At 37.6% G+C, this 144,179-nt stretch overlaps 9 protein-coding genes across 15 annotated transcripts in view; 5 read left to right on the top strand and 4 right to left on the bottom strand.

Annotated features, from left to right (window-relative positions):
• The window catches only part of LOC125797542 (MIF4G domain-containing protein B), a 9,976-nt gene extending 9,379 nt beyond the window's left edge, over positions 1 to 597 (bottom strand). Inside the window, exon 1 of the mRNA XM_049473979.1 lies at positions 439 to 597. The gene's annotated coding sequence lies outside the window, so the exon portion shown is untranslated. The remainder of the gene's footprint in view (positions 1 to 438) is intronic.
• Positions 598 to 5,248: 4,651 nt separating this feature from the next.
• Positions 5,249 to 21,345, top strand: LOC103041737 (NACHT, LRR and PYD domains-containing protein 3). 5 transcript variants are annotated; one of them, XM_049473924.1, is made up of 12 exons: positions 5,250 to 5,457; positions 6,919 to 7,117; positions 7,265 to 7,378; positions 7,560 to 7,673; positions 8,496 to 8,606; positions 9,136 to 9,246; positions 10,836 to 12,902; positions 13,318 to 13,491; positions 13,625 to 13,798; positions 16,203 to 16,376; positions 18,421 to 18,464; positions 18,806 to 21,345. In XM_049473924.1, exons 2-12 carry the CDS (start codon positions 6,927 to 6,929, stop codon positions 19,363 to 19,365), a joined length of 3,834 nt encoding a protein of 1,277 aa, XP_049329881.1. In that variant the 5' UTR covers positions 5,250 to 5,457; positions 6,919 to 6,926; the 3' UTR covers positions 19,366 to 21,345. The 5 variants fall into 5 exon arrangements, with proteins under 5 accessions (XP_049329883.1, XP_049329881.1, XP_049329884.1 ...); XM_049473926.1 differs by lacking the exon at positions 9,136 to 9,246 and having other exon boundaries at positions 5,249 to 5,457; XM_049473927.1 differs by lacking the exon at positions 7,560 to 7,673.
• A 2,014-nt stretch (positions 21,346 to 23,359) lies between these two features.
• Positions 23,360 to 36,372, bottom strand: LOC125797531 (mitochondrial thiamine pyrophosphate carrier-like). Its single transcript, XM_049473929.1, has 7 exons — positions 36,199 to 36,372; positions 33,844 to 33,992; positions 31,734 to 31,889; positions 30,272 to 30,442; positions 29,296 to 29,470; positions 28,522 to 28,652; positions 23,360 to 25,391 (listed from the first exon to the last, which is right to left on the bottom strand). The coding sequence occupies exons 2-7, from the start codon at positions 33,964 to 33,966 to the stop codon at positions 25,212 to 25,214; spliced, it is 936 nt and encodes a 311-aa protein (XP_049329886.1). The 5' UTR covers positions 33,967 to 33,992; positions 36,199 to 36,372; the 3' UTR covers positions 23,360 to 25,211.
• A 2,639-nt stretch (positions 36,373 to 39,011) lies between these two features.
• On the top strand, positions 39,012 to 46,610 carry LOC125797530 (jmjC domain-containing protein 8-like). Its single transcript, XM_049473923.1, has 9 exons — positions 39,012 to 39,178; positions 42,285 to 42,374; positions 42,516 to 42,564; positions 42,692 to 42,788; positions 42,895 to 42,963; positions 43,195 to 43,314; positions 44,692 to 44,759; positions 44,848 to 44,982; positions 45,966 to 46,610. The coding sequence occupies exons 1-9, from the start codon at positions 39,105 to 39,107 to the stop codon at positions 46,044 to 46,046; spliced, it is 783 nt and encodes a 260-aa protein (XP_049329880.1). The 5' UTR covers positions 39,012 to 39,104; the 3' UTR covers positions 46,047 to 46,610.
• Positions 46,611 to 47,809: 1,199 nt separating this feature from the next.
• LOC125797529 (N-acetylglucosamine-6-phosphate deacetylase) lies at positions 47,810 to 60,151 on the bottom strand. Its single transcript, XM_049473922.1, has 12 exons — positions 60,048 to 60,151; positions 58,591 to 58,697; positions 58,048 to 58,184; positions 56,850 to 56,989; positions 53,761 to 53,815; positions 53,360 to 53,572; positions 52,804 to 52,892; positions 51,930 to 52,074; positions 51,329 to 51,436; positions 51,153 to 51,221; positions 50,425 to 50,526; positions 47,810 to 48,495 (listed from the first exon to the last, which is right to left on the bottom strand). Exons 2-12 carry the CDS (start codon positions 58,671 to 58,673, stop codon positions 48,422 to 48,424), a joined length of 1,215 nt encoding a protein of 404 aa, XP_049329879.1. The 5' UTR covers positions 58,674 to 58,697; positions 60,048 to 60,151; the 3' UTR covers positions 47,810 to 48,421.
• Positions 60,152 to 62,163: 2,012 nt separating this feature from the next.
• Positions 62,164 to 72,320, top strand: LOC125797536 (uncharacterized). 2 transcript variants are annotated; one of them, XM_049473972.1, is made up of 11 exons: positions 62,164 to 62,254; positions 64,295 to 64,348; positions 64,811 to 64,864; positions 66,628 to 66,729; positions 66,826 to 66,895; positions 67,005 to 67,054; positions 67,577 to 67,660; positions 67,790 to 67,885; positions 68,323 to 68,412; positions 71,961 to 72,044; positions 72,154 to 72,320. In XM_049473972.1, exons 1-11 carry the CDS (start codon positions 62,218 to 62,220, stop codon positions 72,252 to 72,254), a joined length of 822 nt encoding a protein of 273 aa, XP_049329929.1. In that variant the 5' UTR covers positions 62,164 to 62,217; the 3' UTR covers positions 72,255 to 72,320. The 2 variants fall into 2 exon arrangements, with proteins under 2 accessions (XP_049329929.1, XP_049329928.1); XM_049473971.1 differs by having other exon boundaries at positions 66,823 to 66,895.
• A 1,347-nt stretch (positions 72,321 to 73,667) lies between these two features.
• Positions 73,668 to 84,566, bottom strand: LOC125797533 (elongation factor Tu, mitochondrial-like). Its single transcript, XM_049473965.1, has 10 exons — positions 84,478 to 84,566; positions 82,627 to 82,673; positions 82,382 to 82,520; positions 82,090 to 82,256; positions 81,488 to 81,757; positions 80,098 to 80,230; positions 79,894 to 79,998; positions 78,314 to 78,465; positions 78,092 to 78,211; positions 73,668 to 74,948 (listed from the first exon to the last, which is right to left on the bottom strand). The coding sequence occupies exons 1-10, from the start codon at positions 84,554 to 84,556 to the stop codon at positions 74,778 to 74,780; spliced, it is 1,383 nt and encodes a 460-aa protein (XP_049329922.1). The 5' UTR covers positions 84,557 to 84,566; the 3' UTR covers positions 73,668 to 74,777.
• A 713-nt stretch (positions 84,567 to 85,279) lies between these two features.
• On the top strand, positions 85,280 to 93,117 carry LOC125797535 (hsp70-binding protein 1-like). Its single transcript, XM_049473969.1, has 8 exons — positions 85,280 to 85,551; positions 86,748 to 86,861; positions 87,019 to 87,229; positions 90,632 to 90,856; positions 91,716 to 91,871; positions 91,979 to 92,075; positions 92,376 to 92,487; positions 92,680 to 93,117. Exons 2-8 carry the CDS (start codon positions 86,748 to 86,750, stop codon positions 92,758 to 92,760), a joined length of 996 nt encoding a protein of 331 aa, XP_049329926.1. The 5' UTR covers positions 85,280 to 85,551; the 3' UTR covers positions 92,761 to 93,117.
• A 12,851-nt stretch (positions 93,118 to 105,968) lies between these two features.
• LOC125797534 (beta-1,4-mannosyl-glycoprotein 4-beta-N-acetylglucosaminyltransferase-like) lies at positions 105,969 to 142,380 on the top strand. Of its 2 annotated transcripts, none has more exons than XM_049473967.1 (3): positions 105,969 to 106,207; positions 135,196 to 135,424; positions 137,765 to 142,380. In XM_049473967.1, exons 2-3 carry the CDS (start codon positions 135,197 to 135,199, stop codon positions 139,022 to 139,024), a joined length of 1,488 nt encoding a protein of 495 aa, XP_049329924.1. In that variant the 5' UTR covers positions 105,969 to 106,207; position 135,196; the 3' UTR covers positions 139,025 to 142,380. The 2 variants fall into 2 exon arrangements, with proteins under 2 accessions (XP_049329924.1, XP_049329923.1); XM_049473966.1 differs by having other exon boundaries at positions 105,976 to 106,207; positions 135,196 to 135,454.
• The last annotated feature ends 1,799 nt before the right edge of the window (positions 142,381 to 144,179 follow it).

The following is a 144,179-nucleotide window of genomic DNA, read 5'->3' as shown; positions in this document are numbered from 1 at the left end:
TTTGGATGACTTTAGTATTAATCTACAATGCAGAACATTTTAAAACAATGAAAAACACTGAACTAAGGAAAATAATCATGTATACGATCAAAATATGTTCAAATATTCAGTGTTTGCCATCAGGGATGTTTGTGTCGGTGCTCTGCGGACTGACTGGCTTTCGTAAATGAAGCTCAGCCTCGCCCTGCAGCCTTTCAGCCAACTGATCCGCCCAGCCCGAACTTTACACAATCCTTTTACTGTTAAATAAATAGTGAAAAACTCTAGACTGAACTACTAAACTAAACTCACACTCCGTGGTTCTGTCCACGCGCTGATCTTCAGTCAGTCTGCGCTGATTACAGAGTTTAATTGTGATTTTTTAGCTTTAAAGTCAGCCTGGTTCTCGTGTTTTTTTTCCTTTAGTTGAACTAAAGTCACTATAAACACTTAACTTACTTAAATCAGAAGCGCTGCTGCTGGCGGAGCTCCATCCTTCATCATCCTCCTGTTCTCTGGGTTCTTCTGCTCTTCTCCTGCTGTTCCCCGGGTTCTCCTGTTGTTAAAACTTTAGCACGTTAGCACCGCGCGGCCACTCCGGCGTTTACAGCACGGTTGCCAGGTCCAGTAAATATACCCAGTCTAAATCCCGCCCTTAACCCATAAGAGCCCAGACCCAGTTCTGAATCGTTCATTGACAGTCACGTGTGTTTATCATGCGTAACTGACCAGAGCGCCATGTTTAAGGTAGTGTTGCTATGAGCAGTATAGTAGAAGTATTACAAGCAAACCTGCTTTTATCATTTTTGGAGAATTTAAAGCACCAATAGGGATTATACGTAGGTTTCTATTTTGAATGTGCAGACCATAACGGGTATATGTGTTTGTTTTGGCCTCTGCCTCCGCCTGCTGCTCGTTCCCCAACACTATCTCCACCCCGGAGGTCAGCTAACTACAGATAAAGTTCACATGATCCAGTTTATAATGTGCAAATAATAAAAACACTCCAAACGTATTCATTAGCTGATTAACTTACAGAGTATGACTCGTCATTGATTGCCATGGTAGAAGGTATTGAACTCGTCTTCCACTGAAGATTCATCCTCCTCAACTTGGCAACCCGAGTGAGTTTTGCACCTGGGGAGGGGTGGGCGGGGCAACCAATTCTCTGTTTTAAAATTGTTCTGATTTTTTTTACAACAAAGGTTTTTGGAAAAACAAAGCCACCAGCATTACTGCTACTGTGTGCTGATTGGTTGGTAAGTTAATGCTAAAGTTGCAGCCAGAGAATAAAAATGTAAGTTTAAAATGCTCATAAATAAGAGTGAAAAACTATTTATGTGGTACTGAAACATTTGTTTTTGTTGTGCTTGTTGTGAGAAAACTACTGAAAAGTAGAAAAAGACTCAAGTGAAAAGTAGAAAAGTAGAAAAAGACTCAAGATGCAGGATGCAGGAATAGCAGTCAGATAAACTGGTGTGCATTCTTTCATTTGGTTGAATTGCTGATAAATAGTAGTCTAGAAAACATAGCCATTGGAAGATATTTAGAGGTGCATGGCAGCTCTCCACAACCTTACGAGCTTCACAGCACCACAGTAAACACACATGAACTCAACTCTAAAACAGAAAAAGTGAAAAGTGTATATTGTCTAGTATGACCCATTATCAGAATTATGCTTAGAATCTCAATGAATTCTGGACCGGTTCTCATCACAGTACAGTCTTAGGTACACCAATCAAGCATAACATTATGATCACCTTCTTGTTTCTACACCCATTATTTATCTTATCAGTCTCACTGATCATAAAGAATACTTTGTAGTTCTATAAGTACAGACAGTAGTGCTTCTGTTCTCTGTATATTTTACTATCCTTCTTTCACCCTGTTATTCAGTGGTCAGGACCCAGAGGATATACAACCAAAGCAAATCAAATTGTTATCCAATGAAACAAAAACAAAATAAAAGAACACATTCCATACTTTTAATGGCATGAGTAACAAGTGATATTACTGTACTCATTTTGGAGTAATTGGATACAAAATTGAAATGAAAAAATGTCTATTCAGTTGTGCATAAACCAATTTTTGAGTACTATAAAAACAAAAAGTTTGGTATACAATTTCACCGAGAAAACCTTGAAGAACTCATCCCATACTATTAAGGTCATGTTTTTCATTTTGGAGGTATTGGATACCAAACTTAGAAAAATGTTTGTTTGGTTGTGCATAAACCAGATTTTGAAGTGCTATAAAACCAAAAAATCTAACTGTTATCGAATACAACAAAGAAAACCTTGAAGAAAAACTTGAAAAACTATGATATTAATCTCATGCGCATCAAGTAATATTACTGTATCGTTTTAGTTATCAAATACCACTATAAAATCATTGAAGTACACTCTCCATACTATTAATGATATAAGGATCAAGTGATAGTACTGTATCATCAATACTGTGTCCATTTGGTTTTGTCTAAACCAAATTTTGGAGTCCTATAAAGCAAGAGTTATCAAATGACACCATAAACTCTTTAGAGAACATATACCATAAGTATGGTATATGTAATTCTTCATCGACATTATAGAAAATAAGTGATTTAACTGTATCATTTTGGATTAATGGAATGTAAAGGTTTTCATGGTGTCATTTGATATTTCTTTGATTTGCTAATTTTATAGAACTCCAATATCTGCTTTATGCAAAACAGAATGGACACATCAATTTACTCCTAAATAATACACTATCATTTGATATTTGCAACACTGATTTCATGGAAAGTGTCATAGTGATGGAAAATGTGATGGTCTTATTTGATAATTCTTTGATTTCTTGGGTTTATAGGACTCCAAATATGATTCATGCAAAAATTAATAGACAACGTTCCCAAGTTTGGTCTCCCATTATTCCAAAATGACACAATAATAATACAGTAATATCACCTGATATGCATGACATTAATAGTATGGGATGTGTTCTGCAAAGTTTTCTTGGTGACATTGGATAACAATGTAGTTGTTTGGTTTTATAGCACTTCAAAATCTTGTTCATGCACAACCGAATAGACATTTTTTCCTACTATGCCATTAATAGTATGGAATGTTTTCTTGAAGACTGTCTTGGTTTTATTGGATAACATAATAAAATTTGATTTGCTGGCTATAGTGTGGTATCCAATTACTCCAAAATGATACAGTAATATAATTACTTAATTAATATGCATGACAATAATAGTATGGAATGTCTTCTTTAAGGATTTTATGGTCTGATTTGAGGACAATTAATTTTTTTGGTTATGTAGCACTCCAAAAATTTTTATATAAAACCGAATGGACATTATTGGTATCCAATTACTCCACAATGATACAGTAATACCACTTCAAACATATAACGTTATCTGGTATACATGAGAATAAGATATTTAAGAATTGTGTGCTGTGATATGATAACCATTTGATTTGCTTTTTAACAGCACTCCAAACATTTCCAAAGCGTTTCACTGTTCTACAGATAGTCTTTCTGGTGTATATTTGTTTATTAGACCTGGTTAAATGTTTTTATAGCTGTGTTTCTGTTCCATGTTCAGTCTTTGCACAAGAAGCGCGAGACTCTCTTCCAGATCCGCTGTGCGCGCGGCTATGGAGTGAATTTTGTGCCAAAAGTTTTACGTAAAAAAATAAAATCCACAATCAAAATTTTAAGAATCAAAAGTAAAACATGTATGTTGCAAATTCAAAAGAGAAAAAATATATATCAAATATATATATTTAAATATACTTGGTTATTTTATTATTCTTTGCACTTATTTGAAAATTATTTTAGTTTGGATTTTGCCAGTCTTTGCTTTCATTTTTGGATTTTTTTTGGATTTTCTGTGGATTTTTGTGGATTTTGCTGCTAAAGACTTTTGCTTCTGGAATCTCTCCTGTGCTTCTGCTTCATTTTTTTGGTTCTGATTTTTGGCACACTTTTCACGGGTGGGCGGGGCTTAGAAGAAGGCGTTCCCCTTTAATCTCTATTGGTCACCTACCCTGAACCCTCGTCTGAGACAGACCACGCCCACCCCGCCAGCTTCAAGCGCTCTTCCAAACAAGGCAGAGCGAACGGGGTTCAGCTCACAGCAGCACCAGCAGGTACTTTTCCAATTAAATTTCATACAGACGTTATGTTTAATGTTATATTTCTTTTTTAAGTAAGTGTTTAACTCTATTAAGATGCTCATGTTAGCGGGGTGTGCTAAATATCCATGCTTAAATTATACTAGTTAGTTAGTGAACACTAACCTACCTAGTCAGTGAGTTAGCTAGTTTACCTAGGTCATCTGGTCAGTGAGTTAGTGGGTTAGCTAAGCTAGTTAGGTTACCTAGTCAGTGAGTTAGCTAGTTTACCTAGGTCATCTGGTCAGTGAGTTAGTGGGTTAGCTAAGCTAGTTAGGTTACCTAGTCAGTGAGCTAGTGGGTTAGCTAAGCTAGTTATTATGCCCCAGGGTAAAGCCAAGTAAGTGCTGGTTACGGTTAACTAGCTAACTCACTGACTAGGTAACCTAACTAGCTTAGCTAACCCACTAACTCACTGACCAGATGACCTAGGTAAACTAGCTAACTCACTGACTAGGTAGGTTAGTGTTCACTAACTAACTAGTATAATTTAAGCATGGATATTTAGCACACCCCGCTAACATGAGCATCTTAATAGAGTTAAACACTTACTTAAAAAAGAAATATAACATTAAACATAACGTCTGTATGAAATTTAATTGGAAAAGTACCTGCTGGTGCTGCTGTGAGCTGAACCCCGTTCGCTCTGCCTTGTTTGGAAGAGCGCTTGAAGCTGGCGGGGTGGGCGTGGTCTGTCTCAGACGAGGGTTCAGGGTAGGTGACCAATAGAGATTAAAGGGGAACGCCTTCTTCTAAGCCCCGCCCACCCGTGAAAAGTGTGCCAAAAATCAGAACCAAAAAAATGAAGCAGAAGCACAGGAGAGATTCCAGAAGCAAAAGTCTTTAGCAGCAAAATCCACAAAAATCCACAGAAAATCCAAAAATGAAAGCAAAGACTGGCAAAATCCAAACTAAAATAATTTTCAAATAAGTGCAAAGAATAATAAAATAACCAAGTATATTTAAATATATATATTTGATATATATTTTTTCTCTTTTGAATTTGCAACATACATGTTTTACTTTTGATTCTTAAAATTTTGATTGTGGATTTTATTTTTTTACGTAAAACTTTTGGCACAAAATTCACTCCATACGCGGCTACCGTAAAGCACGGTTTAGACGCGCATTAGGGGTTTCGGTAAAGAAACGTTTTCAGAAGTGCAGAACACGTGACCGCGGTGTTCTTTTCCAGTCTGCAAGGACAGCGGAGCTTCAGTCCAGAGTCCGACGTCCTAAAAACTGAATCAGTCGGAGCTGCGGGACTACAGTCTGAACAGTAACTGGAGCTAAACCAGCTCAGAAGAACACAAATATTCAAGTAAGATTATACGACACACACATATAACACGCACGCGCGCGCGCGCACACACACACACACACACACACACACTAAACTTACTGCGTCAAGAGGCCTCGCATGAAATCCCTCTAAAGTGTGAACCTGAAGTTGGACACATTAGAATGTTTTACTTTGTTTCTAATATTAGTGCTGTTTTTAGACATCTACAAACAACATATATACCGTTTTTACATACCGTAAATTAATGCCACATCAGATGCTAAGCTAACTCGCAGTAAAAGTGAAAGTGAAAGTAAAAATAAGTTTAAATAGGATTTAAATATAATAACGTTTATTTGTTTTAACCTTGTTTTTAAGAAGTTCTTGCTAGCAGCTGTTTGTGTGATTAACATGGTATCAGTTTCTCTGAGATCCAAAAATAACCCTGTTTATTTCCTCATGCTGATAAACTGTATTTGGAATTCATCATACTAGAGACCTAGAGATCAAAACCAGTTCAGGGCATCTTACACTGGAAAGTGCTAAAATCTGTGCTATTTCTGTCCCCAGGAAATTACATGCATAAATATTCACACAAAAAAACTTTAAACTACATTTTATTATTAAGCATATTGTCTTGTACATTGACCAAATTGCGAAAGTAGGATATATAATTAAAAACATTAATAAAAACCTGTCCCCACTCTAACTATAAACTTTACCATAAAATACCTTTATTAAACTCCTTCAGAGGTGTTTTGTTTTGCATTGCTGTGTCCAAATCCTATCAATTTTTCAAAAATATTTTTTGCATAATAACTCCATATTATTTAAGTTAAAATAGGTTGTCACTTAGTTCTTTTACCGTAACACATTACCCTATCTGAAATTCTACAAGTCACATCTACAACAGGAAGTTATGTCAGTTGGTTCTTCTGAAGACCAAAAATTAAAATGTCTCAATTGTTTTTCTGTTTATTTGATCATATTGTAACTATGACTGATGAGGTTAATCTCAACCCTCTTTCCTGTTACCTATATTCATTCTTAGATCTTTTTGGATATTTTCAAAATACAAATTTTAGGGAACTAGAATGTGCTCAGTGTTTTTATGCTATTAGCATAGCTTTTATTATATATATATATATTTCCTGTTTTTGCTAATTCTATGATAAAAACTCATGTTACTTTCAGTCCTGTTACTCATAACATAAAAGTAACAGAAGTGAGTGCCAATAACAGGAGTGAGTGCCAGTAACAGGACTAATCTTTGAATTAGAAACATTTACACCTTAGTTAAAAGTACATAATTAATAATTAGATTTAGAGTTGAAAAAAGATTAAAAGTTAAGTTTAATTTGGAAGAGTTACAACAAGCAAATGGAACCCATTCGATGAAATGGCCCTTAATTATTTTTTAACAATATCGGCCAGCTCTAGCTGGACTGACTGTTTTTGGACTGGGTAAAATCTCAGCTCTCTATTTGTCTCCCTGTAAAGATTCATTAATGGAGGAAAAGGAAAGAGTTGCTTCTTCAGGGATGGATCTCTGTAGAGAAGTGGATGAGAAGGATGGCGATGGGCAAAACCAGCCCAGGACATCAGTATCTCCTGAACCCAGCTGTGTGTCTATGAAGAGTGACCGCTCAATGCCTATACCGCCGATGTTCGGAGAGAAGGATGTTTCCACTAATCAGAGGTATATAAGCACTTAATAAATAATAACTTTATTTATTAAAGGAAAGAATACATATATCCAGAAAATGTTTTAATAAGCCAATTTTTGTGTGATGTTTTTTGTAATGGGATCTAATCTAATCGGATTATTGTGCGTGTAATGTTTTAGAGATGACCCTGAGAAATCAGTATATCCTGAACACAGCTGTGCATCTATGCGGAGTGACCGCTCTATGCCAATACCTCCGATGTTCAGAGATAAGGACGTATCCAGTGATCAAAGGTTTGAAATAAATATTTATAATCTGAACAATCTTCAGTGAATGTATTAAAAATTATATTTTTTTGTAATTAAAAGTCACAGGTTACTCAGCCCTAATCATACCCAGTACTTTTACCCACCATTTATAAAGGCTGTACTGTTTGTTGTATTTCCCATAGAAATTGTGTGCATTATGTTTTAGAGATAAACCCCAGAAAAGAAAATCTCCAGAACCCAGCCATGTGTCTATGAGGAGTGACCGCTCTATGCCTATACCTCCAATGTTCAGTGCTGACGATGTTTCATCTGATGGACGGTAAACACTGAAAGTTTAGTTTTTCTGATCACCATTGAAGATTCAGTGATGTACTGTGTAAAGTTTAACAGTAATGATTTATTGTTTATTAAAGATTATTTATTTGTTTATTATATGTTGTAAGTTACCAACCTATAAAGGTACTAAGATCTTTAGCAGGTGGCCTTGAAAAGAAGCAGGTGAATAAAATGTCTGTTGTTAATTAGTAGTAAGCAGTAAAGGAAATAGATTTGTGTGTGGGGGGCAGTGAAAAGTAAATCAAGTGACACCAGGAGGAACAGTGTAAAGTTATGTTGCATTAATACAGATGTGCAGTATGTTGGGTGATGTAGTGCTTCGAGTCAATGGTATCAGTGGGGTATAGTGCGGGCTTAGTCACCAGTACAGGTCTGGTAAGTGACAGGCAGGTGAAATGAGCTTGGAGGGGAGTCAGTTTGGGAAGACACACCCCTCTGTGGAGGTGTTGTAGGCTTAGGTCAGTGAAATGCTGATGAAGGGGGCTGATTACCTGATGACCCCTGTGAAGAGCTTGCTATGTAGCAGGTAACAGGAATATAAGTGAAGGTGGTGAGTTAGGCCCTGTGTGTAACCCAAGTTAATTGGTGCAAGATTGTGCCTTTATTTCCTATATTTTGTAGCAGAATTCTTAGTCATTTTTCTGGACAGGGATTAGGCCTAGTGGTAGACTGTATTTTCCTTTCAATTGGAAATCTCCATTAGAATTGTTGTGCACTCCAGTACTAGATTTAATCCCTGTGTGGGTAACTTACCATTAAAGTAATTATTACAATTATAACGATATGATTATTTGTAATGTTTCAGAGACAAACCCAAGAGATCAGTATCTCCTGAACCCAGCTCTGTGTCTTTGAAGAGTGACCGCTCAATGCCAATACCTCCGATGTTTAGTGGGAATGTCCAACCAGAGAGAAGGTAACCATCCTGATTGAACCAGACTGACTGAAAATAAGCACTTAGATGTTATTAACGTGCCCACTGTCAATGGCAGTAAAGGAGATAGATGTGTGTGTGTGTGTGTGTGTGTTTGGGGGGGGGGGGGGGTAGAATGAGTGCAGTGTGCTACTGTTGGTCAATAGGCTGATGCACAAGATTGGAGTTGTTGGCAGATGTAGGCCATAAACTACAGATTCTACATTGCATTGCAGTAGCAACATCGAGGCCAGATATTGTATTGTACTCAAACAAAAAGCTTATTTTATAGTGCTAACTGTGCCATTTGAAGATGAGTTTGATGGAGCTTATGAAAGGAAAAGGTTGAGATTTGGAGATTTGGTGCTCTTAGAGCCAGTTTCCTGGACAGCATTAAGCCTAGTCATAGACTTTATTTTCCTTTCAAAGGAAAATCTCCATTGAAAATGCTGTGTAGTCAAAGACTAGGTATAATTCCTGCCCTTTAAGGTAATTATTACAGTGGTAATGATAAGTGTGTGTAATGTTTTAGAGATAAACTCCAGAGATCAGTATCTCCCGAACCCAGTTGTGTGTCTATGAAGAGTGACCGCTCTATGCCAATACCTCCGATGTTCAGTGGTGAAGTCCAACCAGAGAGAAGGTAAACATCCTGACTGAACCAATTATGCTTAGATGATACCTCTGTGATGTTTGATCTTGCATGTTGCTTTTCTGCTTTGAGGTCAGAGTGTTAATTGCTTTATGCTACATATAGTAGCTGAAAATGATTAAATTTATTAAATCCTTCAGGCTTTATTAAACTACTGAAAGTTCCTCAAGTTTGTGTATGGTTAATGTTTTAAAGCAGTGGTTCTCAGTCATGATCCTGCGGCATCTCTGCCCTGCTTGTTTAAGTGTTCTATAGAATTCAATAGTATTCAGGGACCTGAATTGAAAACCATTGTTTTAAGTGTAATTAGTGCTGTAGACTGAAGAACTTTGGGTTTGACATTAAAAGCTGAATATGAGACCAAAAAAGAAAACATCAACTTTTCAGCTTTTTTTTTTTTAGATATTTACATCTGGATCTGATACAAAGTTAAATAGAACATAGCACCTTTTATCTGAACCCACTTGTTTCTTGTAAGCAAACATATAGTATAAGATCATAAAAGTGGATAAGACGTAATATATAGTTGCAAATCTTTGCTTGCAATAACAGCATCAACTGACATCACTAAACTAAAGCATTCTTCTAGTATTATCTTGCTGCATGATGAAGGATCTCTTTTATAAAATTAGTCTTTTATCAGTTGCATCTTTCTTTAAAGTGAGTGACAATGGTACTTCATTGTATTGCTACCTTTAGCATTGTAAATAACCTCCACTGAGTTTCAGAGGTAACCTGGTATGTTTGGGGTCATGAGCAGATCCTTTCCTTCTCCCAACTCCAAATAAATTAGCGTTTACTTCAAATTGGTAAAAGTTGATCTTTGTCTCTGTACTTCTTGGCAGATTATAACCTGGCCTTCCTATTCTCTTGGTAATTAGTGGTTAGTATCTTCTGGTGAAACCTCTGTACTTTTGTTCATAAAGTCTTCTGTGAACATTAGACTGTGATACATTTTTCTCCTGCCCTCTGGAGGTTGCTGCTGATGTCACAAACAGTTTTTTTAGGGTCTTTCTTCACATCACACACAAGGTTTCTGTCATCAACTGCCGTTGTTTTCCTTGCTGTTACCTTTTATATTATTTAGTACACCAGTTATGATTTTTTTCTTCAGGACAGCCATAGGCATTTTCATCCAAAGGCAGTTCTTTGTTTTTTATGTTGTTTACTCTTCCAACTTCAAATGCAGAGCAAAACCCAAATATAAAAATTATTTAAACTATTGTTTGTATAATTTATATTGCAGGACACACCTGATAGTCACATGTTTCAGTGCTTTGGATGGGTTCAGAAAAAAGGTGCTACTTTCTAAACTGTACATTAGATTCTATATATAACTGGAGGTAAAAGCTGAAATTCTCTCTCTCATTCATCTTTTAATGCCAAATCCAAATGTTTTCAGTCTACAGCAGAAATAAAGGAATTGGCCTCACTGTTCCAGTACTTTTGGAAGGGAGTGTATATCACCTGGCTTTCATTAAACATGCATTTGCACTTCACTCTACTCAACAGAGAGTCTTTTTTGTTTTTGTTGTAATTTCACATGTAACATTTTATCTCCTTGTCCTGTGTTTCTACAGTAGAGATTGGTGCAGATTGTGCAAGCAGCTCCTGAAAGATCCAGTCTCAATAACCTGTGGACATTATTTCTGTATGAAATGCATTAGCAACTACTGGGACAATTCAAACCCCTCCGGAGGCTTTTTATGCCCCCAGTGCAGAAAGAGATCTAAAACACGTCCTGCTCTCCGCCCACAAAAAGCCCATGACGACTTCAAGCCACAAGTAGATGATGATGTGTGTGGAGTCGTAATGAAGCACAAAGCCAACATGAAGAAGAAGTATGAGTATCTATATGAGGGTAACAGAAGTCCAAAGAAAAGAGTTCACCTTAATATTGTTTACACACAACTCTACATCATAGAGGCAGATCGCCAAGGGATGAATGAAGAACATGAGGTTTTACGTGTTGAATCCAGAAGTCAAGACATTCCCATTAATTGCAACGACATTTTTAAACATTGTGAGGAAAACGTTTTTAAGTGGGATGCAAAAGAAAAACACGTAGACATGAAAGTGACAACAGGAGCACGGGAAAAAAATAAAATAAAGACTGTTCTGACTAAAGGCATTGCTGGCATTGGAAAAACCGTCTCTGTGCAGAAGTTTATTTTGGACTGGACTGAAGGAACAGCCAATCAGGATGTAGATTTCATGTTTGTTCTTCCGTTCCGAGAGCTGAACCTGATTAGAGATGAGCAGTACACTCTTCATGAAATCCTCTGTGCGTTCTACCCTGAGATTAAAGATCTGGAGCCACACATCTATGATCAGCAAAATGCTGTGTTCATATTTGATGGTCTGGACGAAAGCAGAATTCCTCTTAAGTTTTCAGGAATTAGGAGAGTTTCTGACATCAACACATCATCGTCAGTCAGTGTCTTGATGTCGAAGCTGATCCAAGGAGAGCTGCTTCCTTCTGCTAAGGTCTGGATAACCTCACGACCAACAGCAGCTGATCAGATCCCCTCAGAGTATGTGAACCGAGTAACAGAAATTCAGGGATTCAATGACCAACAAAAGCAGGAGTATTTCAGGAAGAGAATCACAGATAAGGAGCAAGCCAGGCGAATCATCTCACACATTAAGATGACAAAGAGCCTTTATGTAATGTGCTACATCCCTGTCTTTAGTTGGATCTCCGCCACTGTACTGCAGATTCTGGATCAAAGTGGTGCTGCAGAAATTCCTAAAACTCTGACAGAAATGTATGCACACTTTCTTCTCACCCAGACAGCAATGAAGGACGAGAAATACAATGTGAGAAATGAATCCTGGAAAGAGGTGATTTTGAAACTTGCTCAGCTGGCCTTCAAGCAACTGATGAAAGGCAATTCAATGTTCTATGAGGAAGACCTGAAGGAGTGTGACATTGATGTTACTGAGGCCTCTGTGTATTCTGGGATTTGCACTGAGATCTTTCAGGAGGAAACTGTCCTTTACCAAAAGAAGATCTTCTGCTTTGTCCATCTAAGCTTTCAAGAGTTTATGGCTGCCCTCTACGTGTTTTACTGCTACTTAAACAAGAATATGGAGGTTCTTCATATTTTTGAGGTTGCTTTGAGAGGAAGGCAGTGCAGTGGCCAGTCTAAGCAGCAGGAAAACTGGTCTGGAGGAGTTCAATTGGAAAAACTGTTAAAAGGAGCGGTATATAAAGCTCTAGAGACCCCCAACGGCCAATTAAACCTCTTCCTTCGGTTTCTGCTGGGCATCTCTCTAGAGTCCAGTCAGAGACTTCTACAAGAGCTTCTGATGAGTAGAGAATGGAATGCAGACAGCATCAGTAGAACAAGCCAGTTCATCAAAGACCAAATCCAGAAAGAAGACCTCCCTGCGGAAAGATCAGTCAGCCTGTTCCTCTGTCTGCTGGAGATGAATGACCAGTCTCTGTACAAAGAGATTCAGGAATATCTTAAACTAGAAAAGCGCTGTGAGAAAAGGCTGACCCCCATCCAGTGCTCAGCACTGGCGTGTATGCTTCTGATGTCAGTGGAGGAGTTGGACGAATTGGACCTGAAGAAATACAACACATCAAGAGAGGGCTGCAGGAGACTGGTCCAGGCTGTGGGGAACTGCAGGAAGGCTCTGTGAGTGTGTTTTTTAAAGACTGACAAATTTAAAGACCTTGAAAACATTATTAAATTTAAAGTTGCAAACAAACATCACATCACAGTTGGACTTCGTATAGTTCAGTCCTCATGTATATGGTTCAATCACCCTTATATGTGTAAAATATATCAGGCAGACCCATATTTCTTCTAGCATCTAAATTTTACTAAAACAAAACTAGTGCATATAATGTTATTGAACCTGGCATGATAGTTGAGGTGAGTAGATTTTAGTGTTTCATAAACTGCTTCATTTTAAGCATCTCACAAACATCTTCAGCGTTTTACAGCAAGGGTGTCAAAATCAACACTGTTTTTTTATAATAATTAATAAATTAATGACTTAATATCTTATATAAACTGTGATCTTTATTTTTTTACATCTTCATTACAGAATTTCGAGTTCTAATCTTACGGCCCAGTGTTTTGAAACCGTGTCTTCAGTTCTGCAATTACCAAACTCGCCTCTGAAAGAACTGGACCTGAGTAACAATGACCTGCAAGATTCAGGAGCAGAGCTGCTCTGTGCTGGACTAAGGAGTTCTCACTGTAAACTCGAGATTTTGAGGTATATTGCTGTGATGACCTTCTGTTAATAGAGTGTTCATACTCGTTTTACATGTGTAAATTCTTTTGCAAAATGTTTTTCAGTATTCAAAGATGACTGGTGATCCAGTGTGAAATCATATTTTTTTTTGCAGACTTGCCATTTGTAAACTCAGTGAGAAGTCCTGTGAAACACTGGCGTCTGTTCTGCAGTCAGAAAATCAAGGCCTAAGAGATCTGGACCTCAGCAATAATGACTTTCAGGACTCAGGACTGGAGCTCCTTTCTGCTGGGCTGGAGAGTTCACATTGTAAACTACAGGTACTCAGGTGAGTTTCCTGTGAGTCTCAGTGTCAGTTCTGTGGAGGAGAAATAAAAATTAATAATTAATTAATTAATAATGAATTAATAATTAATAAAAAAAATATCCAAAATATATAAAACAAAGTATAACCACCCTGGGATACAGCACTAAATATATATATATATAAAATACCTTAATAAAAAATAAATTAACAACAAATAGATTAAAGTAACATTAACATTGATAATTGTTTATCTGGACAGAACACAAAGGCACTTGCAGATTTTCTGTTCATAGATGTATATGCTGTAAAACACACATTACCTCAAAAACACAAGTGTCCATATGATGAAAGACACAGATAGCTCAGCAGCCCATTGCTCTTGCAATAAATTTATTTTTAATGTAACTGTCAGACAAATTTAGAGCAAGGAACACCAGAGTTTGAGGCAGGATCTCTCTGGGGTAACAATATTCAATATTCAGCTTGGAAAAATGGGCTGGATGGTTGTGCTGTAAAATGAGATCAAAACTTCGTTGCCACTGTTTTGAAACAAAGTCAACATACCCGCTCATTAGCGTTGATGGGTTCTGCTTGGTAATTTGGCTTAAAGCCAAAACACTCCCACACCGGAGACGTGGAACAAAGTCCATCCGGACTGGACTACTCTAAACATTCTCTAAAGCTGTTTAGTTTTGAGAACCTTGAGAGTTCCTATTAGCCTTGAATACGCTCACAAGCTAACATCTCCACACACTCAGTCTCCGCTCTGTGTGTGTGTGGGTGGAGGCACCATCACTGGTGCATAAGCTCTGCGTGCACTACACTAATTTCCTAACCGATAGATGTCACTGTCTGACAGATTCGTCGAGAGCCGGGAAGAGAGCAGCACAGCAATTTACAATTATTTGCTCCCTTAATGAAGATAATAGGGAGATAAACAATTGGTTGTGTAGCTACAGTGCCTTGAAAAAGGCACCGTTTGCCACATTTTAGGCTTTAAACATAAAGATATGAAAATAAATGCAGCTGCTCTGTGATAGTCTGTGATAGAGTTCTGTTTAGCGCAGAGAGCATCATGAAGACCAATGAACACTCCAGGCAGGTCCGAGATACTGTTGTGGAAAAGTTTAAAGCCGGATTTGAATACAAAAAGATTTCCCAAGCTTTAAACATCTCAAGGAGCACTGTGCAAGTGATCATACTGAAATAAGAGGAGAATCAGACCGCTGCAAATCTAAACTTTCAGCTCAAACAAGGAGAAGACTGATCAAAGATTAGCCAAGAGGCCCATGATCACTCTGGATGAACTGCAGAGATCTACAGGTGAGGTGGAAGACTCTGTCCATAGGACAACAATCAGTCGTACACTGCACAAATCTGGCATTTATGGAAGAGTGTCAAGAAGCCATTTCTTAAAGATTTCCATAAAAAGTCTTGTTTAAAATTTGACACACACTACCTAGGAGACAAGAATGCGCTTTGGTAAGATGAAACCAAAATCAAATTTTTTGGCCACAATGCAAAATGTTATGTTTGGCGTAAAAGCAACACAGCTCATTACCCTGAACACACCATCCCCACTGTCAAACATGGTGGTGGCAGCATCATGGTTTGAGCCTGCTTTTCTTCAGCAGGGACAGGGAAGATAGTTAAAATGGATGGGAAGTTGGATGGAGCCAAATACAGAACCATTCTGGAAAAAAACCTGTTGGACTCTGCAAAAGACCTGAGAGTAGGACAGAGATTTATCTTCCAACAAGACAATGATCCAAAACATAAAGCAAATCTACAATGGAATGATTCACAAATAAACATATCCAGGTGTTAGAATGACCAAGTCAAAGTCTAGACCTGAATCCAATCGAGAATATGTGGAAAGAGCTGAAAACTGCTGTTCACAAACGCTCTCCATCCAACCTCACTGAGCTCCAGCTGTTTTCCAAAGAAGAATGGGCAAAAATCTCAGTCTCTCTAAGTGCAAAACTGATAGCAAAAGGTGCCGCTACAAATTATTAACACTAGGGGGCTGAATAATATTGCACACCAAACTTTTCAGTTTTTTATATCTAAAAAAAGTTTTAAATATCCAATAAATTTCGTTCCACTTTACAATTGTGTCCCACTTGTTGATTCATCACCAAAAAATTACAATTTCATGTCTTATTGTTTGAAGCCTGAAAAGGTTGAAAAGTTCAAGGGGCTGAATACTTTTGCAAGGCACTGTGTATATATTTCTAAAGGCATGGCATGGCTATTACACAGTACCAACATTTCTCCAGCTCAAATACAACCCTGAGAGTGACAGCGTGGAGTTATTGGGCACAGTGGATATATCAGCCAAGCTGTGCTACTGCTATTCTGTAACTAAAAATGGTAAATATGTTATATGTTATTGTTGTCATCATGTTTTCTTTTTTACCTGCAGGTTGTCAGGATGTTTGATTACAGATGAAGGTTGTTCTCCTCTGGCTTCAGCTCTGAAATCAAACCCCTGCCACCTGAGAGAACTGGATCTGAGCTACAATAAACTGAGAGAGTCTGGAGTGAAGATACTCTCTGATCTGCAAAAGGATCCACACTATAAACTGGAGACACTAATGTATGTATATTGATTAACTATTAAAAAAGTAATGATACACCAGCTCATTTATTGTTTCATCTGACGTACTAAAAAGAGTTTTTCGTGCTATCAGTATATTAACTGTCTCTACTGTCCAAGGTAGGCTTTTGTTGTGAGGATTTAATTGCATTTAATGATGTTGGATGATCACTTCTGCACCTCGTTCCAAGATTCAATAATTTGTCATGTACAAAGAGGAACTAAATTACAGTTACACTAAATAATGAAAGTCTTACTCTGCAATAAATAAATATTAAATATACTCACATGTACTCACATGTACGTAATGTATGCAGTAAGAGTGCAAATGATTGTACTGTATAATAGCAGCTAAACAGAGACTGAATATCAGGTAAATATAGAGTCAAATATAATACTGTAAGTACATGTAAAAGTATCTTACACATAGCGTATTGTATAAAAATGATAATATCTGTAGCGGGTCGGGTCCCACTAAATTAGGAGACCCAACCGGCTGTAAAGTTGAGACTACGCCACCCCAATTTACTATGTAGGGTAGGGGATCCCTCTGAGGTTTTTCTCAAATAAATGAGTGATCACGCTGTTTAACAAAAATATATTTTGTTTGATCTCTTTGAAAAATTAGACAGTTATCACAATAAAGGCGTTAAGGGACAATTAGACTACACTCCGGCCTCTAGGACCTCAGTCAGTTAATTAGACATAAAATTTATAATGAGTTCAAGTCTCACGCAGAGGCAGTAATATAATCAATAACACCCAATTAATTTTTAGTAGCAAGTGTACGTTACCATAGACCAAGGGCCTCAAGACACAATAAGATTGTAAGTAGCACTGACCCCAAAAGAGCCAAATAACTCGAAAACAAGAAAATAACAAAAGAAAAATGAACATGGAGCACCTCTGCTGTCAACCAATAATTCAACCCAAAAGCAAACCACTAACCACTACATTACCCTACAACACAAAGAAAATAGAGAAATTAAATCACTCAAATAATAAACTCACTGCAAATCAATTAAGCAGAAGTGATACATAATTACACAAATCATAAAATAAAACATTGGGTCAATTGACTTTGGGTCAATTATGTGCCCCTCTGAGTAGTATAAAAAAGGCCCAGTAAAGGGCAGTATAGCCCTACTAATACTCCCAATGGCCCAGTCCACTTGCCCCAAATACTGAAAGGTTATGATACGCACAATTCAATACAGAGAATAAAAGTTAATCAATTCCACAATAACCTAATACACAATTAATTTAGGTGACTCAGTACATTGGTAAAATCTTCATAATACTTTAGATCACAAAATCAGATGAAAAAGAACAAAAGAAACACCATAATAATTAATAATAATTGGCCTACAGGCAATCAAACTCAGCTCCACTGCAATAAAGCAAATACAAAAAAAAACAACCCTTTTGTTTTCACAGTGCAATTAATCAACTTCAAGCATCACATTTAAGCTCTATTCACAAAATATTAAATCTTTAGTAACAATATATAAATAATACAAATATAATTTATATACACATGTATATATAATTAATCTGAGATTCATTAGGTTTATAATTTTTACTTGTCTTTTAACATTTATTTTGTTTGATGATCTAAAACATTTGAGAATGACAAACATGCAAAACATTAAAAGGATCAAACACTTTTCCACATCACTGTAGTTTCACTGCTCAACCGACCAAAGTAGGATATCATTTTTTAAGGATAATTCCAAATGGGATTAAAAGTAACCTTTGAGTTTATAATGTACACTTTTCAATTTACACATTGTAGATTGCCAAAAATGAATAAATACTAGCAGTACATTAGCTGAAATGTGCTAATGATTCTCAATTAAGAAACCAAGAATTTATGTTACAAACATTTATTTTCATAAGAAATTAAACTGTCTATAAAATATCTATAAAAATTGGCTTTTGCGACACTGAAGTGTTTCACACAGTCTTGAATGAGTCCTGCCCTCCTCCTTAGCCTTCATTCCGTCATTGATTATTGGTGTGTGTGTGTGGTGTTTCTGTTTAGTGTGGCTCCTGTGCTGGATTTGATCAAACCAGGACTACAAAAGTGTAAGTTTATACACATTCTACATTCACACAGCAGGTAAAAGTGGCCCAAATCTATCAAATTTTTGTCATGTGTATCACAGGTGTGTCATGTCTATGTGTAAAACTGATTAAATGTGATTTGGGCCACTTCAATATGATACATATCTGATTTGCGGCAATATTAGAATATTAGGACTGATGTCTCTGTTCAGGTAATATTACCTGAAAATAAATATCGGATTTGGGAAAAAAAAATCTGATCTGGCCCTGCTGTGTGAACGTAGCCTAAGATACACACATCTATCCTAATTGTAACATTATTGTATTACTTCACATCTGAACTCTATTTGTCTTTATTTCAGATTTCTGCAGGCTGTCATTGAACCTAAACTCAGCATGCAGGTCTCTCACAGTGATGGCTGGAAACAGGACTGTCAGTTATCAGATGGAAAATCCTCGGCCGTATCCAGAGGATCCTGAGAGGTTTGAGTACTGGGAGCAGGTTCTGTGTGCAGAACATATGTGTGGACGTTGTTACTGGGAGCTTGAATGGAGCGGTGAAGTGGCAGTTGCGGTGTCCTACAAAGGAATCACACGAAAGGGCCGGAGTCACGATTGCGTCTTTGGACACAACGAGAAATCCTGGAGGCTGAGCTGCTCTAACATCAGCTACTCCATTAAACACAACCAGAAGAGCTTGGATATCACAGAGTCTCCGTCTCGCTCAGACAGAGTGGGGGTGTATCTGGACTGGCCGTCCGGGACTCTGTCCTTCTACAGTGTCTCAGAGGACACAAACTCGCTCACACACCTGCACACTTTCCATGCTGAGTTCACGGAGCCTCTGTACGCAGGGATTGGGCTTTACAATTATTACTCCACAGCAACTCTGTGCCAGACAGAACAACCTGATGATCTTTAAAGAAAAAGAAAGTTAACACTCCTGTCTTGCTAGAGTCTGGCCTACAGATGCCCCCGCCCCCAATTATCTGTATAAATGACAGTGTTGTATTTTAGAGCTTATTCACTTTTTACCCAATTTGTGTTTTTTATAAGGTTTTCTGGAGGTTACAATTAAGGTTTTGAGGTTTTTGTGGTTTTTATTTGACATACTTCACGTTTTATATAAAACAGGACCCCAACACAGCAGCATGAATTCTGATTTTAAAGAAAAAACATTTGTATTATTATTTTATTTGTCCACGGTTAATGTAAAATGAATTATGTTGGCAGTATGTTTATGGTTGTTTATCATATCAAACTGGTCATAAAAAATTGTAAATAATTGTGATGTAACACTACACAAAATTCATGGTTCACCATGGCATAATCTGATTTTTTTCTTTTGTTGTTTTTGTACATAGAGTTGTACATAGAGACAACTTAGAGGTGCATACAATAGGAAAAAGAGAGCGAGCGTGTTAAATAGCTACAGCTGTCCAATTTCATAACACCACAGAGAGTTGTCTGCCCCGTCCACAGACAAGAAACTCGCTTAGGTTGCCAAGTTGAGGAGGCTAAATCTATAATCCAGTAAAAGATGAGTTCAGCTAATACGTTTGGAGTGTTTTTATTGTTTGTGCATTATAAACCGTCTCATGTGAACTTTATCTGTAGTTAGCTAACCTAGCTTTATGCACATTAGCTTTATATGTTAGCTAAGCCAACCCGGTTATTCTGGAAATACTGACTACTGTACTGTTCTATACTGTACTGACCACCTTGGGGGTGGAGGTAGTGTTGTGGAAGGAGCAGCAGGAGATAAGAGAGCAGACTAAACTAAAACCAAACAAAGCCATGTGCTAAAGAGCACTTGGTGAGACAAACTAGAGGAAAAGATTGTAGAGGAAAAGCACAGAGAAAGACCAGAACATCTATACCTCTAACTGTGTGATGTATGTGAATACTTTGAGCTTTATTAATGAGTAGAAGTGAGAAACTAATCCTGTCCACATAGGGCTTAAGTCAAAAATAGCCTTTGAAACACGTTTAAACTTACATATGCATGCAAAGTTAATTACCTTAATTAAAAAAAAACAAACAAACAAAAAAACAGGAGGAACATGACAACTTCATATAAAAATAAGAATATAAATAAGGCCACAACAGTAAATATTTCAATTCTCTGCATATCTCTGTATTCAGACTACATTAGTAAGAAACTCTTTCTGTCTCTTTTTTCCAATATAAGACAAAATCAGCATTTTTTATTCATCTTTTTTTTTGTTGTATTTATTGGATCCCAACTTACCAGTTGAGAATTGCTGCACTACACGACACAAAATAGCAAATAGTTGTAAAGTGGAATAATAATGAAACATGGTCTTCAAAATTTTAATCAAATAAAAATCTGAACAGTGTGATGAGCAAAAGTATTCAAATAACTGGCATGCCAGTGCCAGAATTAGATGCATTTTAATCTGACTCGAAAAGTGCTCTCAATTTTTCGGTATTAACACTAAATGAGCATAATTATCTGTGGCCCTACTGTCCTGATTATGTAAGTATCTGTTGGCTACCATCCTGTTATATTGATATCAAAATATTGATATCCTTATATTGATATCAAAGTACTGTCCATTCTTAAAACATCTACAACCCGGTTGTTATTGGCTTTATTAAAAAAATATTTTGGAAACCACTTTCCCACTCCAAATACATACAGACAGAATAGCAACATACATAATTACACCAAGTGATTGAAGAGAATAAAATATAAATAAATAAACTTACTAACACATGTACAATGATTAGCCTAACAGATAACAACAGCCCATATTAACAGTGTCGTCTCAGGCCACTTCAGGGCACTTGTTAAACTCAGGGCTACAGATAAAGACTGCAAAAAAAAAATACTCAAAATTATTTGTCAGATATTAAAAAAAAAACAACAAAAAAACAAGTGTACACTGCCTGGCCAAAAAAACAAACAAACAAACAAACAATATTTCGTTGAACCACCTTCAACAAACCACCGTTGAACCATTGTTTCGAAAAGCTTCTGCAATGCAGCTTTGATGATGGTAGAGTCTGACCGCTGCACAAAGTCTTCTCCAGCCCTCTGGACTCTGTGGTGAACTCTCTCTCAATCCATGTGTGAAAATGATGATCTCATGCTCCCTGAACCACTCTTTCACAATTCCCTCTTGGAATATGCCTGTGTCATCAGGGAAGAAAAAATCCATTGATGGAATAACCTTGTCTATATTCAGTATATTCAGGTAGTCAGCCAAACTGTTGCTGACTGTTGTAGACCTGACCAACTGCAGCAACACCACATAATTTACCTAGTTAAATCCAATTGGAGCCTTTTTTGGCCAGGCACTAATTTCTAATGTAACATTTAAAAAAATTAAAGGTGTTTAAAGGGCTCCATAACCCAATATGTGAACCATATGCTTGAACAAGCTTTATTATACCATGACCATTTAATGACCATATGCTTTAATAATCATGAACAAGCTGCATGACAAGCTGTAGAGAATGCAATGCTATCTGTTCCAAATAAATACAAAAACAAATTCATCTGTAGGCACTTGTGCATACTTTTACACAAATGATCAATAGAAAATAAAAACATCAAGCCATAAATGTTTTATATTTAAAGGGAATTTCACTACTTTTTCATTACACTGCACAATCCAGTGGTTGCAATGTAAGAAGTCAGGATAAAGCGAAACCATAACTGTGTGTATAATTAATACTTGACTATAGAGTACAGGTTTTAAAACATTTCTAGAAAGTAAATTAACTTTATTTTCCTATGTCACCGCAGGCACATTCTAAAACCAACAAGCATGACGAACAGATAAATCCTGCAGTACTGTACAAAAAATTCAGGCATCTGTGAAAGTTAGAAAGTAATGAATATTTTTCAGTAAAACATTTTTATATTAAATTATTATATTAAACACAAACCAGAAAAACATCTTTTTGGCCTTTCAATTCTAATTGTCATAGTGGCCTTAACCTATTGCACAGTACTTTACATTCCCTCTTCTAAACATCAATGGATGGACAAAATTTGCACTGCTGCTCACTAAACTGTCATCCAAATATCCAAAATGTGTGTTTGGGCAAGTTAAGAGGCTTCTGTGGGGCAGTAGTAGAGCACAGTTTAAGTAACTGCGGCACATAACATATTCACTTGCATGCCAGTGACCAGGCTCAATCAATAGGTGCAAAATGGAGATTTGTGTGTTTTTGACAGCTACCATCATCAGCAAACATTGCTAATATTGCATTAGTTTGCCAACAACTGGTCTCATCCAACATTGCTAACACGGACATATACAAATACACCTACTAACAGATGTCATTGGAACCATAAATGTTATTTACTTCACCTGTCAGTGGTTTCAATGCTATGGCTGATCTGTGTACAGTATGGACACACATTTTGTTCTGTATTTGTATTATTTACTACATTGTAGATCAATATTAAAGACCTGAAAACTATCAAGGAACACATATATGATATATGATTGAACTACGAACCCCTCTGGAACTTCTTTATAACAGTCTCATGAAGCCACTGAGAGAATCGGCCAAGAGTGGACAATGCTGAAATCAAAGCAAAAAGTTCTACTCTGAAGAATCTAAAGTGTAAAACATATTTTGACTTGTTTAACATTTTTTTGTTTACTTTATTATTGCATATGCATTCCTTCATAGTTTTGATGTGTTTAATATTAAATCAACAATGTAGAAAATACTAAAATAAATACATTAAAACAAATAAATGAGAAGAGTTGTGTCCAAAATTTTGACTGAACCTGTGTATTGGTATTGATGTAGTTTTAACATTCATGTAATGTATTTCTAGTGTGCAGCAATGTTAGCCTGCTTGTATTATGTATAATCGATATTCGCATTTCATATTTCAGGCCAAAACATCACTTAAAACAATCATGACATTGTGTATGAAGTTGATATTTAATAAACTCAACATCATCTAAAGCGGTACATAAATATACAACTATGAAGAAATGTAACCGTAGCAATAACAATCTATGTATTATACCATGATATTGTTCAGTGCTAACATGTGACCTGTAGAAACGGGTTCAAAAACATTTAAAAGCCCCTCTGAGGAACAACAGTAAACAACAAGTAACTGAGATGATTTTTCACCTCAAAACTATTTCATATCCATTTTTGTTCCTGTGATACGCTATGCTAGCCTAATGTATTTAATTCCTGTTCTGAAAAGACCCACATCACAACAGAGAGAGAGAGAGACAGTCCCTGAGTCCAGAGAAATGAGGAAAGTTAAGCATGAGTGTTATTTAGGTTTTATGAGGTACTGGATCAATGAGTGTTCATTTAGACTGCAAATCATTACTGCTGAAGTGTGCGTGATTAGAAAGTTCCAGACCAACCATCACCCTTACAAACACTGACTGAACAAATCTGCTAAAAATATTACAAAGTAAAATATTAAAATCATCATTCACGGATAGTGAACCAGGAAAAGCTAACATGGCTAATGATGAATAAAAGCCTAGCTTTAAATTCAGTATTAGCCAGGTTAGTGATGTTTGAATTAAAACAATGACAGATATTTCCATTTTCCTCAACAAAGACATGTCTGACAGTTAGCATAAAGTAAACTGAGTGCCTAAATCACATTGGTTCTGGTATAGCGTGTCATTTGGTTACATTTAATACCAAACTCTTCTTTTAAAGAGACAATCCAAAATCTAATCCAACATGGCTTACAGTGAATGAATAGCTGCTAGTTAGTATTCGCATAAGGATGACTGACAGTTTTATTATTAGCTATGTTAACATCAGTTGCTTAAACTAATCTTGAGAGAAGCTAAATTAAGTTTCAGAGCCTTAAACCACTTTTCCACTGCAGGGCCGAACAAGCGCAGTTCTTAGCACAGTTAGCTAACTGTATTTCAGGCCATGAAACTGTCCAATGGGAGAACTGAGCAGCTGCCAAAGTGATGTTGGATGAGCCCAGTCACCAGCAATGCTAAAGCGGCGTTAGCGACATTGGATGAGCCCCTTAGCTAGTATGGCTAACGCAGCATTTGCATCGTTGGACAAATCTGGTCACCGGAATGTGAACACAGCAGTAGCCATGTGGGTTAATGTGGGAGAGGCTGGTATTTACGTAAAAACACACAGTTCTTCAGTTTGTATTTGGTTAGCTAGTATGCCTGCTAGTTTCCTGCACTTCCTGGGCCCGATTAAACAATGCTGCAAATGGAAAAATAAACAGTTAACAGGTTAATGGTTCCACACCAGCACAGAACAGTATGGGACCAGCCTTAACAATCATTTGGACCTGCAGTGGAAAAGCATAAGAGTGTAAAACTGTTAGAGCACAGCAGTAATTACACAGATCTTACCTCAGGCTTCAAAATAGCTATTTAAAAAAACAACTGTAGGTTTATAGATATTCATGTTGAGATAAAAGAACCATGTCATGGTTTAAGATTGGTGATTTAGGCATGCAGCGTGATGCTAACTGTTAGGATTTAAGCCTTCATCCTTTCAGCTCAAGTGCAAAACACATGAAGCTAATTTTAGACCTTTTTGGAGGTGACTGATCAACATCAATTTGGGGTTTCGGTGGAAAATCTGTGAAAATCTGTGTTTGTGTTAAACCATCACTGTACAGTTCTGACACATAACAGGTATTAAGAAGATAAAAAAAATATTTTAAATAAACTATAAATCCCTCACACACAAACATAACACACGCACACACACACAGCAGTAGCTCCCACATCCTCCATGTTTCAGCTCCTCTGCTCATGGATGGCTCTTCAGGTTGGCGATGGCACTTGTGAAGAACTCATACCAGAAGAAAGTAAGTCCAGTGGAGACAGCAGCTTTCAGCAAGCTAGGAGAAAGGCCCTTAAAGAATCCGCGCAGACCCTCCTCTTTCAAGATTCTCATCGCACAGTCCACAAAGCCCCGATACGTCCGCACCTGCAGAGCAAACACAGAAACACCACTTTAAGAACCATTCAGTGCCTATAGGAGAACGTGACAGAGCAACAACTGACAAATCAAGTTAAAATTATTTACATTTTTTAAGCAAATTAATTACGATGCAGCAAAGCGACACTGAACAACACCAATAAGTTGAACAAATTCTTCAGACTAATCATAGATTTGGGAGTCCAAGGTCCCAACAGTGTGGTCCTGAACATGACAAAGACCCCTTGAGCTGTTGATTCTGCTTTTCCTGATTTATTTTACGCATTTTTGCACAGATTTGGGGAGCAACAATTTGGAGAAGAAATTGAAGCAGATAGCCAGTATGCAAACAAGTCCCACTGATATATGGTTACACACGATATGGACCGAGCATAAAATCTCAGTGTGGAAAAAAAAAAAATCTTCTGTATTCTTTTTTTTTTTTTTTTTCCCCAATTTTACTCCAACCCACATTAGGACTCCCCCTATCACTAGTTATGCCCCAACAGACCAGGAAGTCGAAGACTAGCACACGCCTCCTCCGACACATGCGAAGTCAGCCACCACTTCTTTTTGAGCTGCTGCTGATGCACCATTTCCGAGTGGCATCAAAGCGCACTCAGAGGAAAGCGCAGTAACTCGGTAAAGGTCAGCTCACAGACACTGTGCTGCGGACATCACATTTGGAGTGATGTGTATGGAGTCAAAAAAGGGTCATAAAGATTTTGAGTTTGTAAAACAGAAGTCACAAATGTACTGAAACTTGTAACTGCGTTTAAACAACTGCATGCACGAAAATCCAAATCCACAAATTAACTGGAATGTGCAAACTTGAAACAGAAAGTAATTTTAATAATAATTCAAATGTACAAATGTGAAAAAAATATTTTAATTATATATAAATATATATATTTTTATTTGTAAATCCAATCTCTTCAATGTGTGAATCAGTACTGCTCAAATGGCTTAAGCTGGGTCAGACCAAAAATCACATGGAATTTGTGAGGTTGTAAATGTGACAGTGGGTGTTTTTCACTGTGGAGCTAAAAATCCTCTCATTCATCTTCTCTGCTGCGTGTGCGAAGCTCTAGCTGCAGTTGCGAATTTTGACCCTGTTTTGACGCCTGATTGATGAACCAATAGGAAAGCTTTATCCGGACCAATCAGATTACGGGGTTTGTTTAACCAATCAGAACAATGGGTGGGTCTCTGCAGGTCGGAGTACTGGGCGTGTCGAAAGGTGTGGGCGTGTCGAAAGTGTGGCCGCCATTTTGGAGTCGGCCACCATGCGCCCCCCAGTGGATCAATTTACACTGAGGAAGGAGTTTAATAAAACAATAATATTCATAACTCTACCAGCTCCAATAGACCAATAGACGACCACCTTTCGACACGCCCAGTACTCTGAGCTGCAGAGACCCACCCATTGTTCTGATTGGTTAAACAAACCCCATAATCTGATTGGTCCAGATAAAGCTTTCCTATTGGTTCATCAATCAGGCGTCAAAACAGGGTCAAAATTCGCAACTGCAGCTAGAGCTTCGCACACGCAGCAGAGAAGATGAATGAGAGGATTTTTAGCTCCACAGTGAAAAACACCCACTGTCACATTTACAACCTCACAAATTCCATGTGATTTTTGGTCTGACCCAGCTTAAGCCATTTGAGCAGTACTGATTCACACATTGAAGAGATTGGATTTACAAATAAAAAAATATATATTTATATATAATTAAAATATTTTTTTCACATTTGTACATTTGAATTATTATTAATATTACTTTCTGTTTCAAGTTTGTACATTCCAGTTAATTTGTGGATTTGGATTTTCGTGCATGCAGTTGTTTAAACGCAGTTACAAGTTTCAGTACATTTGTGACTTCTGTTTTACAAACTCAAAATCTTTATGACCCTTTTTTGACTCCATAGATGTGGGGTTGGTTGGTTGTTGAGGTTTTATTGCCACTTCAGCACAAAATTGGCTATTTGTGGCATACACTTGGTTTTATATGTCTAGATAGAGTACAGTTGTTAAAAGGTTATAGCATGATAAGGAAAAACCTAAACTCTCTATAGGTGTATTAAATTAGGTGTTTAAGGTTAAGATGTGATAAAAAACATTTCACATCTCTGGTGGGTTTTTTTTTCCCAAAAAGGTCTTTTATGTTCTTTTCTTGATAGTAAAATTGTCTTACATGGTTAAAGGCAGAACAGTCGATGAGGATGTGTTTCATTGTTAGTGGGATGTTGCATGGTTGACAAGATGGCATTTTGTTGTTTGTTATAGGGTCTATGTGTTAGTTTTAAGTGACCTATGCGGCATCTTGTTTAGATTGTCTGATTTGATCTTGAGTTAAAGCTCTTGGTCCCACTCTTCATGCCATTTGGATTTGATGAAGGAGTTTATGATGTAAAAAAGGGCCAAAAGTGGGATTGAGATCTCTTTTGTTGATGCTTTCTTGGCAAGGTCATCTGCCATATCATTTCCTGTAAACCCACAGTGGCCTGGGATCCTGCAGAAAGCTATCTGGTATCTTTGTTTATGCAGAAAGCTGACTTTTGTGAATATTTAAAAAATAATGGAATGGTATGTATTTAATGAGTATTTAATGTATTTAATGAGTTTTTAATGTATTTAATGAGCTTGAAGGCAGGATTTTATGTCTGAGCAGATTAGGTAGGAGTGATGTGGGGAGAGAGTGCCATCTACCCACCAGAGGGAGCAGGGCCAGTTGTGCTCCCTCTGAACACCGGCAGCTGATGGTAAAGCTGCATGAGCGAGGGTTTAAACCTGCGACCTCCCGCTCATAGTGGCAACGCTTTAGACCGCTGGACCACTCGGCACCCCTAAAATCTTCACTATTCTTCAGCTTCATGACTTACAGCAGCAGTGCATGTTAATGAAAGATGTTTTGCTAATCGACAGCAGCAGGCTAATGGCTGTTTAATATCTACCATGGACGTAGACGAGACGAGGGCCTTACCATAGTTACCATAGTGCCTCCACATAGCTTGATGTTCATACCTAATCAGGGTTCCAGACTAACTTTTTTTTTATTTCAAATCCGTCATAATTATTCTTGATACATATAGCTGCTCTTTCACATCAACAAAGCGCATATGAGGGTGTGGACTGTACCTGGCCGAAGTGCATTCTGGCCTGTTCGAATCCGCCGACCTGCAGTCTCTTTTTGAAGAGGTCGAATGGGTAGGTGAGGGTTTTGCTGATGACCCCTGCGGCGCTGCCACTCAGCAGACTCTGCAGACCACCTAATAAACATCAAGACATGTTACATTAAAGACACAAAAGTAATGTGGCTAAAACATTAATGAAAGCTTAATGTAAAAATTAACTTTGTGTAAATGTGATATTGTAAGGTATTGTGATATCCTGGCTTTTAGCAAAATGGCTTCAAAGTCCTTTATTGGTTTTGCTCTATACAGGAAGAGACTGTTTAGTCTACTTATTAACAGTAAAAACGTATGAATTCGGTAGTCAGAGTCAACACCGGTCGCATATACAAACATAACCGGCTAAGCTCTGAACACACACAAACTGGAAGTTTATAAAAGCGCTGTGCCAAAATACCAATCTGGAATCTGGCAACCTTGTCCTTTGCTTAGTAATAAGACTCACAACGCATTTTTAAGACTTTCATTAGTGGATATTTAGATGGAATATTTATATTAGTGGTGGCAATCACTAAATAAAATAATACAGACTAGATCCTTTGCTGACTTTATTTTTATATCTCAGGGTGGTTTTGATGCTTAGATTTAGTTTAAATTAGTTTTGATTTTTTGAACATTATCACAATATATCAGTATAATGAATGATGGTCCTTGTATTGTAAAGTGAATCATATGTATTGCCAGATTCTTGCCAATATACAGCCCAATATGCAGCCCTGACCTTTAGATTTGGTGCTGTCGTTGTCCAGCAGCTTTTTGAAGATGTTGTAGAAGAAGAACTGGAGGCCTGCATATGGGAAAACAGCCACCAGCGTGGGGGTGAGGCCTCTGTAGAAGGTGAGCGCCCCCTCCTGCCGGTACATGGTGACCACAGCGTGCCGGAGTGTTCGATACACCTGCAAGTCATTTCTGTTACCACACATATCCATTTAGCTCTATCAAAATAGTAACACAACATAACAAGTGTTTACATTGATCAAGCATTATGAACATTATTAACACCTCCTTTGTTACTATACCCATTATCTATTTGTTCAGCTCCACTGAGCACACAGGACCTTTTGCAGTTCTATAATCACAGACTGCAGTCATTCAGTAATTGTCACTGCGGTGACACTGGAATAGTGTTGTATGTGTTAGTATGTGTTGTGCTGATACGAGTGGATCAGATGCAGCAGTGCTGCTGGAGTTTTTGAACACTGTGTTTATTCACTGTCCTCCTCTCTATTGGACACTCCTACCTATATCTGCTCCACCTTTTAGATAAAGTAAAGTCAGAGACTGAAGCTCTGAATATGTTGCTGTAGATTAACCCTGAGAATAATAGCTGCTCTAGCTGCTCTAATAGTGACCACTGAAGAACAGAGTGATAGGAGGATAATGAAGTATGCTGAGATGCTACAGTCTGTAATTATTACAGAATTACAAAGTGATCATAATGTTATTCTTAATCTGTGTAGGTTGTCAATTTCCAAGTTATAAGGTAAGTACTCTGAATGAAAAGCCGTTTTTGGTGATAATTTTAAATAAATGAAATTGTTATGTAACTGATTATGTAAATAATAGGGTGATTAGCTATGTTACATTTATATACTGGTGCAAAACCCATCTACAAGTTTGTGCTAAATGGAAAGTAAAGCATGGTGCCACCTGCAGCAGGTGTGTGTGTGTGCGTGCGTGTGTGTGTATGTGTGTACCTTTGGTTCTCCCTGGGCAGCGAAGCGTGTGCGGAGTGTGTCGAGTGGCTGGCAGGCGACGGTTGCTGAGCAGGCGGCTAAACCACCACATAGAAAGTGAACCCCGGCCATCTGGCTGTTATAGGAAGTGTTCTTATGGACCAACTCTGTCAGTGCCTCAAAACTGGCAAACTACACACACACGCACATGCGGACACACACACACACACACACACACACACAAAGTTTGTAATAACCCAATTGCCATTGGCCACATAGTATCTATAAAAATGGACAACAGGACAGGCAGTAGATGGCTGATAGTACTGCTTAAAGGTTTGTAAAATCTGTGTGAGAAATGTGGCCCTGAATAATATTTCAGTATTTCAGTAAATGTTTGTGATAATGATATTCCTGGTGATCCCTTTTTTTAATCACAATATACTTTTATATGTTTGTTTTTTAAACATAAAGCAGTCTATTAGGTCTATTAGGCCAGCGGTTCTCAAACTGGAGGCCTGCAAAGGGGGGCTAAAGGGGGCACAGAATAGGAGTAGGTTCTATGTTGCGCTTCTGTGTATACTTTTCAGTTATGTATTTTATCATTATCTGATTTGGGCATATCTTTAAAAAACAGAGAGTAATGACAAACAAATTGAAAGAGAAATTTTGCAAACCCTGTGTTTTTTGTTTTTTAACATGGGTTGGGTGGGGGGTTCGGGGTCTGAAGGGCACAAACTAAAGAAGTGGGTCTGACTAAATAATATGTTCTTTTTAGGAAGTACTGAATAGCTCCTGTGATGCTGGAGAAGATAAAAGGTTTGCTCTTGAGCACATGCATGTCTGTTTAGGAGCGTGAACTGCTCAGATGAATGTCAGATATGAGTAACATTAATACGATTATATGGCCATCCTAAAATAAACATAAGATTTGGTGAGAAAATCAGATTAACACACTACCTGCTTTGTGAGCGCAGCCTTTAAGATTACTAGTTTTAGAGATTAGATAAGAGAGCTACTTTAAAATGTGTAATATTTAAATACCCATGCTGGTTTTTAGGTTGTAATGTGACGCTGATGCAGTTCCATTACTTTGCTGTGTATGTAAAATACTACAAAGTAGTTATAACAGGGTTTAGACCTAATTATTTTAGAGCCCTGCTATAGAAAAACAGCCTGGCCAGCTCAAACTGGTTAAGCTGATTGGGTATGTTTTTGTTTAAGTGTAATGGTTTAGTTAGTCTAGAAACATGATCAAACTAACCAAAATCAAATCCAACATACACTGTGCTGATGAAGAGCTGGTTAACCAGACAGCTTACCAGTACAGGTACATGTTTCAACCATCTGAACCCAGCTACCAGTAAAAGCTAGTCTTTAGCTGGATTTCTCAGCAGGGATTTTCGGTACAGTCAGTATACAGATGTGTAGATATGATTAGAGTCACAGTGATGCTGTTCCCCCTCTGTGGAGTGTGTGTTACCTGAACGGCTCCGTAACACACAGACAGCAGCTGGGCGGGAATGTGGCCTTTCCAGAAAGCCGGAAGTCCCTCCTCTTTTAGGATACAGCGAGATGCCTGCAGCAGGCCGGAGTACTTCCCCTGAGGCTTTCTGGAGGAAACACGCTCGATCTGCAGCTACATCACAAACACACCGTCAGATCACATCACAAACACACCACCAGCAACACACAACCACAAAATACACAAAAATAAATTAATGCTGTGAAAATGGAGAAAAACACACACAAACAAGAAACAATCAACTGTTACTGTTCACTTATAATGAGGATAACCCTTAGTTTATAATATAGCTGAGCATTATAAAGAACAAATGTTCAATTATAGTAAATATACATTTAAAGGGATGAAGGGAAGAAAATAAAGTACGTAAAATAACAGAAGAAGTACAGATCTACAAAGTTTTCCATATGATCTGTATGGAGCTCATAAGGTGGACAGTGAGTGTAGGAACAAGGAAGTGGTCATAATAATTTGATACTTATTTTTGCACTCATATGACCCATTTCTGACACTTTGTAACCATGACTTGATATTTTCTGTAACTTTTGTTCCTTAAGGCTGGTTTATACTTCTGTGTCGAGTAAATGCTGCCTCTATGAGTGCCCTATGCCAATGTCTGCATTTGTACTTGTGTGCTCGTGTTTCTGTGCCGCTCTGCAGTTTAATCGTGAAGGCGGGAATGTGTAGGCGTGGACATGAGTCTTAGCAGACCAATCACGGCTGCTGCTGTCTGTGTCTCACTGATTCATATTAATATAATTACATTATTTATGGAGGCGTGGACAAAAATGTTTCTCATTACCTCATTGACAACTTTTTTTAAGTAGTCGTCTCAAGTGAAGCATAATATGAATATGGTTTCTTAAGTTTTCCCTCCATCCTGAGAAGTAGTTTGAGTTGGGCAGTGGGGTGGAGAGGAACTGTGAGTCAGACAGTGATTCATGCTGTAAGCATTCACACTGTTTCCACACAAGATCAGTGTCTGTGGCAGAACCGCAAAGTACTGAACTGTTTCTGAGAAAGAAAACAAGGCCAGTGTGTTTTACTGTCTTTCTGGCTTAATTCAGATTCTCTCCAGTTCTAATACAGACTGATTTTGCTGTTTGAGTTTGCTGTTAAGGAGCATAACACTACTGTCTTTTTATTAGAAGGGTCTGAATGCATTCATTCACAATAGAACCTAGAAGAACACTTATCAGATTTGAAAGTAAGACATTGTATTATTTAGTGAAAAACTTTAATTCATTTTGAACTTGATAAAATAGTTGAGACAGAGCCAAATAAGGCTGGACAATTAAGGGCTTAAAACAAGCATTATAGAGAGTCCAAGTCTCTCAGAAACAAAATAGACAGATGTTAACTAATCTGCCAAAAACTTGTAAAACAAATATTTCTTTTCGTAAATTCTGGAGAAATCCCTGTGTGAAAGGGACAGGGTTGATGGTACATAGTGAATGCTGGTGATCTTCGGGCTCTCAGGCGGCACTACATTATAAAATAAGTACTGATTCTGTACTGGAAATCAAAGCCTGGGCTCAGGAACTACTTCAGAAATCACTGTATGTGAACACAGTTTTTGATTCAATTCACAAATGTAGGTTAAAAGTGTATCATACAAAGAAAAAAGCCATATGACAACATCATTCAGAAACGTTAAATAGAACAGTTTTCAGTTTTGCTTCAGCCCACTTTAAATGAGTTTAGCTGTTCTATTATGGGTTCGTTTCCTCTTCCCCTTTACATCTTTTTTTATCTCAATTTAAAAGGTTGTATAGTTTCTCAGACAGGGATTAGGCTTTATCCTGGAATATACAGCACTGCAAATAAAGAATGTCCATAATAAGGGACATGTAGTCTATCACTACAAGGACTAATCCCTGTATAGAAACCAACCCAGAGGGATTAAGCTTAGTGACATGTGTTCGATGTTCTATTGTGAATATATTTTTGATGTATTTTTATTTTACACAGTGTACTAACTTTTACAGAATTGTTATTTGTCCCTCTGCTGATGTGTGTAACAAACTAGCAGCATTACAGGAATCCCCCATTATCATTACAGTCCTACCTGGAACCTGATCTTCACCACATCCAGTGGGCTAATAATGGCCCGGGTGACCATGCCGGCAGCTGACCCGGCCAGAGCGGCCTCCTCCGGGGTCAGAGCTGAACTGGGGTCATATCCCACCATCCCAGCTCTCCAGTGGAGCCTGCAGGCTGACGACACACAGCACCAGAAAGCACTTTTAAAACTATACTGAATCCATAAACGTGACCAAAAAACACTTTTACAGCAGTGCAAAGGAGAGGCGGGACAAAATATCGATATTGTGATATATCATATCACTTTCGTTTAGGCTGGATAATGAAACTCGATACCAAAAAGGCACCATCTGAAATCTCTTGGTACTACTGAATACCGAAAGGACTAAAAAAAATAAAAACAAATAAATAAGAGCCTGTTTTGATACTATGCATGAGTGCATACAGCGAGGTAAAAACAAACACGATAATGCCCTGGTGCACACAAGCAGAGAGTGTGCTCAGAAACACAGTGAGCATGCAAATTGATTATCATTCAAATTGTCAACACACCGCCGATGTGCTAAATTCTTATGTGCTTGCTCTCTCGCGCAGTCTCCCTCCTCTTTCTTTCTCTCTCTGAGATATTATAATACAGTAAAAAAGCTTTAGTCTGCCTGACCTAAACCACACCACACTTTTATTACTGGCCCTGTCTCAAAAATCTGATTTTTTTAAAAAAGAACTCTTAAAACTAAAATTCATAAAGCAATATGGTAGGAAAAATATTGGTAGTTTAAGCACAAGCAGTGATTTTTTTCTCAATAAAGCGCCACAGATCCAAAAAGATGAAGTCTCTCCTTGTGACAGTGCGAAAATGAGATTACTCATGTCGGCTGTTAAATAAATATATTGTATAACAATTATCTTTTTTTTTTGGTTACAATTTAGAAAAAAATATAATTTTGGTATTGGTACCTAATTTTAAGTATTGTATCAAACTGGTATCAACAATTTTAAAACGATACCCAGCCCTACTTTGGCTTGTTATACATTATCGATATGTGCTATCAGATATGGATTTTTCTTTTATTGAAACATAGGTGCTCCTCCACATGGTGGCACTAAAGAATACGTAAACCAGCAGTGAGGAATATTGGTTGCAGTGTTATCCGGATTCTGCCCTCATTTACTGCTACAACAACTTATACTGTTCTCCTATTGTCTCCTGGTTTAATGACTTATTAATGTAAATATTAATGTAACCCACTTTCGACAGTTCTGTTTGGTTTATCATTTATCCATTTGTTTAATACATTACATGTAAATAAATGTATTAAATATAAAAATAGCTTTGCATATTTTAGAAAAACACAATGCGCATGCATATAAAGTGATGGTTTTGTCATCAATATCATTTATTTGGACATGCAGTCAACCATTTCTTTAAAATAAAGACTTTCTTGAGAGAAAATCAAAGGAATTAGTGGACTTGCTTTTAAACATGCTTTTTTAAATGTTTTTTTTAAATGGCACCCATTTGATGGAAAGGCCCTTATATACTATGAAAAAATACATTTTCACTCTGCTTACAAATGAAAAGAATTGTCAAGACGTGGTTGAAATGGTTAACTTATGTAAAACCCTTACGACCACATTTCATGGAAATACCCAGTGAATAAGCAGTTTCTGGTTATATATTTCTGTTTTACCACACTTCAGTACTATTGTAAAACTCCAACCTGCCAGACATGTGACTGTTTTTTTTCTGTTTTGTTTTTCGTGCTATAACTGACTGTTTTATAAATGTATGAAAATGTTCTAAGAGACAAAATTGATTTTGTTGTGATGTGTAAAATCTGAGATGTGATTGTGTCTCAGAAAAAAAAGAAACACAGTCACTCTAAATTCCCTAAGACTCGCTTTACAATTTGACTTAATAGAGGTACTGCTTACTGAAGTTGCAGTGGTGAATAATACTGGTTGTTAAATTCTGTGAAACTGACACCAATAAATCTATAATCCGATACGTCCTGGAATTTGCTTATTTATAAGTATTTTATCATCTTCAGTAACACAGATGTTGTAAAGTATTGTAGAGGATTGTTTGGGGATTTATTAGTTAGTTAGTAGTAGATTTACTGTATGGTGATATCATCATTACCATGGGCAACGTATGGTGATAATATTGTATCATGAGACGCCCTGTGAGAATGACAATAATAATCACTGATTAATCAAGTGATATAAAAATGAATCGACGGATTAATAGAGCACTATAATAAGCCGCACAGACTGACTGATCACTTCAGGACATTCAGTTACAGTTTTTTATTTCACCCAGTAACTGAGGAGTTTACATACTGACCGCTTTCAGCACCAGAACACTACAGACTCTTACCTCCAGAGGATCAGAACCTGCAGCAGCCGCGGCGTTTAATAAACCAGCGTCCCCGCGTTTACCCGCTACATCACCGGGTCACCGACTCCGCGCGGCTCCCTGACAGTGTTATGAACTCGCCATGAGGGCAAACTGACACACACCCAGTGAGTAGCAGCGCTGCGGGCGCGTCCCAAACCGCCCAGAAACAGTGCACTGAGTAGTAGAGACAGAGCCGGGTTATGGAGAGCCTGCCCACTTCCTCAACCAGAAAATAACTGCTAACCGCTAGAGAGAGTCCTAAATAAATGAGGGTGAAAACAGCTGAATGTCTTTTATACGTTTTATAAAATAATACGTTTTTTTGAAATAATTATACAGTAAGCTCTACAGAAATCAAGTGGTTTGTATTTGCATTGCTCACAAAAATGTTCAAAAATATTCAACACATTTAGCCATTCACAGTTGCACAGTCTTCTCTGGACACTGGAGACAGTAGGCTTGTTCGACTTAACCCGGCGCTGCGCAGTCCGATCGCCGCCTGGCTCGGTATGGTGCATGCTGGTTAGTTTTTTTGTCCGACTTGCGTCTGCGCCTTCATCACGTGACGATGACTTCCGGCGTTATAGTCCCGCGAGTGAAATCTGCCTGCAGCCGTCTGACCCAGGCGCTGCAGTTGCTTCCCACCAACTGCGGGAGCCTAGAGCCGCCCTGATGACGACAGAGCTTAATCCCCATTGGTTAGAAGATCCACCGACACCTATCACGTGTGAATCTTTTTATTTTAAAATATATATCTCCTCTAAAACCCCTTAAAAAACACAGTATTTACACTGTCATATCTAGTAGCAAGACAGTTCATTTTCATGCAGTATTCAAAAATATTTATTTGTTCATAATCTGCATTTTATATCATAATAAAGCTCAACTGCTATCATTTTTACTGTTTTATAAAGCGCCCTGAACTGCTCTTATTAATTATCTTTAAACCTACATAACTATTATACTGAGATCTACTTTTCTTTTCTTCTATTGTTTTTGTGTTGTGAAATGCGCTAAACAATTAAAGCTGTGTAAATGAGCATGATGTATTTATTTCCAAGAACAAAGGACAGAAAAGCTGGTCTGCAAATAAAAATTTAATCCCATTATTAATTTAGTGCTACACAATACATCTGTAACATGACAGTATGTTTTGTGAATATTTATAACAAGTTTTTATCTCAATTTAATAACACTCATGTTATCTCTGTTTTACTTTTGCGATTTTATTCACACCAGAAGTAAACAAACAGCGCATTCATCGCGAGATCCTGTGTTGTTCACGTGGGCTGCAGGTGGAGACTGTCCGACCTGACTTCTTCGCTCCTCCACCCCGCCCACCTGCACGCGGCTGCTCTCGCTGACCAGCAAGGCGAGGCGCAGCCGCATCTCGAACAAGCCTAGTTACTCCAACAAAAGCAAAATAAACTCTTATTTTAATACCCATAATTTCAAAAGAAACAACTAATAAGCAGTTGTCCTAATACTATTGTCCATATAGTGTAAATGGTGCAGTAGGGAATTATAATCTATTATATTTTGGATTAGGAAGTGAGTTATTTAGTTACTCAAATTCAATTTGCTTGACTTAAGTTACTTGTGTACATTTAATGTCTATTAATTATTTGGAGTAACAATCATTAATATTCCTTAATTAAATTAGTGTCAAAAAATAGATGTAGATGTTGTTTATCGCAGTTAAATCAACAACACATTGTCCAGGCGTATAAATAAATAAATAAATAAATAAATAAATACATAAATAAATGGTACATAATAAAAGTATTATTAAAAATTGCTTATCACAAATGGCGATATGCAAGGCAAAGAAACGTGTAGAAATGTGTTATTAGCACATGCTGTGCTGTTTTTGTCACCATGTTACCTCACTTTTTGCTACACCCGAAGGTTTTGTCTAAATAGGGCACAGTGATCGAGTGGACGTGTGAGCTATTGGAACACGCCCTCTGTCCGTCACGGTTTTCGAGTCGTTTGCTGCCGCCGGTCACTTTCCCTCGTCGGATTAGTTCCTATCCCATTTTAAGCTCAGAACATAGAAATAATACAGCAAATATTAGGTTATATTAATTAGATACTGATAGTAAAGGGAATATCCAACAATAACAACTATTAAGTTTTTTTTTTTTTTTTACCAGTCTGCTAAAGAGGTGAATCCCCACTTTAGACTGTGTTAGACCGCGCACCAGAGTGATCTACAATGAATATGTTTATATGGAGCATTTGAGCAAAATCATAATTTATGAAAGTCTGATAAAAATAAAAATTATAATAAAAACTGAATAATTTTCCCAACATTAAACGAAATTAAATGTTTCAGTACCGCAGACATGTATTTAATAAAGCTTTTAAACTTCAGTGTCAAGTCTTCCAGCATCAGCTCACCAACCACTCAGCTCAGAGTAACGTTAGCAGTAACGCTAGCGTCTTTATCGGCAAAAAACATTTACTGTATAAAAATTAAAAATGTTAAGTACGGTTTCTTAAGTGTTTCAGCAAAATACGTTAATGTAATTTAGAAAACTATATGAAGGTTGTGTATATGCAGTGAGTTACTCTTAGTAATTTGTGTTTTTAGCCGTTTAGCTCTATTCACTCCCATTCACTGAGGACTCACTCGCGGGCGACCTCTAGTGGTTTGCAGGTATTTTCTGAGGAAGTGGGCGGGCTCGACATAAACCGGCTCCGGTAGTGTCTCCTTTAGACCCCGCCCTAAAGTGAGGCGTGGCGTGCGCTGATTGGAAGCTAGACGGCAGGAGTAAGGAAGAGGTCGCAGTGGGAAATGAATGGAGGAGGAACAGGTGGTGTGTGTTGAGGAGGTGTGTGAAACTGGTGGTGTGTGTTGAGCTGGTGTGTGTGTTAGGTTGATGGCCTGGTTCAGAAGGTGTGTGGTGCTGCTGCTGCTTGTCCAGTGGGTGAAGCAGGAAGATACTGGAGGCTGGTGAGGGTCTTACTATTATTACCATCTCTCTGACTGTAACTTAGTTCTGCAGCATCTCAGAAGAGTGTTTGTTTATATTGTGTGTGTGTGTGTGTGTGTGTGTGTGTGTGTGTGTGTGTGTGTGTGTGTGTGTGTGTGTGTGTGTGTGTGTGTGTGTGTGTTAGGGATGAGAATCACAGGGCATCTCACAGTACGATAGTGATGGGAAGATGATACCTCAAGGAGTGTATCGACACACTACACAAACTGTGTTGACACTGTATTGACACTGTGTTGGTCACTCAATAGTGACCCCTGCAGTAGTTATAACATCATTGCAGGTAAACAAAATTAAAATAAGTTGAAAAAGCACCCTGAAAACACATCAACTTGTGAAATAATTTATCGACATGTGTTTACTGAAAATATGATCTCATCATTTTATAATTTAATTTGCTCAATTTGTTTGAGTTCAGTTATTCTGTGCAACTTATGTACAGATTTTTATTAATGAAAGTGTGACAATAATGACAAAAAATGACAATAAAATGCATTAATTTCTGTATTTTTATTAAGGAACGAAATTTTTGAAATGTCTTAACTCCAAGGTGATTTCTCCTTTTAGATACAAGTTCTCCTGTCTTAGAAAAAAAACTCTTTTACAGGGTACAGATGAAGATGGTGTGCATAAATATTTAAGTGCAAGTAGATAAAGGTGTGGATATGTTTTGTGTTTTTTGCCTTATTAAAGTAATAAAGTTTACAAACAATATTACATAGTTACACAAAGCCTTTTGTGTGTAATAAACTATTTTAAATTTAAACATTTTAATTGTATTTGAGAATTTTAACACACCTGGTGTACTCACACCAGTATCTGCCAGTTCTTCATTGCCAAGCTGAGCTCTATAATGCCTCAGTATTGATGAAGTTCTCTTGTTGATGTAAAAAAGCTCTGTGGAGCAGAGTCGACACTTTAATTTATCTGAATACAATTAAAAACCCTTACCAGGTAAGAGTACAAACATATTTAATATATATAAAAAAATAACAGTAAACAATGTCCAAAGGAGAAAAATACCTTATTTGGTGTCAAAAGATCAAAATGATTCCAGACAGTGGAAAACTTCCTGGTTCGATCCATGATCTGTGAGGGCAAGCAAAAATCCAAAATCCAAAAGCAACGGCAAAACTCCATCCAAACGATATACTTCCTGTATTGGTCACGTGATTTTTGTTCAAAGCACGCATCAATACGGGGTTTCACGCTTGTGCGCTCGGCGCAGTGCTGATGCACCAGTGTCATTGGTCCCATCACTACAGTACGATATCATCACAGTATGTTGCCCACAATAACGATTATATCATGATACTTTGACTCTGAGACACTCTATATACCACAATTCTCTGCGATACTTCACGGCATCTGTGTTACTAAAGAGAATAAAATACTCCAAAATAATTTTGGATTTATTAGTTTCAGTCTTTCAGAATTTCACAATTAATATTCTCTCTGTTTACCCTGTAAAAGTAGTGACACCAAATATAGATTCAGTGCGATATAAACAATACAATATATTGAACAATTGATATATTGTTCCACCCCTAGTGTCCCATAATATTGATTTTTCATTGTTAGTTATAGGTGAAGATTGGTGTCAGACCAGATCAGTGGTTCAATTTGTGATGTATTTAAACCCCACCCACTAGATAGCAGTGTTGTTCTCAAATGTGTTGTTAGATCCCACTGTTCTGATTGGTGAAAAAAGTACATTTTCTTTTTTATATATGCTATATATGCTTTTTATATATGCTAATGTGTTTGTATACTTTGACAGTTTTTTCTAGAATTTGTTTTAACCAATTGCAATATTTCGCCTTGCTTTTAGATATGCAATATCAACCGTATTCGGCCACGCCCACTTTTAAGAGTTCGTTTATTATGCATGTGTGTTAGAATATCAGCTCAGTTCATAGTAAATGATTTCAGGTCGTATCATATTTGAAGTAAATGCAGTCTGAAGTAGATACTGCTGTTGACTCTGATCACAAAGTAGCTAGCAATGCTAACTTAACATTCCACACAGGCTATTTAACCTTATTTACAGCATAGCTAACCAGCTTTCACACAACAACACGCAAAAAAATAAGAGAGCTGTGTGGAGCTATAGCTTGCTAACTAACCTTGCTAACTTATATCCACTGCGTTCCAGAGAAGGGGAGCTGCGTCTGTGTTTGAAGGACCTAAATTTAACACATCCATCCAATTATCCATATATCTTACCATGCTGTGATTCTGTACAAGGAAATGCTTTAGAGCTAATCTACAAGTGCAGGGGCACAGGGTGTGTAGGTTAACCTCACAGCTCACCCGCTTTACCAGAGCTTCAGAACCGAGAACCATTTCTCTGGGTTAGGATGTTCTGGTGTTGGTTTATCTTTTAAAAATGGGAAGAGCACATGTATGGGCATTTGGTTGAACGTGTACATTTTTACTGTAGACACCGCTCCATGGGACTCATTTAAATTAGTAAATTTCTGTGTTGTATGCAAAATTCTCCATATCTTTTAATTACTGCTACACCCTGTAACTAAGTATATTATATTACAAATTCTCTATTTTCATTGTCACTGCAGGTGCAGTCTATGTTAATGGTCCACTGCTGCGTTGGATATTATAACATAGAGTAAACAAATATGTCCGCTGTCATTTTTGCAGAGTAAGGTGGATATCGTGATGTATTGAACACTCCTGAAATGAGTGATTATGTTTAGCATTACTTGGATAATCAGATATTGTAAAAAAAAACTACAATCTTTAATTTTACATGAGTCAAACTAGGATTTTTGTTTTGCAACCAGCCAGTAAACTCCAAACAGAATAAAACACACTGCAGCTTTATTCAACACATCGACTTAGTATCGGTCATACATCAGCTAGATGATGCAGATGATCTAAACCTTCAGTTTCTGACTGGCTTTAAAAGTGTTTGGACAGCTTCTCGCAGGTGCTGTGTTAAACACTGCTCACTTATCTCCCTTACCGTGGTCTGTTTTCACACAGCACAATGTGCTTACGTGTGCTAGTGTGTGTGTGTTTAACAGTGTATTAATGCTGTTACTGTAGGGGTCGGGAGTCCAGTCTGAATGATGAAGGTGAATGCAACATTGAAGTTCGGGATGTGAATTCAATCACACACACAGAGTTTATACGGGAGTGAGTCTCTAACACACACACACCGTAAATTATTTTACAATAAAGACTATTTAATTAGCTATTGTTTTTACTGTTACTGTTTGCAAAATGCTAAAGCTAATTTTGAATGTGTGTGTGTGTGTGTGTGTGTTTTGTTAACAGATACGCATACACTAAGCCTGTGATACTGAGAGGAGTCACTGATAACACGGTAAAACATGGCTTGCTATAGTTCTGTAGCAGTGGGTTTAAAACAATGTGTACAATAGAAAGTTGTGATTGGTGGGAGTTTATTGAGCTATGCTGTGATTGGTGTTTTTTTTATTATTTTTTTTTAGAAATTCAGATTACTGTGTTCCAAGGACAATTTGCTGCGAGAGTACAGTAAAAAAACAGTCCGACTGAGTACTGCTAACACACACTCCTACAGAAAAGGTAAACACACACATATACATATGTATATATATGTACTTATGTATTTTACACATACAGAAGCACATGTATGTTGAGGTTTGCAGTTTGATTGTGTTTTTCTATGAAGTGGACGTGCGGTTTGAGGAGTTTGTGAAAGTCCTGTTGACCCCTCAGTCTGAAGATACGCTGGGCAGCGGTCAGTGCTGTTCTTTAATTCACTCTACATCAATCTCCAGACAACTCATTAACTCTAAACATAAACTCTATTATACTCTTACATATTACATTATTATTCAGTATCCACTGCGTATTGTTAATTATCTACTAAAAAGATCACAGAAACCTTTACAGTGACCTCTGTGCATTCCCTGAGATGGCGCGTTAGAATTCTGATGTTTATTTTGTGTGTGTGTGTGTGTGTTTTCAGATACGCTGTATTTCTTTGGTGATAATAACTTTACTGAGTGGAATTCACTGTTTGAGGAGTATAAAGCGCCACCTTACGGATTACCTTACACTAGCCCTGCCTACAGCTTTGGAATTGCAGGTACAAACACACACAGTAGCTCTGTAAATTCTCACTGTCTTTCTTTATAGTCCCTCCCCCCCACCCCCCCCCTCCCTACACACAGAAAAAGCTTTTTTTAGAGCCGATCACACTTTTCTTTTTACAAAATTTAAGGTTTTAGATTTTAGCCCCATAACATTTGTCATAAAGCTGCTAAAACTTGATGTGTAAAGCCTCACACAGAGTATGATTTATTCAAACATAAAAACATGATTTCACACAGACTCTGACTCTAGATTTGGGGTAGACTATCTATAATGTGCTTTCTGCTCCCACAGACATTAGAGTTTGCTCCATTGTGGAACATAATTGGACTAGATGGGTCCTATATGGTCTTAAAAATCACCTGAAATAGCGGGGCATGTAACTTACACCCTTAAAAAGAGTCCTCTCAGATCATAGTTGAGAGTTAAGCACAGCAGCAGCTCTATAAATAAGAGTGGGAGCAAAAAAAAAATACTAACCTATATTTTTCTACATCAAACGGGTTTAACACAATAAATTTGCTAGTAGTGCTGCTACTGTGTGCTGATTGACATGTTGTTGAGCTGATTCTGGAGTTACAGTCAGAAGAATGTTTATAACTGGAGTTTTATTTGATATTGTTTTGTGGCGGGACAGTTAGTACATTTTTTTCAATATGAAAATGATTAAATACTTATAAACTAATTTTGCTGAATTGTTTCATGTGAACCAATTAATTTTGGAATAACCCAGAAGTGCCTTCTAATGGTCAATCAAACCAGAGGAGGAGACTCATAAAAAGGCACTAAACCCTAAACCTTATTTTTTCATTAATAGATAAAATGTGTTCCTTTTAAAGAAATGAAACATATCAGTCCTGCTTAAACTTTATATAAACCTTTCCTGACCTAAAAAAAATATTTTATTGTGATAATTTCCAACTCTGCAGCGCCCTTGCAGATTTACCTGGGCTATAGGAAAGGATAATGCCCGTGTCAATCAATAACACCGCTCCTCTGGTGATGTCAACTATGTCTCACTGCTTTCAGAAGCACACTGCTTAGCCCAGTCTCCCTCCTGCCCCACCCCTAAACCCATACATCATCCAGTGCCCCTCCTAAACTACTTCTACCTTTTTTTAAGTATTTTTCAAATTTGAGCTGTGGGTGGAGTAAGCCAAAATCAGGTGTTTTAGTTACCCTTTAAGCGGGTGTTCTCCTCTCTATTACAGATTCTCTGTGTCCAACAGGGTACCAAATATATTATATTTTTTGACAGATTTTTCCACCCTAAGTTTGCATTTTTCTGTTTTTAAAGCTACCTCCAGGTTTTGCTAATTTCTAATAATTCTCTCTCCATCTCTATCTATATCTCTCTCTCTCTCCCCCTCAGGTCCAGGTACAGGAGTGCCGTTCCACTGGCACGGTCCTGGCTACTCTGAGGTCATCTACGGTAGAAAGGTGAGTCTGCATGCCTTAAAAGCCATAATATTACTATCATATTTACTTGTCACTTATTAAAGTTTACGTGTGTGTGTGTGTGTTACAGCGTTGGTTTCTGTATCCTCCTGATCATTCTCCTGAATTCCACCCAAACTACACCACCCTGTCCTGGCTTACACAGTCCTACCCCCTCCTGGAGACACACAACAAACCACTGGAGTGTACCATCAGACCAGGAGAGGTGAGTATGTACACACACTAGGGCTGGGTTAAGACAATGGCCATGAGTTTAATTAGATTCTGAGATACAAGGTCAGAGTTGAATCTGAATCGATTCATGTAGGAACATTTTAGCCACAGGTTTAGTCATATTATTGTAGATATGAAATAAATTTACAAGGAACACTCAACCTACCATTATTAATATATTAGTATTTACATGAAGAATTAACCCCTAGACAGTCACAGTTGTTATTATTAGTTAAAAGTGTACATGCAATCTGTCAATTAAGCTTTTTAACATAGGTACTATGTATGACACTGCAGACAACCACAAACCAGAAGTGTCAAGTAGCTAAGCATATATACCTTGTTATATTACTATTAATTACTTGAAATGTTAATCTCTGACATATTTTTTATTACATAAACTATACTTTTATGTAGCCTCTTTACTTCTATTTAATTTCAGCTTGTTTTTACTCCAGCTTCTCATTGTTCAAAAAGCCTATCCAATCCTGTCCAACCTATCCAAATAAAACGCTCCATTCGGATAGTTTACCTATTGGTTTATACGAGATCCATCACACCTGAACAAGTCATGTTGTCTCATGCTGTGGGGATGCGCTAGTAGTTAGCCACTAATGCTAATGCCGCTGCACACAGCCTTAATGGAAATCTGATGTTACTGTAAATAAATGGAAGCACTTTACTCACCCAAAAAATATAGTTCAGGAGAAAAATATGTGTAGATTAACATCCGCTCATTTGACTTAAAATTATTACAGTTTTGTTTACTTAGCTTAGCTTTACTTAACTAAGTTACCCCCACCAAGACCTGCTGAATTAGAAGAAAAACATGGCAAAACCCCTGTTCCTTACTAGTGTCGTATAATGCACCTTATAATCAAGTGCACATTATGTATGAAAATCGTAATCCTTATGTGATATTTTAAATATTTTTTACCTTCTATGTCTGTCTTTCTGTCTGTCTGCACACAATAGGTGCTGTATTTTCCGGACCGTTGGTGGCACGCTACACTAAACCTGGACACAAGTGTTTTCATCTCCACCTTCCTGGGATAATTTCTGTCAAACTGTCAAATTCTTCATTCACTGACTTCAGTCACAGCTCCTCGTTTACTGACCTCATTCGTTGACTTTACTCCAGCAGGACCAATCAGGGCTCTCCATTCACTAACATCACTCCAAAACAACCAGAGAATCCTCCTCATTCACTAACATCACCCCAGAAAGACCAATCAGAACTCTTAAATTACTGACATTATCCCAGAAGGACCAATCAGAGCTCCTCATTCACTGACATAACTCCAGCAGAACCAATCAGGGCTCTCTATTCACTAACGTCACTTCAGAAGGACCAATCAGAGCTCTTTGTTCACTGACATGCTACAATGATCAGTTTACTGTATTGAGTCTATTTCCAAAAAAGGGATTTTAGGAAGTGAAATGATCTGTCAGTAAAGTTTTAATATAAGTAATAACTTCCTTAATAAATGCTAAAAGTACCAGAAACACTGCCTACTGTAAATGTATTTACCAGTGTAGATGTGTTTGGTGGTCAGTTTTTATATGTTGAAAAGAAGGTCAAATCAAATTGCTTTTATTAATAAATGTGTAACAAAAGTATTGACTCTGACTCGTTTGCATTTAAAACACAATTCCTAATGCTACTTTTCACCTGTCAAACGTTTGAACACACCTCTTCTCATTTTTATTTATTTTACCTTTCATTGTAAATGTAATATTGAAGATTATATTAAAGCTATACATGAACACGTAAAAATATTTAGTAAACAAAAATTGTTTTTTAAACAGAATATGTTTTACACTTTAGATTCTTCTAAGTACTACATGTATCTTTGAGGACAGATCTGCACTCTTGGTATTTTCACCTGGAATAGTTTTTTCAGCATCTTGAAGGAGTTTCTGGAGGTGCTGAACAACAGTTGCTGCTTTTCCTCCACGCTGTGAAGCTCCAGCTCATCCCAAATCACCATCACAGTTCATGAGGTTTAGGGGGATCAGGGGATTGTGGGGAAAAACTATATTTATATTTTTTTACTGTTTACTACGTAACTCAATATGTAATCTAAAGTGTTGAAAATAAATTACATAAAAAAAAACATTGAAAGAGAAGGTGTGTCCAAACTTTAGAAGGCTACTGTTTACACAAGTATAATAATTATCAGCATCTTTAGACTGTAACAGAGAAATATACAGATGAGCAGAGGCATGGTGTGCTTAGTTTTAAGAAATAATTCAGAAAATAAAATACAGTAATGATAGATCACAGATTCTAGGCCATGTTTAGACTGAAAGCCCAAAACCCATTTTTGGGGCGTATCTAGATTATATCCAGATTTATTTGGGATAGTGTGGACAGCCAGAAACCACATGAAATCCAAACTTTGCAAACTGGATTCAAACCAAATTTGAATTACAGTCAGATACATTGGTCTGCATGCTTGGATTTCAGCATTTCTGATTGGTCATGGAACAATCCTCTCAGCCAGTGAGGTAGCACTGTCAGCATTGCTAGGATGCATGACTAGCCATGCATGACTGAGACATGCCACAACATTATAACAGGTCTCGGAGCTCAGTCACCAATAACCAGAGAAAATTTTAGAAATACAGACGGGGAAACTGGGAAATATCCATCAGCAGAGAGAAAATACAACCCAGCTGTTGGATTTACACACTATTTGGAGCTCCCTCCAACCTTCCAGCTTTAGGAGCATCCCTCAGAAAAACTGATATAGTGAAGTTAACATACACCAGGCAAAGGTACAGAAATCTCTCTGATGAATGAAAAGAGACGAGTGTCAGCTTCAGTCAGCAGAGTTTTATTAGCTTTTATAATGCCTCTAATCAGCACGCAGCCTGTAGCAAGGCAAGCTGATGAGCTTACATCTTATGTAAACCAAGTAAATCAACCCTAAAGAGGAGTTTCACACAGGTTGATCTAGGTGCTACATGATTGGCACTGAAGCCACTTGTTGAATCAATGTATGTAAAAAAAATCATGAATATAAATCAAATAAATTTAAGGAATATATGAAATTATACTGTGTTGGATTAAGGAATGAACCTTGAAGGTTGCTTTTCCAGACAGGGGATAGCCTATTCATTAACTGCACTTTGCTTCCAGTGGAAAATCTTCATATGAAAATGCTGTGTAGTCTAAGACTAGGCTTAATCCCTGTCTGGGGAAACTGCCCTTGGAGGTTAAGAATGAATATAATGATTTGAAATGTATATAAAACCTCAAACTGTACACTGTATCTTATTTTAATGCCACTGATTCAGATCCTGAGCTTTATTGCACACTTACAGTCGACGGGCCCCTTTGTTGTGTGTGTGTGTGTGTGTGTGTGTGTGTGTGTTTGTGTGTGCATTGTGCTTCATTCATGCTCCCATGTGTAATTTTTGGGGGATCACTTTTTCCAGACCATCTGACCAGCGATGTATGTTTCTCTGACAGTCAGGGTATCGTCCAGGATGATAAAATCTGAACACACACACACACACACACACACACACACACACACAAAAAAATTACAGCAAAGATTTTAAATACAACATTAGAGAACATTATATGAGGCTTAATAATTGCATAAACTAATGTGTACTTAATAACAACACACTATATGGACAAAAGTATTGGAACACACCTCTTAGTCACTGAATTCAAGGGTTTAATTTAGTCCTATTGCAACAAGTCTCTGGAAAGTTACAGAGCGGGGTGTTTGAACATGGAAAGTTACAGAGCGGGGTGTTTGAACATGGAAAGTTACAGAGCGGGGGTGTGATCATGTAAAGTTACAGAGCGGGGTGTTTGAACATGTAAAGTTACAGAGCGGGGTGTTTGAACATGGAAAGTTACAGAGCGGGGGTGTGATCATGTAAAGTTACAGAGCGGGGGTGTGATCATGTAAAGTTACAGAGCGGGGGTGTGATCATGTAAAGTTACAGAGCGGGGTGTATGACTATGTAAAGTTACAGAGCGTGGGTACTATAATGTAAAGTTACAGAGCGGGGTGTTTGAACATGTAAAGTTACAGAGCGGGGGTGTGATCATGTAAAGTTACAGAGCGGGGGTGTGATCATGTAAAGTTACAGAGCGGGGTGTATGACTATGTAAAGTTACAGAGCGTGGGTACTATAATGTAAAGTTACAGAGCGGGGTGTTTGAACATGTAAAGTTACAGAGCGGGGGTGTGATCATGTAAAGTTACAGAGCGGGGGTATTATAATGTAAAGTTACAGAGCGGGGTGTATGACTATGTAAAGTAACGGAGCGGGGGTACTATAATGTAAAGTTACAGAGCGGAGTGTATGACTATGTAAAGTTACAGAGCGGGGGTACTATAATGTAAAGTTACAGAGCAGAGTGTAGGACTATGTAAAGTTACAGAGCGGGGGTACTATAATGTAAAGTTACAGAGCGGGGTGTATGACTATGTAAAGTAACGGAGCGGGGGTACTATAATGTAAAGTTACAGAGCAGAGTGTAGGACTATGTAAAGTTACAGAGCGGGGGTACTATAATGTAAAGTTACAGAGCGGGGTGTATGACTATGTAAAGTAACGGAGCGGGGGTACTATAATGTAAAGTTACAGAGCGGAGTGTATGACTATGTAAAGTTACAGAGCGGGGGTACTATAATGTAAAGTTACAGAGCGGGGTGTATGACTATGTAAAGTAACGGAGCGGGGGTACTATAATGTAAAGTTACAGAGTGGGGTGTATGACTATGTAAAGTTACAGAGCGGGGGTACTATAATGTAAAGTTACAGAGCGGGGTGTATGACTATGTAAAGTAACGGAGCGGGGGTACTATAATGTAAAGTTACAGAGCGGGGTGTATGACTGTAAAGTTACAGAGCGGGGGTACTATAATGTAAAGTTACAGAGCGGAGTGTATGACTATGCAAAGTAACAGAGCGGGGGGTGAGATCATTTAAAGTTACAGAGCGGAGTGTATGACTATGCAAAGTAACAGAGCGGGGTGTGAGATCATGTAAAGTTACAGAGCGGGGTAAACAAATTATGTAAAGTTACAGAACGGGGTAAACAATCACGTAAAGTTACAGAGCGCGGTGTACGATAATGTAAATTACAGACAGGATAACTCATTTAGGTAAGTTTGGCATAAAAGAATTGCAGAGAGCCCTGACCTCAACCTGAACATAAAAATATATTGTGAGCCATAATGGTTTCTGACTTAAATTATCAAAACCTCAAACATCTAACCAAAAACAGAGTGGACACAGAGGGGGGCATAATCATGAATGCCAATGGATTTAGAGCTAAATCTAAAGCTCCTGTAGGTATAATATGTATTTGTCCCATTACATGTGTTAAAAACTGTCTAATAAAAACTGTTTAATAATGATATACAGTATAAGACAGACTCTTCTACAGCAGTGTATGTACCTGCATCTGCACCGTAGTCCAGCGTTCCCTTCCTGTGGCTGATTCCCAGCAGCTGAGCCGGATGCAAAGAAGCAGCTTCTAATGCAGATTCAACTGTACAGCCTATAAGCACACCCAAACACACACATGCACACATTTTTTTTTATATACTATTGTACAAAAAACTCTAAATCAGAGACCTTATTGGCAGATTTTTGTCATTTTTGTCACAGTTTGTCATCTATGCAGCACCACTGAGCAGTTCTCTCCAGGGAAGACCAGTCTCCCATTTCTTTGAATAAGTTGAAAACAAAATACTGAAACTAAAGGAAAAATTTCCTTAAGTTTCCTAAACATATTTTAAATTACTGATAGAATCCGAAAAAAAAAGAGTTTGTAAAGTTTGATTAAAAAAATGCACAAAATATACTGCGCTTGCACAGATCTCCACATTGAGGGGGCTTTACTCTCAGTGTAGGGAGCAAGTTGACTGGCTCTTTTTGTTGAAAAAAGGGACATTATCCGTAAACAGGTGCCATGATGAGCTTTATGGGAACACCCATTCATATTGTACACATACTGAAATTGTCTAAATCAAACTAACCGTGTCCAAGCTAACCTTAACCCTAACCTTAAACTAACCTTGTACAAATTACCCTTATACCTAACCTTAAACTTCAGAGACAAGGAAGTACAAGAACACAGGGACTGAGACACAGAGACAGATGGACACAGGGAGAGACACTCACCTGAGGCCTGTTTGAAGTGTCTCACACACATGTCCATGGTTGCGATGCTGCCACTCAGAGTCGTAGTTCCTGAAAGAAGAAGTAGAAACACTCATTCTCTATATATTACTGACCCGATCGCTGTACTGCACATTGTAGTGTTTGAAGGTGTGTGTGTGTGTGTGTGTGAGACCAACCTGCAACATATGCATGAAGTCCTTGTATGTGAATCTCTTGCTGTCCAAGTGTGTGTCGGCCTGCTGGTAGACCCATTGCTGGAACGGCATCTGTGACCAACACCAAACCTGTAGAGCATGCACATATTTCCATATTAGCTTAATACTTGTTTTAATTTCTTCCATTTTGTTTGTTTAGTAACATAAATATGTACAAAAAGAAAAGGCTGTCATGGGGTGTTCAATTTTTTTTTACATGACTGTGGCTGCATAAATGTACACACATTATGTCCTTATTTAGGTAATGTATATACCGTGGTGTGAAAAAGTGTTTGCCCCCTTTATGATTTCTTATTTTTTGCACGTTTGTCACTCTTAACTGTTTCAGATCATCAGACAAATTTAAATATCAGTTAAATACAAAACAAGTAAACACAAAATGCTGTTTTAATTGAATTATTAAGGGGAAAAAAACACCACATGGTCCTGTGTGAAGACGTATCTTTTCTTTTCTCTCTTAATAATAAAAGGCTTAATTTTTGACATCACTGTATAGCTATCTTTATATGGGGTACATTTGTCATACTGTACAAACACTGTGTGTGTGTGTATACCTGTGTACCTGCTGGATGTGATCTGTGTGCTATTCTCAGTGCTGCAGGGTGTGTGTGTATTCCGTCAGAAATCATGCCGTAGTACACAGTGCGTCCTGCAGGCACGTTGTCACTGGTCAGCAGTCCCACAATGCCCGGGTCACGGTGATGAAACTGCATAAGAAATAATAACAGCTGAAACCTTCGATAACTGTACACTCAGTCTGGCCTGAAATGGTGTGGTATGAAAGGTTTTGAAGGACACTAAAGATTCTGCACTAGTGAGTTCGGCAAATGTAGAAACTGAGCATAACATTTTTGGGATACTCAAAGACATGTATAAAGTACTAGAGACCCAGACTTGAGTAAAAGTACAAGCGCTCTATAGTGTTCTTTACTCCACACCTAAGTAGTGGTAGCATTTTTTCAACATTTTATAGCAAGTAGTTTATTGTAAAATATACTACTGAAGTACTTAAAATAATAAAAAAACAGTATTGTGTTGCGTAGTTTTTACAGAAAGTTCTCAGAGTGAAAAGCAGAACTGGAGTAGCGAGATCTTCTTATAAGATCAGCTTGATCACTTAATTCTCTGAATGATGAGGAGCTTCATCAAACCCTTTGACAGTGCAGAGCATCTACCGCTCTGGCCTTAGAGATAATGTGTGTTGGGAATGATTCATAACATTTTTATAATATATAGTGAAGTAAAAGTGGAGGTAGGAAAAAAATAAATATTCCAGTAGATACAGATAAAGTATTTTAGTAATTTCAATTTCAATATTATTATTACTTTATTTATTATTTGTTTGAGTATTGACAATTTTTATTTTTTATTTGTAGCATAAATAAAAGAAGAAAAAAAAAGAGGAAATCAGGAAACTAACTGTGTGTTTTACTCACAGGCAGCATGGCGTTGAACAGGTGTGTGATGAATGAAGCTCCATTCTGAACAGCCTCCTCAGCCTGAGAGAGATCAGCCATGGAGTGTCCTAAACGCCCCCAAACCAACATTAGCAATAATCAGATATAATAATCCATTTATTAGTAATAATTATCAGCAAAGCACTGATTAAAAAATATCCAGATGCTGTTACTTCAAACACAGATGATGTTTGGTGTTTTTGGCTGGGCACTGGAGCTCCAAGGCTAATGTAGCTAACATGTAATACAAGCTATTTTTGGTACACTCTCTTTAAAATGAAGTTCTTCTGGGATTTTACCGAAAAGGTAAATATTCTCAAACAAACCCATGAATACTCACAAAACTATTCTTCCGTTTTTATTTTTGCCTTTTTCATGGTTAAATAATAATAATGGGCCCTTTATAATAATGGGTTTTTTGTTCATTATTGGAACAAACCCTTTCATTACTGCTACGAGTAAGGAACTTTCTTCAGACCTTTTCTGCTTAGAGTGATACAATATTCGTGTGTGTGTGTTTTTTTTTCCTGCTTACCTAATGACACTGTAATGCCTCTTCTCACCAGTTCACGGATTGCTGGCCCGCTATCAGTCAATTCCGGGGCTATCGTGACCACAGCAACATTCTCTAGTGTTCCATAAGTCTCCATCAAATCGGCCACGCCCCCATTTTTAAAAGGCCGGATAAATTGCGGAGGGTGAGCGCCTTTCTTCTCCTTACTTATAAACGGACCTTCCAGATGAAGACCTGAGAGACAAAGAGAAACAGGAAAACAATAATTGCAATTCATAGTAGCCACTGAATTATTCTTTGTAGATATTGGCTTCATAATGTATCCTATATACTGAATAATTTATAGCTACTAAATAGTTAAAGTTACCAAACAATTCATAGTGGATACTGAATAACCCTCTGCAGATATCAGATTGACTTACCTAGAACACCAGCACCCTCTGCTCCCCCATCCTTCACAGTTATCTCTGGGATCACCTATAGAACACAGCACAGTTACACCAAATATAAATATTTATGATACACAAACCTGCTCTTGATTAGTGTTTTTTATTTTTTCATGTGTGTCGGTGGTTAATAATATATAATTTGCATCAGTGGTTTCTAATATATAATGTGCGTCAGTGGTTTATAATATATAAAGTGTGTTAGTGGTTATAATATATAATGTGTTTCAGTGGTTTATAATACATAATGTGCGTTAGTGGTTATAATATATAATGTGCGTCAGTGGTTTATAATACATAATGTGCGTTAGTGGTTATAATATATAATGCATGTCAGTGGTTTATAATACATAATGTGTGTCAGTGGTTTATAATATATATTGTGTGTCAGTGGTTTATAATATACAATGTGTGTCAGTGGTTTATAATATATAATGTGCGTCAGTGGTTTATAATATAAAATGTGCGTCAGTGGTTTATAATATATAATGTGTTTCAGTGGTTTATAATATGTGTCAGTGGTTTATAATATATAATGTGTGTCAGTGGTTTATAATACATAATGTGTGTCAGTGGTTTATAATATATAATGTGTGTCAGTGGTTTATAATACATAATGTGTGTCAGTGGTTTATAATATATAATGTGTGTCAGTGGTTTATAATATACAATGTGTTTCAGAGGTTTATAATATATAATGTGTGTCAGTGGTTTATAATATATAATGTGTGTCAGTGGTTTATAATATATAATGTGTTTCAGAGGTTTATAATATATAATGTGTTTCAGTGGTTTATAATATATAATGTGTGTCAGTGGTTTCTAAAATATAATTTGCGTCAGTGGTTTATAATATATAATGTGTGTCAGTGGTTTCTAAAATATAATGGGCGTCAGTGGTTTATAATTTATAATGTGCGTCAGTGGTTTATAATATAAAATATGTGTCAGTGGTTTGTAATATATAATATGTGTCAGTGGTTTATAATATATAATGCATGTTAGTGGTTTATAATATATAATGTGTTTCAGTGGTTTATAATATATAATGTGCGTCAGTGGTTTATAATATATAATGTGCGTCAGTGGTTTATAATATATAATGTGTTTCAGTGGTTTATAATATATAATGCATGTCAGTGGTTTATAATACATAATGTGTGTCAGTGGTTTATAATATATAATGTGTGTCAGTGGTTTATAATATACAATGTGTTTCAGTGGTTTATAATATATAATGTGTTTCAGTGGTTTATAATATATAATGTGCGTCAGTGGTTTATAATATATAATGTGCGTCAGTGGTTTATAATATAAAATGTGCGTCAGTGGTTTATAATATATAATGTGTTTCAGTGGTTTATAATATGTGTCAGTGGTTTATAATATATAATGTGTGTCAGTGGTTTATAATACATAATGTGTGTCAGTGGTTTATAATATATAATGTGTGTCAGTGGTTTATAATACATAATGTGTGTCAGTGGTTTATAATATATAATGTGTGTCAGTGGTTTATAATATACAATGTGTTTCAGAGGTTTATAATATATAATGTGTGTCAGTGGTTTATAATATATAATGTGTGTCAGTGGTTTATACTATACAATGTGTTTCAGAGGTTTATAATATATAATGTGTTTCAGTGGTTTATAATATATAATGTGTGTCAGTGGTTTCTAAAATATAATTTGCGTCAGTGGTTTATAATATATAATGTGTGTCAGTGGTTTCTAAAATATAATGGGCGTCAGTGGTTTATAATTTATAATGTGCGTCAGTGGTTTATAATATAAAATATGTGTCAGTGGTTTGTAATATATAATATGTGTCAGTGGTTTATAATATATAATGCATGTTAGTGGTTTATAATATATAATGTGTTTCAGTGGTTTATAATATATAATGTGCGTCAGTGGTTTATAATATATAATGTGCGTCAGTGGTTTATAATATATAATGTGTTTCAGTGGTTTATAATATATAATGTGCGTCAGTGGTTTATAATATATAATGTGTTTCAGTGGTTTATCATATATAATGTGTGTCAGTGGTTTATAATATATAATGTGTTTCAGTGGTTTATCATATATAATGTGTGTCAGTGGTTTATAATATATAATGTGTGTCAGTGGATTATAATATATAATGTGTTTCAGTGGTTTATAATACATAATGTGCGTCAGTGGTTTATTATATATAATGTGCGTCAGTGGTTTATAATATATAATGTGCGTCAGTGGTTTATAATATATAATGTGCGTCAGTGGTTTATAATATATAATGTGCGTCAGTGGTTTATAATATATAATGTGCGTCAGTGGTTTATAATATATAATGTGTTTCAGTGGTTTATCATATATAATGTGTGTCAGTGGTTTATAATATATAATGTGTTTCAGTGGTTTATAATATATAATGTGTTTCAGTGGTTTATAATATATAATGTGTGTCAGTGGTTTCTAAAATATAATGTGTGTCAGTGGTTTCTAAAATATAATGTGCGTCAGTGGTTTCTAAAATATAATGTGCGTCAGTGGTTTATAATATAAAATGTGCGTCAGTGGTTTATAATATAAAATGTGCGTCAGTGGTTTATAATATAAAATGTGCGTCAGTGGTTTATAATATAAAATGTGTGTCAGTGATTTATAATATATAATGTGTTTCAGTGGTTTATAATATATAATGTGTTTCAGTGGTTTATAATATATAATATGTGTCAGTGGTTTATAATATATAATGTGCGTCAGTGGTTTATAATATATAATGTGTTTCAGTGGTTTATAATATATAATGTGCGTCAGTGGTTTATAATATATAATGTGCGTCAGTGGTTTATCATATATAATGTGTGTCAGTGGTTTATAATATATAATGTGTTTCAGTGGTTTATAATATATAATGTGTTTCAGTGGTTTATAATATATAATGTGTTTCAGTGGTTTATAATATATAATGTGTTTCATTGGTTTATAATATACAATGTGCGTCAGTGGTTTATAATATATAATGTGTCAGTGGTTTTGATGAAATGAAGGTGATAGGGAGGTGAAAGGCAGTACCTGGTGATAAATTTCTGGAGGAGACGTGACGAGGGTGGGACAGATGGAGGTGACTCCATGTTCCAGAACCTTTTTGGCCACCAAAGCCACGCCCTGTTTGATGTCATTGGTGGCCTGGGAGAAGTCAATGCCAAATCCACCTATAAGAGTTCAGAAAATAAAGTTTAATTACAGCACATGCTCTATTACAAGGTTGATCCAATATTTTAAAAACAACATGCATTTTTCATCCTACACAATCTTTTATTTATTTTTATACAATTTCTATCATTTCTTGCTGTTTAAAAAGACATTACAATATGTTTTGTAGAACAATTGAAGAACGGCATATTATTAAGTGTAACGGTATGTTAAATATGTAATAAAAATGTATGCATGTATGTGCGTGTGTGTGTATGGTGAGAGCAGTGGTGTGCAGTAAGGCCCTTCTAACCCTTCAGAGAAGGGATGACAATAGGTGCATGGAAATCATTACGTTATATTTAATCAGGAAATATATTTTATAGTTATTGTAAATTCTAAGCATATATTTTATAAATTAACTAAAATAAAAAAAACAGCAACTAATTCAAAGCATGTGTTTTTCAGTTGCTATAGGACACATATCTGACTGACAGCGGTACTAAACAATTAAAACTGCTCTTTTAAATGGCTTCTGCTCCCGTGTCTGCGTGACCCTTCTACTGATTTTGTGAAGGGTGTAGTAATGAGACTGTTAGCAAAGTCGTAGGACAATCTAACCAATCAGATTCATGATTTTACTACATGGGCGGAGCTATGGCTGTCTAACCCTTTCTCAGTGCTCTGATTAAGGGGCTATGCATTGGTTAGGTGTAAAACAGAGCACATGCTGGATTAGTTCAATAGTAAGCTAACCATCATTGAATTGCAACTGCAAATGAGACAAATATTGTGTCATATCTAATTAAAAAGCTGTTTTAAAGGCTGAAACTAATTCACAGTAATTGTACTAAAATTGATTGTTGTGGTTTGTTTTGTCATTTGTAGCTGTATTTGTGGGCTGTTAATGTGTATTAAGTTTACAAAATTAAGTAAAAACAGAGAATATGTAGTTATTGTAATATTTATACATGTGTATGTCAGTGGGGGTGGGGTTTGGTACTTGCAGAAGGGGTACCCACTGTATTAACTGCGCGCCACTGGCTGAGCGTATATGTGCATGCCTGTGGTGTCTCACCATTTATCTGAACATCTATGAATCCAGGTGTGAGGATTCTATTCCCACAGTCGATTTTACAGTCGGCAAAACCTTCCTCATCAAAGAAGAGCTTCTCTGGGTCCAAAATCTTTCCCTCTCGCACCCACAGGTCCTCTCTATATAGAGACACATAGAAGTATACTCACATTGTTATACGCTTAACACATATCATTTTCTGAAACATAAACTGAAAGAGCTGCAGTTGATAGCTAATGTTACCAGAGGTGACAAGGACACTTAACAAAAACAAAACTATAAAAGAATGAGTCCAAAATGAAAAAAAGAGAGAGTTTGTCTGTGTCCACCACTTGTAAAACCAATTCCTTTTTGTGGGTTGTCTTGCTGTTGTTTCTCTTGTGCGCCTGTTGTCATTTTCTTTCGCACCAAAGCAGATAAACTTCATTCACAATCACTTATGTTTCCTATCTAGGCACATCCTTAAAGTTTAAATGACTGTGTTATACTGTAATAATTAAGTATTCCCTGATATTGAGCGGTGTATAAATGTGTGTGTGTGTGTACCTTTGCAGCCGATGGTCTCTGAGGATTCTGCAGTTTATGAACTGAGTGATTGGCGCGTCTGAAACACTCTTATTGGACGGCATCTCTCACAGTCACTCAGCCTCTCCCTGAGGGAAAATGCCTCTTATTATTCACAGTTTATCTACAGCTAACACCACAGGACAGAACTATTGCAATGTCCCCAACAAAAACAGAATAAAAAAAAAAACACTGTTCTCAATCGTAGTAGTGATTGTCACTGTTTATGCCTTTTGTCTGTGTGCAAACAAACTACAGTTAATAATGTGCATTGTGAAAATGTATTTAAATACTGTGATGTAATCTTTTTTACCATATCACTCAGCTCTAACAGTGTTATGTTGTATACCACAGGTGGTGGCTTTTATACTGTTCATATTGATATCAGAATTTAGAAATAGATATAGATAAGAAATATAAAATATAGATAATATAAATTTTGGCCAAATTCCTAAAAACAACCCAAACACATTCATACCTTCATTTATACAACCATAATATGCTTTGAAAAGTAAAACAAAATTGAATGTAGGCATTGCTTACACTGGTCCAAAAAACTTACATTGCTTCCGAAAATGCTTTGCAAAATCAAACTAAAAACTACATCCTACACACCCTTTCACACAAACATACCTACACACACACTTAAACCTAGGAGTTGACTTTGATCTTTGACCTGTCATTATCTATTTAAGATTCTTATTGAGAGATAATTGTTAGCACTAACTCCACCATACACACCAGAGAGAAAGACAGAGAGAGACAGAGACTTTGACTTTACATCCCACTTTATTAAATCATTCTTAGCTAATGTAAAAAAAAAATAGGGCAACCAAAAAACACACAATTAACCACCACAACAATACTCACTTACACTTACACCCACATACACAATACAGAAATGTTAGTTACATTTTTACTCAAATCAAGAAATCAGAGGAAAACAGAAAGTCTAAGAGAGCAGAAAGACAGACACTAAGAGGGCAGAGTGAGAGAGATAGAGAGAGATAGTCACTAACAGCAGAAGGGAGAGAGACAGAATAAGAGAGCAGAGAGGGGAGAGATAAAATAAGAGAGCAGAGAGGTAAACACAGAGAGACAGAATAAGAGAGCAGAGAGGGAGAGAGAGACAGAATAAGAGAGCACCTTACATGTTAAAAAAATGAAACACAAATTATGACATACAAGAAAACCCACAAGTACATATTAATTAATACCCCACTACTGAACTTAAACATGCCGGAGTGAACAAAACACTTTCATTACCTGTACTCTAGGACTGTTATGAGTCCTTTAAGAAAAACAGAGGAAGAGAGAGAGAGAGAGAGAGAGAGAGAGAGAGAGAGAGAGAGAGAGAGAGAGAGAGAGAGAGAGAAAGAGCGAGACAGAGAAGGAGAGTAAGAGCAATAAGGTGTGTAATAGTGAATGCACACACTTACCGTATCTCATTCTGCAGCACTGTCTCTTACCTACACACACTTACACACACACACACAGATACATACACACAGCTGTCCTGTAAAGGAAGTGAACTGAACTTGTGTTTGTCACGCGCCCGGTCAGCTGACTGATGGGGCGGAGTTATAACCCACCAATAGAAACACAGATACTTTAATTAAATAAAATATAGATTAATATATTATAAATAAAATTATAAATATAATGTAGATATATAAATATAATGATGTTTACATTGAGTCTACTGTTTCTAATCCAGCTATTTAAAAAAAGAAATAAAGAAAAAGTAAAAACCCATATTACAGAATTCAGTACTGATGCTATTACTGGTATAAATACACTGCCTTTAGCACTTAGTCTTTAATGATGGATGCTGTTATTAAAATAAAGCTTGGGACCCTTTACATTTTGTCTTCACACATTTTTAGTGTTGTTTGATTCACTTTTGTTTAATCCCTAAAACTAGACAAGGATATCACAACTATTTAACTGAAACCACTGGTGAGGCACTTCTCCATCAGAGGGAGACCAAAGTCAGTTTCTTTTAGTGACTTATTTGCAATGCCAGAAGTTCTATTCAGCAATCCATCTGTTTTAATGGGCAGTGACCAGAATACTGTAAACCAAAGTCTAATGACCATTTCAACAATGTATTTCATAATAAATAAGGATAAAATATGATAAAAAACAGCTTTTTTGCGTTAAAGTAAACCTAAACAGCACTGCATCACATTTAGCGCAGCCAATGAGAAACTATGTCTCTTTTTTTAATGTGAGAATTATTGTGTATATATATATTGAAATAAGAAGCAAACAATGCATTCATTCTTATAAATGAAGGGTTCTCTGTTGATTAGTCAATGTCAATTTATTTTATTAAGTACCTTTACAAATAACATAAGCTGACCAAAGCTTGTGCTGCGTAAAGTTAGAAATGAAGTCCCACAACAATAATGATAAGAAGAGATGTGTAAAAGCGATATCACTGTGTTTAAGCCATAGAATAATAATGAGTTAAAAGGGCAGCAGCAGCGAATTCTTCCTCTGGATGAGGTTCGATTTGTGGCCCACCAGCCAAAGCTGATCAGCAGATCTGAGGTATTGTTCCACAATATAATGCAGAAGCAGTTCAGGTAAATAATTAGGACTTAACCCATTAAGAAATGTATAAATAAAGCTGTTTTACTGTGTCCTAAAATCTATTGGAAGCTAATGAATCTAGCAGAGAAAGAATACTTCTTCTTTTATGTTTACTGCTGGTACTATCTATTGGTACTATGTGTCTTCTCCAGTCACTGATACTCAACGTCAGTGTGTTGTCATTTCCCCAAACTACCTTAGGTAAACTTGTAGATCATGAATTATGATTAACTACCATGCCTTAAGTTGTTAAAGCAAGGTCTAATTACTATAGCATTAATTATGCTGTAAATTAAGTAAAGTAAATTAAGCTGTCAGTATTTGGTACAGAGCAAATATTATTCTATTAAAGAATTTGTTTTATGCCATTCAGTGACATTTAGTGTTCCCTTAACATTCATTTAGGGTTTAACTGAACTTAACTAATACAAGCAAAACATTCTAAAATATATTTTTCTATGATTATTTTTAAATCAGTATTTTAGTTAGATTAGAAGGAGGGAAAAAAAAACTAAATAAAAATGAGTTTTATTCACATGAACGTAAAATTTGAAGTAGAATTTGTATTATAAATTTAAGTACTTTCAACCTTTTTCATTTTTTAAAGACATAAATAAGTCTACACTTTTTGAATTATTGTTCTGTGGAACATTCTGATTTAGAAAAGTGTAATGATTTGTGCAAATCAAGTACTGCATTCCAGCACTGGAAAAAAAAAACTTTTTACTAGATGTTAAGCATGGGGGTGAAAGCATCAATTTTGCTTTGGGTCCAAGGCCAAGGTCTAAGATTAAGGATGGGTTAGGTTGAGCACACTCATAAAGAAGGCCTTGCAGACTAAAATATGTGTGTTTTTGTAAGGATAGAATGTTTGTGTGCATGCTGTGTGATTTCTCACTTCCCCTTTTAAGCATCTTCCCTTTCACACACTCCTCTAGTCTTCCGTCACATCTGTTCTGTTGTTTGCTCCCATCTTCTTATCAGTGTGTGTGTGTACGTGTGTGTGTGATCATGCCCAGAAATCAAACTACAGCTACAACTGACCAAGGTAAATTTAATTATTTATGATATTTGTTTTGTTTAAATAAAATAACCAGTAGAGTACTTTAAATGTTATTTGCATAAAAAATGGTTCTTTTATACACCCAAAGAGTTCTCTTACTGAGAAATACTTATAGAATTTATAGTAAATAAAATAGATTTCTATTTAGTCTTTTTTATTTCATTTTACTAAAATATAGATTTGATATACTAGACTATATGGATTAGAAACAGTATGTAAACAGATGGTGCCAGAAGCAAAAGGAATGGACTAAACTCCATTATTATAAGTTGATTAAACCCATCCCATTTGGATGTAGTTGAGACAGTGTGCTCGTAAACCATATTTTCCTTTTAAAACCTCAGTGCTGTGTAGAGGAAGACTAGGCTTAATCCCTGTCTGGGAAACTGGCCTATATCTTTAACACTGAATGGTTTTAAGAGTGTGTGTTACAGCACGGTCACACACGGTGTGTGTAGTGTGTGCTTCTTCAATGGGTGATTTCCTTTATGAACTCTTTTCACAGTCAACTTTTACTATCTCAGTACTGATTATGTAATAATCAAAAGAAAGTATTATCTATCAACTAAACACCACGAACTAGCAATGTGTAGCTATGAGTAATCCATGAATTTAATAGGATGATTTTTTTTTTTAGTAATTAGGTTTCAGGGGTTCATTATTTAAAATAATAAGAATTATACATTAGTTTTTAGTGGATATAAAAAATCCATACAAAATACTAAATATTATTAGTTGAGAGTAAATAATTAATTAGTAGCTACTATTCAATTTGTAGTAGATACTAAGTAATTCATAATAGACATTAAGTGATTAATAGTGGTTACTGAATAGTTCATAGTAGATAGAGAATGCCTAATTAAAAATAATTAAAATACAGAATAGTTAATAGTAAAAAAAATCATAGTGTATAGTATATTAACACATTTATAGTAGATACTAAATAATTCATAGTAGATACTGTACAATGTATTAGAAGTAGATACTGAATAGATAAGTGTAAAAAGGAATAATTCACAGTGGATATTAAATAATTGATAGTAGATACAGAATAATTCATACTAAATAATACATATGATTAGTTGATACTAAATAATTAATTATAGCTACTGAATAATTTGTAGAACATACTGAATAATCAATGGTACATAGAAAATAACTAATTAATTAAACAAAAAATAAACTAATAAAAAAATATTATAGTCTATACTGAGTAATTAATAGTAAATACTAAATAACACATTGATAGTAGATACTAAATAATTCACAGTAGATGTTGACTAATTGATAGTAAAAATGAATAATTCATAGTGGATGCTAAATTAATAGTAGATTCTAAATAACACATAAATATTGAATAATTGATAGCAGGTGCTGAATAATCCATAATAAAAACTAAATAACTGAAAATTGTACTGAATAACACATTCATAGTTTATACTGAATAATAAACGAAAAGTAGACACTAATTCACAGGAAAAAAATCAATTCATAGTACATACTGAACTATTAATGGTGGATGCTAAATAAAATATTTAAAAGTAAATATTTAAAAGTAAATATTACTTAAATAATAATTTAAAGAAAAAAAACATAAACAAGGAATTAATAATGAGTAAACAATGGTTCAAATTAAATAATTCATAGTGAACACTGAATATTTTTCTTAGACACTTTTTAACTCATAGGCCATGTGGTGATCACCACACAATTACACCACTGTAATATACACACTGAATACACACAAACCTGTGTGTTAGTAATAGGTGTGGGTGGCTGTGTTTTAAAACTTTGTAACTCATGACCACAGCCGACACCTCGCTGTGCTGTTTGGAGAGGGTGAGCGTGGAGGAGAAGTGGAGGATGTGCTGAGAAATGCTGTTTTTAACTACAGACTGTAACGCCATCAGAGATGTCCCACAGGATGTGTGCTCCAACGAGCCCTACAGACTGTTATTAACCCTTAATAACACCAGCATTTAACCTCTGCAATCCATTCAGTCTGTGTTTCACCATGTTTTTCAGGGAATCAACTCCACACCAACTTAACACAAGTGACCCACGGCATTCGGACATCAGGTACGTGTGTGTGTGTGTGTGTGCATTGGAGGACTCAATTGGTGGACTCAAGGGGGGACAGGGTGGGCAACCACTTCCCTTGGTACCTCAATGGTTGAAAAGGTGCAGAAAACGTGACCTCTATTGGCTGCCTTTTAGAGTGCCCCTTCTTGCAATAAATTAGGATGTTGTGTCTCAATATCAAGAATTGAATAATATGTCTTACTAAATGCCATGTATGGATATGCTTCTGCACTTTGAATTGCCTTCTATGCCAGTCATACTGGACAGTGTGCTGAACAGTGCCCTTTGTGCATTGTGTAAAATGTAAATAAATGTAATTTGTAGACAGAATGTAATGAACAGTAACTCATTGAGAATTTGATGGCAGCTATATCTTACCACAGAATGTATCCCAGCAAAAGACAAACACAATTACACTGCTTCATTCCTCTCAGTCTGTGTGTTTACCATGTTTTTCAGTGAATCAAAATCAGACCAACTCCACAGCAGTGACCCAAAGAATCCGTACATCAGGTACATTTACTATTTGCATAAGTATATTTCTATATATTCGCTAGGACCACCTTTAGCTTTGATTATGGCACACATTCACTGTGGAATTGATTCCACAAGCTTCTGCAATGTCAACATTTATTTCTGTCCATAGTTGCATTTATTTTTACCCAAGATCTTGAATTGATGATGGTAGAGTCTGACCACTGCACAATGTCTTCTCCAGCACATCCCAAAGATTCTCAATGAGGTTAAGGTCTGGACTCTGTGGTAAACAATCTGTGAAAATGATGATCTCATGCTGAATCACTCTTTTACAATTCCAGCCCCATGAATCCTGCCATTGTGAATATGGCCACACCATCAGGGAAGAAAAAATCCATTGATCAAATAATCTGGTCTATATTCAGTATATTCAGGTAGTCAGCTGAAATCATTCTTTCAGCACATACTGTTGCTGAACGTGAGTAGTGAATCTGCAGTAATGTTCTCTATTTACTGACTGATAAAACATGCACTGTTGTGTTTAGGGTATAAGACCGGGAAAAGCATGGGGGGCCAGAGAGGTGGGGAGAGGAAGAGGCTAACTGTGTGTTTTTGTGTGTGTGAAGAGCACAAGAAAGGGGGCTTGTTGTGTTTGTGTGAGGTGGAGGGAGCGCTGGTGTGTGTGTGAGGTGGACAGAGCCAGGGGTCTGTGTGTGTGTGTGTGTGTGTGTTTGTGTGCTGAGGCCGAGTTCTAGTTTTAACCTGTTAGCTTGTCAGCTTGCTAGCCTGTTATTATTTTGGCATGGTTGCAATCAACAATTCCAGCAATAAGGCGATGAGTGTAAACTTTGTTGTCTATCCTTTCAATGCGTCCAGCCGGATGCTACAGAACACACAGTGATTTGGATATAAAAAACTTTAATCTGATTATTGGATTGGAAAAAGTAACACATTAGATTACTCAATACTGATAATAATTAGCATCATGGATTACAAGATTACTGACATCACGATGTCAGTAATCTAGTTACCCACAGGCTTGATCGTTAAGCACTAGACATGATGGGTACATCACTTCAGCTGCCTCTCTTCTTACCCTGATCCTCCATCACTCTGGACTCATCAAATCACCATCTTCCATTGCTTCAGAGTTCTTTCAATCTTCCAATTTTTATACTCCCTAGTAAACTGAAGCCGTTTTTGCCAGTTAACCTCACTGAAAAGTTTTCTTAATGCTACACAGCGGTTTAGTCCCAATCTCTTGAGTTCACATTGTTTGCTCTTAATTTCACTATTACAAAGTTATACTGATGTTCTATCACTTGATTTCAGCAAATGTATAAGTGATCGACAATCACAATTATTCAAGATTTTGTTTCTGATCACATTCCTCACTGGAAGATAATGTCCTTCTGCTGCTTAACCCGATTTTATAAATTTCACTACTCTCCTAAGATATTTTCTCTGTTTGAGGCATGCCAGTAATTTGACCCTTCTGAAACAGATATTTTCCATGACCACAGAATGTGTCTTTGTGCATTGGTATTTTACAACTGAGAAGCTACTCACTGCATCAGTTAAGGTTAAATAACTTGTTGCCAGCTGAAACATATTCATCCATGCAGTAGTCTTTTTGATTGTCCAGGCAGTGTACATATAATTTTCTACAGGGCTCTAAAATTGTTACGGACCACTAAATAGTACAGGGACAATCAATATGTAATGTAATTAATGTAATTAATGTAATTTAAGTGTGTGTGTGTGTGTGTGTGTATGTGTGTGTGTTTGTGTGTGTGTAGCCCCTCGTCCTGATTGGCTGTTGTACACCATTCCTTCCATTGCCTTTGTGATCGGACTCCTGTTATTCATAACTGTGTGCAACAAACTGCGCCCCAGAGAGTGTAAGTACACACACACACACACAAACATAAAAAATTAACAATAAAAATTAAATTGAGTGTCTTCAATAATCTCATTGTGTGCCTTGTTCACAGCAGCAAGAGTCAGAAAGGTTTCAGCTATAAAGACAATAGAAAACAGAACCACATCAGAACCCAATAACATATGGTACTCTCACTCATTTACTACTTCTCTCTCTCACTCCCTCTCTTCATATGTTCAAGCAAACAATTGAAGCTATAGAAGTGTGTTTAATGTGTGTGTGTATGTTTTGCAGTTCTGGATCCATTGTAGCTGATCCGAAAACAGAATCCAGCCTCAAAAAACGTAACTACTAACTGTTTAAACACCATTTATCGATTTAAAAAGATGGTATCTTGCCCTCTAGAGTTGCAAAAAAAAGACAAAGAGCCCTATTAGGTGACCAAATTCCTACTTCAGTGTCCCTTCTTTCAATAGTACAATGTCTTAAGGGGCAATTTATTGGTGCCCTTCTGCCACTCCCAAAATCAAGCTAAAATTTGTAGCTTATATATAGATTGCTAAAATAGATCACCAAGACTTTAAATAATTGACTAAAAGTCAAGATTAAGAATAAGACTGAGACAAAACCAAGACCAGATTAGTAAGAAGTAGTTAAAATCATATTATCAGATATTATATAACATTTAAATAAGAGAATAAAAAATAAGAAAAACATGATCAATATTAATACCTACAGTATATTTCATTATACATTTTCTATTAAATCTCTTCTGTTTTTACGTTCATTGTAAATGTACATGATGTTTTCCTCAACTAATATCTTTTAATAATTATATTAATAATTATGTGTGTGTGTGCTCACAGAAGAGGCCCAGTCTTATGAGAATGTTTCTGCAGCCATCTACAATAATCAGGATGAAGTGACTTACTATGTAACCCAGGATGATGGTCAGTGTGTGTGTGTGTGTGTGTGTGTGTGTGTGTGTGTGTGTGTGTGTGTGTGTGCGAGAGTGTGTGCGTGCATGCGTGCGTGCCTGTGTGGTTTGTGAGTTACTTATTGTTAAATATCATTTTTAGACTACATCACCCCTGATGCAATGGAAGATTACATGACAATGCAAGAGCAAAACCAGAGCAACCACCTTCAACCACCTCACAACACAACAGATACAGGTAAATGTTAATCATTTAAAATATATCATGGCACTTTTTATGTATATAGTTTAATTTGCTAATACATTAAAATGTTTTCTACAACTAACTTTAGTCAGTTTAATTATATAATCTAATATAATTTAATATAAACATATAAAGTAATCTAAAGTAATTTAATCTAACCTATTCTAATCTAAATTAATATAATATAAATCTATAGTGCAGGATAATTTAATCAAATCTGTTCTAGTCTAGTTTAGTCATAGATATACTTAAAAAAATTTTTTTACATCTAATCTGATGTAATCTAATTTTAGGTAGTTTAATCTAATCTATTCTAATGTAACTTAACCTAATCATATAATGTTTAACCTTAACAAATCTTACCTACTTTATTCTAAAGATCAGAATCTAATCTAATCTGACACACTCTTTCTGTAACTCTGTGTCTGCAGATGGGGAGTCATATGAAAACATGGAAGCCTGTGTTTATGCTCAGCCTCGCAACAGCAGACGCAAACACACAGTCAGCCCTGAGGATGACGGTAACACTCTTTCACACTCCTTACTCTCAACAGCATGTCTATGCAGAAGATTAAAACTGAATGCTAAACATTTGTTGTTCTCTGCTTTCAAACGCTGAACATGCAGCGTCCAGCATGTAAATAGCAGCGTATATTCATAGCAGTATATTATCTGGCTATTATATCAAATTAACCTGTGCCTTATAAGCAGCCTATTTCAATTAAAAAGGAATATATCTGATAGTTGGGATCATAGACTGTATATAAAAATGGACGCCGTGTCGCCGTTCCCATTCATTCAATGAAAATGAAGCCAAAATCTTCCGCCATTTTGGCGATTCAGAGACCAGAGTCTGCGCAGTAGAGACCAGAGGAGGGAGAAAGGCTGTGGAGAGCTCCTACTCATTTAAATAACTCCACCCCTGAGGGCTGCCTCGCGGTCACAGACTGCAGAGCGAAGCGGAGCGGAGCTGACGGTCTGTTATTGGTCCCGCCCATAACCAGCCCTTTTACCATAACCACACCTTTTTTGAATAGAGCTGAATAACGTTTTAAAAAACGAACTCTGTGAGAATATAAAAATTTGACAATATAAGCAGAGGTTACACTAGCTGTTGCATTTAAATAATGGAGGTAGAATTACAGCATATTAGAAAAAAACGTGATTGAAAGTTGTCTGTTTTGCCATTGAAACCTATGGGGATGAGTGGAGTTACACAGCTTTCTGCAGCCGAACAGCAGGGGGCGCCCGTGTTGGAGCTTTTTAGTTAATCAGCCGGAAAAAAATCTGCGTGTTGGGCGGGGCCAGAGACTGTAAAAAACAGATGGACGCTGTGTCGCTGTTCTCATTCATTCAATGAAAATGAAGCCAAAATCTTCCACCATGTTAGCGATCCTGTTACCCGAGTCCAGTGTTGGGAAGTAACGGATTACACGTAACGGCGTTACGTAATCAGATTACAATTTATGAGTAACTGTAATCCGTTACAGTTACTGCTTCAGTAAGTGGTAATCAGATTACAGTTACTCTGCTAAAATAAATGGATTACATTGCGGTACTTTCCTATTTTTGGTCTTCCAATCCAACACTGACAAAACGCAATCACTCCTCCCTATTTGTGTGTGCAGCGGTGTCTGTGTGCGTGCAGGCAGCGAGACGGGAGGAGGGGCAGACAGCGGCTCCGCACACACAACGAGATGAAATTAACTGACATTTTCGTAGACGAATAAAAACGAGACGAAAATGTTTGGCAAGGACGAAATCCAATCAGAACTGAGTTAGTTCTGAAAGGTAGGGACCAGTTAGGAAGAGATCCAATCACTGCTACTTTAGCGAAGGTGGAGAGGCGGGATAAGCGGGGTACTCATCCAATCAGTACCCGCCTCTCCTGCAGTAGCGCCGCGCGCTCAGTTACAAACCCGGGAATTAACCTGTCCTTACGGAGCTCGACTGGAAGTTAACTCGACAGTGTTCAGTAGGGAGAGAGAGAGAGAGAGAGAGAGAGAGAGAGAGAGGGGAGAGGCGATATATTTCTCCTTTGACTTCGCGAAAAACAAGATAACGTGTAAACAGTGTGGAGCGACTCCATCTCCGGTAAAAACACCACTAATCTTTCAGCTTCTGCAGACCAGAGTTACACAGATCTCCTCCATGCAGAGATCAGCGTTTTAATGCTGATGTTATTTCATGAGCTGATGTGTTTAACTCGGCAGTGCACTAAAACACAGAACTGATACAGAACTCACTCATTAAGATCAGATCATCTGTTTAGTCTCACAGTGGGAAAGATATAGCTAGTGTTAAAGCAGGAACAGCTCAGAAAGGAACTCAATAATATATCCAAAATAAAACAATAAAATAAGTCAATCTATGAACCCAAAAGTCTGTGTAAAGTTCCTTACACCACTTTCTCATAAGTTTCTCACTTTAACTCATGAAGTCTCTCAGTACATCCTGAGAGCATCTCTACAGGACAGTGTGTGAATCTGTGTTCATTTATAGATTGTAGCTACAGTAGGTGTGCTGGGTTAGTGCTGGAGATAAAACTAGATCATTTAAAAGCTGTTTTTGCATCTACAGCTCTGTTTAAACTATAATTTAACTATTCAGTTGTTTTATGACCTGATTTCTAAAACAAATTTTTAAATGTAAAATATGTATAGTCACACACCTACAATAATAATAATAATATACATTAAATCATATATAAATATATTTCACATTAAACATTAACAATATTACTCAAGTGGTTATTAAACGTTTCATTTTGTATACATGTAGAGTTAATAATTCAAGGAAACTGATGAAAAATCATTTACATTTACACCCTGTACATTTTTGTCGAATAAATTTACTGTAATTTTAGTTGACTATATTCTTATGACATTAAGTCGACTAAAACTAAAAACATTTCAGATGACTAAATTGTGACTAAAACTAAATGCTATTTTCGTCACAAAACTATGACTGAGACTAAATGAAAATTTGTTGTCAAAATTAACACTGGTGGCAAACCTGCAAATAGATAACTTACAGTTGTTGTTACATTGTTTGGTTTTTAATGGTTTTATCATCAATTTATAGAAGTATTTTATAAAATTGTTTGATGAAATGGTTTCATAAGTATTTTTATAGAGTGATTGAAAAGGCTGTTTTATTTGTTTATCTATTTGTTAACTGGAAAGAAAAATAAAATAATAATATGCAATATGTGGTTGCTACATTCATTCAGGCTTAAAAAAACGAAAAAGTAATTCAAAGTAATCAGATTACGTTACTCACTTGAAGTAATGTAACTGATTACGTTAAATTACATTTTGAGTGATGTAATCAGTAATCTGTAAGGGATTACATTTTAAAAGTAACCTTCCCAACACTGCCCGAGTCTGCGCAGTAGAGACCAAAACTGTGGAGAGGAAGCTTACTCATTTGAATAAACCGCGGAGTGGAGCTGATGGTCTGTTACTGGTCCCGCACATAACCAGCCCTTTTACAATAACCACACCTTTTTGCATAGAGCTGAATAACGTTTTAAAAACGAATTCTGTGGAGATATAAAAATATAAGCAGAGGTTACACTAGCTGTTGCATTTAAATAAAGAAGGTAGAATTATAGTTTATTAGAAAAAAACGTGATTGAAAGTTGTCTGTTTTGCCATTGAAACCTATGGGGATGGGTGGGGTTACAGAGCTTTCTGAAACCGAACAGCAGGGGGCGCCCGACCTGTGGTGGCTTAAGTTTTGAGAGATGATGCTCTGTCCAGCTATACACAGTCTATGGGCGGGGCAGATTATGGGGGAAGTTGGGGTCAAACTTGGTGGAATAATTAATTGCGTAAAAAAAATAACACGTAACTTATTCCAAATTAATCACGTGTTAGTGCTTTAACATTGACAGCCCTAATTAATATTTTTGTTATATTTATAAAGTGGGGAAACTGAAAAAGTTATGCCTCAACTTTGATGGAAACATGCATTTCTATTTAATTTCTCATATTAGAAATTTTGACCATCAATCTATTAAAGTACAAATACATATTTTGCACCATTTCTTTTTTCTTTACTTAAGAGTCCTATGAGAATATGGAGGGCACCATCAGCCCCTACAAGTCACATCTGACCACTCATAACAGCACAAACACCCTGGATGATGGTAAGTATGTGTCTATAGGTGTCTCTGTTAGTCCCATGTGACACATTATATAAAACAATCCTGTATAAAATATCTTTTTAAGTCACTATTTGTGTTTTTGTGTGTTCAGAGTCTTATGAGCGTATGGACAGTATCCAGGCCCCGGGTGATGTGCGAGAGAGGGCTGATAGAGAGGGGGAGCAGTGGTACTTCAGACAGAAGACAGTGTGAACAAGGGAAACACCTCACACTGATAGTTTTGTACTTAATAATAAAAAATAATCAGTTTCAAATTTCCAGATGTTTGAATATGTTTAAAAACATGTTTTTCATGGGTTGTACTACTTGGCTCACATGGCCGTACATCAGCCAGAAAAATTCTGTTCACTGTTCACGAATAGATTGAACGTCATTTCGCGGGTGCTGTGTTAAACTTAGCTGCTGCCTTTTTTTTTTATTATGTTACTGTACATCTGTATATGTATAGTTATTCAGTGGCACATATCATTTAAAAGTCAACCATAGATTTATCTGATACATAACAGAATTCATGTATATTCACATTATTACCCGTGTTTAAATATTTGTATTAGTGCATCTTACTTAGATTTCTACCCAATTAACAAAGAATAATGTGTTCCAGAATCATTCTGAAAAAACGTGACATAATGGTTAGCTTCAAATTATTAGAACATTCCTCACATTTTAGAGTCAACAAAGTAACTTCACTAACTTTAACCTTCGGTCAAATTAATTACGTCGCTCATAGACAAATATTATATAAACACAATTTAAAAAGCATTTATAAAACTTTATAGTAAACATTCTATTATATGAGCTGGATAAATTGTTGCTGCATCATGCTGTGAGAATGTGTGATCAGTGCAGGTACTCTGTTCGACGGATATCAGTCAATATCAGCAGATTCTTGAGATCAATGTTCAAGAATCAGTGACGAAGTTGGGTTCTTCAACAAGACAACGACCATAAATACTGCTCAAAATCTACTAAAGCATTAATGCAGAGGAACAAGTGCAACAGTCTTGAATGATCATCTCAGTCCTCAGACCTGAATATTACTGAAAATCTGTGTGATTTAAAGCAGGCTGTTCATGATCAGAAACCATCAAACCTGACTGAACTAGAGATTTTTTTGTAAAGAAGAATGATCCAAAATACCTTAAATCAGAAGCCAGACTCTCATTGGAAGCTATAGGAGAGGTTTAGAGGCTGTTATTTCTGCAAAAGGAGGATCTACTAAATATTGAATAATTTATCTGTTGGGTTGCCAAAATTTATACAAGAATTATTGCACACTTTCTGTAAATTCAGTAAACTTCATTACACTTCTCGAATATCACTGTGTTTATCTGCTATATGATATATTTACCTGAAATTGCTGATCTGAACAATGAATCATTTATAAAGGAAAAACATGAAAATTATCAGGGGTGCCCAAACCTTTTCATACCACTGTAATTGTAAAACATTGCATGTAAAACATTTTAAATATTTCATGTCAATAAACTGTTGCTGTAATAAACTTAACTATGAAGACTTTTTAAGATTCAATAAAGAGAAAGAAATTGTAGTGCAGGGAGCAATGTGTGAGGACATCTAAATATAGAAGTGCACACTCAGAAATTCTATTAAATACATTTATTACATCAACCACATTCCTTAGCATGTATACAGACAAATTATAAGCAAAACAGACAGTATGGAACCACATTGCATGACTGGATGTGTGAATCCATAGCCAAGTCCATCCATCAGACACTATAATATCTCAACTTCATACCTCTCAAACAGATGAAAGCTAGTGGTGGACAAACAGCGCCACATGGTGGACTGGATGATTACAGAAAATAAACAGTGTTATATATTTTTTTTATGACAGAAGTTGACAAATTAGAAGGGTAATGAGAATAGAGTGCACTGATCATCCAGACCACCAGGGTGCAGTAGTGCACCACGAACAGTTAAACGAATAATGTAAATAAAGAGTGGTTTGGTGTGAAATGCTGTGTTCTGTAGTTAGAATTACTCACAGGCGTGATTAATGAAACCAGGTTTATGAATACTTGATCACCTTTATTAACTCCCTCACCGAATGTTATTACACCCAAGATAAGTTCATAAATACATTGTCTCACATCTGGGTTCTGATACAAGCTTCGGTCTAAATCGTATGCTTAAACTTCATTAATGAGCTAAGGGATACATGAGGAATGCTGTGTAACAAAGAAAATCTTATTATTTTCACATTCACTCCATTTTACCATAATTATCATTCTAAATAAAACTCAGAAGATGTGTGTAGGTTCACTGGTGGGTTTGAATAGTAAATAAAATGGCCATATTTAGGTTTAGCCTTGGTGGTAGCGGCCTGGTTCCATTCACCACCACTGTACAGAAATTAATTTTCTCCACATTGAACTACAGTTTCACACCAAAGCCAGACTCTAAACAACTGCCATTCAACCACCTAATTATGTTGATAGTTTTTTAAAGCTGGAAAGTCATTGAACTGTACATCATCTCTAACCAGGGCAGATCTGAGGTTTTCCACCCTGTTCTTACTCGACTCCAGCAAAAACCATTCTATCTTCCAATAGCAGAGCAGATAATGGATCAGTTTAAATTCTGACGTGCCCTATGCCTACCTCCACACCTGTCCAGCCTTTCCCCTTCAACATCAAATCCTCAATTAGCCCCCCGCCCCCCAAACTCCACACTTCCCATTTCTGTGTTTTAGCCCCAGTTGTACTGGTCTTCTGGTGTGGACGCCATGATCTCAGTCACCAGTCCCGTCCCAATGGTCTTGTTTCCGTCTCTCAGAGTGAACCTCTGACCTTTCTCCAGAACCATGGGCTGTCGGAGAGTTAGGATCAGAGACGTGTCCTCTCCGGGCATGATCATCTCCTACACACACACACAAGATTGTAGAGATGCACTTTCATGTCTGAAAACAATATCACTAAATAAACTTCATCAATCAATACCCAATACCAACCCGATTCTAATGGTCAAACCGATCACAAATCTAACGGATGAGCTCATGTCACAAACTTTTTATGGTGTCAACAAAGTAAGACAAATTAAACTCTGTTTTTAGTTTATTAAAGTATAAAATGTCTTTAGTGACTAGTATATTTGTGTTTGGGTCTGTAGTTTCCACGCAGTAACGGGTCTTTTCAGTACCTGAGGCACATTTCTACTTGTGTGACTCAGCGCGTCTGCAGCACTGGACTCCGCCTCTCCAAGTCTACTGTTATGTAGTGAACGGTCGTTATTTTCCCATGGCGCTGGAGGTCCAGCCGTTAGTGGTCCTGGTGTATTAGCGTGGCTCAAGCACTTTCACCATATTTTTAAATCTTTTGTTTTCCACAGGAGAGTACGGTTTGATGTATGCAGTGATAAACATCTCAGTAGATGTTTAGTTGTAATAGCTCTATGCAACTCTGATTCTGCAGTAAAGTTGTGTTTTGGATCTTGATGATGGACAATTATTACTTTAACTATTCAACACTTTGTATTAAAAAAAGTGTTACATTAAACAATATCCCTTACTTAAGAAGATACTTAAGGCACTGGTATTGGCTCAAACATTAGTTTACCAACAACATCAAAATATAATAAATATTATACAGTCATATGAAAAAGTTTGGGCACCCCTTTTAATCTTAACCATTTTTAGTTCTAAATATTTGGGTGTTTGCAACAGCCATTTCAGTTTGATATATCTAATAACTGATGGACACAGTAATATTTCAGGATTGAAATGAGGTTTATTGTACTAACAGAAAATGTGCAATATGCATTAAACCAAAATTTGACCGGTGTAAAAGTATGGGCACCCTTATCATTTTATTGATTTGAATACTCCTAACTACTTTTTACTGACTTACTGAAGCACCATCTGCAGCAAGATGATGATGCAGCTCTTTGGAGGTGGTCTGTGGATTGTCCTTGACTGTTCTCACCATTCTTCTTCTCTGCCTTTCTGATATTTTTCTTGGCCTGCCACTTCTGGGCTTAACAAGAACTGTCCCTGTGGTCTTTCATTTCCTTACTATGTTCCTCACAGTGGAAACTGACAGGTTAAATCTCTGAGACAACTTTTTGTATCCTTCCCCTGAACAACTATGTTTAACAATCTTTGTTTTTAGATCATTTGAGAGTTGTTTTGATGAGTCCATGATGCCATATTTGGCCACCTTAAATACCTTTTCTCATGATTGGATACACCTGGCTATGAAGTTCAAATCTCAATGAGGTTACCAAACCAATTTTGTGTTTCAGTAAGTCAGTAAAAAGTAGTAGAGTATTCAAATCAATAAAATGATAAGGGTACCCATACTTTTGCACCGGTCAAATTTTGGTTTGATGCATATTGCACATTTTCTGTTAGAACAATAAACCTCATTTCAATCCTGAAATATTACTGTGTCCATCAGTTATTAGATATATCAAACTGAAATGATTGTTGCAAACACCCAAATATTTACAACTAAAAATGATTAAGATTAATAGTTGGGCTCAAACCTTTTCGTATGACTGTATATATTGACTAGGCAAGACTAGGCCTGGCAAGACTAGTCCTGTCACAATAAATAAAAAGGAATTGGGGCTGATATATCGTACCAGAAATGATTTCTGGTAAACTATATTATTGTAATTTAAGATCATTAAATAACAAAGCATTCATATCCTTTTAAAGACAATACAATTTTCATTAAACATAGTTCGAAAAATAAATACTTTTTTCTTCACCTACTGCAGTCCACACTGTATGTATGGAGTCGCAGCTATTTAAGAATTGCTCACTGCATGACTGGCTAAAATAATGTTCACTGTTATACATATGTAAACAAACAAATAAAAGATGATACTACGATACTACGATGGATGTTTATTTTTGCAACACATTGGTAAGATTGTTTGTGCATCACGTCTGTAGATAACTCTAATCTTCAGTTATGTAATCATCAGGGGCCTCATGTACTAAAGGTGCGTACGCACAAAAACATTGCGTACGCCATAGTTTAGCTCACGGTCAGATGTACTAAATGTGACTTGAACGTGAGAAAGTGCATTCCCCCACGGCATTTTCGTTTCGGGCGTACGCATGTTTTTTTGTCCGTATATATTGTGTTTTTATCATTTGGCAACATTTAGAGGCGATGCATTGAAATTACAATTATTAAGATATTCTTTACGCACACATTGTAGTAAGTATTATTGGGTAAAATAAAGTAAATTAATCAGACAATTTCATTGGCTTACTGAAATAATCGTTCAACGTGTTTCCACTTAGCCTAGATTATAAAAACATGCATAAAATGTTGCGCTGGATTTGTTGGAGATGGCAGCGTTGGCATTATTGGAAAATATTGCTACTGGCCGAATTCATTAAGAGCTCATTTTTCGTGACCATTATGTTTTTGGGCCGTTTTATAAGCCGTTTTAGATTTCCAAGAGCATAAGAGGATAAGATCACAAGCTGAGTGCGTGACGGGTGGCTTCTTGGTAAGCAACTCATTTAAAGCATTTAAATGAAAGCATTTATTATCCATCTTAGAATAATTAATTTAAAACATGGGTAATTATTACTTATTACGCTATATTATACTCTAGCATATTATTATTGTTATTATTATTATAACATTATACTCTGCGTAATTGAGGGAGGAGACATGGCAGGTGTTTTCCTGCACTTGAGCTTGATTTCAAGTTGATTGCGATGTACTAAGAGAAAGTACTTGGAATTCTGCCTACGCACGGTTTGATGAATCCGGATTTTTTTGTGCGTACGGAACTTTTCAGGTCTAAGCGTACGGAACATTTTAGTAGGAAGTCCACGCAAGTCTTAGTACATGAGGCCCCTGATCTACTGAACAGATATGATTCAGAAACTGGCCTAATCCTCCGAGACCTGATCCAGTTAATTTTAATATTTGATCAATATCCAATCCTAATATTGAATCCATAAATAAATAAAAAACAATTTGAGCTGTGCCTGTTATTTTGTTTGAGAGAGAGACAGAGTGAGCGAGGGAACCTACCTTTTGGTCGGGTAGTTGTACTCTGCAGGCCATGTCCCACGTCAGAGAAAACATGACGGGCATGAAGTTTGTAACGAATGGCTTGTGTCTCCCTCCTTCTTCCTTACTCAGAATATACACCTGAATTAACACGCACACAAAAAACCACTATCAGTTTTCCCCACAAACACTTTTCAGCACCCACCCATTCAAAGACATGCTTCAGACTCTGCCATCACACACCTGTGCTCGGACTTTCTGGTGTGGTTGGATGGATCCTGGTTTGCACATCACCATCCCTCTCCTCACATCCTCCCTCTTTAGCCCCCGAACTAGAGCTCCCAGATTATCCCCCGCCTCAGCCCGGTCTAACGACTGGTGGAACATCTCAATACCTAAAAGAGAAAGAGAAAGAGAGAGAAAGAAAGAAAGAAAGAAAGAAAGAAGGAGAGAGAGTTACATCATATAGACAAAAAGTATTTGACTGAATTTAGTGACAAAAATCTTACTCAAGTACCTAACTATACTAGTCCTATCACAACGCCCTTTATTATTACAGTACCCTCACTCAAGTCCTATCACAGTGTGCTTATTATTACAGTACCCTCACTCCAGTTCTATCACAGTGCGCTTTATTATTACAGTACCCTCACTCCAGTCCTATCACAGTGTGCTTATTATTACAGTACCCTCACTCCAGTTCTATCACAGTGCGCTTTATTATTACAGTACCCTCACTCCAGTCCTATCACAGTGCGCTTTATTATTACAGTACCCTCACTCCAGTCCTATCACAGTGTGCTTATTATTACAGTACCCTCACTCCAGTTCTATCACAGTGCGCTTTATTATTACAGTACCCTCACTCCAGTCCTATCACAGTGCGCTTTATTATTACAGTACCCTCACTCCAGTCCTATCACAGTGTAGCTTTATTATTACAGTACCCTCACTCAAGTCCTATCACAGTGTGCTTATTATTACAGTACCCTCACTCCAGTTCTATCACAGTGCGCTTTATTATTACAGTACCCTCACTCCAGTCCTATCACAGTGCGCTTTATTATTACAGTACCCTCACTCCAGTCCTATCACAGTGTGCTTATTATTACAGTACCCTCACTCCAGTTCTATCACAGTGCGCTTTATTATTACAGTACCCTCACTCCAGTCCTATCACAGTGCGCTTTATTATTACAGTACCCTCACTCAAGTCCTATCACAGTGCGCTTTATTATTACACTACCCTCACTCCAGTCCAATCACAGTGTAGCTTTATTATTACAGTACCCTCACTCCAGTCCTATCACAGTGTAGCTTTATTATTACAGTACCCTCATTCCAGTCCTATCACAGTGCGCTTTATTATTACAGTACCCTCACTCCAGTCCTATCACAGTGTAGCTTTATTATTACAGTACCCTCACTCCAGTCCTATCACAGTGTAGCTTTATTATTACAGTACCCTCATTCCAGTCCTATCACAGTGCGCTTTATTATTACAGTACCCTCACTCCAGTCCTATCACAGTGTAGCTTTATTATTACAGTACCCTCATTCCAGTCCTATCACAGTGCGCTTTATTATTACAGTACCCTCACTCCAGTCCTATCACAGTGTGCTTTATTATTACACTACCCTCACTCCAGTCCTAACACAGTGCACTTTATTATTACAGTACCCTCACCCGAGTCCAATCACAGTGTAGCTTTATTATTAGCACCCTCACTCCAGTCCATAAATATTTATACATAGAGTGTATGAAGAATTTAGGTCTGCAGAACTCAGTGATTGGTTTGTAGTTATAATGAGAAACCACTCACCTGTAACGACTGACTTAGATGAGCGATTGTGTCCAACAAATTCACACTCATCTCCCTTCTTGATCACCCCTCTCTCCAGAGTGCCTGCAACCACCGTACCACGACCTGCAAGAAGAAAACACACTGTTTAACGCACACGCACCTCATTGCACCGCCATGACCTATACACAGGAAACACACATGCTCATAGACACTCTTACATACCTGGGATAGAGTAGGTGCTCTCTATGGGCAGCAGGAAGGGTTTTTCCAGCTCTCTCTTTGGTAAAGGGATGTACTCATCCACCACTTCCAGCAATTTCATAATGGCATCCACTCCCAGGTCTGGCTGCTTGTTCTACACACGCACAAATTTGATACAGGTTATTGTCCATTCTTCCATGAAGTTTACCTCACTATTTATCCCATCATAAGAAAAGACAGTAAAGCTTACTGAGACTGTGTATTGAATAGGGGTGAAATAATTACTCAAGTAATTCGAGTTAATTTTCTGTGCCTCGAGGAATTGTTTAATTAATTTTAAAACGCAGAGCACAAAATCTAGTGTGGATTTTTATTGTAAAACAGCACGATTAACGTTATGTCACCCACGCACAGGAAGCAGGTGGAAGAGGTGGAGGTTTTTGGAGCGGTGGTGCAGAAACCAGGTAAATTTAATTTATAAATTTTTTTTTATAAGATTAACATTAATGTACCATAATAACAAAATGACAGCGCTGTGGAACACTGATTATTAGGAATACTGTTTAATGTGTGTGGTTATTTTATTAGAACAGAGACAAGTTCTAGACAAAATACAGCCTTTATGTAATCAGTAAACACAGCGCTGTGGAGTTCTGAACATAAACATTTTAATACATGTTAAAGTTATCTGAGCTAAAGTTACTTAAGCTGGAATACACGGCAATGAACTTACTGTGTCTTTTAGTCTTAGTTATGTCAATTAATTAGATCTGAGTAGATAAACAACAAAATAAACAACAAAAAAACAACCTTTTAATACTTTTGTTGTCACAATTATTCCACATGTCTTGATGTATTTTGGAGAACATCTCTTGTTCAAGTAGGAGAATCCACTGACTTGGTGGTAAAAGAATGCAGCGCACTTATCCAACTCGGGCAAAATTTAACTTAACTTAATTTATTTAATTATTAAATTATTACTTGTGGTATTCATGTCTATTTTTTGTTTTATTTATTTCTATTTATGTTTGCAATTTGGAAATGTATTTTGTGAATTTAAAAAAAAAAACAAATTGGTCATTTATTATTAAGTGAAGTTTTTAATAGGTTTTTAGGCAAGCAAATATATTTTATCCGATTAATCGAATCAATGTTTCAGTAGAGTACTCGATCACAAAATTAATCGATAGCAGCAGTCCTAGTATTGAATCCACAACATCAATACCTAGGTGCTCTAACCACTGGTCCACTACTACCCTGCTCACCTATCAATTAATATTAATATTCATATACTCATCCAAAATATTGATAATTCACACATTGTTCTGTTTATCCCTCCATCCATGCTCTTAGCTAGCCTTCCATTTATCTATAAATTCATCCAGTTTTCCATCCATCTATCTCTCTTTACCTCCAGGGCACAGAGGGCAGATCCGATGACCACTGGTGTGTTCTCTCCGTCATAGCCAAACTCTGTGAGGAGCTCCCTGATCTCCAGCTCCACCAGCTCCACCATCTCTTTATCTTCCACTGCGTCCGCTTTATTCACAAACACCACCACATGCTCCACCCCAATCTGCCTCGCCAGCAGCAGGTGCTCACGAGTCTGGGGCATCTGACCATCCGTCGCTGCGACAACCAGGATACAGCCGTCCATCTGAGCGGTGCCTGTGATCATGTTCTAGAAAGAGAGGGAGAGAACATTCAATATAAGTATAGCAAACATTTGGACATCATTGACAGTATTGTAGTAGATTTAACAGGGATATAGAGGTGTTTATTAAGAATGATTGATAGACAAAGAACTAAAATATTTTTTTAGAAATAAATAAGTTTTAATGCCAATTACTCATGCATGATAAATAAATAATGTAAAAAATAATGTAATGTAAACAATCCAACACAGTAGATAGCAACGCAAATACATAACTGCTTTATTTTTTTTTATTGTTTAGAAAATATGGCTGTGATAATATCATGTACAATTCCATATAGCTCAGCCCCAGTGTTTACCTTGACGTAGTCAGCATGTCCGGGGCAGTCTGTGTGTGCATAGTGCCGGTTGGCTGTGGTGTACTCCACGTGTGAGGCATTGATGGTGATTCCTCTGGCTTTCTCCTCAGGAGCATTATCAATGTCCTCATACTTCTTATACCGCGCCCCACCAGCCTCCGCCAGAACTAACACATTTAACACATGATTATAGAGTGCCCTCTACACTTCCTGTAGTGTATTACAGTCTGTAACAACAAACTTGTGGATCACAAATATTACAAATCATTCCAAAACTTTATAGAGGGGTTACCTTTGGTGATGGCAGCAGTGAGTGTGGTCTTTCCGTGGTCTACATGTCCAATAGTGCCAATGTTAACATGAGGCTTTTCTCGGGAGAAAACTTTCTTTGCTTCAGCTGCAAAATTCCTCTGTGCAAGGGGCACTGCACACTGAGAGAGAGAGAGAGTCATAAAAGTAAATAAGCAGGCCTACACGCTCTTCGGGAAAATAATTCTGTTCAGTTTTCAGAATGGCTGTACTGCGGCTTCTGCTTACCAGTTTAAGGGAGCTGTGCAGTAAACCCGATGAGGTCAGCTGCAGAGCTGATAGAGAAAAAGGGGAAAACATCAACCATTGTACATCTTTTTGGTTCTTTTTGGTATGATATATGATATATTTGATATACAATATATGATAATTATTTTTATCCTAATATTGAATTTAATCGTAAATTATTAATACATAATTAATACATATTGCACCCCTCAGATTCTTAAAAGACAAACAAAAAAACAGTTTGTATATGTAACCCCAATTTGGAGTTTGAAACAGAGTTTGAAACAGTTTATGTAATGCTTTTGATACAGTCAAATGTTAAGTCACTTTCATTATACTCAGCTATTCACTCAGAATAACCTACGCAAGTATCAATACTCCCAACAATTGAGTATACAATTTTAGGCTGCGACACATCCAGAAATGAGCCACACTATACTACTTATATAACTACCTGCATAATAAATTAATAAGCAGATTATCAAGCAAACTAGCCAACTAACAGTGTCTAGCTAAAAGTATTAAGTGCCAAATAATAGCACTTGATTTACAATCTAAATACACTATTTCACATTTAGCAGTGGACTAGATTCTGTAGTAATGGATTATGTAGGACACAGCCCATGTCAAGCAAAGCATAAAAGAATACATATAATTAAAGAAAAAAAAATACTGTAAGGATGCTTTTGAGATACAGACCATGTCTTTATCATGTACAAACCCTTACCATTAACTAATGAACTCATTTAGGGAGCAATCCAGGTCTAACACACTACAAACCCTTTAATATTGCACTAGATTTACAGTTAGCTAGTAAACAGCATATGCATTTAAATCTTACAGCACTTTTAATAGTATACAGTTTACAGTAAGCGGGCATTTAGGATGTAGCCTATGTTTAACAACATAACACCATACCTTAACCACTAGCTACATTTTCACTAAGGATATTTCACTATATACAGGCCATGTTTTTTAACAATTACAGCACCTTTTACAGACCCACTATAAAGACTTTAATAGGTTTCAAGAAAGAAGTGAATAATTCAGCAGGCAGTAAACATCTCTAACAGTTAAAGCTTATTTAATAGCGGACTAACATATTTTTACAAAACGGATGCATTTGTGATGAACCATGTCTAAAACTGTCACCTCCAAATGTTAGTTAGTCTGTAATGTATTTATTATTTAGGGTACAATCCGGGTCTAACATGTTACATACACTATTAGGGCACTAGATTTTACAGTAAGGAGTGCATTAGAACACAGCCCATGCTTAACACTTAATAGCATCATAAAAGTGGACTAGGTTTACAGTAAAGGGTCATTTAGGACGCAGCCCATGCCCAACACGCCATACTTTTACAATTAGAATGCGCGATATGAGCCGTGTCTTAAACGCTTAACTTTACAGCACTAGACTAGTCTTATCGTGAAGAACTAGTCTAGTGAACTTGAAGAACCTTAGGGAACAATCTGGGTCTAACACAGACTATAAACACTTTAGTAGGGCACTTTAGTGAATTGGTACACAGCCCTCGCTTTTAACACCTGCAACAGCTTTAAAGGCTTCAGTGTCCGTAGTGTCTCGCGCGCAGTGTTAAATGTGTGTTAAGGTAAGTTTTAAGGTGCAAAGAGTCTCGTGCTCCCTCCGCGCGGCGGAACCGTGACCTTGTTCTTGCTGCAGGAGCATCCACGCGCCCCGTGATCTCAGTCCGGCGCGCGCTGCCTCCCGCCATCCCCTCTTGCAGCATCAGCCCGGTTCATACCGCCGGTACCGGCCCACTGCACTCCCAAAACCCACACCCGCACACCCGGCCACGAGCCCCGCCGCTCCCCGGTCACGCTTACCGGAGAAACCCGCACGGAGACCAACGAGCGCAGCCATTTCCGAGGAACGAAGAGCTGGACTGCGCATGTGCAAAAACATAACTACAAAGACAGCGAACGTAAACCACCTAAAACACGGCCTAAGAAAAACAAAGGTACATAAGCTATTAAAACTGTATATATAGCTATAAAATGTTAAATAAATTGGATGATCACAAGCCATCAAATCAAGCTGAACTGCTTGAATTTTTGCACCAGGAGTGGCATAAAGTTGGCTGATGGAGGAGAACATGCCAAGATGAATGAAGACTGTGATTTAAAACCAGGGTTATTCCACCAAAGTTATTTTCTTTGCATTATTTGAGGTCTGAAAGCTCTGAGTTATTTCAGCCATTTCTTATTTTCTGCAAATAAATGCTCTAAATGACAATATTTGTATTTGGTATTTGGGAGAAATGTTGTCTGTAGTTTATAGAATAAAACAACAATGTTCATTTTACTTAAACATAGATCTATACCTTGTCGTGTATGTATCTAATTCGCCTTAAACGTATTTTTTTCTAATGTTTTTTTTCTTAATTTATCTAAAATGGTACATTATTTATTATTATAACTGCGGGACAATATCGTTGTTACATCATTCAATTCTTAACAGTATCTTTTTTTTAAAAAACGGGATTACTTGACCCCTGATCAGAAAGCTATGTATTTGCGTACGGGACACATTATACCGTTGGAAAGAGAAAACAGACTCCTATCTCGAAATCTATAGGAAGAGGGTTCTATGTTTAACATAATTACGGTATAAACGTCATCATAGAGCGCAGTTCGCTGTCTGTCATGCTGGTAAACTGCACGCGACGACTAGAGAGTTTGAGAACCTTCCAGTGCCTGATCTGCACTATATACAAACTCACACTCACTCACACACTCACTCACTCACACACTCTTATACACTCATTCATTAGAACACACTCACTCTTATACACACACTCTCCATCAGACTCTCTTAAACACTGTTACAAACTATCTGATCAGTAATCACGGAGTTACTGTCAGGAGAAACAGAAGAGCACTGAAAACACCTGCCCAGAGGTAAGTGAGTTATGTGTGTGTGTTGAACATTTATCTATCAGTATTACAATTGTATGTAAAGTTGTTTAACCCTGTACAGGTTCCTGTGCTGATGCTGATTGGTGGTAGTGGTACTTGTGCTGTTTAATGTTACTGTTAGCCGCACTGTTACTATTGCCGGTGTTCTGTCGAATTCTGCTACCTTGTCGAACCGTGCTGCCCCAATGTATATTTAACTGTAAAAATACAAAAGAAGCACTATTTTAGGGCATGTACCCAGTGATATTCCAGTAGATGTACGTTATTAGATTTGGATTGCATAATTCATTGTACCATGGCAAAGTTATAGTAAATATAGCTCATTACAAACTGCTTTTCTATTTATTTATGATAATAAGTGTAATTTTTAGTTTCCATTTACACTTGTGTGCAATGACAGTGCGTCCAGGTTGTTTAATGCACATAAACCCCCCTAAACCAGATTAATTATACATAAAACACGAGAAAGAATTAAATTGTGTAGGTCGGCGCATGCGCAGTACCTTTGGGAAGCATGTATCGATGGGTAGGAAAATTCGACAGAACACCCGGCGTTCTGTTATTGCCAATGTTAACTGTACTGTTAGCTGTACTGTTATTATTGTAGGTGTTCTGTTACTGCCAATGTTACTGTTAACTGAACTGTTAGCTGTACTGTTATTATTGTAGGTGTTCTGTTACTGCCAATGTTACTGTTAACTGTACCGTTAGCTGTACTGTTGTTGGTCCTGGTTTATGTACAACCGCTGATAATTATCATATCTGTGTTATGGTGGTAGTGGTATTAGTACAGTTTAGTGTTACTGTTGACTGTTTCTTTTATTTGTACTGTTACTGTTCCTGTTACTGTCAGTGTTACTTTTAGCGTTTTTCCTTTTATTATCCCTCTTCCTGTTTCTGTTTCTATTAATGACTGGCACTGTTACTGTTTGCTGCGCTGTGACTGGTACAGGCAATGTTGCTGATGTTGTTTCTGTTACTGTCAATGTAACTGTTACTCTACCCATTGTTGGTACAATTAGCTGTACTTTTATTGCCATTGTTATGGATACTGTACTGTACAGTGGTCATTAAACTTGACCTCCTCGACAGCTGGAAGTTTCTGTTGTAAATAATGAATTGTGCGTCTGCATCATTGAGGACCAATAATCAGTTATTGTTTATTTCTCTGGGTTTAGATGGCTCAAGGGAACAGAAGACACCAGCATAATTTACAGGGAGTTTTGCGATTGGCTGTTGATGCCGGCTCTGCCTCCGATGGCCCCACAGCCAGTGAGCCGATGTCCCAGGAGGTAAATGCATGATGGATTATTAATTTTAAAAAAAATAAACTAACGACACATTCTCTGTGATATTTTTTCTTCTAGTGTCCTAAAATAATGACTTTTTTATGTTAAATAATGAATTTATCCATTTTTTTCCTTTCTCTCTTTGTCTCTCTGTGCGCAGAGGTTGGAGTTTCTTCGTGGAGCGCTGGCAGAGGTGTGTAAAGGGCAGATGGATGAGGTGGAGCAAATGAAGCAGTGTGTATCTGTGCTGCTGCGGGATGATGGAGAGATGGGGGGAGAGGAAGGAGAGAAGGAAGAGGAGGAGGAGGATGAAAGAGAGGCTGTGCTGGATTTGCTGTCTGATCTATGTGAGAATCTGGATAATGCTAGAGGTACGTGTGTGTTTGATTGAGGCTATGTTAGGGCTGGACTCTGTGACAAGATATAATTTTTTTTTTAATTTTGGTTGATTTGAATAAGTTACAATTTATTATGATAGCTGTTTTTGTTTGTATATACTGTAATGCAGTTGTACCTTTTTAAAAAAGCAGTAAAAAAAAGTTGAAATTGGAATATAAATATTTTAAATATACTAAACAAATAAAACTTCTAAGTTCTGAATGCAAATGGCTCATTAATGTTTAGGTTCCTCCTGCTAAGAAAAAACATAACTGATGATAGTGAAATCAGCAAAAATGATTAAGGTAATGTCCATATACTGTACAAAAAGTTGATAATGTACAGCGGTGTGAACATTTGTGAAATAGTCTGTGAAATAGTGTTTGCCCCTGAGTTAAAACATAACTTGACTGTGGTTTATCACACCTAAATTCAATTTTTTTTATCTACGCCCATGCCTGATTACTGCCACACTTGTGTCCGACCATCTGTTTGTGACCTCAAGCTGAAACAGACCAGCAAGTCCCCCACTGATTGGCTGAAGGCTTTGAAGTGGCCTAGTCAAAGTCCTGACCTGAATCCTATTGAGTTGCTTAAAACCTCAAAAAAGGCAGTTCATGCTGGACAACTTTCGACAGCTCTGTGAAAGGCTCATTGCTCATTACAGCAAACACTTGATTGCAGTTATTGCTGCTAAGGGTGGACCAACCAGTTATTAGTTTTAGGGGGCTATTATTTTTTTTCACACAGGGCAATGAAGGTTTGGTTTTTTTCTCCCTTAAAAATGAAAAGTATTATTTAAAAAATGTATTTTTTGTGTTGTCTTTGGTTAATATTGAAATTAGTTTGATGACCTGAAACATTTAAGAGTGACACATGCAAAAAAAAAAAAATAATAAAGAAGAAAGAAAAAGGGAAGGAACGCTTTTTCACACCGCTGTATGTATTGCAATATGCCCCAAAATAATAAAAAACAGTTACACATGCCAGATGTCATTTTCAGAAGATCCTAGACTACTTCAATATGTTTTCATTTGTGCCTTATTCTGATCACTTGGCCAGTACCAAGTAAAATTAAACCTGGATGTCCTTAGCTAATTGTTTGTTAGTTTTTATTTATTAATACCAGTAATTGTATACACCAATGTTTATGTACAGTCATTGATAAATACGATCTGGCCAGAGGACTCTTATCTGTCTGTGCTTTGCCAAATAACCTTTAGAGGGGAGAATACTCACTGAAGAATCACTTCTGGGTTGGTTACACCACCAGAGGGAGCTCCAGGTTGAGTAATAATATACACCAAAATGAATGTATTCATATGGAGCATTTGAGCAAAATTATAGTTTATGAAGCTTTGATCATTTTTATACTGAAAATTTCATCAAGACAGAACAATAAAAGTTTCAGAACCGCATCCATAATTTTTAAAGCATTAGAACTCCAGTTATAAACCTTTAAAACTCAGAGCTCTGACTGTAACAACAGCATTAGCTCACCAACCAGTCAACTGTGCCTTTATTGCCTAAAACCTGTTTTCTTGGCTTTTTTAGCGAAATGTATTCTACTTCATTCTGCAAAAAATTAAAGGAATATCCTAATCAACTGGGTATTTACTATTTAAAAAATTCTCACAGTTTAGCTCCATTCACCCTCATTCATTTTGCACTCACTTGTCTGCACTCATTTTGCAGTGATTTAATGCTATAACAAGATTTCCCTAAACTGGCTCTGTCTTAGCCAGGTGAACCTGCATTATAAAGCCTAGAATATCAGGTTAGCCACAATGCTAACAGCCGGACTTGACAAGCTTGAGTGTTAGTTGCGATGCTAACTGTATGTCTCTGTATTTAGACAGAGTGCGTGAATATAATAAGTTTCAATGTTTAAAGGAGAGCAAAATGTTTGTAGTGTAACATGAAAAAATTACAAACTTTTGTTGAATAGCTCTCCCTTTGTTCACCCCCTTAGCTTTCTAAAATACAGTTCTTATAGCCAATGCTCCTAACACCCTCACGGTGCTTGCAATAGACATAGTGTTACCCATGAAAAATAAATCACTATTTTTACATCATTATGAGGAAAAAAGAGGCATGAATGGATGGCATTTAGGTTGACTTGGAATCAACTTTTTTTATTAAATCACCCGTTCTAAAGCATTAACAGCACAGTGAAACGATGACAAGTATTTCAGCTATGTGTAATCAATAGGTGCATTTTATGATTTCAAAGAAACAAAAAAAACCCAAGAAATTATTTTTTATTTTTCGTTGCCAGAAATAAAAGATACATAGTGTAAAAATTATTTACATTTCTTTCAATTATACACAAAACATAACATACAAAAAGGTGGACACAAAAGTACATTTCGATATTAAAAAATGAAGATTTCTTTTTTTAAATTTACAATAGCCTAAATAAAATTGGTTTAAAAAAAACATTGCTCTCTATATTGTCATAAAACTAGATATTTAACAAGATGATATAATTTATTTTTGTGTTTTATTTTACTATGCACTTATTGTATTAATTATTTATTAAGTACTTAACAACATGACCTGATTTTGTTTTTTACATTCATAAAATGTTTTTCTCTTTTTTTACTCGTTAACATTGAGTTTATAGTTTTTAAATTGTTTATCGTTTTTTTTTTTTTACTTGAGTTCCATAAACTAACTAATTAAAACCTTCACCCCCTTAATGAGTAAAGTAAGAAGACATTTTTCATGCAATATTCAATAATCCTTGAGAAAAAATAAATCTCAGATAGTTTAGCTAATTAACTTGTGCAAACTGACATCAGATCACAATCTTACCACAACCAAATCGCTCCAGAAAAAAAGAAATGGGAGGGGACGGGCCAGATTACTGTGCAAGCTGGGGTTAAACCTGGTAGCGTTAATAATTAGTGTTTTAAAAAAAAAATATTACTATAGGGATTTAAAAGTTGTGGCTGTACACCACTATTAAGTCTAGTACTATTTATAGTTTAGATCACATGGTTTGTTAAATCAGAGCTTAATGATGGTAAATCAGGTGAGCTGGTGATGGAATTGAACACAACCACTGGGGAGCTGGCTGGGCTGACCAGGAGAAATTTGGAACTGAGCTTTGTTCTTCACATTTGCTCACAACATCTCAACTACTTTTTTAGAATGTGTAGTTCTTCTTTCTTTTTACAGCAATTATGATTATTATTATCTGACCTAATGGGATCTAGAGTTTTAACAGTATGAGATCTATTACTGCTGCTTTATTACTGCTAAGAAAATCACTAAAACCTCTATATATTTGTATTGTATATAATGTGTGAACATATTGCTCAGCAACAATATTTCAGTAGTATATTTGCTTACTGTGTGTGTGTGTGTGTGTGTGTGTGTGTGTTTTTCAGACCTGATGAAGATGGGCGGTTTGGAGGTGTGTCTATCGCGGTGTTTGTGTCACTCTGAGGCGGGGGTGCGCTGGAGAGCAGCTCAGCTCATTGCCAGCTGTGCCCAGAACATGCCCGAGGTACAGGAGTACCTACTTCAGCAGGGGGCGCTACACACACTGCTGCAGCTAACTGACCACGACACAAATCCCACCGTTCGCGTTAAAGCACTCTACGCTGTGTCCTGTAAGTCAAGAGTATGTGTGTGGGTGCATGTCTGTTTTGTCTAGTGGTGGGCAATATGGCTCTATAATAATATCAACTCTGTAATAATACAAACATTATAAGGGCTTTTTACGATAAACAATATTGGCAATATAAGTTTAAGAATATAGTACTGCAACAAAATTAATGTTATCACTCAAACACTCATTAATCATTAACCGCTTAATCCTTTTCGGGTCGCGGGGGAGCCAGAGCCACTACTGGCAGTCATTGGGCACAATACACTCTGGACTCTTTGCGGAGAGAGTGCACAGTTGTAGCGCAGAAAAACTGGGCAAAGAGTCTAAAAGTTGCTGTAATTAAGGAGTTTAATATTAAAAGACATCATGAAAGTAAACATCAATTTGAAAAATCTTAGTTTACACAACACTGTATAAGATGGTGTAAAATGGGGTGTAAATGAAAAGAATCAGGAAAATGTATTATTTAAAGTGGTATATTTCATTATTTGTTGTATTACAGAGTCTGTGGCCCGTGACTTCAAATATATTTCTTCTTCCGGCCCCCAACCAAAAAAGTTTGAACACCCCTCATTTAGTGCATCTATATAAATTGCAAACAATTAGACAAAAATACCCTTAAAACTTCACACTATATAGCAAATTAAATACAATATAGTCAGCTTTAAAGATTGAATACTGTTATCAAAGTATGGATTTTTAATTATTGTTAATGATGTGTTATGGCACATTTCTATTATCATCAACAATGTTAATTAAGCTTAATTGTAAGTTAATTGTCATGTTTAATGATGTTGGATTTATCTGTATGAATATGAAAATAATACAGTATATTGATATGCGAGCGTGATCTCTTTCAGGCTTGGTCCGGGAGCAGGAAGTGGGTCTGCGGGAGTTCTTATCTCGGGATGGTTTCTCAGTGCTGATGAGGGGGATGCAGGCAGAGAGCGAGAAACTCCGAACCAAATCTGCCTTCCTGCTCCTCAACCTTCTCACCAGCAACCCTGAACACAAAGGTAGAAATTTAATTTAATTATTTAATAAAGTTCCCCATATTCCCTTCCTTATTACTCTCTCTCTCTCTCTCTCTCTCTCTCTCTCTCTCTCTCTCTCTCTCTCTCAGAGACAGTGCTGTGTATGGGAATGGTACAGCAGTTAGTTGCAGTGCTTCGCTCTCCTCACTCTGCAGTGCATGAACATGTCGTTGGCGTCCTCTGTTGGTGAGTAAAGTTACTGCGTCTGCCCTCTCCCTGACCCTCTATGCTCTGTACTTTCCTTAAGGCTGCAACTTAAGGTTATTTCCAGAAGCAATTCATTTAGTGTGAATCATACAATAATTATAAAGCTCTGAAATATAGTAGTATTACATTAATATTAGTATTAATTAGCTTTTAAACATTGCACAAATAGTACAGCACACTTACGTAAAGAAAAATGCATAATAATAATGTTTATTCAATAAATACAAGTGTGTGTGTTTGTGTGTGTGTGTCTCTTTGTGTGTGTGTGTCTGTCTATAGTTTAGTGGAAGAGTCGGAGCGTGGTGTATCAGATTGTACAGATCCCTCTCTGGGGCTGGAAGAGCTACTAAACCAGAAAGTCAAGGAACTAAAGGGGCGAGAGGAGAGCCAGGTACACTCAGCCATATCCTTTTTTTACTATGTTTTTTTGATCTAATGGACAGGACAGTTTTTACTCAGATAAACCTTATTTATCTCAAGAAACCAAATTAAACCTAATATGGTAATATTTCTGACAACAGTGTATATTTAATAATTGTATTTAATGAATGCAATATATACATATGACTCTCTCAATCTGCAGGAGGAGCTTGAGTTTTGTGAACGCTTGCGTGCGGCTTGTTTCCGGCGGCAACCACAGGAGGATGGCGGGATGGACCGCTGAGGGGTTCAGAAGACTGGTGATGACCCTGCTGTGCAGTGATTGGTCAAGATGAACGTCGGGTAGCCGTGGAGAGAGAGAGATAAAGAGAGAGAGAGAATATAAACGTGTTACTCATTAAACACACCTGCAGCTTTCTTAGCTGATTGTACAGAGACATGTTTACAGTCAGATTCATGTTTTTGTGTAAATATATATAAACACAGTACAAACCCGTACACCCATATTTCTGTGGAAGGGTTTAAATGACATCAGGAGTCATGTCAGTTTGTAGACATACAGTAAAGCAGTATGAATTAGCTTTTACTCCTCTGTACTCCTCTACGGTAAATTAAACAATAAAGATGAATTGTTTTCTAATTTTCACATAGATTGAGTTTTTGATGTGTCTGTATTCTTATTTTTCTTTTCTCAAATTTGGTCAGAGTTTGAATAAAATCATGTCTGGAAGGGATTAGTTTGAATCTGTCTCTACTTTTTTTTTATGAGCAGAGCTGACTATTTAACTGGCCCATATGTTTATCAAATCAGCATAATGTGGGAGAGGACATTTCAGTAAATTTTTCAGACACAGCGACTAATCTGTTAATTAGTTGACAATTATTTGTGCAATGCCCTTCATAACTGCTTCCTGTGGGTGTGGCTCCAGTTCAAAAGCATGTTTTACCCCACCTGTTCAAGTCTGCACACCTGTTAACATTACTCTGTTGCAATGAAAAAAGAATATGAAACTAAACCCTAATAACCTAATCAAATATAGATACATTTGTAATATTAACATAATCGTAATAAGCATTAAATAAATACATTAAGTAATAGCAAATAAAGTGCAATTGTACACTGCCTGGCCAAAGCAAAGTCACAACTCTAAAATTTAGATGGACCTTTAGTTTTTATTGTGGCAGGCATTTGCTGTGGCATTATTTTGAATAGCTTCTGCAATGTCAAGATTTATTTCAATCCAGTGTTGCATTAATTTTTAACCAAGATCTTGTATTGATGATGGTAGAGTCTGACTGCCGCACAAAGCTTTCTCCAGCACATACCAAAGATTCTCAATAAGGTTAAGATCTGGACTCTGTGGTGAACAATCAATGTGTGAAAATGCCCCTGCCATCAATGAAAAAAAAAATACCCTGATGGTTGAAAGTTTTCCCAATCACCAAAACTCATGTGACATTAATAAGAGTGTGTATAGTTTTGTTGTACTTACCAAGTCGTCCTTCCTCTACAACTGCTGGGGGTCCACATGGGTCCAATCTTGAAGTGATGCCTGTTTTAACCCCACCGGCAGTATCCACTGGTGGGGAGAAAAGAGGGCACTTTTCTCAGGGAAACCTGTACAAATCAAAAGAAATATACATGAATAGATTATACAGCTTGGCCAATCATAATAATACTAACCAGTAATATTTCAGAAGAAATATTTCAGAAGAAGCCTCTTCTGCAGTCTGTACACAAAAAAGCCCGCAAACAGTTTGCTGAGGACATGGATTACTGGAACCATCTCCTAATTGGGGAGTTACATTTCATTGAGGGACACATGAACTCCAATATATACAGTGAAATACTGAAGCAGAGCATGATCCCCTCCCTCCAGAAACTGGGTCGCAGTTCCAGCATGATAATGACCCCAAACACACCTCTAAGATGACCACTGCTTTATTGAAGAGGCTGAAGGTAAAGCATGTCTCCAGACCTAAACCCAATATAACATCTTTGGGGCATCCTTAAGCAAAAGCTGGAGGAGCACAAAGTCTTGAATATCTGCAGCTCTGTGATGTCCTCATGGAGGAGTGGGAACACTCCTTCCTCACTCTAAAACATGGTGGTGGCAGCATCATGCTGTTAAGATTCTTTTCTTCAGCAGGGACAGAGAAGCTGGTCAGAGTTAATGGGAAAATGGGTAGATTTTTACACAGAACAATCCTGGAAGAAAACCTGTTGAAGGCAACAAAAGACTTGAAGCTGGGAAGGTGATTCAACAAGACAATGACCCTAAACATACAGCCAGAGCTACAGTGGAATGATATAGATCAAAGAATTTGATAATGTGTTAGAATGACCCAGTCTTTAATCGCATTGAGCTTCTGGGGAAATTGAATGAAAATGAAATTGCTGATCACAGATGCTCTTCATCCAACCTGACTGAGCTTGAGCTGTTTTATATCAGTTTTGCTGTTTTATATATTTGTCTATCACTTAAAATCTCAACAAAGTTTGTGGTTGTCAGGTGACAAAATGTGGAAAAGATCCAGGGGTTATGAATACTTTTGCAAGTCACTGCAGAAATGTGAGATCTAAATGTGAGAAATCTACATTGTCAACAGCAGCCTGACCTAATAAACACTGCCTCACCGAGCTCCACAATAAAACCATATTTCTATAAAAACTGACTTCAAAAAATTCACACAAATCTCCTTTAATTCACCCTGAGACCGTCTCTCAACATCAACATATATTGTCTAACACCCTTCCTCATTCCTTTCTCAGCAGACACCTCACTTTATGCATATTCCGTGTGTATCACGTTCAGTTTCCCCTACAAGGGTTCAGTGAATGTAATCTGTCAGTCTGTTTATTGCTCATCTTATGGTTTCTGTCACTTCTCATAGCTTTTAAATCCACCCAGCAATGTTAAATTATGCTTAATGAACTATTGTACCAAACATAATGTTAAAGTCACACCCACACCCTCAAGACATTTCACATCACCCCAGATTTTAGCAGTCAATCAGAAGTTCTTACACCCTAACTAGACAGTGTTGCAGCAGGGGCTCTTTCTAGTGAACAGGATATGATTATCCTATGATGTGGTGCCCTATAGGTGCCCTTACAATGGGATAAAGTATGTTTGATGGTGAAATACAAAGTAAATTGTAGACCAGAATGGCAAAAAAAGTTTAAAAACTCATTCCCATTAACACTTGTATCTATTCTATTCATAAATGTTAGAATGTACAGGCCTCATGTTATGCAGTAGGTGCTTTTCAAACAGAGTACAGACACCAACCAGCAGCTTCACCTGCAGATTGTTTCCTCATATATTTTTAGAGAAACAGGTTTGCAAATAATATGCATGAAGCTTCACTTTTTATTCCTCCCATTGTGCATTGTGTACTCCTGGATGCCAAATGAGGAACTGTTCTATCACATTACCATCATCATGACATTAGTAGAACTGTAGAGTATGAAGGCTATCACTGAAGCATAATGCTAACAGAGTCACATGTTTATTTTGAAACACCCTGAATCTTACTGAAGCATTCCTTTCTAGTCAAATACACTCCGATACGCAAAACACAATCGTGGGCACAGGCCACTTATCCAACTGGTGTAAGTACACTCTAAAAAACAGAGGTACGATATGAGTACCTTTTTTGTACTCAGAGGTACAATCTTCATAATTGTACCCTCAAAGGTACAATACTGGTCTTCACAGGATCAGATTTGTTCCCTCTGAAGTACAAAGCAGTTTCTAACAGCAATAAGTACAAATGTGTACCATTTAACCAGCCAAAAGGTACATTCAGTATTCTGTATCACTGTATTAATAAACAATATATATTTTAATTACACATTTTTTATTTGAAAGCCAGACAATTTTGAATCATCAAGTTTTTGAGCCATATTCAGTGGATGATAATGTTTATAATCTTTATAATCTTTACTGGCACCATTGGATGTTATTAGCATATGGCTTCTTATTAAATTGTTTTGTTTTAACCTGCTTTAGTGGACTGCAGCACAGTAAACTTCACAGACTGTGATTTTTGGAAGTGTTCTTGAGTCCATGCAGTAGTATTTAGTACTGGCCCTGAGGGCCCAAAGATCACCAGCATACAATACTGACATCTGGCCTTGTCCCTTCTACACAGGAATTTCTCTAGATTCTCTGCATCTTTTAATAATATTATGAGCTGTTGTTGGTTTTCTGATTTTTTCCCCACAATTGTTAGACACAGATTATTTTGCAGAATGATGAATCTCTGTCCATCTTGGTTTCTGGGAGACTCTACTTCTCTAGTATACCCTTTTTTAATTGTCATGAAATTTAGCAAATTGCTCCAATAGCAGCTGTTTCTTTTAGTACCACGTACTTTTCCAGTCTGGTAAAATGTTTCACTTTCAACTTTTTCTGATATATGTTCTACGTTCTATCGTCAATAAAATATGGGCCTATGAGAGTACCTTGCATACTGTTTTTATATGCATTTGAATAGAATTGAGGTTGTGCTTTGTTAAAGTGAGTCATTACTCATTGACTTTACATTGACTGGATTGCTCAGACTTAACTTTGTTATTCATGCAAATTTCTTACTAGAGAGAGAGGGGGAGAAAAGTAGTACATATCTCCAGTATATACATATACACCAGTGGCGATTGCTCTAAGACTGTCGGGAAGCCCAGCTTCCTCTAATATGTAAAAAAAAAAGTGATTAAATATATACTATTGTGTGTACATGTCACTGATTATGCGCTACACCGCGCTAAACTTAGTTCAGAATCAGCTTCTTATCACTGGTAACGCCGCGGCTTTCCTCTCACTCATTCCTGCAGCTTCACAGCGCTGCTTTAAACAGTGCACAGACTTCAATAGCGGAGCAAAGCGCTCGGCGAAACAAGAAGAGTCATTGGATAAATGCTGGGCTTTGTCCCGCCCATCGGACGCTCAGCGTCTCTGGGGGTCTATGGAGCAGTGGGCTGGCATGGGCTTCTGCATGATGATTGGATGACCTGTCTGAGGCGGAGTCCCTTTTTGATTGACAGCGAAATGAGCCAATCAGCGATCTTTGGGTGTAAACATGTGCGCTGGGAGCATTTTAATTCTGTTCTGAGTTGAACCGGAGACTTTCCTAATCCTTATAGCGGCATTTTCTTTATTAAAAACTTCTATCACTCTTTCTGACTTCTATCACTCTTTTCTATCGCAGTTTCTGTCCAGCGGGTGCTGCTCAGCCCTTCACAAAGCACTCACAGATGGACACACTTCACACTAGCCTCGCTCCAGTGCAAGCTGCACATTACATTACATTACATTACATTACATTTCATTTGGCAGACGCTTTTGTCCAAAGCGACTTACAATAATGAAGTACAAAGTACTAGGAATTAAGATAACCCATTTTTAGATAGGGCTTAAAGGAGGTCAAAGGGAAATAAAGGGATAGAGGAGTGAAGGAGGGGAAGAAGGAAATGAGGTTAGAAGTAGTTAGTGTGTTAGAGGTGTTAAGAGAGTAAGTGCTCTTTGAAGAGCTCTGTCTTCAGGAGTTTATTAAAGATAGCGAGAGATTCTCCTGATCTGGTAGTGGAAGGTAGTTTGTTCCACCATTGGGAAACTCTGTATGAGAACAGTCTGGATTGTTTTGTGTGAGTGTTTGGCAAAGTGAGGCGACGTTCATTGTCTGACATCACATAATGTCAGACAGTTTTAATGTTGTGGACGGATTTTGGTGAAGCCATTTGATAGTCTTCCTTACAAAGAAAAACTTAGAGTTAAACAGGAGGGCAGATCAACTGCTCAGATTAAAAGGTGGGGAAAAGTAACAGGTATTTTCAGCTTTTCTGGTGTGATAAAGTGAGCTGGCTGACTGGAAGTGCTGTAACAAATAAAATGTACTGATGGCCATTCCTCTTGATGAAACCATCTCAGGACATAAATTAACAGGGACCAGTAGTAAGTATTGTGTTATCATTAAAAATAATTACAAATAATAAAGGGATTATTCAAGGAAATTAAAACTGTTCAAAAAGGAACTAAATTTACCTGCATTTTATTCCTTTACCAACTTTAAAGATTTTGCGAAATGTATTTTTTAATGATCATTTTATGTTTATTCATGTCATAGCGTCTTTTTTTTACATAATTGTTCAATGTAAAGAATGGGTACCTTTTTTGTGTAGTGAAAACTTAAAAATAATGCCTTTTGTTTACAAAAAAAAAACATCTCAGGGAGAGTAGAATTTACATATAAATAAAACGACATATGTTAAGATGTAGGCCGAAATTGAGCTTCCCCTCCTTGAAAGACCAGCATCCGCCACTGATATACACTACTCCCCCAAGTGGTTCACATGTCTGTTTTTTATGTGTTTGAACAGTTAAAAGAGCTGTTTATTCAGTGTACGTTCTCAGGCAAATCATCAGTCAGCCTGGAAACCAAAAAAAGGCCTTTCCAGCAGAACCCATCAAATAACCATTATCATCGTTACCTTCCTGCAGGAGCCCTAAAAGCCATAACCCATTACCCGTTACACCCACCCTCTACACAGCTTCTTCTGCCTGCTGCCATCAGGGTGAAGAAGGCTGAGTCTTGGGCCTAGGACCAGCAGACTGAGGGACAGCTCCATCCATCAGCCTGTGAGGATGCTGAACTTATTCCCTGCTCGACTCCCCATCCCAATCCTGCCCCCAGTGCACACTCACTCAACATCAACACTGACTATTCAGACAATAAATAGCGCCGAATGTCGACACTTAATTTCAGATTTGGGTTTTGCCTGTGCAGACTGTGCATTTATAGTTATAGGAGTAACCAACATGAAAACCGCAGAGCAGCCTTTGGGTAAAAACAAGTAGCTGTGAAGCTGAGAGAAGATGGAGAATCAATCAGAGTCATTGCTTAATGATTGTTCATAGCCAATATTATCATAAGCAAATATTAGGAGAATATGATTTTAAGATGGCCTGTTAACACAGGCATCAATTGATGCATGCATCAATTATGTTCAAAGTTTAAACATTAGTGAGCTTTCGATTTTTATTCATTCTGTTTTTTCCATGTATAGTTTTAAGTTACAGACTTTCAGCTGTTTTCACACTAGAATGTGGATAATTTGCTGCTGCGCTTTAAACATATTGGGCCCTATCATACACGCCGTGCAAGACATGTAGCGTGTAGCGTGGCCATCATACACCCTGTAAACAGTCCATTTTTATGCCTTGCGCGTCCTTAAAATAGCAATGGACTTTTGGAATATATTAACGCCGATGGGCGTGGTGGTCTGGAATTGAGGCGTGTTTCTATCTTGGCGGCGGAAAAACGAATTGCGCGATTGATCCCCTGAAAGGACGTCTAAATTCAACGGTCAGTAGGGCGCACCCAAAACGAACTCACGATCGCCCTCTGCCCTGCGCTCCAAAATACCCCATACCATCAATTCCTTACCACAGAAAAATACACCATACCCTCAGCCTTCAGCAATCAACTATAAAAATAAAATATGCTTAAAAATCTGCACAGTAACTATAATTTATTATTAGTTATATTTATTTCTGTCAGGATTTATATTTATGTTCAGTACACAGACTTAATAACTGTAACTTACAGTTTTTCTCAATTGGTTTGGCTCATTTTTTGAAACTGAGATGACATTCCTATAACTATAAGGTAAATTAGCCAAACAGACTTACAATTCTTCACAACACTTCAGATAACCAGCAAAATGTCATATGTCTCCCAAAACGTTCATTCTTGCTTCAAAATGAAGTCCCTCTCCCATATAAATAGTCAGTCCCATAAAAATGGCATACATCCTTCTCAATTGCTTTGGCACATTTTCATTCATTTTGTCCTCCTGTCAAAATAAACTGAACGGTGCAGCACAACTACATGGATCCTCATCACATGCTCATATCACTCCAAAAACAGTTCACCCATGTGTCAAAACTAATTTCCTTTCTTCCCACAATTCTCTGTGCACATACAGATGGAAGAGAAACATTCTGGTGAAGGCCATTGGATTGGACAGTAGTCACTAGGGGGGGAAGTGGGTAAACTAACTTTAAAATTTGCCTTGGAAAAGCGTGCTAATAACGTTAAAAAAAATTTAATGGTTGCCCCTGGCGCAAACCATATATGTAAGGCTGCAGGCCGGAGCCTCAGTTGGCGTGTGTAAAAGGATCATATGTCAATCGCTTTTTGACTGCAGCCAATCAGATACTAGACTTTCGTTGTCAATAATTTTTATCAGTCAATCATCAGCCAGAGTTAGCTGTCCATCATTCTGTACTGCAGCCAATGGCGTTTACGTTCCTTTCTACAGGGGTTTTGCCATCCTCTCTTACCGGGGTTTGATATAGCGGAAAAGCGAAATGTCAGTAAGTTGGGATTTTACAGCTTTATTTTAAGCATAATTTAAACAGGGACTAAGAGGTTATTTAGACAGAAACTCTTCTAGAACAGTAACTTATATTTATCATGTGTGGAGTCAGTACCACTATAACTTGGTAGCAAGGTTAGCTTAGCTATTCTTTGGAGCTGGTCTGTGGGTTGACTATGACTTTTTTTCCTTATTAAGAATGAAGTATGGAACACTTTTATGAAAGTTTAATCAAAATTGGTAATGTAGTTTTTTGGTTCTGTGTCAAAATGTAACTGTCCACTATAGTGGATGTCACGTACCAATGGTAACATTTAGATTATAAGGACATTGAGTGAATTTGCTAAATTAGCTCTAATTATTGTTATTTATATATTAATATATTATTAATATTATAATACTGTTATAGATATTTTATTATTATTATTATTATATTATTGTAGTATTATTATACATATTATATGTATATATGTATTAGTATTATGTATTATTATGGAAATATTATTAGAAACTAATGTGTTAATTGTAAGTATGCTATAATTTATATTAATTATGATATATTCCATCATAACAATATAACAATAGTAAACTACTGGTAAAAAATAGGGTAAAATAAGGGTAACATTTAGATTAAACATCATAAAGAAATTTCTCCAACTGCTTGTCTGAGCAATGAGAAGTATTTATTCAATTCTTTTTTAAATTACGTATATATGCTAATTTCCTATTTTATGTCTGCACATCTCCACAATGGGACAGGCTGGATTTTATTTTTTTATTACTTAGTATATTTTAAAGTTTAGGGGAGCCAATAAAACAATATGGTGCACAAAACAATCTTTATTGGCTGCCCTAAACTTTAAAATACTTTTCTAGTTGTAAAAGTGTGTGTGTTTGTGTGTGTGTGTGAGTGAGTGTATGTATGCAAGCATATTCAGTTCTGTTGCATTGTTATCCAATGCATGAGTTTAATAAGCTATTTTCTTTAAATTTGCTGATGCGACCAGACCCTTGATACTTTTATACATTGAAGCTTTTGTATATGAATAGTTCCCATGATATATTGCTTCTTTGAGCTATAAACATAAAATAGAACATGTTCTACTAAATTGCATTTTATCCCGTTAGTGTATGGTGTCCACTACAGTGGACAGTCGTGTATCTCCGACAGAATAAATAATAATAATAATAAAAAAAAACTTACTATGTGTTTTAAGTCTTTCTTGTGAGTAAAAAAAAAAACATAGAAAAAAATCTCATATTTGGATTCACCTATGTATATAGGTCAAGAGTCAATGAGAGTTTACCAAACAAATTTTGTTATCCAATAATTAGTGCTAAAGGTATTCAAATCAATAAAACTTATTTAAAACAAATTTATGCACCTCCCTTATTTATTTAAATAATTATTAAACACCTTCTGTAAATCGTATAAACTTTATTTCACTTCTTAAAAACCACTGTGTTCGTCTCCTATATGATACATTTACCTGAAATTGCTGATATGATTAACCATTGATTAATAAAGGAAAATCCTGAAAGTTTTCAGGGGTGCCTAAACTTTTCTCATACCACTGTATAGTGTTGTCCTAATAAAACATATAATAAAACAACTGCAAATATGTGAGGAGTGAAACGACTTTTGTTGGATGCTATAACTCCACTGATAAGACACTTCTGAAGGCCAGCTTTATTGTCTCACATTTCGTTTATTGCTCACAAACAGGACCAAAGTTCAGCAGTCAGGATGTTTATCAGCTTTCTATGCTGTAAGAGCTAAGTCTCTGGCTGTAGGAAGGTGTACACCACACACACCCTCACACACAGACACACACCCATCTACACACCCATCCACACACACACACACTCATCCACACACACACACACATACACACACACAAACACACAGCAGTGCTGTGATGGGTTTGTATTTCATTCTTTAGAGCAGGTGCTTTGTTTAGTCAAATAGAAGTTATTAAAAGGCTTATGGTTTCAGGTCTTGCACTGGTTCGTCTGTGTTTGCTGAATATTGCAGAGTATTACTGTTTATACTATTATTAATTTAATAATTTACAGGTTAATAATACTCAGCTAAAATGAATGAGCGGAGATTGAGTCATCACCTTGGTAAGAAATATCTGGCATGCAAGATCTTTAGTCTTTCTGTTGATGGATGAGATAGAGGGGGGGTGGGAGGGTAAACTGTGAACAGTTGAGCTGCATCCTGTAACTTTACACATTCAAAGTGGCAGCTGTTGGTGTTCTAGCTAAGGAATCTATAATATGTAATGCCTGTATGCCTGTAATATGTACTGTTCAGTTGCCTGCATTCTTCTCCAAAAATATTGTATCAGCGAGGCCAATCCCTTTGTTTCTGCTGTAGTCTGAAAACATTTGGGTTTGACATTAAAAGGTGAATAAAGGAAAGCTATTTATATATGGATCTGATGTACCGGGGTTGGACAATGACTCTAAAACACCTGTCATTTTAGTGTGTGAGGTTTCATGGCTAAATTGGACCAGTCTGGTGGCCAAACCCCATTAATTGCACATTGCACCAGTAAGAGCAGAGTGTGAAGGTTCAATTAGCAGGGTAAGAGCACAGTTTTACTCAAAATATTGCAATGCACACAACATTATGGGCGACATACCAGAGTTCAAAAGAGGACTCTGGAAGTTGTTGGTGCACATCTTGCTCAAGACAGCAAGTCTTTGTGATGTATCAAGAGCCACGGTATCCAGGATAATGTCAGCATACCACCAAGAAGGATGAACCACATTCAACAGGATTAACTGTGGATGCAAGAGGAAGCTGTAAGATTGTGCCTTTACAATTAAAGGAGTAGCCGACATAAAAACCAGAGAGCTGTCTATATGTTAAAAACAAGCAATTGTGAAGCTGAGAGAAGATGGAAAATTTATTAAAACATTGCACAAATATTGGCTGTAGCCAATACTACAGTTTGGAATGTCTTGATAAAGAAAGTCATAACTTGATTTCGAACAGGTAGACCAAGGAAAACAACAGTAGTTTATGACACAAAGATTGTGCCAGAAGAAGGACCATAAAACAACTGCTCTCTCCACAGGAAGTCCAGTTTCCTTCTTTGCTGAAGGTGATCCCATGTTTAGTTTTGGGAAGTCTTTTTGTTGAAGTCTTTTATCTCCTCATAATATAAGGGGCAGCCATCTTTACTCTAGCTTTTGTTTACCTTCTCCTCTTTCTCTCACTCACGCAACTTTCTTTTTCTTCTGCTTTAGGATTTTTTAGCCCATTCTCAGCGCCTCTTTATGTGGTAATTAGCAGGGGAAGCGGTAGTGTATTAGGCTGCGGTCTTTACGGCCTGGGTTATATCCCGCTTGGGGTTGTTTTGTTTATTGTTTTTCCTTTTTCTTTTGGGATCAACTTGCTTTGAGATCTTCTGTTCACAACTGGATTCAACAACACTCTAAGCTGAAGTGCTACAGACAAAGAGCTCATTACAGAAAGATCCAGCCTAGACATGGATTCAGCAGAACATTTGGGTCTCGAGCAGGTAAAAGTTGCCCTGGGAAACCAGGGTGCAGCTATAGAGAGGCATGAGCAGACCCTGCAGCCGATTCTATCTCTATCCTGACACAAGTTCTGCCTATGCAGCCAGCTCCCCACATTCACAAACCTCCCCTGCTAGAGGAAACTGGCGGGTGCTGTTTCGAGCTGTACCCCCACTACTGGCACCTATGCGCTATTATGGTGAGACAGGAGGCTGAAGGGGCTTCCTCCTACAGTGCTCACTCACTTTCGAGCTGCAGGCATCCCACTTTCAGTCAGAGTGTGCCAAAGTGGCATACATCGTCCCCCTCCTCTCTGAAAGCATGGGCTTTCCCGTATGGGAACACCAAACTGCTGTTTGCGGCACTGCTGCACTGTTTGCAGCCACCCCCTCGCATATACCCTCGTTTGACCTTCCAGCCTGCGGAGAGGAAGTGGGGACTCGACTCCTAAACCTGTGTCAGGGTCTGAGTGTGCCATAGAAGTCTGCATGCTCTCAGCTGAAAGCAGGTGGAACCCCAGTGCTCTGGTCAGCACGTTCCTCCATGGTCTCAGTGAGAAGCTCAAAGATTAGCAAAGAAGAGGGACCCTCAAACCCAGGGGGTGTTTTTCAGTGCCACATTTGCGTGGGGGGCTACTGAAGAACATCCTGGACACTGCCATGGCAAGGAGGCTTGGGTTGCTGCTGGTTCTCCTAAGAGAGCCCCTGCCTATACCAGCGATCAACCGTAGCCAGAGGTGGTATCGCACCAAGCATCCCCTCTCATGCTGTTTGTTCCCATTCAGACCAGATAACATTATATATCATAAGCACTCCAGACATGCAACTGATTTTGCACAACCCTCATGTCGACCCTCTCAATCGCTTGTTAATCCTAATGCCTTCAGCCCCCCAGAGCTGCTAAAGGCAAGAACCCCGATTCCAGAGGTTCTGACCTCTCTCGGATACCCAAAGATTACCAGGACCTCCGAAAGGCGAACAGATGCCTCTATAAGATCACCTTTAAAAACTGCTACCCCTGGGCGCAGAGTGGTTCGAACCCCTGCTCATGCAGCTTTGCCATCAAGCTGCCGGCACTCAGAGGGAGCAAAATCGTCCCTGTGCTCTCCCGGTGGGTAGATGGCGCTCTCTCCCCAAATCAATCAGGGGTGATGTCCACAGCACAGGGCGTCTGTTAGCTAATGTGCCGGAGTCGCTGCACTTTCCTCCAAGTGCGCTGGCTACTCTGCAATGCTGCATCAGCAGCAGTTTGTGGCTGACTTCACATGTATAAAAGGGGGCATGTGTTAGTGTGTTGGGGCATTACTAGTAATAGGGTGAGTCCTAATGACTGGGTTGGGTAATTGGCTGTGGAAAATTGGGGACAAAATGGGAAAAATTTTAAATAAAATTATATAAAAAAAAAACTGCCACCCCGTACCCCTCATGTCATCCAACTTTGAGGCAGACCACTGACTTCTGCAATCTGGACCTGCACAGTGTCTACTATTTCTGGTCTCAGAGACAGTTACAGAGATGCAGACGAAATGAAAGTAAGAGAGAAGGATGTGAGGAGTGTGTGTGTGTGTGTGATAAGAGGGGTAAGTCACAGGTGTGTCCACTGCTCTGCCCCTCCCAGAATGTTTGTGCGTGTGTGTGTGTGAGGCTCACTCAATCTGCCTGTTTTGATGGGTCTGTGTGTGTGAATAAGCGAGAGTGTGTGGGAGAGAGTGTTTATGTGTTTCTGGTGGCTATGCAGAGTGTCTGCCGAGCAGCAAGTGTTTCCTGTCCAGGGAAGCTGAGAGAGAGATTATAGGGACTACACGTGTATTCAGGTAGGAATCTTTCTCTTTCTCTCTCTCTTTTTCACTCTCTCTTTTTCTCTCTGTCCCTCTTTTGTTCTCTCTATCTAGCTCTCTCTATATAAAACACTTCTTCACTATCTTTCTCTTTCTATAGCTACTCCCTCTCTCTTTCAGTTTCTTTAGCTTACTTGTTTTTTCTATGACTTTTTGCTCTCTTTCTCTTTCTATAGCTGTCTTTCTCTCTGTCTGACATGCTTCACACAATCATGCTCCTGCCTGACAATGTAAGCGGACTATAATGAAGAGTTAGTTTATTGTAATAAAGATTTAATACAATGTAATGAACAGTTAGTGCACTGTAATGAAGAGTTACTGTACTGTAAGGAAGAATTAGTGCACTGTAATGAAGTATTAGTGCACTGTAATGAAGAGTGTACTGTAATGTACTCTTTCTATAGCTCTCTCACTGTCATGCGCTAACTCCCTCTCTCAGTTTCTTAAACTTACTTGTTTTTTCTACGACTTTTTGCTCTCTTTCTCTCTTTACATCTTTCTATAGCTGTCTTTCTCTCTCTCTGACATGCTTCACACAATCATGCTCCTGCCTGACAGCGTAAGCGGACTATAATGAAGAGTTAGTGTATTGTAATGAAGAGTTAATACAATGTAATGAACAGTTAGTGTAATGTAATGAAGAGTTGGCGTAATGTAATGAAGAGTTGGTGTACTGTAATGAAGATTTAGTGTACTGTTATAAAGAGTTAGTCTACTGTAATAAAGATAGTAGTGTCCTATAATGAAGAGTAAGTGTACTGTAATGAAGATTTAGTGCACTGTAATGAAGACTGCACTGTAATGAAGAGTTAGTGTACTGTAATGAAGAGTTAGTGTACTGTAATGAAGAGTTAGTGTACTGTAATGAAGATTTAGTGTACTGTAATGAAGAGTTAGTGTACTGTAATGAAGACTGCACTGTAATGAAGAGTTAGTGTACTGTAATGAAGAGTTAGTGTACTGTAATGAAGTCTGCACTGTAATGAAGAGTTAGTGTACTGTAATAAAGAGTTAGTGTACTGTAATGAAGAGTTAGTGTACTGTAATGAAGATTTAGTGTACTGTAATGAGGAGTTAGTGTACTGTAGTGAAGAGTTAGTGTACTGTAATGAAGAGTTAGTGTACTGTAGTGAAGAGTTAGTGTACTGTAATGAAGATTTAGTGTACTGTAATGAAGATTTAGTGTACTGTAATGAAGAGTTAGTGTACTGTAGTGAAGAGTTAGTGTACTGTAATGAAGATTTAGTGTACTGTAATGAAGATTTAGTGCACTGTAATGAAGAGTTAGTGTACTGTAATGAAGACTGTAGTGTACTGTAATGAAGAGTTAGTGTACTGTAATAAAGAGTTAGTGTACTGTAATGAAGAGTTAGTGTACTGTAATAAAGATTTAGTGCACTGTAATGAAGAGTTAGTGTACTGTAATGAAGACTGTAGTGTACTGTAATGAAGAGTTAGTGTACTGTAATGAAGAGTTAGTGTACTGTAATGAAGAGTTAGTGTACTGTAGTGAAGAGTTAGTGTACTGTAATAAAGAGTTAGTGTACTGTAATGAAGAGTTAGTGTACTGTAATAAAGAGTTAGTGTACTGTAGTGAAGAGTTAGTGTACTGTAATGAAGATTTAGTGTACTGTAATGAAGATTTAGTGTACTGTAATGAGGAGTTAGTGTACTGTAGTGAAGAGTTAGTGTACTGTAATGAAGAGTTAGTGTACTGTAGTGAAGAGTTAGTGTACTGTAATGAAGAGTTAGTGTACTGTAATGAAGAGTTAGTGTACTGTAGTGAAGAGTTAGTGTACTGTAATGAAGATTTAGTGTACTGTAATGAAGAGTTAGTGTACTGTAGTGAAGAGTTAGTGTACTGTAATGAAGAGTTAGTGTACTGTAGTGAAGAGTTAGTGCACTGTAATGAAGATTTAGTGTACTGTAATGAAGAGTTAGTGTACTGTAATGAAGAGTTAGTGTACTGTAGTGAAGAGTTAGTGTACTGTAATGAAGAGTTAGTGTACTGTAATGAAGAGTTAGTGTACTGTAGTGAAGAGTTAGTGCACTGTAATGAAGATTTAGTGTACTGTAATGAAGAGTTAGTGTACTGTAATGAAGACTGTAGTGTACTGTAATGAAGATTTAGTGTACTGTAATGAAGAGTTAGTGTACTGTAATGAAGACTGTAGTGTACTGTAATGAAGAGTTAGTGTACTGTAGTGAAGAGTTAGTGTACTGTAATGAAGAGTTAGTGTACTGTAATGAAGAGTTAGTGTACTGTAGTGAAGCGTTAGTGTACTGTAATGAAGACTGTAGTGTACTGTAATGAAGAGTTAGTGTACTGTAATGAAGAGTTAGTGTACTGTAATGAAGACTGTAGTGTACTGTAATGAAGAGTTAGTGTACTGTAGTGAAGAGTTAGTGTACTGTAGTGAAGAGTTAGTGCACTGTAATGAAGATTTAGTGTACTGTAATGAAGAGTTAGTGTACTGTAGTGAAGAGTAAGTGTACTGTAATGAAGATTTAGTGTACTGTAATTAAGTCTGCACTGTAATGAAGAGTTATTGTACTGTAATGAAGACAGTAGTGTACTGTAATGAAGACAGTAGTGTACTGTAATGAAGAGTTAGTGTACTGTAATGAAGACTGTAGTGTACTGTAATGAAGAGTTAGTGCACTGTAGTGAAGAGTTAGTGTACTGTAATGAAGACCGTAGTGTACTGTAATGAAGAGTTAGTGTACTGTAATGAAGAGTTAGTGTACTGTAATGAAGAGTTTGTGCACTGTAATGAAGAGTTAGTGTACTGTAATGAAGAGTTAGTGTACTGTAGTGAAGAGTTAGTGTACTGTAATGAAGATTTAGTGTACTGTAATGAAGAGTTAGTGTACTGTAATGAAGACTGCACTGTAATGAAGAGTTAGTGTACTGTAATGAAGAGTTAGTGTACTGTAATGAAGACTGCACTGTAATGAAGAGTTAGTGTACTGTAATGAAGAGTTCGTGTACTGTAGTGAAGAGTTAGTGTACTGTAATGAAGAGTTAGTGTACTGTAATGAAGAGTTAGTGTACTGTAGTGAAGAGTTAGTGCACTGTAATGAAGAGTTAGTGTACTGTAGTGAAGAGTTAGTGTACTGTAATGAAGATTTAGTGTACTGTAATGAAGAGTTAGTGTACTGTAGTGAAGAGTTAGTGTACTGTAATGAAGACTGTAGTGTACTGTAATGAAGAGTTAGTGTACTGTAATGAAGAGTTAGTGTACTGTAATGAAGACTGTAGTGTACTGTAATGAAGAGTTAGTGTACTGTAGTGAAGAGTTAGTGTACTGTAGTGAAGAGTTAGTGCACTGTAATGAAGATTTAGTGTACTGTAATGAAGAGTTAGTGTACTGTAGTGAAGAGTAAGTGTACTGTAATGAAGATTTAGTGTACTGTAATTAAGTCTGCACTGTAATGAAGAGTTATTGTACTGTAATGAAGACAGTAGTGTACTGTAATGAAGAGTTAGTGTACTGTAATGAAGAGTTAGTGTACTGTAATGAAGAGTTAGTGTACTGTAATGAAGAGTTTGTGCACTGTAATGAAGAGTTAGTGTACTGTAGTGAAGAGTTAGTGTACTGTAATGAAGACTGCACTGTAATGAAGAGTTAGTGTACTGTAATGAAGAGTTTGTGTACTGTAGTGAAGAGTTAGTGTACTGTAATGAAGACTGCACTGTAATGAAGAGTTCGTGTATTAGAATTCTACACTGTTCTGAGTAACTGCAGGACTACTGTTACTGATGATCATCCTAAAACAACAGCGATTTCAAAACAGACGATGCTCTCTTGCATCTGCTGGGACAGTTTCAGCCGCCAGGGTCACCACACACCTGTTTCCTAACTATAACACACACACACACACACACATTTGGAGTGCTTCTTCAGTTCACTACATGTGATAAGAAGCTAATGTCCCTAACAACCACCGGACTTACATGGTCACCAGTCTCTCTGTAAACATTTCCAAAATCTTCATTTATTTTCTTCACAATTCTCCAACAAGATATTTAAAGATTCCCGTAGAAATCCTGCAGTCTCATTTTTAAAGTGAAGAGTTAGTGTACTGTAATGAAGAGTTAGTGTACTGTAATGAAGAGTTAGTGTACTGTAGTGAAGAGTTAGTGTACTGTAATGAAGACTGTAGTGTACTGTAATGAAGAGTTAGTGTACTGTAATGAAGAGTTAGTGTACTGTAATGAAGACTGTAGTGTACTGTAATGAAGAGTTAGTGTACTGTAGTGAAGAGTTAGTGTACTGTAGTGAAGAGTTAGTGCACTGTAATGAAGATTTAGTGTACTGTAATGAAGAGTTAGTGTACTGTAGTGAAGAGTAAGTGTACTGTAATGAAGATTTAGTGTACTGTAATTAAGTCTGCACTGTAATGAAGAGTTATTGTACTGTAATGAAGACAGTAGTGTACTGTAATGAAGACAGTAGTGTACTGTAATGAAGAGTTAGTGTACTGTAATGAAGACTGTAGTGTACTGTAATGAAGAGTTAGTGCACTGTAGTGAAGAGTTAGTGTACTGTAATGAAGACCGTAGTGTACTGTAATGAAGAGTTAGTGTACTGTAATGAAGAGTTAGTGTACTGTAATGAAGAGTTTGTGCACTGTAATGAAGAGTTAGTGTACTGTAATGAAGAGTTAGTGTACTGTAGTGAAGAGTTAGTGTACTGTAATGAAGATTTAGTGTACTGTAATGAAGAGTTAGTGTACTGTAATGAAGACTGCACTGTAATGAAGAGTTAGTGTACTGTAATGAAGAGTTAGTGTACTGTAATGAAGACTGCACTGTAATGAAGAGTTAGTGTACTGTAATGAAGAGTTCGTGTACTGTAGTGAAGAGTTAGTGTACTGTAATGAAGAGTTAGTGTACTGTAATGAAGAGTTAGTGTACTGTAGTGAAGAGTTAGTGCACTGTAATGAAGAGTTAGTGTACTGTAGTGAAGAGTTAGTGTACTGTAATGAAGATTTAGTGTACTGTAATGAAGAGTTAGTGTACTGTAGTGAAGAGTTAGTGTACTGTAATGAAGACTGTAGTGTACTGTAATGAAGAGTTAGTGTACTGTAATGAAGAGTTAGTGTACTGTAATGAAGACTGTAGTGTACTGTAATGAAGAGTTAGTGTACTGTAGTGAAGAGTTAGTGTACTGTAGTGAAGAGTTAGTGCACTGTAATGAAGATTTAGTGTACTGTAATGAAGAGTTAGTGTACTGTAATGAAGAGTTAGTGTACTGTAATGAAGACTGTAGTGTACTGTAATGAAGAGTTAGTGTACTGTAATGAAGATTTAGTGTACTGTAATGAAGACTGTAGTGTACTGTAATGAAGAGTTAGTGTACTGTAATGAAGACTGTAGTGTACTGTAAGGAAGAGTTAGTGTACTGTAGTGAAGAGTTAGTGTACTGTAGTGAAGAGTTAGTGCACTGTAATGAAGATTTAGTGTACTGTAATGAAGAGTTAGTGTACTGTAGTGAAGAGTAAGTGTACTGTAATGAAGATTTAGTGTACTGTAATTAAGTCTGCACTGTAATGAAGAGTTATTGTACTGTAATGAAGACAGTAGTGTACTGTAATGAAGAGTTAGTGTACTGTAATGAAGAGTTAGTGTACTGTAATGAAGAGTTTGTGCACTGTAATGAAGAGTTAGTGTACTGTAGTGAAGAGTTAGTGTACTGTAATGAAGACTGCACTGTAATGAAGAGTTAGTGTACTGTAATGAAGAGTTTGTGTACTGTAGTGAAGAGTTAGTGTACTGTAATGAAGACTGCACTGTAATGAAGAGTTCGTGTATTAGAATTCTACACTGTTCTGAGTAACTGCAGGACTACTGTTACTGATGATCATCCTAAAACAACAGCGATTTCAAAACAGACGATGCTCTCTTGCATCTGCTGGGACAGTTTCAGCCGCCAGGGTCACCACACACCTGTTTCCTAACTATAACACACACACACACACACATTTGGAGTGCTTCTTCAGTTCACTACATGTGATAAGAAGCTAATGTCCCTAACAACCACCGGACTTACATGGTCACCAGTCTCTCTGTAAACATTTCCAAAATCTTCATTTATTTTCTTCACAATTCTCCAACAAGATATTTAAAGATTCCCGTAGAAATCCTGCAGTCTCATTTTTAAAGTGAAGCTTAAAATTCATCTAAATGTGTAATAATAATTGTATTAAACTAAACTATATTATTTAAATAAAATCTAATTATAGAGTACTCACCAGCAGGTTGTTGTAACAGCGGTCTATGATTATAGGCATTAGAGTCATTGTATGTAAAATGCCTACATGCAAAAGTAGCTTCCTTTGCCCTGAAATTACTAAAAATATTAAAGTCTATTAACATTGGTGGCCAGCTGGGTTAGGCAGTGAAGCTTTTTTATTAACAAATAGGATGAAACATCTGGTTCAATCTTGTCCTATTATCCCAATGGTCAGTTCTGTGTACAGTATTTTTATTTATTTTCATTGTTTATTATATTTTTATATATATTAAATATATTAAATGTTTATTATATTTTTAGTAACTTAATCACTTTTTTAATTTGCATGCACATGTCCACCCTGTTATAGCAAGCTGAGTGGACAGTTTTTAGTGAAAATTGGCATTTGATGCAAACCTGGTTGAGCTTAGAGTTTTTTAAAAGAAATGAATTACCATAATATTTTATCACAGCACGCTGCACAGCTTAAACTTTTCCTCAGGTAAAAAATACAATATAAAGAGAAAATAGCAGACAACATTTTGGTATAAAAATTTTGGTAAATGGCACATTGTATGTGCTTAATTTTAATTCCAGTCTGTTAAATTCAGTAAATAAACAGTAATCGTGTGGTAAAATGTTCAGAACAAGAGAGTGTGATTTTTTTACATTTAGAATGTCAACAGAACATATCATTTGCTCAGGAGTTCAAACATTTGCAGGCCATAGTGCACAGTTACTCTTAACCTCTTTCCTCTCTGGTTAGAACAGGTTTAACAAATCAGATAACTTATTGTTTGCAAACCCATCCAGCCTCTAGGTTACTATAGCAATGGCTGATGAATTCATGCATGTTTGCTTAAACTGCATCATATCCTTCTGCACATTTCCTGAAAATGCATTGTTTTGTAATGCTGTAATGAGATGCATTATTCGGGCTCACATAAAAACGTCCGGTTACTTGCGTAACCTCGGTTCTCTGATAACATGAGTGAGGTATCTCACTATGGGAAATGCCCTCTGGCGTGACGGACCACGGAAGAACCAATGACACCACGTCTGTTGGCAGACAGACCAATCACAATTGTGATAGGGGAGCGCCACCTCTTACAATACCCATCCCCTCGCTCCCCGGCCTCATTCTCGGCATGCTTTCCCCCGTGCCGTGCAAGAAGGGATTAATGGTGAGATACCTCACTCATGTTATCAGAGAACCGAGGTTACGCAAGTAACCGGACGTTCTCTTTCAACATTCGCTCGGTATCTCACTATGGGAGTGATATAGACAACTCCCGTATTGCATGCCTCCCGAAGCCGTGCTGCCTGCCTAGAAATGGTTAAATAATGACGTTCTGACCTATACAGAATGCATGACCAGCTCCGCCAATCCTGTAACTATCTTGTTACACTGAGCACAGAGTGTGCCACTGGTGCTGCAGTGACGTCAAGCCGATAGAATCTGGCAAAGGTGTGCGGCGAAGCCCAGCTGGCAGCTGCACAAATGTCCTGTATTAAAACACCCTTAAAAAGGGCCCAAGAAGCAGCCATGCCCCTGGTGGAGTGGGCCCTTAGGCCTGATGGGGCCTGTTGGCCTCTGGCTTCATACGCTAAGCTGATGGCTTGCACCATCCAATGGGACAAGCGCTGAGAAGAAACAGGCTTACCCTGGCGGGGGACGGTCCATGAGACAAATAATTGGTCAGAGTCCCTGAACCCTTTAGACCTGTCTATATATGTACGTAAAGCCCTGACAGGACACAGACAATGAAGCCGCCGCTCCTCCTCAGATGAGAAGGGCGGAGGATGGAAGGCTTTAAGCTCCAGAGTGGTACATGTATAAGCAGCATCCCATACCTTCGGTACAAAGGCTGGGTTGGGTCGCAACACCACCTTAGAGCCATCCGCGCTGAAATGTATGCAGGCCGGATGGATTGACAGAGCCTGGAGCTCACTTACTCGTTTAGCTGAAACTAAAGCGAGTAATAAAATAGTCTTAAATGAGAGGAGTTTCATATCTATCCTCTCTAGAGGTTCAAAGGGTGAAAGTGACAGAGCCTCTAGAACCAAGGACAGATCCCAAGGTGGAACCAAGGGTTTAGAGGTTGGACGCAAGCGACGTGCACCCTTCATAAAACGGCTTATTAAAGGGTGACGACCAACAGATAATTTATCAATTCCCATATGACAAGCTGAAATAGCGGCCAAATAAACTTTCATAGTAGAAAAGGCCTTGCCCTTATCCAACATGTACTGTAAAAAACACAGTATATCAGGGACAGAGCACTGAAAAGAAATAACCCCCCTCCTTTCGCACCAGCTCTCAAACACACGCCATTTCCTGTCATACAGTGAACGTGTGGATGGGGCTCTGGCGTTTTGGATTGTAGCAATGACGCTAGAGGGGAGATTCATAGCGCTCAGGTTCATCCTTTCACGGGCCAGACCCAGAGAGCTAGCCGACCTGGGTTGGGGTGAAAAATCTGACCCTGAGCCTGAGACAGCAAATCCCTGCGCGGGGGGAGTGGCCACGGTTCCCCTGACAGGAGCTGAATCAGTTCCGCTACCCACAGCTTCCCTGGCCAGTGTGGTGCTATCATCAGTAAAGATAATCCTTTTTCTCGCACTCTGGCGAGAGTGGGAAGTATTAGGCTTAGAGGTGGAAACGCATACAGAAGCACGTTTGGCCACTCGTGGGCTAGTGCATCCACACCCAGCGGTGCATCTTCGTCCGTTAGGGAGAAGAACAGTGGGCACTGCGCGTTTGAGCGCGAGGCGAAGAGATCTACGGTAGCTTTGCCGTGTCTCTCCCAAATTTGATGGACCACCTGGGGGTGGAGCCTCCACTCCCCGTATAGGGGATTCCCCCTGGAGAGGAGATCCGCCCCCACATTCATATGGCCCGGCACGTGTGTCGCGCGCACTGATCCCAGATGCTCGCTGCTCCATAATATTAGCTCGCGAGCTAATTTGAGCAGGCGAAAGGAGCGCGTCCCGCCCTGACGGTTTATATAAGCTACCACAGTGGTATTGTCCGACCTGATCAGGACATGCTGACCGTGTAGCAAAGGGAGAAAATGTTTCAGAGCGAGAAACACCGCCATGAGCTCCAGAACGTTTATGTGCAAGCCGCGCATGTGCTGTGGCCAGGAGCCGCTGGCTATCCTGCCCTCCAGCACTGCCCCCCATCCTGTGAGGGACGCGTCCGTAGTTACTACTTTTCTGGCCGACACCACCCCCAAAGGAGCCCCTGTTCGAAACACATCTGGATCTCTCCAGCTGTGGAGAGTCTTCATGCATTCCGCTGTTACCCTCACAGTACGGTGGAGATGGCGCTGCGCACTCAGGTTTAGATTGGCCACCCAGCGCTGAAAATCTCTCATTTTCAGCAGTCCTAGGGGCACGACTGTTAAAGTTGATGCCATTAGTCCCAGCAGACGCAAACAAGTTCTGAATGACACCGTTCTGCCTCTGTGAAACAGCCTCAGGCATTGCCGAAAAGACTGAATTCGGTCCTCTGCGAGAGTGACGCGAAATGAGAGGGAGTCGATTCGCAGTCCCAGATAATTTATACTTTGACTGGGAATCACACAACTTTTGGACTCGTTGATTTTGAACCCCAACCGTGTGAGGTGTAAAATCAAAATCCGTGTTTCCCTCTCTGCCTGCTCCTTTGAAGAAGAGCAAAGAAGGTAATCGTCTAGGTAAGCATAGACTCTGAGACCCAAATGTCTTAATGGGGCGAGAGCCGCTTCCATGCACCTGCTGAAGACCCGCGGAGCGAGGCTGAGCCCGAAAGGAACCGTGAGGAATTCGTATGCTATGCCTCGAAATGCGAATCTCAGATATTTCCTGTGAGCAGGGTATATGGCTATGTGAAAATACGCGTCCTGTAAATCGACTGTGGTGAACCAGTCTCCAGGACGAAGCGATCGGCACAAAGTTTTGGGAGTCAACATTTTGAATGAATACTTTCTCAAGTGTTTGTTGAGTCCCCTTAGGTCCAGAATAGGACGAAGTCCACCCCCTTTTTTGTGTATTACAAAATACCGGGAATAGAACCCCGTTTCTTTCTCTCCCTCCGGGACTTTCCGAATCGCTCTTTTTGTCAGAAGAGCGGAGATTTCCGTCTCCAGGGCGTGAGCCGACTCTCCGAACGCTTGAGAAGATTCGATTCCTCTGAAGGGCGGGGGTTTCACCGCGAATTGGAGTCTGTAACCCTTGGTGACGGTTGTAAACACCCATGGGTGTACTGCGCATGCGCGCCAGGCCTCTGCGCAAACAGCGAGAGGTTGACTGGCAGCACTTGCTCATTTGTGGGCCTCTGGCGCCCCCCTGTGGGTTGCGCGGAGAACGATGTATGATTTTTGTGGAGAAAAGAATCTGCGCCCTTGGCAAACAGCCTGGATGCGACAGATGTGTTTTTATTTCGCTTGCATGAAAAAACATTTGAACATTTTGGTGTGTCTGGAGAACTGAACGGGCCAAAGCACACTCGGGGTAAACTGGCGCACATAACTTCCTCCTCTTTAACGGAGGGGGTGCGCTGGACTCGCTGAGGAGCATGCCAGAGAACTCTAAGTGCTGGCTGCTCCGTTTTTCTGGCGGGGGTGTCCCCTAGGAGTTGCGTGACTTCTTGCCACCGTGGGGCTCGGTCGGCCGGTGTTTAGCGGCCGCTGCGGCGAATGACATTTTCCCACGTGGTCTGCCACCGGCCGGCTTGATCTGAGGGTTGGTCACATGCTCAGGACCACGGCTCGGTGCCATTCTATATCCCTGCCGAAAACCCCTCGCGGGCGGCGGTGGGGGGGGGGGGGGCGCATAGCGGTGGTCGGTCGGGGGGCGGGTTTGCGGGGAAGACAGACATCAAATGCTTCTCCTTCTTTCTTGTGGAGATCGCATTTCTGACGCATAGCCGCTATGGCTGGACCGAAAAGTTCTTTAGGGTCCACTGGAGCGTCGAGGAGGTCCGCTTTCTCTCTGTCACTGAGACTGGATAAGTTCAGCCAGAGAGATCTCTCTCCCGCTACTGCCAAGCCCATGGTCCGGCCACTGCTCTGGACGGCACCACGTGACATGCGCAGGTTAAGGTCTGTAATGACACAGATCTCTTCCCATAACGCTGGGTTCGGGCTGCCCGCGTCCAGTTGTTTCCCCATCTCCTCTAATAGTTCCGCCTGATAAGCTGTTAAGAGCGAGGTCGTGTTGAGCGCCCTAACTGCCAGTGCGGAGGACTTGTAAATTTTCTGGTACATGGAGGCTGTGAAGCGTTCCAATTTCCCAGGGAGAGAGATGTTAGGGGACAGGGAAGTTTTCCTGCTCGGGTATAGGTGGTGAGCCACTGACTGCTCCACCACAGGAGGATTGGAGAGCCCGAGCTCTTCCATATCCTTAATATCCAGCTGAGAAAAGCCCTTGACAGGTGCGCGGTGTGAGAAGGGTTTATCCCAAAAGCGTTTCATCTCCGCCACGCAAGCTGGTACAGACGGGAGAAGTTGCTTACTCGGTGGTGAGCGAGGAGGCAGTCTCTTTCCGTCGTAAAGGTCCCGCTCAGAGCCCAGGTTGCCCTGGGATGCTGGCCATTCAATATTAAGTTTAGCAGCTGCCCTTTTACAGACTTCCAGCAAGTCCCAGTCGGGAAGGGGGGTTGGCTCGCCGCCCTGAGAGCTAGCTGGTCTGGATGATTTGGCGGAGGGGAGGATGGCGTCCTCCTCCTCATCCTCCGGGTCATCCTGAAGAAGGCGCGTGAGCGTCTCTTCATCCTCCTCTTCCTCCTCCAACCCCTCTGTGAAGTTAGTGTCAAAAAGTGGAGGTAGGGGGGATTCCTCCTCCATAATTTCAGCCCAGCTGGGTGAGGCTAGCGCCTCGCTAGCGTAGGTCTTCTTCGCGCTAGCGGGATTCGGGTCAGCGAGGCTCGGGTCGTCTTTCGACGCAGCCGCAACGCGAAGCCGTCTCTCTAAATTTTTAGCCGGCATAGCCATGCAGTGAGCGCAGCTATCAGGATCTGCCAGTGCAGCTTGAGCATGCTTCACGCCCATGCACGCGATGCACATGGGGTGGGGGTCCTTAGCAGCGATGCTAGACCCACAAGCGGCCGGGCAAGGACGGGAAGAGAGACCCTCTCGGCTAGAGTCGCCTCTCTTGGCTGGAGAGGTCATATTGGGCTCGGACTAACTCGCCTTAACGCGGTAGGTTGTCCGTTATCGTGAACTTCGGATCGACCCGCGAGGGTTTATCCGTCAGCTTTAGCTCGCCGTGACGCGTTAGCTTGAGTTAGCTCGCCGTTACGCGTTAGCTTGAGTTAGCTCGCCGTTACGCGTTAGCTTGAGTTAGCTCGCCGTTACGCGTTAGCTTGTGTGCTTGGACTAGTTTGCGTGAGCTAGCTAGTAAGCAGAAGGCAGCAGGAGTGACTCTGCTGTGTGATTTTACACTCAGCGTTAGAAGACTGATAACCGTATCCCACGTTCAACGACGAATCCTTGACGGTTCGTCTGCGAACTGTTAGTAGAAAACAGCTATCCAGCCGCGCTGAGGGAGGTATGTGGTCTTCACGGGGAAGAAAGCGAGAATGAGGCCGGGGAGCGAGGGGATGGGTATTGTAAGAGGTGGCGCTCCCCTATCACAATTGTGATTGGTCTGTCTGCCAACAGACGTGGTGTCATTGGTTCTTCCGTGGTCCGTCACGCCAGAGGGCGTTTCCCATAGTGAGATACCGAGCGAATGTTGAAAGAGAACCTTTAATGTCACAAATTTCAGAATTAATGGTTAAAAAAATGATTAAAGTCTTCTACTGATGTTTTATTTTGTATGTTAAGCACTATGTAGGAAATGGACTAGTGTGTGAAGTGCACTGAATGAGAAGCAGCACTAAAGGAAGTGCATGGGTTGTTGTAACAAGGGGATGAATGTAATGTAACAGAAGATTATGTAACAGACCCCTTACTTTCCACCAACGTTGCCTATGTTTTCAGAGCTCGTTAAAAAAGTGTGGGGCTACAGCATCCAAAGCCCAGGCCAGGCAACGCCCCTGGTGGTGGTCATTCTTGGCACTGCAGTGACACTGATCAGCATGGTGGTGGTGTGTATAAGTTGTTAGTGTGTGTTGCTCTGGTACGAGCAGATCAGACACAGCAGTGCTGCTGGAGTTTTTAAACACTGTGTCTCACTGTTCATTCTTTTACAGTCTTCTACCTGTAGTTGATCCATCTTGTAGATAAAGTAAAGTCAGAGACAAAAGCTCTGAATATGTTGCTGCACAGTTTGCGTTGGTCAGTCTCTAGTCCTTCATCAGTGTCCCCAGGACGCTGTTGGTGGATTATTCCAAGTCCAGCAGGGACACTGAGGTGTTTAAAAACTCCAGCAGCACTGCTGTGTCTGATCCACTTGTACCAGAACAACACACACTAACACCTTATACACACCACCAGCATGCTGATCAGTGTCACTGCAGTGCTGACAATAATGATCCACCCATACAATAATAGCTGCTCTGTGGTGGTCTATCCTGTGGGTTCCTGACTGTTGAAGAACAGGGTAAAGGGCGGATAATAATAAAGTATGCAGAGAAACAGATACAGGACTACAGTCTGTAATTATGTAATTATAGAACTACAAAGTGCTCCGATATGATAAATGAGGTGAAAAACATGAATAATGTTTGTAGAAACAAGAAGATGGACAAGAATATATGTTTTTTTATGTTTAGCAGACTTTATTTTAAGTTTTAGTTTAACACACAGTTGTTTGTATGTAAAGATATCTACATATCTACATTGTACAACACATGATTACATCACACATCAAAACAAACACATTAGAAAGATATTATAGTATAATTAATCTCTCTCTTTCTCTCTCTCTCTCTCTCTCTCTCTCTCTCTCTCTGTAAGTTGGTAGAGTGGGTGTAAAAATAAGTGTGTGATTGTGAGAGAGGGAAGTGGTGTTTCACACTTCCTGGGTGCGACAACATCTGCACTCTGAAATGCTGAAATGTGGTTTTACTAACGGCTGTTGTTTCAACTTTGAAAAACATTGCACACAATGTTTAATATTAAATGGTTGTCAAAAACTTATCAAAATGCAAATAAACATTACACTTTTAACTTGATATCAACATCAAGTCTTTGTATTAAGGATATGATCCTTATTATGAGTTTAATACCATTTTTGTATATTTCAATCTAAATGTATGTGCTCAAAATAGGAAACAACAAGTTATAAAGTAAAGTTATAAAGTAAAGTGAACAGACTGTGTGTTATTTCTGCTTCAATCTGAAGAAGCTTTATTTCAGCTGCAGATGGATGGTGTAGATAGTTCTGTATAGAACCATTATCTTTACAAAACCCTGGAAGAATTGAATTGATCACTGAGCAATATAAAGCAAGGCACATTTAGCATGTATATAGCATCTTTCACACACAGGGGCAAATTAAAGTGCTTTACAGGAAGGTTGAAGACATAATGCAGAAAATTTTAAAAGAACGTTACAAGAAATTATGATTCAATTAATAACAATAATGAAAACTAAGAGCAAAAGGAATATAATTAGATTAATAAAAAAATAAACATGAAAAACGAATCAAAATAAAAATAAGGGTTGAAATAATATAAAATAAATAAACAATAAAGTGTTAAATATGTGCAAGAGTTAAACAAAATAAAACTGAAAAGGGGACATAATGTATTGTTTATTAAATGTTGAAAAGTACGAAATTGCAATGTTAATGCAGATTCATATTTTAAAATCAAAACATTTATCAATTCAACACTGATTCAACCTTGAATTAAGGCTGAAATGCTAGCGGTGTACATTAACACTACAGCCGGCCCGGTTCTGTTCACACTGCCTCTGCAGGGACATGTACAACAATAGGAATAGGTCCAGCGAGAATACAACCAATGGTAGAAAGTCCTGGTACACTGTAAACCCACAGCTTGTTTGAACTCAACTAAGTTTGAGTTTGATTTATGTTTTACAGACAACTGCATTTTTCCAAACATTACTCAACATTTGTAGCCACATACCTTTGGCTTTAAGTTAGTCTGTTGCCATTTATAACTTATTTTTTTATTTTACTTCTGGCACTTTCTATTTGTATACTGGAGAGCTCTGGTCATGCAGGCCAAGTCTTGCCCGGGCAGATCAGAAACCCGAGCAGGATCTGAGCAGCAGCTCACGCAGGACTGTTTCTGGCACATTTACACAATCTGCGTCTTCACTGGAAACAATAAACAAAGAGAAGCATGTCTCCACAGCCCAGCCAGGAGCTGAATTCCTACAGCAGCCCGAAATAACACTGACCCAGCCACTGACCACAGGACCCGTCAGTACAGAGGGTTAACCACTCCAGAGATGTTTCGATGTTTTTGTGTTTAAACTAGAGATATTAAGTGTAACAGAAATGACAAATGGATTACAAATGCTAACTAACCAAAACTCAGATCTAAATATAATATATAAATAAATATAACAATTTCTCCACTTATTAAACAGAGCTGAATCCGAAACATGACATAATAAACTACTGACTAACGTTTTATTCATTATTTAAAAGGTAAGAACTTTTTAGTATTTTGAAATATTTAGCAATATTTAGCGCCACAAACATCCCTGAAAGGAAAGGGACTGGACCATTTGATATTTAAGACCAGGGGTATTTAATTAGAATTCAGTACGGTCCAGTTAGAAAAAATTTCATCAGACCAAGGTCCGGACTGTCGCCATTTTTAACTTGTGTTATGATTCAGTGCTACATCCTGTATACTGAAGAAGCCTAATAGTTCTGCCAGTGTTTTATGTCATCAACAACTGAAAGACAAAACAAATTACAAATACTATTCAGTATATTTCAACATATATATTTTTTGAAATAGGCCTGTCACAATAATTACATTATCGACTAATCATACAATATATGGAAACACCCTCAATCATTTAACTTATCGAGTCTATTATTGTGAATCGGTATGTCAACTTTGTTTTAAAATGCTTTATTTATTCTATTTTCTATTCCATTTTTTTTTTTTACTTTATATTAGATTTAGGCTTGCCTGCCATAATAATTACATAAATGACAAATCATACAATATATAAGGAAATGTTTGCTGAACTTAGTCAGAATAATAGCTTTGTTTAAAAACATCAGTTTTATTTTATTTAATATTATTACTGTATTTAAAAAAAAAAATCTGCGCACCATCTGAATTAGCCTTTTTTCACTTTATTCTCCGACTTTATTCTCACTACGTACTTCGTCTGTGTGTGCTCCTCACACCCGCAGCTGCCGCTTTAAATAAACTCTGTCAGAATTAGTTTATCGGTCTGGGTCCAGATCCGGACCGCAGTCCGCCTATTAGTGACCTCTGTTTTATACTTTTGAGTGTGTGTGTGAGTGTGTTTGTTTAGAGTTGAATTAAGTTTGATTAGTGCTGGTGTTCACAGTGAGACAAACTGGCGCTCAGAGATAAGGTGAATCAGATAAATCAGATTAAATTTCTTCAATAAAGTGATTTTGATCAACGTTCTGCAGGGAAAAAACTGTTATTTTACAGTTTTTCAGAGCATATTTACAATTAATTTTCTTCAATAAAGTGATTTCATTCAATGTTCTGCAGGGAAAATCTGTTATTTTACCTTTTTTTAACTAAGTTTATTGTCTTTCAAGTTGTGAGCTTTATGATTCTCAAATTAATTTGTATTTGACTCATTCAGTGACAAACTGTATGATCTTTTCAGAATTTCTCTATTAACAGGCTCTCTGCTCATTTAAAGCAATAAAAAGTGCTCAGAGAGTGAAACCACTTATATTAGCACAGTCTGAAACCCAGCCAGGTGGATAAAACTGCTATGAAACTACATCATGGTGAGCCCTCTAAACTGAACATCTAATTAACATAGCCACGCCCCACAGACAGTTGTTTTTTTTAGGTATATTTTCTTTTACATAAAAGAAAGAAAAAAACGTTTTATTTCTATGGTTATTTTCTGTATTTTTTTTTTAACAATGAATAAAAAATGAATAAATAAATAAACCTTACAATTATGAAGAAAACCACTGAGTTGTTGGGAAAGAAATAAACATTTAAATAATAACACACACATATAATTACATATAATAATAAGTAATTTTACATACATATCTATATAACTTAAGAACATGGAAAAATACCATAAAAATAATATAGCAATATAGCCCTAAAAATAAGAGTTTTAACTGTAATCTCTCATTAATGTCATAATATGTAAAATTAGAACAGGGGCTTGTAATTAACAGAAAATGTCTGTAATTTGACAGAATTAGACTGTAGTAAAAGAAAAGGGATAAATAGTGTAAACATTTAGAGTTATTTTCTGTAAAAATAGGATTTTTTTTTTTACAGTGTAGGTGTCTGAAGAATTTTGAGTTGTTGGCATACCTGTACATTGGCAGACAACATGGAACCTGTACATCCTAGAGGGGTGTGGGAAACATGGGAATGAGTTTTTCAAACTTTGTATCATCAAATGTAATTTATCCCAGTGTGAGGGCACTTTCTCTCTTTTTCTTGCTAGTCTAGACCTAAAACTACAATTAAGTTTCAGTTATGATGCAACCCAGTTTTCCAGGCATGTGCAAGCTTTTTATTTTAAAAAGACAATGCAAAACCACATGCTGCACACACTGACGAAGAGAATTGTTTGACAGTTGGTTACACATAACTGTTTTATGTTCTAAATAAAAAGTTGCATTAATGATCCCAAACATTAAACAAGTCAACCGAAACAATTTGGGTGTTAATAACTTTAATGATTTGAGCTTAAATAACACATTAAACTGGGATTTAAATGTCAATATCCAGAACATTGTCCTTTTTAATATTTTGCGAGGAAATGTGAAATCTGATGTGATTGGGCACTTTTGGAGACGCAGGCTGTGTTTTTGTCCCCAGTAACTTGTGTAGTGCTACTAATTGACGTTTAGTCGACAACAAACATTTAAAGTCGACAATTTTTTATAATTGACATTGTCGATTATATCGACTAATCGTTGCAGCCCTACAAATCAGTCCACCTTTTGTATATCTCAAGTGTGCATCTTTCAACTCTCAAATTAACTTTCGAGTTAGTTTGATCTTATCAGGTTATGTGACCCCAGATTTCAGTAGCATTTAAATTAGGACAACTTTTTTGATTCAAGTAGTAGAGCAGTTAGATTTTAGATTGTTCTCATTTAAAATTTTACATTACTTCAACTGCTACTCAGATTGACTTTATACACTGCACATTACAAAGTCATGGCTGCGGACGACGGGGGTAGAGGTACTGTACTAGCCTGGACTGGTACATAAAGTATCTTAGGTTCATGCTTTGTTCAATCTAATAACTAATCTAAATGTTCTATTCTGTCCCAACATGTTCTGATTTTAGATTGTACTAGAAATGGGCTGATTACTGATGCTGATTGAGGGCTAGGCTGAATCCCACATTAATCCTTACTGGCAAACTTGGTAATACATTATTGTTTAGGGCTTCTGTTCTGCATTATATTCTGAGTGATGTACTGAGCTGAGAGATGGACTTTCAATTGGGTTTGGATTTACAAACTTCCCTGAAAGGAGAGGAACAGGGTAACATTATTATTTAGAGTATGTGTAAGTGTATGTAGTGTGTATTTTTGCATTTAGTTAAATTCAGCTTTTACATTTATAAATACAGTAATTCTTTTAGCTGGAGCTTGTTGAAAATGAGTGTTTTATAGTTGCCACACCTACAGACCTAAAACCAGTAAACGTGGCAATGTTTCAGTTACCCAATCACAAGCCAGCATTATCTCACTTTGCTTATACAGCACACAAATATCCCCTGTAGATCATTTACAGATCTTCACACCATTAGCAGGTGACACTCAACAACATTTAGAGTTTGGCTTAGGATTAAGTTTTGAGCTGTATTTAAAGATTGCGTTTAATTTAGGACCAGGGTTTGTGGTTAGGTGTTAGGATAGGGACAGGTTTGGGTGTAGTCTTTTTGTGTAGTGTTTTGTCTTGAATTTTACATTTGGCCTGAGTTTAGGACCATGCTTATGTTAAGGCCTACATTTAGGCTTAGGTATAGGATTAGAGTTAGATTGTATGTGAATATTAAATATAGTGCTAGGCTAAGGACTAAGGACTAGTTTTAAGGTTAAAAATTGGGTTAGGTTTAGGACCAGGTTGAGGGCTAGCTTTAGGTTTTGGTTTGAATACATGGTTGTGAGAGTTAGGTTTACATTTTGGATTGAACGTTAAGATAAGGCTAGGCTTTAGGATGATATGATCAGGATGAAGACTGATTTGGGGTTTGGGTTGAAGCTAATGCCTAATGACCAGGTTTAGGATTAGTTTCAGGTTTTTGGTCAAAGTTAAAAATATGGTTTCAACCAAGATTAGGGCAAAGTTCAGTTTTTGTTATAGTTAAATTAAGGTTGCATTTAGCAACAAGATTAGTGGTAGACTTAGGTTTATGATTAAGGTTAGAATTTGTGTTAATATTAAATATATTGTTAGATTTTGGACCAGAATTAGTGTTATGTTTTTAGGTTGTGGGTAGAAATAAAAAATTGGTTAGGCTTAGGATCAAAATTAGGGGTGGGATATTTCCAAGTGATTTTAATATATATTTATATGAATATAAGTTAAATGTCTGTCACATATCCCCAATCCACAAATTTGTGTTTTATCCTTACTTTTTCATTAAGAACTTATATAAAACAGATATAAAACTGCCGATACCGATACAAATACAAATAAAAGGGCTCTTTTAGTTTATTAATAGTACTATGATTAAGGTTACATAATGAGGCTGAAACAGACCACACAGCCCTTTGAAGAGTATACACAAGTGTAAATGCAATTTAATGTAAATGCATTCCAAAGTCATTTATTTGACACACTTTATATACAAACACACAATACATTTGAATTAAATATATATATATATATATATATTTTTTTTTAATTAAATATAAAAAAAGTTAAATATTAAATATGATACATATTAAAGACAGGGCTCTACTCTAATCTTTTTGCACTGGTTTTGCAGGAGAGTTTTATTTTGACACATAGTGCAGTGAATTAACTTTAATGGCTAACGGCTAACCGGTGACGCTAACTGTATTTACGAGCTGGTTAGAGAGAGGAGGATCTGTGGTTTGATACTCGATGTGGATTACGGCTGTAGTTCACTTGAGGTTTTACTTATTACATTATTACATTCACAATGCCGGAATGCAGCTGTCGCCCGATGCTAGCTAGGCTAACAGATTGCAGATATTAATGGAGATGGTTAAAGGTTAACTGGTGATGCCAACTGTATTTCTGAACTAAATTAATCACATTTTGTAATCGTTTTTAATAACAGATGGGTGTGTTTGTGCTGGTTAGTGTTTGTAGATCTTGTGGATTCATATGATATGTAGATAATGACTATAGTTTACTCCAGTCTGTAGTTAATACCTTTACAACACCAGAATGCAGCTGTCGGTTCAGTGCTAACAGACTAACAGGCTAACTGACTGCTGGTGTTAATCTGTTCACCCCTCGGACGCTGACTTTACAATAATTACATGTAGCCGTTCTGCTGTTCCGCATTTCCAAAGTGAAAACTCTCCAGACAATTGTAATTTTTTGTAGACAAACAGCTAAAGTTTACTCAGTCAGCCGCAGACTGAAGGTGCTGGGGGTTCAGGGTAAACTGTGGAACTGGAATCTGGATCAGTAATAGGTTTTCTGTTAACGTTACAGCAGGTTTATTGTCCAGCTCAAGCTGCGGACTGGAATGTGGATTGTGGATCGCTGTCCCATCTCTAGTTAAAATGTTGGCAATGGTGACAGTATCAAATTAGCCGATTAGCTGATTAATGTGCACAGTGCAATTTGTCAAATGTCTAGTTACATATCTGTTACAATCTTTGATACCCAATGAACAGGTCACTTTGGCCCCTTATCACAGTCAACAGTTGCTCCCCATAAAAGAGTCACCAGGAGATGCCGCTGGCCTCCAGCATGTCCTTTCAAAAGTGATGCTAGTGTGGTGACATTGGAGAGCAACACGCTTGAAGGGTAACACTAATTCTCTGTCTGTTACACCAGCATCACCTGTACCACCCAGCTTTTTTTTTGTTTGTACAGTTTAGTGACTCTGTACTGAAAATATGAGACAATGCACCACCCATCTCCAGCACAGTCCTTCCATTATAGACAAGATTATGTTGTGTGTGTGAGAGAGAGCGAGAGAGAGAGAGAGTGAAAGAGAGAGAGAGAGAGAGAGAGAGAGAGAGAGTGAAGGATCTTGAGATTGATTACCTTAGTATTGTGCTGAACTCTACCTGTTCTGTAAACAAACTCATTCTACAAAAGTTGGTGTGGGGTGTGGTGAGTGTGTGTGCGTGTGTGTGTGTGCGCGCGTGCATGTGTGTGTGTGTGTGTTCTAGTAGAAGAACTGTATTGTGCAGCCTTAGACATTTGAGAAGTGTGAGTGGGCAGGAAAATGGCCTCATTGTGTCCGATGCTTAAGTACCTTCTCAACACACACACACACACACACACACACACACACACACACACACACACACACACACACACACACACACACACAGAGAGAGAGAGAGAGCTGCAGGTTGCCCAACCACTAGGGTGCGCCCATGAAATCCAGTGTTGCAATCAGAACACACCTATTTCTAGTGTGTTTAGGAGTTTATTGCCTCTCTCCCGCACGTATACATATTTTACTAAATGGGTAATTAATAATAATAATGTAAATAAAAACAGAATGCATTGATTTGCAACTAACATAGATCTGTATTTTATGCATAATAGGACACAGAACACATCACATCAAAGAAAAATTTAACTTCGTGTAAAATCATTAAGACCACTGTCTACAGCTCATAATATCAGGAAAAGATCCAGAGTATTTGGGGAAATCCCGGTGCTCAGGCCTTTAGGCTTCAGTGCATTATAAACAGGCCGTACTGATTCTGTACTGGAAACCACTGTGAGGGCTCTGGAACACCTCCAGAAATCACTGTCTGTGAACACAGTTCACTGTGCTGCAATCCACTAATGCAGGATAAAACTATCATACAAAGATTAAGCCAAATGTCAACAGAATTCAGAAACACCACCACCTTTTCTGATCACAAGCTCATTTAAAGTGGACTGATGCCAAAATAAAAAACTGATCTCTAGCCAGAATAATCAGTCCTTTATGAAAACAACGAATGTTGTGTTTCTTTTTGAAAAGGCCTTGTATATTCCAGCAGGACAATGCTAAACTGCATACACAATCACATCACATCAGCACGGCTAAGGAGAACTAAAGAGCCAGGACTGTTAAAAAGCTAGAATCCACAGTCAGACAAGAATGGGAAAACATTCATTCAGCAACTTTTTTTCTTCATTCAAATTTCTAAAATGCTCTTTTTATTCGGTCATGTAAGTTGGAATTTGCTCCTATTGTAGCTGTTTCTGCAGCCTTTTGTTGCAGTGTTAAGATGTTTTGCAGCCAGACATGTAGGTATGTTATGTTATTTTATTTTTTATTCTGTTTATTTTTGATGGAAACTGGATTTGTGTGCTGCAGCGTGTTTATTTGTGTTTGTAAGGAGCGGAGGTGTACATGTGCTGAGCATGACGCTCCTGCATGACTAAGATAAGATTCCGCGGTTGACTGTTGTTTGTTATCAGGATTTTAATCGGTCAGTGGCGCACCTGTATTTCCCACCACCAAGATAGAAACACACCAGATATTTACCTGAACACACCTCATTTCCAGACCACCACACCCATAAGTGTAGATATATTCCTACACTCTGACGCTATTTTAATGGCGCAGGCGCAAGGCGGGAAAATAGACTGTTGACAGGGTGTAAGGAAGCAACAAGCTTCACAACGCGCTTGCGCAGGGTCTGCGATAGGGCCTATTGAATATAAACTGATGTTGCCGCCGCATTTATAGTAACTGGAAACCAGACTCTTTAAACCAGTCAAACTGGATTATAAGTCAATATTAAACATACTCTAAACTGACTTTGCTTTGTATAATATCTAATCAGTTTTTTGGATCTCTTACTGGTGGTCCAAGGCAGATTATGCATTAGTGTGCACTGAAAACTCATACATTCTTTATACTCAAATAATTTAAGTCTGTTTTACATAAAATTGGATATTTCTAAACAATACACAACTATTTTGAGTTAGTTGAACATTTGTGGGCACATATACTGTATACAAACTGAGATTCTTGAGTTGAACCAACTTATAATAACTGCGTTTAGTCTGTTGCCATTAACAGCTTCTTTTCCATTGCCTTCTGTCACAATCTATTTGCATACTGTGTGTGTCCAACAGTTTCTGACTAACACTCACCATCAGTGTGTAGTGATTCCCCCTGGGCTACCTTAGAGATAAATCAACTTCCCCTTTAGTTGTAATAACTTGATGTTTTATTTTTATGCTAACTCAAGTTTTCATTCCCCATAACTTAACTTTTTTAACCCTTGTGTGGTGTTCATATTTTTGTTACTCGTTTACTTTGTTACTTGTATTTAATTCAGCAAAATTAAGCAATTTTACATTAAAATGCTTTACACATGCTTGCTTCACCTAAATTGCAAGCAATATAAACAGCTGACGTGGTTAATATTTGCCCTTTACCTTTACCTTTCTTATGTTACATTTCTTTCAAAAAGTGCTACTCTTTTTTTATTAGTTTTGTAATAAAATGTAAAAGAAAATCAATCATTAAAATCAAGATATGAGTAGAAAATTTGTTTAGTATCAAATTTACAAATGAAGCAATGTTTATTAACCCCTGGCCAAACAGACTGTATGTAATATAAATGTGTGTGTCTGTGTGTGTGTGTGTGGGGTGGGGGGGGGGGGGGGGGGTGGGTACAGTGTGTGTTTATTGAAAATGTGTTTTGATATATGTTTTTCACAAAAAATGAGCCAATACCAATGAGTTTGAAGTAGAAATTTTTTTTTTAAGTATCATTTGATGAAAAATGCAAACGGGTCCCACAGACCTGAACACCGCACAAGGGTTAAGGCAACAGGTTTCCTAAATTTTTCAACATTCAACTTATCGAGCTTGCAGTGTAACGCCAGGGTTTAAAGAACACTTGCTACTGTATAGTCTGATACATTTCTGACAAAACTACTTTTAGTTTGTTCTGAGGGAGAGACTTTTCCATGTTTTCTGCCCAAGATCCAGAGTAAACCTCTTCAGCTAGACATTTCTAATTTGTAGAAAATTATGCGAATTAACGTTTTTCAGGTCTATTAACTTACTCTCAGAATTGAACATTGGGTTTTTACGTTTGGTAAGCATATTGTAATACATAATGCTAGTTTGTGTATTGAATTTGGTTTTCTATACTTCTTATTTTAGGAAAGTAAATTTCTGTAATCAAATTTTCTAAATGTTTCTGGAACATTATTTCTGCAATGTGACTAAAGACTAAACTTCCTTTCTACTGCAATGATATATTAAAAGTAAACATCAGAAGTGCTGCATTTTATTCTATGTTTTGAGGTTGTACGTACTGTTCCATATAAACCTCAGAAGACACACTTAGGTTTACTAGAGGTTAAGGTTTGGATTGTAAATAAAATGGTGTACTCATGACACAGCTGATTTGACAGCTTGGTTGCCAAGGACAAGTTGCCAGGAGAAGTAAACAGTAATCTTGGTTCTTGGTCTTACTCAAAACACTGTGAAATGCTTAGGCAAAAATAGTTACTTAGGAATAAGCATTATATACTTTTTTATGTTTCTAATTTTAAACATGTATATTTCTATAACCTATTATTTATTTTCTAGAAATGTGTGTATGAAACATTCTAATGATTGAAACCATTATTATGTTAAACATTGTCAGAATGTTTCTGAAACATGATTTCTGCAGTGTGACAGAAACACGCTGCAAATACTGTCACTGCAGAACGGAAGTGAGTTATAACACAGCAGAATTTCCCCTGTATTTGCAGCGTGTTTTTTTCTATTTGCAGCGCCTGTATTGTCATTTGGATTGATGTGTTTTGTGCTTTTGCAGCTTTTTCTAATTTGCTGTACGTAGGGCCTTCTCAGCCACACTTAAGCAGCTACACCATGACTGCTATCCCAAAGGCGGGGCTGTGCTAATGTAAACAAGCAGTAAAAAACCACAAAAATCTCTTTGGTTTACCTTTAATAATAAAACCAGTTTAAAGTACAGGCAGAACAATGCCGCATTTCACCTTTAGTGTTTTCATTACAGATGATCAAAGCATAAAAATCTCTACACCTCACCACCTGCACTGCCCAACTGCCCAAAGCCTACAGGAACCACAGCACAGATACAATATTTACATGTTTAGTGCAAATACTGCTTACATATGCAACATACAAAATAATGTATATTTTGGCAAAGAAAGTGTAAATTGCAATATTTTTTTTTGCATATATAATAATAAATATAAAAAATATATAACAAAATGTGTGCAGTAACGAATAGTATAACAATGTTAAAAAATGAAGAAAAGCTATGGTAAGTGTAAGCATTACCATATTTTTTAAGACTTTAGTATAAAGTAGGCATCTAGCTGCTTTTGTTTTAAAATAGCCTGTTCAAGTTCAATACTAGAACTGACTATCAGGCAGGTAGATAACATAAACATTACCCACACATTGTGTTGCTAGCCTAGCTAATGCTGAATTACACTATTTGAATAAGACATGTAGCCCTAATTAACCAGTATACATTATTACTTACTGCTGCCTTGTTTTACTTTCTTTCTCTTCCTTTCTCTGCTTTCTTTCTGTCTTTCTGATGGATAACTCCACTTCATAATTGTTAATATTTCATATTTTTCCTTGAACTTGGCTGGTTGGCTACTGTCAGCAACTAGTGGGAGGTTCCCCCTCAAATGGAACCTGATAACAGTGTATTTGTACTTTCCTGCATTAAATTCTTACAGAATTTAAAGGTGATCTCACAGTTTGCCGTTGCTTGACTTGTTGCAACGGGCCTGGACACATCCTAGAAGAAACTAAACTCACTCTTTAAAGCATGCAGCAGATTTGCTAGTGTTGGTTTAACACTATTTCATTTTCTGTAGATCACACATAATTTTGATTACAGACTGTAGGACTGGCTACCTGTGCACTGTTCCAAATATAAAGCTTAGCTTGGTTGGCTAGAGTCAATTAGCTTAGCATAGCTTTGATACAGTCAGGGACGTTGCCTGGGTATGTAAAGATCCGGGGCTCAGTCCAATGAATTATATATATTTGCATATATATATATAAAATGTTTAACACTACAATGTGTAGTTTATTAGCTGATCAAAACATAATTTTAGGGCAGAGGACTGGGTTAAGAAACTCATTTAAACTAAGTATTGTACTAAATTCTGTCTATCTACAGCATCCAGCTTCTAGCTAACTGGTTAGCTAAATTAATTTTTCGTTAATTATAGCTTACAATAGGTCCTGCAATCATAAATTAATAAAAAACTATTTGAAAATTAATTATTTATTGGCTGATCAGGTACATCAAGCCAATTTTTTTTCTCAAACCTTGAGAAAAAAATTCTAAAGTTAAGCTAACTGACTGTCACAGACTGTAGTTTTTTAAGCACACAGTGGGTTTGATCTGTGTGTTTTGATTCTTGTTAATAAAACAGCTGAGCTGAGCATAATTGTATAAGGCTTCTGGAAACTATTTGGGGCTAAAGCCCCGGGAGCCCAGGCCAGGCGACGCCCCTGGCTACAGTAATGATTTGCCAGTGGAAGTTTATCTATTGCAGCATACTGCTTTCAGTTGCAGTTTTTAAGTCCACGTGTGTTTTGCAAGGGGCAATGATCACTAACAGCAAGTTAGTGTTTCTTGGTCTTGACAAATAAAAATACATATTTGAACATTCAGTACCACTGAATTAATAATTGATCCTGCATGTATAATTTCCCTGCTAATAAATCCAGTTTAAGACCAGTTGGTTAACCAGTAAAAAACATACCCTACACTGGGAGGATAGCTCATTATCTAGCTCTTGACCAAAATGACCAAAATGTTTTCTCTGAATGACCAACTGGATTTTGTGTTAATGTGTTAATTTCAACAGTTTAATTGTATATGCAATTAACTATTTGATTGCAACGTACATACTATTAATGATGTATTGCATTACTATGTAATTTTAGTTAAGTGTACTAATTCAAACACATTTAAATAAATGAATATTTTTAAACTGAATGAGCTTAAACACATAATCAGTGTAAAGTCAAATAAATTGAATCCAAACATTATTGAGTTTAGTCTATTGCAATCAGCAGATACTTTTCCATTGACTTTTGGAACCATTTACCCAGAATACTGAGTGTGTCAGTTTCTCATAATCACTGTCAGTGTGCAGTCACATTAGATGACCCTAGCATTTTTTCTCCTTCTAAATTACTGTGAGGATTTTAAATTTATATTTTAGATAAATTAAATTAAAAAAGCTAAATACAAATCTATTTTATTCATCAGCCCATTATATTTGAGCTAGAAGTATTGTGCAAAGCAATCAATATAACCAATATATATTTAACTTATTTAAAAGTTGTCAGTCAACAGTATTTAAACATTTAATGATTTTTTTTTTAATTAAAGCTTAACTTAACTTAAATAAACTTAACTTATCCAGGCTTACATTGTGCTACATTTCTGTATTTGCATTCCAAGTTTTCAAGATATAGTCTGTCTTTTTAAGTTTGTTTATTTGTTTTGGCCAAATCATATCTTGCTTTGATTGCCTGTAGTGAAGGTGAATGCTGATGCAGTGTGAGGTTCTTGGGCCTCACACTGCTAGCTGGTTGTGATGACTGGTTTCCATGTGTATAAGATGTTACTTGATTCGGTTTACTGGCTGAAGCTCTGTGTCAGTTATGGGGGAACATGATTAGTGGATAGGTTGTGTTAGCAGGGTGATTGTAGCAATGAAACAATGTGTGGTTAGATGGCTGTTGTCATCAACAAACATTGGACTTGGTGACCCATGCTGTTGCCAGGTTAAAATAATGGCAGTCTATTTTAAATGAAGAGCAGTGCTGAGCGTTAAGCGCTGTGGTCTGGGTGTTTGCAGATTTGCAGATGCCATTTTTTTTTATCTTTAAGTGTTCAGACATCCTTCAGACTGTTTATTTAATAACGGAAGTTTTCTAGTTTTCTGTTAGCGTTAGTGAAAATAATAAAATAGAAAACATTCTAGAGGTTGTGCAGCTACAACTAAAAACATAAAAGGACAGAATAGATGTTTAAAAATAGGAATATATATTTTTAACTTTGTGCTATTATTGACAACAATTCCTGTTGTTTTTTACTGTCAAATACAGTTTATCCCATTGTGAGGACACCTACAGGGCAAACATCACATTTTTAGCTTTTTTAGAGGCAGATTGTTATATTTATTGTAAGAATAAACAACCTAGTGGGCACTTGATCACGTAATTCTTCACTTTAGTGGTGCTTTTTGAACCTTGGGGCCATCAGATGAGGGGCAGTGGCCCCCCACAACCCCCTTCCTTGAGTCCAACAGTGCAAAATATATGTATTTTTTTTGTAAAAAAAAAAAGACACATTTAACTTAAAATTAAACACCTTCTTTATCTTATTTGGTCAAAATGTATACTGTATATATCAGAGAAGCGATAATAAATCAGCGTATGGTATATTTGTCTCTTTCAGGATGAAAATCAGAAAGCACAGGCTGCTCCTGATCTGCTCAGTCGGGATTTGTGTCGTCTCTCTTCTCTACTGCTACAAAACTCTCCAACAGGACACGTTTCACCTTTCTGTTCACCAGTCGGGTATAAAGTCCCTGTTCCTCAGAGGCTTCTTCTGGGGAGATTCACTAAGCATAGTCCTGGTCGGCCACAATAACATCCTTTCTAACAGGATCAGCCACCAGAAGGAGGTAATAAGGAAAGGGGCATCTGATGGACAGGTACTTGCTATGTAAATAATTATTTTTCTTTTGAACTGTTACAGGCTTAGATTGAAGAAAAAAAAAGAACATACAAAGAGACTATCTAAGAAGGGTGCATTTTAGATAATTTTTTTAATTAAAAAAAAAAACTCAAAAATGTTATTTCGGATTATTTATTTTGATAGTTGATTAGTTAAGACTTTGAGAAAATACATTTTCTTACCTGAGGTAAAATCACAGTATTACTGTCAAGCAGTTGATAGGACTTTTCCAGTTTTTGCCTTTATATTTTATCCCAAAAGTACATAAAAATTATTAGCCTTTTAAATATTTGTTGACTGTCCTGTTAACTATACATACAGTGTAAAAACAATTCCGTCATATATCTTATCCTCAAAATATTAATAGAAATGGTCAAATGACATGGTGACTCAGTGTGACAGGATTGAAAATTTAACAAGGGCAATCATTATTTCAATACAGTACAGATCTATTTACCAGTAAAATTAATTCACTTTAAGTGGTGAGACCTGCTAAATAAGAAGAAAAACATGACGACACCCCTTTTCCTTACTAGTGTCGCTTAATGCGCCTTATAATCCGGTGCAGACCAGAAAATAGATGTTTATTGATAGTGCACCTTATAGTCCTGTGTGCCTCATAGTGCGAAAAATACGGTAACTAGTTAACCAGCAGTACTGCAGTACTGAACTCCACTGCTATAGCTATATCTGTCTCGAATGCCTGAAGGGTTGTCTCAATTCTTAGGAAGAAGAATTCACCCCTTGCCCTTGTTTTTGTTTCAAGAGGAAGGGTAACAACTGAGGTACAAAAGAGAAATGAGATTGGGCCGTAGTTCAATAAACATTTACATGGATAATTCATTTTTTAACCTTCAAACTTTTCCAATGTGACAGTGTTTTTATATTTAACTAAGATAGTAGCACAACATGCATTTGTGGTTTCCATAATTGATAATCTTTAAAGTAAGTTTGGGAAACTTAAAGGGCACCCGATTCTGAGTTATCAGTTACCCAGTTATCATTAAAAACACAGGGTTCTGCTCATCTTCAGCAAAATTATTAAAGTGGCAGAGAAGAGTGAACAGCACCCACTTTTTTTATTTTTTAATTAATTTAATTTTTTTTTTAATTTATTTAACTCACACCGACATTTATGTTTAATCTCACAAACGTTTTATACACAGTTAAAATCGCCACTATACACAACAAGCAGGAAGTGAAAGTACTGATATAAATCATGAACTTCTGCCATTTTGAGAGAAAGAGAAGTGCACATCCTATAAAACCCATGTGGGAATATATATATTTATGTAACTGTGTATAAGATACCGCTCTGGAAAAAATCTTACACACTGCTTTTGGATAACTTTATGCCTTTACTCCCGGCGCAAAAATTCAACAATTCAGCTTGGTTTGATGGCTTGTGATCATCCATCTTCCTCTTGATTATATTCCAGAGGTTTTCAATTTGGTAAAATCAAGGAAAACATCATCATTATTATTTTTTCAGAGCTATAGACACACACTAATGGTGATTGAGAGTTGGAGGCACACTCCCTTTATGCAAATAATTGATCTAGGAGCCAATAGGAAAGATGCACTTTTTATGTAACATACTAAGAAATGTTAGGTAGGCATTATCTTATTTAATGTGTCTCAGTTGTTCAATTTAGGTAATATTTGGGGTTAACTCTGCACAAAACTTAGTAACTGCAGATTGTTGCTGCAAACTGCAACAAATCAGTAGAGTTAAGTTAGGAACTTTTTTAAAAGTCTTTTTTTTCTGAGTTTGACTACAGTTTTTTGAGTTCAGGTATAGGTAGTGTAGTATTTCAGAGTTTATTTTTTAGCATAATTTAACTCTCCTGCTGTTGATTTACCTTTACTGCTTAGATGCAACAGATTGCATTCACATTATTTGAGTTTAAATAAACATTACCTACATTGAACAGCTAAAGTAATGTCTATCTAACATGTCTTAGTAGATCGAACAGGTATTCTGCTACTTTTTATATAATGGTTGACTGCATGGCCACAGTGTTGTTGGCTATAGGAACAAGTTATAATTATCTTTATTGAAAAGGGTGAGTCATGGTCACATATATTTACACACAGAATGGGTTGATTAAACTTACAGAGAGTTTCCAAAAGCCAGAATTTGCATGTATTTGTGTGATTTTTTTCAGGTGTGCTTAAACCTAAATCAGTGGTGATGTTAATGTTTCTATTAGTCGTACATATAACAGTGAAAACTGGTCAGAAGTTTGACCCAACTTTACTGATTGATTGTTTTGTCTTTTGTCAGGTGTCAGATCTGGTAATGCCTGATCCCACTGGTCCGCATGGGGATATCCACAAGCGACAGTATATTCTGCAGGATGATTTGACCCCATATTTTTTAAGCACAGAAGCGGGTGTGCTGTGCTTCCGTGAAGGGACAGAGATGGCTGAAGACACTGTGGACAAAGCTGGGCAGCGGTTGATACTGGAGCACCATAAGAAAAATAATACAGTTCTTGATGATCGTCTGAACAAGACTGGAAAGAAAGCTGCAAAATGCACTTGCCGAACGGGTTGGCACGGCCCTAATTGTGGCGTGCCCACTGTGGTTCAGCACTCGAATCTTCGAACCAAGTCACACCTGAGTCCCAGAAAGGTTCCACGGCGGATTATCAATGCTATCAACATCAATCATGAGTTTGACCTGCTGCACACCCGGTTTCATGAACTGGCAGACACTGTGGATCTCTTCTTGGTGTGCGAGTCGAACTTTACCGCCTATGGAAATTCCAAACCACTTAGGTTTCTGCAGCTGCTCCTTAACGGGACTTTCAGCTACATAGAGCACAAGATCCTCTACATCTTCCTCGACCACTTTCCAAACGGAGGGCGAGCCGATGGCTGGATTGCAGACGACTATCTGCGCACCTTCCTGACCAAAAACGGATTGTCGAGGGTTCAGGGTCTTAGGCAGGACGATGTGTTCGTTCTGGACGATGCTGATGAGATTCCTCTGAGGGAAGGTCTTCTTTTCCTCAAGCTTTATGATGGCTGGACAGAGCCGTTCGGAATCCACATGCGTAAGTCCTTGTACGGCTTTTTCTGGAGGCAGCTGGGTACACTGGACGTGTTGTCAGGATGCACCGTGGCCATGCTCCTCACTGTCTACAAGGGGGATGGGATTCTGCTGAGAAGGAGGGATTATTACAACATGCCAGGATTCAGGCAGTATAAGAAGACCTCAGGACATGTGCTGATCCCTTGGTCTATTGGAAACCCAGTTCACTACGCGGGTTGGCACTGCTCGTGGTGTTTCAAACCAGAGGGAATTTATTACAAGTTGATTTCTGCACAAAACGGCGACTTTCCTCGCTGGGGAGACTTTCCGGAGAAGCGAAACCTTACCTATATAAAGGAGCTAATAAGAACTGGTGGCTGGTTTGATGATTCAGACCCAAGTTACCCCCCGTCAGACCCTAAAGAGCACATGTATGCTCCTAAATATTTGCTAGAAAATTTTGAAAAGTATCGCTACTTGCTTGAGAACCCATATGCAAAAAGATGAATGCAATATCCTGTCCAGCAGCGGGCGTGAAAAAGACTTAATCATCTGAAAACTCTAATCAGGGCTGGCTCTAGCATTCTGAGGGTACTTATTCTCTGTGGGACATGGGTTAGAAAATAAATGTAATGAAAACATCATAATGCAAGAACTAGTTCACTTTTGACTGAACTTTCTGCGTTTTAAATAGTGATCTGTAAATATTGTGACCTTAATTATAATCTTGGATCTGTAGAACAGGCCTGGGAATATACTTGTGGTGGACATGCTTTTTAGTCTAGGCCAGGGGTTCTTAACCTTTTGCACTGTGCGACCCATTTTATGGACTCAAATTATTTTTACCTCATAATATTAATAATGATCATTATGTCATAATAACAATTATATGAGTTTACTCCATTAATGTGATGGCATTCATTTGTGATGCAACAGAAAGCAGGTTCCTTACAAACTCTCACTCTCCTGCTTGCTTTCTACTTATGATTAAGTCCTAATGTTAACAGTGGAGTTTGCTGCTGGGAAAGTGAGACCAGCAACCAGCAAAACAGTCTCGCTAATATCTACAGTGCCATAATACATTTATTATTCAGTTCTGTATTTTAATTTAGATTTTACAGGATGTCCCTTCCTAAAAAAATAAGCAGCTTTTGAATAATTAACATGTAGCTACAAAGTTATAATTATTTCCTATACCGACAATGTGAGGGTGGGTTAATTTCTTGCAAACACTGCACTGTTTTTGAAAAATACTATCAAAACTGCAATTCCACTAAGGGCTTTTTCACACTGAAAACAGTAAATGCTCTCGGGTGCAGACTAAAACAACGAAAGGATGTGCTGTCAGTTTCAAACTACCTCTTTAGGTTTGAGATAAACAGCTGTTCAGGTGCAGCAATAACCTTATTTATTACCAGGATTATTACCACAACTATAACGATATGCTGTCTCTGTTGCTGCTCCATGCAAACTGTTTTAACACTGAAAGCCGTATGTACAACGTTTGCTACTCATGGCCGTGCATCTCCACTTATTGCACGGACATCTGCACAGCACATCCTACACATCCTTAAAATAGCTTTACACTGCACAAATATATGTGCTGGTCTGTAACACAGGCCCTTTTTGCTGTATTTCCTTTATTGCTCCCATGACAGACAGCTGTGACCAATCAGAGATAACAGCATGCTTGTGTGGTTTGTTGAGGAGCATTTCTGTGTCTTTAGGTTTGTGCCTGTGTGAAAACATAAACGAAGGGGGAAACACTCCCCCTCAATAAAGAAACTTATCAACTGATTCGGGCCATAGAAGCAGACTACAGGTGTGAAAATGTCTTAAGATGAGCCTAAATAAGCACACACATATCAGCCTTAGAAACAATGCTGTTTTTTATCCAAGCTCAATTTTCCACTTCTACCTTTTAAAAAGAACTTAAACAGTAAAATTGAATCAAGTTGAATCGAAGCGTCAAGAAATACGACCACTGAATTTCTCTGATTCATTAAAACAGCATAATGTCCAGATATGATTCTCTGCTAAATCCAAGGTTGAACAATTGCCATTAATTAGCATTACTACTAGGACCCCCTTGGGTGTCGCAACCCTCAGCAAAAGAACCCCTGGTCTAAGCTCAGGTTAAATCTGGGAAACAGACCCAACATATGGTAAATGTCAGCAACAATACATTTAATTAACATTTTCTCTCCTCACTTAAGCACCTATTATATTTCTAAATTTGAAGACCAATTACCCCACCCACTCATTAGGTCTCCCTCTATCACTAGCGATGCCCCCAACACCAGGAGGGTGAAGACTAACACATGCTTCCTTTAATATATGTGAAGTCAGACTCCGCCTCTTCTCCATCTGCTGCTGATGCAGCATCACTGGGTAGCTGGCATGCTCAGAAGAAAAGCACTGGATCCCCAGCTCTGATACATCAGCTAACAGATGCCTGGGAGAGAGCGCCACCTACTTTCCCAGAGAGAGAATGCCCAGTTTGACAGACAGTCAGACAGTTTGACTGTAAGCAGCATTACCCAGGATTCAAACCAGTGATTTATAGAATCAGTGGAACATTACTTGGGCAGTTGAAGATAATGTGAATGTTTTACTAAAGTTGATACTGAGAAATGGAAACATGTTCAGACTATGCCACCCGGAAATGCAGTGCACTTGGAAACGTTTTAGATAGCTAAATAGTATGAGACCAGACTCACTGTATTATTACTGGCCTTTTCAATTTTTTTAAATGGGGTTGTGATGTGAAATTGTGGATCATTGTAGAGAAAATTTGCTCCTTACAGTGGTGGTGAATGGAATCAGGGGTCACTATGGTCACAACACAGATATTTTTGTTTCTTAATAGAAGATGATAATCATCCAGCATGCTTTCTGCCAAGCTATTTTTCCTTCAGAGTGACTATTGCTGTGTTATGCCAGTATAAAGTTACACCTTGCAGTAAAGAAAATGGCAACATGCTCTGATAGCCTACAACATTGCAGCCAGGCAATCAAAAAATATAATATGAAAAAAAAAAAACTTTATGCCTAAGCAAAGGAAGCCTGTGTGGACAAAAATGCACACTAATAGTGAGGTAGTGGCAGAGGACATGCCCACTATGCAAATAAATGATGTCAGGACCCAATAGGGAAGATGCATGTGTCAATATGGTTCTGCACTATTTAAATTGAAGTTAAACTTACTAAGATGCAGCATCTAAAATATACTTCAGTGAGTGTGAACAAGTTAAAATCATTAGAATAATATCAAATTAGTTATTATACATAACTAATATTATTTGAGAAAGCAGCGATGTTACCTTTTAATAATAAAATGTTTCCCCCCGTAGATTTGTTCCACCCAAAGCTTATCATGCACTGAAAAAAATGTGGAGTAGGATTTACTTACAAAAAACGTAGGAACGTTTTTTTTTCACATAAAAAGAGCAAGTAAATTTAACAGAACATATATTTAAGTAATATTTGCTCATAATTCTCAGTGTATTTAACTACACATTTTTCAGTAAATGTAACTTTGCAACATGTTTAGTCAGTCTAGATTTTACTCAGTGTATCTTTAGTAGATTTTACTACAACAATGTAGCACCACATTGCTTTTATTATTTACTTAATAATAGTAGTAGTAATTTTAAAATTCTTCAGTAATGCTTACTTGCCAAATATTTTATTTATTGTAATATTAATTTCTGTACACTGGCTCAGATTAACTCAGTCAAGTCATCATTTCGCTTTGACTCAGTTAAGTTGTAAATACCTACAATTGCATAAGTCAAAGCTAGATAACAACTTGAATCAGTGAAGTTTATTCAACTGAGTTTTGCTCACACAACTACAGTTTAGTTACCTCAACATTTTTTTTTTGCATTCCTTATTGAGTATTGAGTTTTCAGAGAACTGAAAAACTACCAGTACTGACAGCACAACACTGGGGGATCAAATAAGTGAACTCTGTAGCCCCAAGCCAAAATACTGTCACAACTAGGAACACAGAATCAAGTTACTGTGCTCATACAACCTACAACACTGAGGTCTGACAATTATCATATACATTTCACCAGTGCATGCCTAGGATAAGGTAGCTTTAGGCAACACAAAACACAAAGATGGTATGTAAGGAAGAGGCCACACCCAATATGCAAATGTATGGTGCCAGAAGCCTATGGGAAATCTGTATGAAACAACATTTTGGAAAGAGCATTGACACATGTAACTAAAAGTTGGTTGAAATCATGTTTTTCATGGACTCAATATCAATTTTTAAGTTTTCAGGTTAAAGTTCTCTGAACTCATTTTATTTAGTTGTACTGGCCAATAAGTTTATTCAACTTGATGATATTAGTTCCCTTGACTAAAACACAAAATCACTTTTTAGAGTTTGGCTGTGGCTTTGGTCTCAAGCATCAGGCAGTTTATTCAAAATAAACTTTAATAACTTTATTTAAGAAGTTTTTAGTGGTTCTGACATTAGCTTCCATTCACCACCACAACTAAAAAAAAAGACTAGAAAAGATTATCTAACCATTTAATTATGAATGAATCTGTTGGGAGGCAAATGTTTGAATATGTTTATTCACTTATTATGTTGTGTATTATTTGACTCTGTTGTTTTCAGGACTCTGTAAGTTAATGACAAAATAATTCTAATGTTTTTAAACAATAATCATGAAAAATATGATTGATGAAGCTAACCTTTAAATGCACTTGTCTAGAACATCACAACTACTCATTGGCCTAGATGTATGGCGTCACATCAATGTCAAAAGCGCAAAAATTCAAGAAAAAGAATTAAGCAGCGCGTTTGAACATTTTGCTTGTGTAAATTACCTTCTCGTGAGCACAAATGTGAAACTAATGAGCAAAAAAAAAGGGAGTCGTGGTTTTGACAGTTTGAAGGCGGGGCCAGGATCATCTCCCTCATCGAATGCTATTGGCTGATATCTCCAAAGTTAGTGACAGACCACTTACCCCCACAAGCCGGCAGAGGGAGGCTAACTGGATATGCTAATATCCAAGGGAGGGAGGTGACCCTGGCCCCGCCCCCAAACTGTCAAAACCACCACTTTCAAAACTCAAGCACAAAACACTCAGTCGAGCACAAACTGCTGCTGCAGGTAATTCACACAGCGCGCCAGGAAAATGAAGCTTGAGAGCAACATTTTCACGATTGCTTTTTTGTTTTTGCTCGCTAGTTTCACATTTGTGCTTACGAGAAGTTAATTAACGCTGGTTATTTTTTTTCACCTGTTATTTTTGCGCCCCTCACTTTTATTTTTGCACCCTCAACTTTTGACATTGATGTGACGCCATATAGATGCTTAAAAAAGGTTAATTCAAACAGTTCACGAACGATGACTTGGAGAGAGTCTTGGTTCCATAATGGCAATGGTGGAAAGGCAGGGGCAAAAATTAAAAAAAGGACTCAACATGGGCTACTTACATATTCTATAGGGGTGTGGCTAAAACTGAAAATATTGTTAAATATTGCCTTCATTGGCAACAATTTACAATTTGGAACCCTAAATAGCACTGCATATAAGGACACATTATCTAAAATCCCTCCATCTAGAGGCACATCCTCATAATTTATTGCAGGAAAGGGCACTCAGGCACTCTTTTTTAACAATAGGGGCAGCTGACT

The sequence above is a fragment of the Astyanax mexicanus genome, unplaced genomic scaffold (assembly GCF_023375975.1).
Source record: "Astyanax mexicanus isolate ESR-SI-001 unplaced genomic scaffold, AstMex3_surface scaffold_48, whole genome shotgun sequence".
NCBI classification, from domain to species: domain Eukaryota; kingdom Metazoa; phylum Chordata; class Actinopteri; order Characiformes; family Acestrorhamphidae; genus Astyanax; species Astyanax mexicanus.
This window is presented reverse-complemented; position numbering and strand designations above follow the sequence as displayed.

Bases quoted from the DNA above. Each gene is read 5' to 3' on its own strand.
- LOC125797536 (XM_049473971.1), top strand. From the start codon at position 62,218: ATGCCCAGAAATCAAACTACAGCTACAACTGACCAAG. The intron at 62,255-64,294 runs GTAAATTTAATT...CATGTTTTTCAG, and splicing joins TACAGCTACAACTGACCAAG to GGAATCAACTCCACACCAAC. The intron at 67,055-67,576 runs GTAACTACTAAC...GTGTGCTCACAG, and splicing joins AGAATCCAGCCTCAAAAAAC to AAGAGGCCCAGTCTTATGAG.
- LOC125797530 (XM_049473923.1), top strand. From the start codon at position 39,105: ATGGCCTGGTTCAGAAGGTGTGTGGTGCTGCTGCTGCTTGTCCAGTGG. The intron at 42,789-42,894 runs GTAAACACACAC...TTTTCTATGAAG, and splicing joins CACACACTCCTACAGAAAAG to TGGACGTGCGGTTTGAGGAG. The intron at 42,964-43,194 runs GTCAGTGCTGTT...GTGTGTTTTCAG, and splicing joins TGAAGATACGCTGGGCAGCG to ATACGCTGTATTTCTTTGGT.
- LOC125797534 (XM_049473966.1), top strand. From the start codon at position 135,197: ATGAAAATCAGAAAGCACAGGCTGCTCCTGATCTGCTCAGTCGGGATT. The intron at 135,455-137,764 runs GTACTTGCTATG...GTCTTTTGTCAG, and splicing joins AAGGGGCATCTGATGGACAG to GTGTCAGATCTGGTAATGCC.
- LOC125797535 (XM_049473969.1), top strand. From the start codon at position 86,748: ATGGCTCAAGGGAACAGAAGACACCAGCATAATTTACAGGGAGTTTTG. The intron at 86,862-87,018 runs GTAAATGCATGA...CTCTGTGCGCAG, and splicing joins GTGAGCCGATGTCCCAGGAG to AGGTTGGAGTTTCTTCGTGG. The intron at 91,872-91,978 runs GTAGAAATTTAA...TCTCTCTCTCAG, and splicing joins CAGCAACCCTGAACACAAAG to AGACAGTGCTGTGTATGGGA.
- LOC103041737 (XM_049473924.1), top strand. From the start codon at position 6,927: ATGGAGGAAAAGGAAAGAGTTGCTTCTTCAGGGATGGATCTCTGTAGA. The intron at 7,674-8,495 runs GTAAACACTGAA...GTAATGTTTCAG, and splicing joins GATGTTTCATCTGATGGACG to AGACAAACCCAAGAGATCAG. The intron at 9,247-10,835 runs GTAAACATCCTG...GTGTTTCTACAG, and splicing joins GAAGTCCAACCAGAGAGAAG to TAGAGATTGGTGCAGATTGT.
- LOC125797533 (XM_049473965.1), bottom strand. From the start codon at position 84,556: ATGTTTTTGCACATGCGCAGTCCAGCTCTTCGTTCCTCGGAAATGGCT. The intron at 82,257-82,381 runs GTAACCCCTCTA...TAAATGTGTTAG, and splicing joins CACTGCTGCCATCACCAAAG to TTCTGGCGGAGGCTGGTGGG. The intron at 78,212-78,313 runs GTGTGTGATGGC...GTGTTAATTCAG, and splicing joins ACCAGAAAGTCCGAGCACAG to GTGTATATTCTGAGTAAGGA.
- LOC125797531 (XM_049473929.1), bottom strand. From the start codon at position 33,966: ATGGTGGGATATGACCCCAGTTCAGCTCTGACCCCGGAGGAGGCCGCT. The intron at 30,443-31,733 runs GTAACACACACT...GTGTGTGTGTAG, and splicing joins TGTGTTACGGAGCCGTTCAG to TTTGCCAGTTTTGAGGCACT. The intron at 28,653-29,295 runs GTCAGGGCTGCA...GATGTTTATTAG, and splicing joins CGACAGCACCAAATCTAAAG to GTGGTCTGCAGAGTCTGCTG.
- LOC125797529 (XM_049473922.1), bottom strand. From the start codon at position 58,673: ATGCCGTCCAATAAGAGTGTTTCAGACGCGCCAATCACTCAGTTCATA. The intron at 52,893-53,359 runs GTAAGCAGGAAA...GGGGGCGTTTAG, and splicing joins AGGCATTACAGTGTCATTAG to GACACTCCATGGCTGATCTC. The intron at 50,527-51,152 runs GTGAGTGTCTCT...GTGTGCTTATAG, and splicing joins ACACTTCAAACAGGCCTCAG to GCTGTACAGTTGAATCTGCA.